Source organism: Peromyscus eremicus, chromosome 1 (assembly GCF_949786415.1).
Source record: "Peromyscus eremicus chromosome 1, PerEre_H2_v1, whole genome shotgun sequence".
Classification (NCBI taxonomy): domain Eukaryota; kingdom Metazoa; phylum Chordata; class Mammalia; order Rodentia; family Cricetidae; genus Peromyscus; species Peromyscus eremicus.
In genome coordinates, this window is record NC_081416.1 from 14,069,636 (window position 1) to 14,184,224 (window position 114,589).

At 43.6% G+C, this 114,589-nt stretch overlaps 1 protein-coding gene across 1 annotated transcript; it reads right to left on the minus strand.

Moving 5' to 3' along the window:
• Nucleotides 1-3,893: 3,893 nt before the first annotated feature.
• Cfap58 (cilia and flagella associated protein 58) lies at nucleotides 3,894-105,503 on the minus strand. The gene is made up of 18 exons (XM_059256664.1): nucleotides 105,335-105,503; nucleotides 101,934-102,215; nucleotides 99,141-99,289; nucleotides 95,087-95,243; nucleotides 94,159-94,353; nucleotides 91,224-91,361; nucleotides 88,838-88,997; nucleotides 86,404-86,486; nucleotides 81,076-81,267; nucleotides 66,633-66,794; nucleotides 65,632-65,778; nucleotides 58,427-58,567; nucleotides 57,178-57,401; nucleotides 54,306-54,417; nucleotides 52,289-52,393; nucleotides 12,007-12,126; nucleotides 9,734-9,867; nucleotides 3,894-4,590 (listed from the first exon to the last, which is right to left on the minus strand). The coding sequence occupies exons 1-18, from the start codon at nucleotides 105,341-105,343 to the stop codon at nucleotides 4,479-4,481; spliced, it is 2,622 nt and encodes an 873-aa protein (XP_059112647.1). The 5' UTR covers nucleotides 105,344-105,503; the 3' UTR covers nucleotides 3,894-4,478.
• Between the last annotated feature and the right edge of the window lie 9,086 nt (nucleotides 105,504-114,589).

Consider the following 114,589-nt stretch of genomic DNA (forward strand, 5'->3'; position numbering starts at 1 on the left):
TGTAAGCAAAACATTCATATGTATAAAATCAAATAATTTTTAAGTGCAAAAAGATTTATGCAGTCAGGACCAGTGGCAGGCATGAGCAATTGCTACAGCCCCAGGTGACAGAGATGGGGGGTCGGGGATTATTGGTAGCCTTTTTCTCCCTTTTGCTATCCTTACTTCCTAATTTTCTGTTACAATAGGGTACTTTAAAATAACAGGGAAAATCTATTTTTAATTATAAAAAAGAAGAATGGTACCCTGTTGATACGACATTTCCTACTGTTATAAAATTCTAATGGATCTCAAAACCCTAATGGAACCTTTAAATAATAGATATGAGGAATGGTATACTAAAACAGCATTGAATTAGGAGTTAAAAATGGATAATGCTATAAAAATATTTTCCATTTACTACAGAGAGAATGATGAGATATATATTAAGTTATTTTACAATTTTAATATTTAAAAACACCCTCTCTTTGCTCCAGTAGCAGCTAGGTGGTCATGTAATTGACTACATTTAATGAAGACGTGGTATCCTGCTTTTCAAATTGTCCTGCTTTTGAAATGTCAATCTACTCAAAATTCACCATATAGTATTTTCCTATGGGGATCTTGACTAGGTAAAACTTCAAATTCTGAGCTAGCCAGGAAATCAACTGAGAATTATCCACGATGGATAAATTTTTCCAGCAGAATTACCATCATGACTAGCAGAATTGCTGCCATGTCTTCCTTGTACATACAGCTGACACCCTCTCGGCAGCATATCACAGCAGCAAACCTTTGCTCCGAGACATTCTTCAGAAGTAAGCACAATAAAAACACAGCTATAAGAGAAGTTGCTGAGAAGTGACGATCAGCAAATGATAGCCAGGGAGTCTCCGTCATCACGTCCCCCTATTAACAGAGAAGCCATCGCAGTTCCCCATCTTCCCAGTTGGAAGTCAATGGATAGTTTAATGACAGGACTCCTCTCTCAAACTCAGAAAACCCTGGGGTAAAATTACACAGCTGTACCATCTCCTTGTGTTGCTTTACAATGCAGAGCAGATTTGTGATTTTTAAAAGCACCAAGCCCACTGTGAGCTCACAGTTATTGCTAATGTTTTGCAAAGCTCAGTGTCTTTAACGATCCATTCTTGTACCATGGCTATGGTGGAAATACGTGCACCTAGATGGATGTTGCTTACAGTACCAGGCCTTTACTATTTCCAGCCTTAACTCACTCTTCCACTTGGACATAAGCACATATCATCTAGTGAGGCTGCATGTACCGCCCAGAGCCCTCTTCTGTCCTGAACCACAGGCTCCCTGTTGGCAGTTCAGGTGACCACCCAGGAAGAAGAGGACAGCAGAGGTTACTGGGTCTTTTTCTATGGTGACTGAATGACAGAACATTCCAACTTCTGACGATGAGAGGCCACCTCATCTTCAGATTATGGGTTTTTTTTTTTACTTTTGTGTGTAAGTTTATTATGGCACATTGTTATTTTATGTCAGATTTTCTTTTCCCCAAAATCTTAATAATAATACATAGAAATTTCATAAAGCACACAACGTGGCATTTTACAAGATACTCAGTTATAAATTAATTACCAAATCAAGCTTCATCCAGACGTTTGAATGTCACCTACCCTGTATGTGCATTTTAGAATCACCTTTATAGTTTGTAAGAATTATGCAGCAACGTTTCTTCTCCAATTCCAAAACATTAGTTATCTTTTATGTGCACATATCTGTATGTGTGTATAAGCATACATATACATATTGCCCACTCTATGCCTGGCTTGTGTGATGGAACTCATCCACTCTTCAAAACAGCGCATTGTTATGAGTCAGGCTGTGAACCCAGATGTCTCCAGAGTCTTTGCCATTCTGGGATAGATCAAGAGTCACAGGTGAACCTCTTATAGAGCCCTCCCGACAGCTCAGAATGAACTTGGCCTTAGCTATACTTCAGAAAACATCTCTGCATGGATGGGAAATCCTAAGGGTTAGCTTTGTCTACACAACGTATTTCTCTGAGGGAAAATATCATCAGTGACTTTTTAGAAATGGAATTGGTTCCACTATGATTATTTTTTAAGTGCTTGGCATTAAAAATAGAGCCCTGTGCACCCCAGGCAAGGGCTTCACCACTGAGATACATACAGCCTATTCTTGTCCAGACTGAGATAGAATTTGTGATCTTCCTTTCTCTGCCTCCCAAGTGCAGGGATTACAGGCATACACCACCTTACCTAACACTACTGATTCATATGTTCATTTGTTTGTTTTGAAACAAGGTCTCCTGTAACCCAGGTTTAAATCTGACTGGCTTTGTAGTGAAGATTGGCCTTGAATTCCTGATCCTCTGTCTCTAACCCTGGGATTACAAGCACCACAATATCATCACAAACACCAAGGTTGCTTTCTACCTGTGGCATTCTTACTCTGGTCCAAATGAGAGAACGGCATAGGATGGCACGACCTATCTCGTGTCCCCTTGATCTCTTAACCACATCCACTTCCAGCAGTCAACACCTGCTGCCTCTCTGTCCGAGGCCTGCAACTGAGTGACAGGGGCCTGCATTGCCTACAGGCAGAGAGAACCAGAAGGGTCCCTCCAGAACAGCCCTTGGCTGATGACTAACAGTGTGAAACAATAACTATCCAAGCCCCCTCGTCCCTCATGGTCAAGCTCTGAGCAGTGACTGGAGTGTCTTCAGAGCTCGGCTGCAAGCAGAGCCAGGGTCTCCCATCATGGAGCTTGACTTTACATGCCATCCTTTCACGGTGTGCTTCCCTTTGCTGTTTCACTTCCGTATCCTCTTACCTGCTTTTGTGGAATCGCCACATACTAAAACACTTTCACGGACTTCTCTGTCATTTGTCAGCTTCTGGTGAACCTCACCTAAGCAATAGCACCAGCCTCAGTGGACTGAGGGGCCACAGGACATCCAGAGAATTCCAGTAAGTCCCATTTTCCTGTACTATCTGACCAAACATCTTGGGTCATGCTCCTGATCGTGGGAATTGTGGTCATGAACACAAACGGAACACTCGAATGTTTCACTTACATTGTGTAGTAAGCTTTCTGGTCAGCACCACCAACTCGTAAATAATAACATAGAGATTTGCTATTAATTATGAAAGCTTGGACTTAGCTTAGGCTTTTTCTAACTAGCTCTTATCCACCAGCCCACAAATAATGACACAGAGACGACTTATTAATTACAAAAGCTTGGCCTTGGCTTAGGCTTTTTCTGACTAGCTCTTATAACTTAATTAACCTGTTTATATTAATCTACATTCTATCACATGGCTCGGTTACCTTTCCTCTGCCCCGTATGTCTGACTTGTTCCACATCCCGTTGGCATCACTTGAATCTAGCTTCATCCCTCTGACTTCCTCTCTCTCTCTGCCTATCCTCTTCTGCCTAGCTATTGGCCATTCAGCTCATTATTACACCAATCCCAGCAACACATCTTCACAGAGTGTACAAATGTCCCACAATGGTGTTCTTGTTCATTGCTGAGATATTTGCTCCTCGATAATGTAAAAAATTGCAGAAATCAAGTTATTATAGGAGAGATGGTCACAGTATTACTGAATGGACATTTAACAAGGTAACTGTGAACTAATGCCCACATAACTTTGGCTACAACAAAAAGAAATCACAGTGGATTCTGTGGCTCAACCTGCTGTCTGGTGGCCTGAGAGCCTAACAGATCCTTCTGCTAAACAACTCCACTGTCAAGTACAAGGCCTCCAAAGTACAGCAGCCAGTCCTTTCTTTCACTTCACAGTCTTGGATCCTTTGGCTCAAATCCTTATGTTAAACATTTCTCTCAGTCATTTTAAACTTTAACGACATGCTCTACCAAAGCAAAGATCAAAATCTCTACAAAGATTTTTTTTTATGATGAAGTATTTATTGGCATTTCTCTTCAGAATAGATTTTCCTACCCCAGGCCTGAAATGACATCCCACATGGAAATCACTCTCAATACATACTTTTGAAATCCCAGTAGTGTGTCCTGTTTTCTCATCTCATTCAATGACTTGTTAATGAGGAATAATTAAAATAGATTTTCACTAATAAGATGTGAGGGCATGCACTGCATTTTATACATATAAAATATTTTTATATACAAAAATCTTCAAGTGCTCAAATATCTATAATGGAGAAATTAATACCCAAAGCTTCATCCACCCCAAGTTTCTAAGCCTGCATTTCAAGTCAGTCCATGGGATTGCAACAAAAGATCAGCTTTCCGCCAAGGGTCAGCCTAATTAAAGAGCTTCAGTTACAGTCTCTTACTGTCGGTGTGCTTCAGGTATGACATCATCACGCTTCTAGACAAGACATTGATAGTTGTCCATTCTGTCCTGTTCTGGAGAGCTGAGCACCAGCTTTTCTAGATATCTGTGATCTGAGGGATTTACAGGCAATGCTGCCACATGTTCCTGAGCTGCTGCGTTTGACCCAGCCAGCAGCTTCCCGTTACAACTTCACCTTGGATGGCTGGTTGAGGGGAAATCCACCCCCAGTAAATCGAGGGCCGGATGGCTTAGACCCTGAGAAGATGTTGTTCATGGACATTCTGTCCTTGTTTCTGTAAGAGAAAAGAGATGATTAGCTTCCCCAACATCCTTCCTTTTCTAAGTTTCATGTTCTGTAAGTTCCTAGGGTGAGCTAGCCACTGAAAACAACTGATTAAAGCTTCTGGCTAGAGATGAGGTGGTTGTGGAAATCTAATTGGGCGTTTTCTGACAACATGGAGACTTATGGGGAGACAATTAGATATGAAATATATGGTCCAAATATGGACAGAGGACCTCATTACAGCTCAGACACTGTGGCTTCAATGCCTTCTGACTGATAATGCTCTTCCTGTTTTAAAAATATTTGTTTAGTTCCAAAGATCAGTCAGAAAAACCTTCCTCTTGGCGTGGATACAATGACTAATTAGTCATTTATCACCTGGTACATTTCCAAATCCTCACAGAAAGTTAGAAATATTTACTGCATGTAAAGTATCTTCATCAAACTTGGACATATATAAAATACAAACTCTCCTATAACTCCAAGCATGTAACAGAAATTACTAGAAATAGTTTAAGATACAAGAAAATCTTAAAGATTTTTTAAGGGAGATTAAAAAAAAGAAGATGATATTTTTGATAATAGATAAAAGGAATTCTGCTTAAAACAAATCTACAATGTATTTTTCCATCTGGATCCCTTTCGTACACACACACACACACACACACACACATACACACACACACACACACACACACATGCACACACACATACACACATATGCACAAATGCATATACACTCTTGCTGTGGGATGTTCTGTATGGCAAATGTGTTGCTAATTAGTCAATAAATAAAACACTGATTGGCCATTGGCTAGGCAGGAAGTGTAGGTGGGACAAGGAGGAGAATAAAGCTGGGAAGTGGAAGGCTGAGTCAGAGAGACACTGCCAGCCGCCACAATGACAAACAGCGTGTGAAGATGCCAGTAAGCCACGAGCCATGTGGCAAGGTATAGATTAATGGAAATGGATTAATTTAAGCAAGTTAGCAAGAAGCTTGCCACGGCCATACAGTTTGTAAGCAATATAAGTCTCTGTGTTTATTTGGTTGGGTCTGAGTGGCTGTGGGACTGGCAGGTGAGAGAGATTTGTCCTGACTGTGGGCCAGGCAGGAAAACTCAAGCTACACACTCTTGCACACACACATACATGCACACATGCACACATACACACACGTGCACACACTCATGCACACACACGTGCACACACTCATGCACACACACACATGCACACACTCACACCTTTCCTGCAGAGACAGCACACTTAACACAAGTTCCCTATTTTGAATTATAAAGCACAAAAGTTAAGCAAACTTCTAAGACGAGAGTCAAATAGATGGGCCAAATACACATGACTGATCCTAGAGGGATGAATACTGACTTTGGGGGAAGACTGTTATCTTGCAAACTACAGACCAGCATAAGAAGTGGAGACTGGTGGAACCAGGTAGAGGGACGTGGGTGAAACCAGCGGCTGATGAAGTGTGTCTGAGGAAAATGAAAGAATCCCAAAGGCAAAATAGCATGAGTTGATATTTTCTAAAGGATGTGTGTGTGTGTGTGTGTGTGTGTGTGTGTGTGTGTGTGTGTGTGAACATCCAGCCACAGGGAAGGCTCTGAATTATTCCATTTGGAAAGAACCTGTAGAGCACTGGTTAATCAACTCAGCTGCTCTTAGTAGAATTGATTTCATTACTGTGAAAACCCATCCTCCATAAATGGGACAAAAGCTCCAGCTTCGAGTGGGTCCAGCAAAGAGGATTCCTTCCCGGACTTTGGCAGCTTGTCTAGCTCCTGACTGGTGTTAGATGCAGGCAGCCCTCACTCCCCTTCCCTGCACCCCCTTGCCTTAAATAACCTGAATTTTCCTTTCTGAAGGAACTTAAGCTTAATGCTTCTGGCTTAGTCTAAGCTGACTAATGGGAATATGCTGTCTCCTCCGCATTATCTGTTTAATGTATTTATAGACCATTATAATGACTCCCTGCAGCCTCCCTTCCTTCCAGTGGAAACCATCTCAGCACTTTTGTTCTCGCCTGTGCATATTTTCTTCAGCACCTCAACCTTTTTTGCTGTGTTCCTATGAACTCTTCCCTGTCTACCGACTCATGGATACCTCAACTGAAAGGAATCTCCAGAGAAACCAAACCCAGGTCAGAGGGCTCCGAGGGAGGCCAAGCGGAGGGCAGGGGAAGACAGAGCCTGAAGAGCCACACTGACCGACAGATATGTCCACAGCGGAGGGAACGGCTCTGCAGCTAGCCTCTATGTGCTCACCAACACCACAAACGCAGCGAGTGCAACCAAGGCACAGAATTCTCAATGATTTAAATGTGCTTCAACTGAAGAGCCATAAAGGGTACACGACCATTGAGACGGGCTAAGCAGAGAGAGCAGCTCGTGCTGCTGTATCCAGTGAACTATGGAGTAGCCAGGAAGGTCACAGAACATGAGGTTAGGGGCCAGAGAGATGGCGTTGTGTAAAGTGTGTAAAGGGGCTTGCTGCCACACCTGGGGACCTGAGGTTGATCCCTAGGCTTGGATGACAGAAAGAAAGAACTGACTTCCATAAAGTATCTTCTGACCTCCTTACCTACATCATGGCATGGTCACACTCACACCCACTCCCAAACTTCTACACACATGTGCGTGTATTGCACATGCACACACACAATAAATAAATAACTAGATAAATAAGTAGATAAATAAATAAATAAAATAGATGATAGACAGACAGATAGATAACTGTAACTTTAAAATTTGTTTTTCAAGAGGTTAAGGTAAGTCATGAGCTGTAGCAAGAAGTGAATCTGTTCTAGAAAGATGATCAACCTTTTAGCCAAGCTCGCTGTTTGGAACTGTGTTAAACTACACCATCAGTCTCAAGTGGAATGTGCGAACCCTCAGAGAAAAATGGGATGATTTCCCTGTCACAGAAAGAAGGTATGGGAGTCTGGTCAGGGTTTTATCTTTAAAACTAAGCTTTATGTTTTACTTATTGTTACAAAATGATGACAGCATGCATGCAGGCTGCAAATTAAAATCTTCCAAAGGTAAATCTCAAATGACTCTGGAAACTTTTTTCCTCCTTTAAAAAAGTGTATGTATGGATCCATGGGAGGGGAAGAAATGATCTCAAGAATCTCTTGTCAGAGTGTAAGCTCAAAAAACTGCTCTCAGAGCCCAACACCTCCCTCATGAGGAACCAGCCCTGCTGATATTTCAGCAGCACAACCACAAGATACCAGAGGTGGTGTGAACCGTCTGCTCACTCACCATGGGAACTAGAGGTGGTGTGAACTGATCTGCTTGCTCACCATGTGACCTACAGGTGGTGTGAACTGATGTGCTCACTCACCATGGGACCTAGAGGTGGTGTGAACCGATCTGCTTGCTCACCACGTGACCCAGTTTAACCCCAGTGTTTCCACTTCCAGACTCCTTTGCCCTGGATGGTTTCTCCTCTCTCTCTCTCTCTCTCTCTCTCTCTCTCTCTCTCTCTCTCTCTCTCTCTCTCTCTCTCTCTCTCATTCTGAAACTTCAATGTGACTGAAAACCACCCAGGAAGCTTTAAGCTGTGGATTTCTGAGGCTAATCCAAATATCCAGAAGTGGGGCTGGGGAACCTGCATATTTAATCAATCTCACTACAGATGCAGAGAGTCACAAGACCCACACGGGAAGACAGACTTCTCTAAATCATGGCGGTATTTCACTCCCAGAAGCTGGCATCTAAATGTGGACCAGGGGAATATTCTGATTTACAAGAAGGGCAGATTTTTACTGGCAAATGAATTTGCATCCAGTTACTTTATATGCTGTTTGCTGCTAACGGATTGTAGGCAGATGCACTCAAGCCATATTTCAGCCTGTCCCTGAGATGTCCATGCAGATGAAATACCAAATATGACTTTCAACCCGTAATGGGAGTCATTGTAGAATTAGCTGGATTAGTTTTGGCAAGGCCACACCATCAGACCAAGTTTCAAACTTCCTGACTCAATTGGGCTCCTGCCCTATTCACTGGGCACAGGGAAATGATAGTGGCAAGGCAAAAAGAACACTTGCTTCCCAGCATGTGGGCACCCAAAACCCAAAATGCCAGGCTCAGCATTTGTGTCTTCATGTCCTTGTCTCCTGGAAGAGAAGCGGAGACCAACACCCCACCACAAATACTCTAGTCAACTGCCAACCAGGATCTCAGAGACAGTCACGTCTAAAACATAGCATGTGTCCCCAGTCACAGCCATGCCCCGCATTCAGAGAGACAGCAGCCTTACCAAGCCCTGCCCCCTCTGCAGAAGTACTTGTGGTTTTAACTGTGAACAAGCTTCAGCCTAGAGAAGGCTGCTTATTGAGTCTCATCTGCAAACAGTTATTGCCTGGTTGTTGGCAAACCATGAGGAGAGTGTGTGCAGCAGGGAAAGGGGTACCCCCCTCTCCCATCTGGCCCATGTTCAGTCCATCAATAAGCAGGTATTGGTGGATCCCTGATAGGTTGCTAAGGGAGGAGAGATCATTAGATACGACATCAATATTGATGTGTTATGGACTTCTGGTTGTTTGCCCCATGACTCAGTTTACCCTACTGTGTAGTGGATAGCCATTCCAACCTTGATCTGGAAGTTCCAACCCCCATTGAGGCTTCAGTAACTGTCAAGTCTACAAGGCGGGGCCAAGAGAGGACTCTGAAGACCTGAGATCCAGATGCGCCGTCTCTCTTGGTTCCTGGATCCTGGACGCTGGAGCTAGACCGAGCAGAGTTCTCCAGAGAACACTGCCGGACTGCGCTACGTCTTTCCCAGACCCTGCGACCTACCTATCCCTTCATTTGTAAGTTACGCCACTAAATAAACCTCCCTTTTAACTACGTGGAGTGGCCTTAATAATTTCGCCAACACTACGGAGATTGGCAGCTCTGAGAAATTCATCAAACTTTTTATTTTTTTGACATGGGGTCTCACTGTGCAGCCCTGGCTTGCCTGGAACTATCTATGTGGACCAGTCTGGCCGTGGACTCACAGAAATCAGCCTGCCTCTGCCTCCTAAGTGCTAGGATTAAAGGCGCACACCACCACTCCCAGCTTCCTCAAATATTTTCTTAAATAAGCAGATAGCAGGCACAACAAGCCTAGAGCATTTGACTGGGTCTTACTTCTGAATGAGTTCTTTGCGTTTCTGAGCCAGGTATTTCTTCTTCAAAGTCACCAGTTCATTGCCAAGTCTCTCGATCTCGTACTTATACTCCTGGCTCTGGGACTCGTACATATTCAACTCTGATGACAGAACCTGACGGGCAAGCGAAGCAGCATTAGTGAAGGGTGTACAGGAACATCTGTTTTAACCTGCTAACAGTCACCCCAGGGGCTAAAGGTGCAGACCATTGTCCAGGATTAATAGTTCAATGGCACACGTCCACAGGCTAGGGCCCGTACGTGGGTATGAATAGGGCTGAGGACCACTGACTCGTGATCAAGTGACACACAGAAATGAAATATCATGCCATACTTAAAAGGAGAGCTAGCAGCAACATTCAAATGGGTCCAGATGAATGGTGTAATGTGTTTCAGGGAATATAATGAGTGGAGACAGAAATACTCCCAGACACACCGTCTAGGCTAGCTCTTAGCCCTTTAAAATATATTCAAAAGATATTCAATCTCACTAGGGAGTGAGATTCTGAGGATTACAGTAAGAGCCCTTCTGGAAGCATCTCCCCACCACCACCAACTAGACTTTCAATGTATGTGTTTGCCAGGGTGGTTGTTCTGCTAAATGTCTATCATCTTTGCATTGCCTTCTCCAGGACTATTCCCAGGCTCACTCTGTCTCAGCAGCGGGACAGTTCAGCTCTTAGAAGCGGGGAGCCTGGGCCTTAATGTTCAGTGCAAGATCTTAATGCAAGAGAGAGGCTGTAATAGGAAGCCCGACCCCTACCTCTCTCCGTGGCTGGGTTCAGTGAGAGCTAAGAGGTGTAAGCCACACTAGAGCAGGGATGTACTCATCTAAACAGGGCATAAAGTATGGCCATACTCGGGTGTGCTCCCTTCCAGAATTCAGGCAAGAAAAGGCAGCCCATTGTTCTAAGGGGCATGCAGTCATTGTTGTGAAGGTATTCGTAAAAGCGAGATGATCATTTTGCCTGTTTATTTGCTTCTGAACTCCTTCCTCTTAATTGTTGTGAATATGATTATGGCCATGTTGGCTGCACTGGAGAACATGATTTCCATGTTGAAAGAAAACCTGTCTCCATGGTTTGGTTCTTGGGAACCAAGACCCTGTTTTAATAATGGCATTGCTCTGTGGGACTTGCTCAGAATAACCCCGGTCCCTCTGCTGCAAGTTGTTGTATTTTATTCTGAGCTGAAGACAAGGGTTTCCTGAGGTAAAGGACTGCTGTAATATACCACCCCTTGGGGAGCCATTGCGGACTATCCAGAGCCAACTGTGGAGAAGACAAAGGAGGCGTATACTTTTCTAATTTATACTCACCCTGAGAATACAAGAAGAAAAATATTTTGTTGCTTGAAATATTCAATTGTTTCAAGAAACAAAAGTAATCAAAACCGTGTGCCTTTTGCAAAATTCAAATTATGTCTCTGGGTCCTCACATGAAATGAGCTCTTACAGTCATTTGAAAATTAATATTTTAATTAGATTGGCTTCATCTGTCCTTTTTACCTAAAGGACACAACATTATAACATCTTGTTTATGGGAAGATTAAGCCTACACTAATAGGGCGTCACCTATTTTATCCCCAATAGGAGATACAGATTATCACCCTCATGGGCCAGGTAAATGCCCGAAGTTAGCTGAGCTGCACACAACTCCACAGACGTGTGTGAGCACACAGCTTCTCTGGTATTCTAAGAGTTGTGATTGCTCGCTCAGGAGATAAAGCTGAAAATACGGTCTGAAGATATACAGTGTTTGAGAAAACTTTCAAGAGGCACACAGAATAGTAAAATACTCCCTGTCTCCAACTGAGGCTTTTGTGTCACTGGGAAGGGAGTTTTGCCAACACAAATTTTGCATGGTTTGATCTGCCTTTCATGACTGTTTATGTGATAAGTGGACACAAAGCAAGGCCCCAGGGACCGGCTGGTGCTTCGTAAACATTTATTGTGGGTGGAAAGGAGTAGCAGAAAGCTGCTTTGGTGTAGTAGTGGGCTTCGGTTTGGCAATGGCGTTTAATGTTCTTTTCCACCATCTGAGCTGTCTAAATCGTTCTGTGACCTCCCTCCATTACAGTGCTGCCGTCCTTCCTCAGCTCCTTCCTCCATGCCATTCTCCGCCTTTTGAGATCATTTGAGTCTAAAGAACTCTGAGAAATGCTGGCTTGGTGGGAGCCCAACTCGCTGGGCAGCCCAGGAGTACCCTCAAGGCAGCTGTCCTAACGAGGGAGAGCAGGGCCCGCCGCCGCTTACTTTCAGCTGCTTGGTCCTTTCCCGCAGTGTGTGCCGGTAGATCTGCAGCTGCTCTGCAGCCTCCGGGCCAGGCTGCCGGGCCAAGATGTGCTTCAGTTCCACATACAGCTTCTCCTTTTCCTGGGGAAGGCAGAACCGGGAGCAGAGATTAAATAGCCCGTCCAAACAAGGGAAGGGACTTTCCCCACAGGGCCCGAGGTTCAGGAACCTTCGAAGCCACTTGGCACTGATTGCATTCACTCTGAAGCTGTCACACCAGCACCTGTCACAGATCTAGAATGTGCCCAACACTTGGAGTCATGTGACAAGGAACAAGACAAACAAGATGTCCGTCTCTATCTAGACATATGATCACAGGGTCTAATGACTACTAGAGGAGATGGAGGAAGGCTTGGGAAAACATCATTTGAACGTCCTCTCTAAACATGAGTAGACACTTTCCCCATACAAAGAGAGAAGAGATTATTTTTAGGTCAAAATTTCATGATAGAACCAGGTGTGGCTTTAAGAGTTCATGTGGTCTCAGAAGGAGTTACCTCACAACTGTAAGTCTGGGGGACAAGTCAGGAAGAAGAGAGAAGAGCCCAGATCCTAGGGAGTCTAAGCTGCATTGGGAAGCACATCTTTGGGTAGTTGGGAGCCAGGAATGAGCATGCCTGGGCTGTCTTCAGAGGGAAAGAGCAGCAGAAAGAGAAACAGACCCGGGGCCTCAGGGCAGGCAGAAGACAGGGAGAGCTGAATCTCAGGTACCTTAGGAGGAAGCACAGATAGATATGAAGATATTACTGGGATGGAATCCGTGGGCTTTGGTGAGTGATCCGACAAGTGTGGAAGGCAGGAACCCAGTGACTTTGGAGTCTTTGGTGTCTGCCCCTGCATGGGGGAAGGGAGGGTCATGGTGGTGGAGGGAACAGAGAGAGGCTGGAAGAGGAATAGATGTCCCAGGGCTACTAAGCAGGCAGAGGCTGCTCACACTGAGCCTGGACCATGGGGCTGAAAATACAGCCCAGGATTGGGAAGCCAAGGGCAAGCTGGACCAGAGCACCCAGCTCCCTGAGATAACTGGGATACACGGGTGGGCGTGGAACAGAGCGAGGGAGAAAAAACTGAAGGAGAACAACTCAGAGCCCCTCAAAGCCAAACAAAGCAGACGCCTTAGAAATAGAAGAGATTGTGAGTAGTCATCAAATGAGACCAAGAGAAGAAACCAGAGAACCTCAAACAAACCCGAGGCAAACTGAAGTCAGTCACCGGCTGACCTCGCTCGGGCTGGCTGCCGTGACATGGGGAACCAATAGTAACACACGTGGAAGAGAGCACCTCAAGAAACGTGAGGATGTGGGGAGAGAGGAGATAAGGAAGTGGCTCATGGGATGGATGGAAATTGCAGGAAAATGAGGGCAAGCATATTTACAGGACTAAGAGAAAGGCGTTTCCAGGAAGGAAAACTGCACCAGCTTTTCACAGCTTTATTCAACACTACACAGTATGGAACTCTCATTGGGAGCCTAGAATTGAATCACTGATGATGTGTTTTCAGGTCCTTAAACTAAAGGTGTTGCACTTGAACATGGTGTGTTGCAGTATCGTGTCCCAGTTCCAGATGTTCATGTGCATAGAGTTGGGGAAATGGAACAAGCACTACTAAAGGCTTGTGTGTGCTCATCAGCCACCGAGCACTCTGATTTCCTGGAGGTAATTGTGCTAAAGGGAAAACCATGATAAGTACAAGCCCTCGTGTTAAATGAAACATCCAGTCAACTGGAAACTGATTTCCACCTAGAGCTATGTAACCTTGCTATTGCTATCCAATGATCTATTTTTACCGGAGCACACAAAATCCATTTTTAAAATAGTAAAAAATCCATTATCGTGGCATCGCTACCATTTAGTTAGGTTTTTCCTTTCTGCTGGTCAAATTTGAGAAGTTTTATTATAAAAATAGAGTTCCATCTACAGACTAGTGTTTGCGGCTTCAAAATTCGGTAAACGGAATTAAGCATCTCAATAAACGCATACACCAAACCAACAAAAAGCTGCCTTGTAAGACATTATTCCAGAAACAACAAGGAAACCCTGAAGCCCATATTAAGGAGAACACAGACAAATAGAATTAGAGGGGGGTGATTTTCCTTTGTCATATAACCCCTCCTGTCACACCTTCCAATAGAGTCTTCGCAGTAAATAGATATAGCACGCAAAGAGAACGGCGTCAGGCAGTGAGTTTATTTCCTATAGCCTCTTAACACCTTCTCTGTTGGAAAAATAACACTTCTGACAAGGCTCCAAGATTCAATTTGGAGAGGCTGAGACCTATGTGGAGAAGCCCATGAAACTGTTTTGTTCATTTCTTTCAGCTCACCTCGCTTTCTTCCAGACACACAGAGGGTTGAAAAGTAAAGAACCCCATGATGATGAAGAGGAAGCAATCTGGTTCAGGATAGAATGATGTCTTGACTGAAAAGATCTTTTGACTCCAAGGACCATGAACTATTTCCCATGTGTAATGTTTTTCAATTACTCGTGCTCGGCTGGGAGTCAAGAGACAGAGAAGGAAGTTTGGAGGAAGCAAATGCTGTTACTTCACTTCAGAGGAGGAAACTTCAGAGTCAATGGGGATTAATAATGTCCAAAGTCCCTCCCCAAGCATATAGCTATGCTACCCAGGAATCACATTCCCTGTAACTCAGGGGGCTTCGAGACACACTATTGCATGGAGAGGGCAGGGAACGGGGGTCAAACTAGGCTACAAAATTCCAGAAGACTACTCAATAACTTCAATAAAAGAATCAATCAAGCCAGAAGGTAAATCAGGTCCAAAGCCATCACAAAATAAATGTCTAGGGAAAAGATGACTCAATCACTCCGTCTCCTCTCCTGCACTGAGGGGGTCCTGCCTTTGTTCCCATCTTTTGATGCAGAGTGAACGACACCGATTTCCACCACATCCGGCTTTGTTTCTCAGAGTTATAAAATGAGTCGTAATGGATTTGTCCTAAAGAATAGCTGAGCAGGAGCTAGAGAGATGGATCAGTGCTTAAGAGCACTTCTGACAGAGGATTCAGCTTCCGCACTCACGTGACTGCTTACAACCTATCAGTCTCAGGGAGTCCAGCGCCCTCTTCTGGACTCCACTGGCATCAGCCATACATGCACAGGGCATGTACACACACACACACACACACACACACACACACACACACACACACACACACACACTGGCAAAACATTCATACACATAGTGTGAAAATAAATCTTAAAAAAAGAAAATGGAAAAGAAAACGAAAAGGAACCAAACAACTGAACAGCGAGGGGCCCAGAGGTGTGGAGAGAAGTGAGGGAACTTCTAGTAAAACCAACTATTCAAAACTGGAGTTCTGAGAATTAAATCACCCAAGAGAAGTGATACATATGTGCGTTTGCGGAGGGCGGAAGAAATGCCAAAGGAAACTCAGGTGCGGACACAGAGGGAAGCAGGAAGCGTGTGACCATGGTGGGTAGTGGTGCGGGGGTACTGACTACCGGGTTTCAGTTTGTGTGGATTTGGGTCTATACTTACAGGGGAAAACCTGACTGGTGAAACTAGAGATGTCTGATCATCATTAACAGTCTAGCCATGTATATCATACAAATTTGTATTTGGGGAGAATGTGCTAGTAATTTAGATAGATATGGGGAGTTTGATGGATTGACAGTCTTAAGCACAATTGTCTTCCAATTTATTTCTCTCCTAACCCTCTACAAGGTCCAACCAAGCTCTTCAAACATTGTGCAATGGTGTGTATAATAACCCCATTTAGAGACAAAGCATGCAATTCTATTATAAAGAAAATCTATCTTATGCAACAGAGACTCATTAGCTGTCCGATGTGTATTGTCTCCATCAGCCAGCAGTAGCAGAACCAGCTGTCTCATATACATGGCCTGTCCCTCTTCATTAAGCCACATCCACTTCTCTTTAAACCCAGTCAATTAATTTGTCACTTGGTTAGCAGCTCCGTATGTCAATGAAACATCATAAGAACAATCATAAATACTTTATTTCCTCTCCAACAAACGGTTGCATCTTTAGGTTTTCGTTTCTTATTTATTCAGAGTTTTTATAGTGTGCATCAACATTACTTGGCAGCATGCTTTAGTCTTTAAGTTATTTTATGAAAGCCATACTGGAATAAAGCTAGACTATTCATACTAAAAGACTAGCTTCCTCTTTGACTGAGCTAATCTTGAGACTAACCACACTCTGCCCATGTTAGAACTGATAGTCCACCCCTTCTGTGGGAGAGATCAGTGGGCATGATAATAAAATATCTGGTTGCAAGAGGCTCCACCAAGTTACAGTGGATAACTGCACAGTGTGTTGTCTAGATTTGCTAGGTGCACTGTTAAGAAATAATAAAGGCCAGGGAGACAACTTGGCAGTTCCCAGAGTGGGTGGGGTAGCCCATCTGTAATTTTAGCACTGGGAAAGCAGACACAGGAAATCCTGCATGAGATGGCTAGCTAGACTGTCATCAGGGAGATCTGGGTTCAACTGATAGACTCTGCCTCAATGAATGAAGTGGAGAGTGATCTAGGAAGACCACCAACTTCAGCCTAGGCACTTCACAGGTGTGTCCATATACATCCACATACGCTGTACACACGTGTGCACCCGCATATATTCAAACATGCACACACACAAGAATACACAGTACAAATATGCACATGAAGAAGAAAAGGATTGAAAAAAATTAACTACACTACTACCTTCAAATAATGCTGTCATCACTTGGTGGCAGTCCACAACCTCCGCTGCAAACTCCAGACAAGCACTCACTCAGACCTCAGGTGTGTGTGGTTTACCTGACAGTAATTTAAAAATCTGCGTTGTGAACAGTGTGGGCTAATGAGAGTGAGTGCTGTAGTAGCGACCATTCGGAGGAAGAGGTTGAGTTGCTCGTGGGACTCCTTTACCTCCCCAGCCGTGGTTTTTTTGATCACTGTTTATATTCTCTGTCTTTTGCTTTGCATCTTTGGCTGGAAACAGAAGGTAGTTCACATTCAACACGCGCCTCAGTGCCTCTTCTTCCTCGGCTCGCCTACTCGAAGCAGTAACCGACTGAGAAGAACTAATTTATTCTGTTTTCATGCCAGTCTGTGTTTGGCAGAGGCCTGCTCACCCTGGAACCATCCACTTGCCTGGGCAAGAGTTAGGGATATTTGCCTCTCCTCCCCCCTCCCCACTCCCACCCCACCTCAGTGAACTAGCTGATGCACAGGAAGCAGGCAGCTTTCCTCCTGGCTAAAGAGGCACACTGATCTACCCAACCAGGGCAAAACCCACCCATGTGGACTCTTGAGTACCAAATCCTCCAAGGACAGATGTGTGTGGTCTCCTCTTTATTCTAGGCTTACCTGGCAGATTGAAAATACAGTGAATTAAGAAATAAAAATCCTACAGCCACTGCTTCTAAAAATACCTCTTACACAGAGTACACAGACCGAGACATGCTGATTTTCTGAATGTTAACAGGCATCATTTATGGTCCTAACTCCCACACTTGAACTTTGTGAACCTGAGGACAGAGCTGTGACGGAGCTCTCTGTTCTTCACACCTACTCTCGTGTCCCACTCATTTCGGGTGCTCAGTAATTTTGCCGACTGCAATTACAGCGGCCACTCTCTGTGCAGCCTGTATTTTACAGTATTCTTCCACAGAGGTTCGGCTGTGTTTGTCCTGAGAATAACATCTGCCAGTGAGTGGAGCTTGCACACTGCATACGCATGCTGGTGCTGTGAGGCTCGGCCCTGTGGACTCGGTTTTTTCATTGTGTCTACCTGTGCATGGCTCGGGAAATTACTTGATGGGCAATCTTGATCTCCTCATTGAACGTTTTTGGAGGTTTCTAATAGTTCTATTTCAGACACATTTTTGAAATTCATATGACTTGTAAATGTATTCAAATTAATTGGCTCTGACAGCACTACTTGAATGTGCATGTGCACACTGATCATATCAGTATGAAAATGCAAGGGTAAGTCTTAAGCTGCTTTCCTCAATTAAGTAATGTGTCGACTATTTTCACAATGCTCTTAAACACAGAAATCCTGATCATATAAATAACTCTTTTCCATAATTAAAAGAAAAAACACATTTTTTGCCTCTTGGTTTCTCAGTTTCAGTTATTTCTCCATTTCCCTCACACCCATTCACAATTCTTAATAAGGTACAAAGTTAGAATTAATTTTAAAACAAATTACTCCCCCCCATACGAAGGCAAGTCCAGAACACTGCCTAATGTATCTGAAAATGCCTGTTTTCATTAGTAGGAAAATGAATTAGAAACTCTGTAAACATATTACATTTCTGCATGGCTTTGGAAAAGGAAAAATAATGCTGGTGTCTGGAGGCTTTCTTGTTTATTGGCTTTATAAGGAAAATGTCGGCAAAACTGAACCCTGGGCCTATCTTGTTTATGATGTCATGTAGTGGCAAAGCCCCCTGGAGGAAGTACAAGATGCTAGAATTGGATATGAAACGGAATTACACAGCCTCGCTCCCTGTGAGCAGAAAACTAGTCTGTTACATCGCGGGTCTCAGCTTTAGATGTGGATGATTACTTGTCTTACGAAGCATTTGAGAAATTTGCATGCTCTGACCTTCACTGTGTTTATAACAATAGGAAAAATGTTTCTCATAAAAACCAACACAAATTTTCAAGAAGGATCTCTTGGTAAAGGATTTTATTTACAAAATACAAACAAATGTTTGTGAACTTCTGCACACAGTCGCTAGTCCCCTAGACCAGCCTGCCCTTTGTTGGCTGCGGCCGTTTGCCTGAGTCCCCTTTGAGCCTTACTTAGCAGTTGTTATGAGGAATTTGCTACTATTAAAGCACGATAGTGTTGACTTTTCTTAAAATCATTAAGAAAATAAATCCAGAGAAATACAAGGCAAGTAAGTATTTATCTATGCAAGATTCACACAGGGGTACCAAAGTCTGAAACGGAAGTTTGCCATCCAGTAAAGGAAAATCAAACAGTTCATTATAAAGATTAAGGTATGCCAGGTCCCCAAAGACATGGAACGTGTAAGTGCAGTGCATGGACAGGTTTGGCAGCAGAGGTGACATCTAGTTGGTGGGCCACAGGAGAAACACCAGGCATGTCTTGTATATTAGTAGCCATAATAACAGAAGTAATAAGAATATCTGCATTTATGGGCCAGAAAACACCTTTGCTATCAAAGGAAAGATTTAATAGATAAAGCCCTTTGAAGTCAGTCTATTTGAAATGTGTCCATTGTCTCCTAGGGAATTGTTTCGAAAATGTACCCAAATGTTATGCAGGAATTTGACATGGGGAAGACAGTTGTTACTGATGCTCTCGTTAGACTGATGCCATCCAAGCTCATCACCCTCCATAAATGGTGCCCATAGTTCACCATCTTAATAAACCATTTTTGTTTGTTGCCTGCTTGTCCCCTTGCTTGCTTTTTGATGGTAATATCTCAGGTGGTGCCTCCTCCTCTCGGGAATTTTGTTCCTATAAATCTTGGTATCAAGAAGAGAATTACTGAGTCCCAATCCTCATAGCCGGACCACTGGGTTCTAAAGACCAAGTAATAGAAAAGGGGTGGGGGGAATCAAAAGGGGTTCATGAATGAGGGTCAGATCACCAGGAGGATGAGAACAGTTCGGTCCCAAGCCCTGGGATCTTTTTTAATAGTTCTCAGTCTTCCAGGGTGGGTAACATTTTAGCAGACTCATCTCATTTTTCGGTTGTTCTTGCTTGTCTGAAAATTTCATACGTTCAGGTTGCTGTCGGCAATTGATGGCGTTTGGGAGAAGACTCAGTCTTCTTTAGGGATGTGGTCCCCACCCATACTTCAGTAGGCCCTGCAGCTACGACCAAACTGGCTGCACTGAATGGGCTCCGTGGGTTTATATATATACATATATGTATATATATATGTATATATATAAAGTAGGGAAGGAAAGATGGCTGAGGGGCAAGGGAAAAGTTGAAAGAGAGAAAGTGGGATGTGTTTGATCATGTGGATTGTGTTTTAATTCAACTTAATTGACTGTTCTAGAGATTTCCCCTGGGGGGCTATACAGATGATTGTGGTTAAGAGCGTTTGCTGTTCCAGAGGACCCAAATTTGGATCCCAGCACCAGTAAAAGATGGCTCACAACTGACTTGTAACTCCAGTTCCAGGAGATCCAACACCGTCTTCTGGCCTCCAAGGGTACACACACACACACACACACACACACACACACACACACACACTCAAGCCCTTAAAATACAGAGTGGAACTGTTGGGGGTTTGCTTTCCTCATTTTTAAAGGGATAAAACAGGTATTTGAAGCTATGCACTAAAACAATCTCCTTGGGGGAATTCAGCACACAGAGACAAGAAGCAGCTAACGGGGAAAAAAATTTGTTTAAAACAATAAGTCACGGCCAGGCTGTGGTGGCACATGCCTTTAATCCTAGCACTCGGGAGGCAGAGCCAGGTGGATCTCTGTGAGTTCGAGGCCAGCCTGGTCTACAGAGTGAGACTCAGGACAGCCAGACCTACACAGAAAAACCCCGTCTCATAAAACCAAAATAACAATAACAATAATTTTTTATGAGATTTGTTTCTCCTGTAAAATTGAACTAAAATTTATTTTTAAAACTGCCTCATAACAGAATTTATACTGTAACTATAGCAATGTATGACTTGGAACAAATAATTAAGAAATTTACTAATAGTCATAGTTATAATAATCAATGAACCATGGACTTATCAGATTTGTGTTATTTTAAACTATTAGATATTTGTAGCAATTTCCAGTGAACCTATAATAATAGTATTATTATTATAGTATGGACATCTTCACCTTTATCCCTAAAATGGTACCTTCATATGGTTGTAGATTTCATTTCCCCGAGTATAAAACAATGTTGAACTTTTTTTTCAAGCTTATTCCCCATTTTTGTTTCTTCTTCTAGCCTCACAGTACTAGACAGGAGAGTGGTGGGTGTCTCTAAGGACGTGCAGGTGACTCTGTCCTCAATTACAGGCAGCAGGAAGCCATTGAGAAATGTCTCTTCAGATGCCATTTCCCTCTTCTACTGCAGAGTAGCTTTTCACTATTGATCAGTAATTGTTTATATGTGCTGGAGAGATAAATTTTATGCCTTAACTTCCTTTATGATTTCCCTGAAGGAACAGACGGTCTTAATTTTAGTGTAGTAAGATTTAGCTATAATTTCTTTTATGGTTAATGCTTTTCGTGTTTCATTTAAGTACTCTGGCCGAGTGTTTTTAGAAGATTTCTTTCAGTAGAAATATTCAAAGGCTTCATTAATTCCTTGCAAATCTCTTTCCAGCTCCTGGATCTTCAACATTCTCTTCCATCCACACTTATGCTTTGTTTAATCTGTTCTCTTCCTACCAGATCCTAGCTTGTCATTGACTTTGAATACGAGTCTAACATTTTCCTGGCGACACCTATGTTGGCATCGTGGCACATGACATCTAGTGTAAAGATTATAATTTTACAGATGAGCGACAGTGGCACACGCCTTTAATGCCAACACTCGGGAGGCAGAGCCAGGCGGATCTCTGTGAGATCGAGGCCAGCCTGGGCTACAGAGTTAGATCCAGGACAGGCACTAAAACTACACAGAGAAACCCTGTCTCGAAAATCCCCCAAAAAAGATTATAATTTTACTTTCAACCGCTTTGCATTGTTTCTTCATTGTACTGTTGGATTGTAATGTGAGTGCATAATCCCACTGAATGACAGATATCAATGCTGTGAGACAGGTGAGCAGGGATCGGGCTAACAGAAAGCTTGTTAGTGACTGTAAGTCACGGCCTACTCAATTCTCTGAACAATATCACAATTTGAGGAAACTGAGCAAAGCATGCTAGGGGAGAAAAATGGTAAGAGAAGCCAATCCACCGCTCACACAGAACCAGTATCACAGACACGGCAGGTGCAGCATCCACTCAGCGTGTGCTATTTTACAAACTAGACATTGTGTTCCAGATGAGGAGAATGACGCTAAGAAGAGTGATGCCTTTCCAAAGTGAAACTAGCAGTGGGGCCAAGCTTGGAGCTGACTGGCTCCAAACCCAAACGGAGTGGTTCAGATTGGGATTAAAAAAAAATGTGTATTTTCCTTGTTCTCAGCCACTGCATGGAAAAGGAGAACAATTCAAAGCAAGGCGTGAACAGGAGTGAGAACATGAGAATTTAAGAGCATCCAGGGAACAGTCCAAGGTGGCTCAAGCCAGTGGGTATGCAAGAAGGGCTGTAACTGCTTGCTAGACTAGAAAGGAGGACTGCATGTGTCTCTAAGGACACAGGACGAGTATCATTAATTCTAGGCAGTAGGTAGCTATAGCGGTTTTTTGGTGTTAACATTATCCTTACGTTAACAACATGATATATTATCTCTGTACTGCTCTGATGAGTTATTTACATCATGAAACATACATAAGTCGGGGCATTTCAAAGCCTGAGATTAAAGTGCAAACACATATTGTATAGATGTTCTAGTATTTTCTTCTAACATAGAATGGGTTGTCTCAGGTGCTCTCAGATCACAGAGTGGATCTGAATGAAGACAATGCCTAGTGAGGGTGGGGAGAACAATGTAAAAGGCTGGAGACAGATGCAAGAGTGCATGTAAACGGAACTGAGGTGGTCAGCAACTGGCTGGAATGGAGGGAGGATGGGGGAGCCAAAGTGGTTCTTGCATTTGAAGCTATGGAGCTTAGAAAAGCCACCACCCCATAAATGTTCACAGCAGGCCAGGGAGGAGGCAGTGCCAGCAGAAGAGGGTGTCCAGGCTGAAAGAATAACAGAACCCAAGTACCGAGAAATCTGAGAGCAGGATGCAGAAGAGTCTATAGAAATCATCTTGACTTTCACCCTCATAAAAGTGGTCCTGAAGACTTAACAGGGAATGAGACCTTTCAGAGTAAAAGCAGTGTAGCTGGAGTTTTCTCTCCGGGTCCCTCCAAGCCCCGGCAGTCTGACAGCCTACTTATAAAATAAACACACAGACGCTTCTGTTATTTAAACTGTTTGGCCTAATGGCTCAGGCTTCTTGCTAGCTGTTCTTAAATTAACCCATTTCTATTAGTCTACAAGTTGCCCTGTGGCTCATGGCTTACTGGTACCTTACATCTCGCTTGTCATGGTGGTGGCTGGCAGCGTCTCTCTGCCTCAGCCTTCCACCTCCTAGAATTCTTCTCCTTGTCCCGTCTCCCCTATCCTTCCTGCCTGGCTACTGGCCAATCAGAGTTTTATTTATTTACAACATACAGGACATCCCACAGCAAAGCAGTGTTCGAGAATATGGCCTGGATAATGGTCACCGCTGGAGAACAGGACAAGAAGGGACAAAAAGCTAAGGAAGAAGAGAGAAGAGGAGTTAGATGGGGAAGGGAACCTGCCAGCTTCTGAGAAAAGGGAGAAGCTGATGCCAAATACTTAAGAAAGAGTAATTATGATAATAGCTAAGCGTTATTTAGTACATGCCATAAGCTTGGGAGAAACCACTTATCCATGTATCCCTCTCACATCTATTTCACTTTGTCATTGAGAAAATAGGGAGTTACTGAGTCTAAGCCATGTGTCCAAGACGACATGCCTACAGAGTACAAAGTGAAGACCTGAACCCAGGACACTGGTTTGCTTTGGGGCAGAAGGTTATTGAGAATTGAACCCAGGGCCTTATACTTGCTAGACAACTACTCTATCACTGAGCTATATCATCAAATTATTTTTTAAAATTATTACCTATTTTGAGATAGGGCCCTCACTCAGTTGAACTTGGAGCTCACTTTATAACATAAACAAGCCTTGAACCTGTCATCCTCCTGCCTCAGCCTCCCAAGTAGCTGAGATAACAGGCCTGTATCAGAAAGCCCATCTTTCCTTTGTGATTTTTGTCCCTTTTAGGATACTTAGTTCCATTCCTGCTTCCAGAGAGAAGCTCATATATCATACAAGGACACTTACCCAGGAATGCCCACCCAAAACTTTTACAATCACAAAGACCGAAAAGGAAATGTCCTAAACTAAATCACATCACTGGAAAGGATGGCTATAGTAGAGATATACAATGAAATTATCTACAGCTTGAAGTGTATCCACATAGATTCATCACAGAAATATAATATGGAATGGGTATAAAAGGAAATGAATAATAATGTGTGTCATATAAAACCACGTGCAGATGTAAATGTAAAATACATCAAGTACTCCTATCTATTGCTGGTAGGTACATCCATTTGCAGTAAAAGTTCCAAAATATATGGAAGGATCGCACATCAAATTCATGATAGTCGTTGTCTGTAGGAAAGGCAAGGAAATGAGGTTTTGAAAGGGAGAAAAAGAAGTCTTGACTTAATTTTGAAAATCTATTCAATCTTTTAAAATCAGAAGGAAACATGACACAATGTTAACATTTGTCATTTGGGGCCCGGCATGGTGGCTCACACCTTTAATCTCAGCACTCAAGAGGTGGAGACAGGCATATCTCTGTGAGTTTGAGGCTAGCCTGGTTTACTTAGAGAGTTCTGGGCAAACTAGGATGGTAGAATGAGACCCTATCTCAATAAAACAAAATTTGGTAAAAATTTTAGGGGAGTTGCAGAGATGGCTCAATGTTAAGTGAGCTTACTGTTTGGCAAATGACCCGAGTTCAGTTCTCAGCACCCCAGAAGCATCTCACAAGTGCTTGGAACTCTAGCTCCAGGAGGGTTCAATGTCATGGTCTCAAAATGCAACTGCATTCACATGCATACATCCACTTACAGACACATACATGCACAGAATTTAAAATAATAAAATAAATCTTTTTTTAATTTGACATGGATAGAGAGTATATGTGTAATGTTTCTCTGTGTATCCAAACCTAAAACAAATGCACACATACACAAACACACACACACACACACACACACACACACACACACAGAGTCTCCAACTCTAATATTACATACAAATTTACTATGTGTCATTCTTGAACTTTTGTGATCATTCTTAAAATTTTGTTTGCATATGCAGAAGGAACCTAGCCTAACTTTTTCAATGATGAGTTGCTAACACTGTCTGTGTTTCTTTATCATACTGTAGTTATTGGCTTACACCCTTTTATTCTCCATGAGATTTGCTCACACCATAGTTAAGGAACATTTATGTGCCTTTTGCATCATACAATAAACATAAGACTTCATTCTCATTATTTGTTAAATAAGTAAGTGTATAAAGGGGATGGATGGATGGATAGATAGATCGGTGAGTAAGTGGGTGGATGCATGAATGGGTAGATGGGTGGGAGGGTGGGTGGGTGGATAGATGAGTAGATGGATGGTGTATTAGTTTCTTGTTGCTATGAAATACTCTGATAAATGCAACTTAAGAGAGAAAAGATTTAATATGCTTCAAAGTTCCTGATTATAGTCCATCACAGAGGGAATGTCATCGTGGAAGGAGGTTGGGTGAACTGGCCACATCCTATCCTGCTTAGTTCTTGTCAATGTCACACAAACTAGAGTCACCTGGGAAGAGGGAATCTTGACTAAGGAATTGCTTCTATCAGAATTATCTGTGGCTTTATCTGGGGCACTGTCTTGATTGCTAATTGCTGAAGGAAGACCCAAGCCACGCCTGGACAGGAAGTCTTGCATTCTTTAAGAAAGGTGTCTGAGGCTGGGTGTGGTGGTGCACTCCTTAAATCCCAGCATTCAGGAGGTGGTGGCAGGTGGATCTCTTTGAGTTTGAGGCCAGCCTGGTCTACACAGAGAGTACCAAGACAGCCAGAACTACACAGAGAGACCCTGTCAAAAAAAATAGTACCTGAATGTGAGCCAATAAACACCGATTTCCTTCTTGTTCCCTGCTTCAGTTCCTTCCTCCAGGTTCCAGTCTTGAATTCCTGCCTTTGCTTCCCCCAATGATGGACCTGTAGGACAAATAAATCTCTTCCTCCTCACCCCACCCCAAGTTGCATTTGGTCAAGGTTCTATCACAGCAACAGAAAGCAACTAGGATGCATCGCATCCATAACCAGGAACCGAGAATAATGAATGTATGTGTGCTGCTCAGCTCCCTTGTACTCACATGGTACAAGAGCCAGGCAGGGAATGGTGCTGCCCATGGTGTGTGGTTCTCCCACCTCGGCTGACATATGATAACCCCATGGCATGCTCAGAGGCCCATCCTCCAGGTAATTCTAGATGCTATTGAGTTGACAAGTAACACTAGCCATCACGGATGGATGGATGGATGAATGGATGGATGGATGGATGGATGGATGGATGGATGGATGGATGGGTGGATGGATGGATGGATGGATGGATGGATGGATGGATGGATGGAAGACATACAATGACCAAACAACTCTCTGCCAGTCCTGTGAAGACCCTCATTCAGATTACATCAAACAATCTCAGGAAACCAGAAATAACTTACAGCCAAGGTGATGCCTAATTAATGTCTATAAAACAGAGCCATGGTAGTTAGTGTGATAGCCACTAGCCACTAGTGGCTGTCAAGCACTTGAATTGTGCGTGGTCTGAACTGATATTCATTGTAAGTCTTAGTATACATCAGATATTACCTACTTTCTGCTCTGTTGCTATGGTACCAGAAAATGATGTAAAATAACATGTTGGTAACTTAAAGTTCATTTTGTGTTGAAGTGGTATTAGTTTGAATAAATTGAGTTAATCAATATACATTATCAAAATCAGTTTCACCCGGTTCTTTCCGTACTTCCTCACTGTCGGCACTGGGAGATTTAACATCACAGATCTGACTCACACTATAAATTTATTGGGCAGCTCTGAAATCAAGCAACAATGTTGCCTTACATCTAAAATTATAAAGAAACCCATCCAGTTTTCACATGTGCCTAATTTGAATGCAAAGCAACCACCTCTTTATATAAATAATGGCATGAAACTAGATGAAAAAGTATGAGGTCATTATGCCGCACAGCCGACAACTTGGAAAATTAGACCTTGTGCAAATTGTTCCATAAAGCACTTAATAAAATTTTAGGGAAGTGGAAAATTGTGTATTAAGTTCTGTAATGCAAAGTAGATTTGTTTCCAAAAGAACACCATAAGAAGAGGAGGTAGCATAAAAAACAGCTCCAGATGAGGGGAGTGTTTGTACTCAGGCTTCTGTAGCCCATAGACTGACGATTTCCCCCACACACAGGTCAAGTGATTTCTGCCATCCTGGGGTTACTTAGTACAAGTCACACACGTTAAGACCCACCTGATCCAATCACAGAGCTATCACGGGCAAAGACAGTGACTAACAAGTGTCTCTCAGCAAGGATCAAGGAGATGTCTTACCCACCTACTTAAAATTCCCTTTCACTCTTAACACAGCTACCCTCACACCCCCAACTTCAAATGTCCTGGAAACCTCCTTTCATATATGCTGCCCCCTCTCTGTTTCCACGATCGTGTATCTTAAAAGCCAGGAGGATTGGCTAGCCTGGGCAGTTCTCACAGAGGCTAGCCTAGAGCCATGGCCCTCTCCAGCAGGCGAAGACCAAAAGCTATACAAATCTGACTTATTATCTAAGGTCCTGTCCAGTCAGCCAAAGCTGGAGCCTGGGGTAGGAAAGTGAATGATTCTGTGCATAACCTTGGGGTCAGCATAGGAAGCTCAAAAGACAGGTTTCCATGAATGAGAGTGATGTGTGATGTCTACGTGTACTCGAATCATTTTTGACCCAGGAGGAATTCAAGTTGTGTCAGACCTGATAGAATGAGGAGTATTTCACAAGTCAGAGTGACAGGTGCATTAGATATCAAAGAGGGATGGAGACTTCCCCAAAGAGGTGCCATCTGGACACATATCAACTTCACGAACAACACTCATTGAGAGACCCTTAGACAGCAAAGCCATTGTGATGAACCGTTTGAGGGACTGGGGCTGCTGTGCTCCAAGAGGCACCACTGTATATTTTTATTATTTTTGCTTTTATCTGGTGGGCAAATTTATTGCATCTCCAGTTCCATAGCCAGCCAAACACCAGTGTCATTAATCTGAAAGCTAGCTCAGCAGTGCTCCTTAGAACTCCATGCCCCTCTGGACACTGTCGCCTCCTCAGCTCCTGCAGTCCCTCCACCTCCCACTCCACTCAGCCCATTAGCCTCCCAGCTTTCCTGTTCTGTTTCTCCTTCCTCAAGCCCACAGAGCAACACTTCCTAGTGCCCTATGCAACACTTAACTCTCTCACATGGCAGGCACACCACAGTGCCACTTTGTGTGTGTGTGTGTGTGTGTGTGTGTGTGTGTGTGTGTGTGTGTGTGTGTACAGGAGTGGGTACATGTACACATACATGCATGTGCCTGCAAAGACCAAAGGTTGTCAAGTGCTCCCCCTCCATCACTCGCTACCTTTTGTTTTGAGATGGGGTGAACCAATTCTGGCAGGCTAACTGGCCAGTAAGCCCCAAGGATCCTTCCATCTCCACTGCCCCGTGCTGGAATACCTGCACATGTCCCCATGCCCAGCTCTTTAACATGAGTACTGGGGATCCAAACTCAGGTCCCCATGCTTGTGCAGCAGGTACTTTACTGACTGAGTCATCTCTTCTCATGGTTTATGTTCTGTTTTGTCTCTACTGTGTATATTTATTGAACTTAGTGCTGTGTTTCAAAAAGACATTTTCATACAAGTATATAATGTACATTGAGCATGGCTTATTATGTATTGCAGTTCAGCTCTGCTACTGAAACCATATTTGTGGTTTTTCTGTTTTTAAGTTTTTGTGCTGGAGTCTTTCTTTCATGACTACATGTCTAGTACAAGATAACCAAGAACCAACGTCCATTGCCTCCTTTCTCTCAACGTCTTTTCCCTTCTGAGTCCATGCCAGCAAAGTGTCTATCTGCTAAAGTAAAGTGTGGCAGGGTTATCTGAGAAAGGGATGTTTTGAAAAAAGAGCTACAGACTAGGGAGCCTTTAGGTGTGACCCTGTGTGTGCTGAATATGAAGCCCCACCCTCAAGAGAGGACCCTGCACTCAGCCACACACAGCCTGCTCCCACCCAGAGTTGTTACTATGGGAAATGCAAAGTTTCTGTAACTCCCAATGTTGCCCACGGGCATGCTTGTCACCCTTGGTCTTCGTAAGCCATCAAGGGCCACAAGACAAGGCCTGCTATTCTTGAGCCACCGGGCCCGGGCTTCCTCTCCCTGTTCCTACCCCGTGACTTCTGCATTGTGAGGAAAGCTCAACAGCAAGGTCCAACCTGGACAGACGCTCGCAGACTCAAGGATCCGCACTCCCCGAAGAAGGAACTTCATTTCCAACAATAGGCAACGGCACGGTGGTTAGATCGATGTTTTGGATGTATGTTTAGAAGTTAGTAACTGTCAGCATCAAGTGGGGGTGTGAAAGGTGGAAATGCTTTAAACAATAGAGCTTGCTGGACAAATGTTGATACTTCTACCTTCACCCACCCTGCAGAGCTGTTAAAAAACCAAGTGAGACAATCTATGTGAAATTGCTCTGTCAACTGGAAGCACATCTATAATTTGTAATTATTCTGTGATATTTTGCCTGTAGCTAGACCAGGAGTCAGACTGGGGCAAGGCTGGGGAAGATTTAAATATCCGCTAATTCCTTTTGACTCAGAGTTCCTGGAATTGTTTATAGACTGAAAATTCTAATCAATTTCCATCCTCTCACCTCTTCTCAGACTCTATTATCAACACAGTTAAGTTGCTTATGACTTTCAACTAGGCTACCAGATTTTGGTGTCAGCCCCTACAGCCATCTTTGGCCCACAATGTTCTCTTCCAGTCTCCTTCATTTCAATTTCCCAAGGCATTATAAAAAATAACTATTTCCCCATAGTCACTTCCTGGCCATCCTGTTGTTTTCCTTTGCCTGTCTGTTTTCCAGGAAGTCCTTCAAGTTCCAAACTGATTCGAGAAAAACGGTGTCTTCTGGACATGACAGGGCTGCTATACTCATGTACTCACAGGAGTTGTTGCATATGCAACAAGACCACACCAAGACCAAGCCAGTCAGCATCCTAGAGCAGAGTGAGGCATGCTCATGAGCCCTCCATGGCTTACTGGGGAAGCAGAGTCAGGCCCTGGTTGGTTTCCTACTCTCCAGCAGACGGTTCCATGCCCAAAAGTGTATGAGCAGCACAAAAGGAACTCAATTGGTTATCAATTTTTAATTGAAAGGACACAAGTTGGAGAGGTAGGAAATTGAGGATGGAGTTGGGAGTAGTTAGAGAGGAAGGTAAGGGAAGTGAACCTGATCAAAATACATTGTAGGAAATCCTCAAAGAATTAATATAAAGTAAAAATGGCAATCTTACCAAAAGCAATCTACAGATTCAATGCAATCCCCATCAAAATACCAACACAATTCTTCACAGACCTGGAAAGAATAATACTCAACTTCATATGGAAAAACAAAAAAACCCAGGATAGCCAAAAGAATCCTGTACAATAAAACAACCTCTGGAGGCATCATGATCCCTGACCTTAAGCTCTACTATAGAGTTACAGTAATAAAAACAGCTTGGTACTGGCATAAAAACTGACATAAGGACCAATGGAATCCAATTGAAGACTCTGACATTAATCTGCACACCAATGAACATATAATTTTTGACAAAGAAGCCAAAACTATACAATGGAAAAAAGAAAGCATCTTCAACAAATGGTGCTGGCATAACTGGATATCAACATGTAGAAGGCTGCAAATAGATCCATATCTGTCACCATGCACAAAACTTAAGTCCAAGTGGATCAAAACCTCAACATAAATCCAGCTGCTCTGAACCTGATAGAAGAGAAAGTAGGAAGTAATCTTGAACGTGTTGGCATAGGAGATCACTTCCTAAATATAACACCAGTAGCACAGACACTGAGAGAAACAACCAATCAATGGGACCTCTTGAAACTGAGAAGCTTTTGTAGAGCAAAGTATATGGTCAACAAGGCAAAGCGACAGCCTACAGAATGGGAAAAGGTCTTCACCAACCCCACATCTGACAGAGTACTGATATCCAGAATATATAAAGAACTCAAGAAATTAGACATCAAAATGCCCAACAGTCCAATTAAGAAATGAGCTATAGAACTAAACAGAGAATTCTCAACAGAGGAAACTCAAATGGCTGAAAGACATTTAAGGAATTGCTCAACATCCCTAATCATCAGGGAAATGCAAATCAAAATGACTCTGAGATACCACCTTACACCTGTCAGAATAGCTAAGATCAAAAACACTGAAGACAGCTTATGCTGGAGAGGATGTGGAGCTAGGGGAACTCTCCTCCACTGCTGGTAGGAATGCAAGCTTGTACAACCACTTTGGAAATCAATATGGTGCTTTCTTAGAAAATTGGGAATCAATCTCCCCCAAGATCCAGCTATACCACTCTTGGGCATATACCCAAGGAATGCTCAATCATACTACAAGAGCACTTGTTCAGCTATGTTCATATCAGCATTGTTTGTAATAGCCAGAACCTGGAAACAACCTAGATGCCCTTCAACTGAAGAATGGATAAATAAAATGTGGTACATATACACAGTGGAATACTACTCATCAGAGAAAAACAATGCATCATGAGGTTTGCAGGCAATGGATGGGTCTAGAAAAAATCATTCTGAGTGAGATAACCCAGACTCAGAAAGACAAACATGGTATGTACTCACTCATAGGAGGATACTAGATGTAAAACAAAGATGACCAGACTGCTACTCACAACTCCAGGGAGGCTACCTAGAAATTAGGACCCCAAGAAAGACACAGAGATTGCCCAATGACAGAGAAATGGATGAGATCTACATGAACAACCTGGACGTGAGTGGGGGTAATGAAGGGCAAGGGTCAAGGGAAAAGAGCTTAGGGAAGTGAGATCCCAGTTGGATCAAGAACAGAGAGGGAGAACAAGGAATAAGAGACCATGATAAATGATGACCATGTGAGAATAGGAAGAAGCAAAGTGCTAGAGAGGTCCCCAGAAATCCACAAAGATACCTCCACAATAGACTGTAGCTACAGTTTTCCTGCCTGGCCCACAGTCAGGACAAATCTCTCTCACCTGCCAGTCCCACAGCCGCTCAGACACGACCAAGTAAACACAGAGACTTATATTGCTTACAAACTGTATGGCCGTGGCAGGCTTCTTGCTAACTGTTCTTATAGCTTAAATTAATCCATTTCTATAAATCTATACCTTGCCACATGGCTCGTGGCTTACCGGCATCTTCACATGCTGTTTGTCATCATGGCGGCTGGCAGTGTCTCTCTCTCAGCCTTCCATTTCCCAGCTTTATTCTCCTCCTTGTCCCGCCTATACTTCCTGCCTGGCCACTGGCCAATCAGTGATTTATTTATTGACCAATCAGCAACACACTTGACATACAGAACATCCCACAATAGACTACTGGCAATGGTCGAGAGACAATCCAAACTGACCTACTCTGGTGATAGGATGGCAAACACCCTAATTGTCATGCTAGAAACCTCATCCAGTGACTGAGGGAACCGGATGCAGAGATCCATAGCCAGGCCCCAGGTGGGGCTCCAGGAGTCCAGTTGGTGAGAAAGAGGAGGGTTTGTATGAGCAAGAATTGTTGAGACCAAGGTTGGAAAAAACGCAGGGACAAATAGCCAAACGAATGGAAACACATGAACTATGAACCAATAGCTGAGGAGCCCCCAATTGAATCAGGCCCTCTGGATAAGTGAGACGGTTGATTAGCTTGGACTATTTGGGAGGCACCCAGGCAGTGGGACCGGGACCTGTCCTCAGTGCATGTGCTGGCTGTTTGGAACCTGGGGCTTATACAGGGACACTTGGCTCAGGCTGGGAGGAAGGGACTGGACCTGCCTGGACTGAATCTACCAAGTTGAACTCAATCCTCAGGGGAGTCTTTGCCAATAGAGGAGATGGGAATGGGAGGTGGGCTGGGGAGAAGGGGAGGACCAGGAGGAGGGAGAACAAGGGAATCTGTGGCTGATATGTAAAATTAAATTATAAAATAAAATTTTTTAAAAAAGAATAAATATTTTAAAACAGTATCACTTTCACTATTCCAGGTAATATTTAATGGCTGATTTTGGTAAACATTAAATCACAAAATAAAAACAAGTCTAATATTATTTTCCAACAATAACATCATTACTTCTTATTAAGAAGGACAGTTATGTATCATGAAACCTCAGAAAAATGACTGAGAAGGTATTTATTATGATAGGTTGGCTACCAATGAGCATGCAGAAACTGAGCATGGTGGGTATCCTAATTTCGACTGCCGAGTGGACACACACTACAGTCATCTGAGGAAAGTAAGCCAGCAAACAGTGCTTCTTCCTGATTCCTGCCTCCAGGTTCCTGCCTCCGGGTTCCTACCTCCAGGTTCCTGCCTCTGGGTTCCTGCCTCCGGGTTCCTGCCTCCAGGTTCCTGCCTCCAGATTCCTGCTCTGACTTTCTTCGGTGAAGGACTGTCACTTGAAATTATAAGACAAATTAAACTCTTTTCACCCATGAGTTTCTTTTGGTCAGAGTCTTTTATCACAGCCACGAAAGGAAACTAGATCAATAACACAGGTCTGTGCTCCCAGTAGATGAAAGGCAGAAACACAAGATTGCTCTGAGTTTGAGGACAGCCTGCTCTGAATCCCAGGTCAGCCGGAGCCACATAGCAAAACCCTATCTCAAAGGAGCTGGAGACATGGCTCAGTGGTTAAGAGTGATTGCTGTTCTTCCAGAGAACCTGAGCTTGGCACCTAGCACACACTTCGGTGACTCACAACCACCTGTAACTACACAACCCTGTAGCTCCAGGGAATCCAGCACTTCCTTCTGCCTTCCATAGGCATCCACACTCACACGCACACTCAAATCTACATGCAGACACATCCATACACATAAATAAATGCTTTATTTTAAAGACCTTGTTTCAAAAAAGAAAAAAGACAAAGGAATCAATCATTTTCCAACATGACTATAGTAACCCACTGGAATATGTAATAGGGAAAGATGTATTCCTCATAGCTGCCTATACCTTTCCAGAGGTACCATTAGGAATTGTTAAATATGTTCAAAGAGGTTTCTGGTTTTTCTGTGATTAAGAAACGGTGGGAGGACTGGAGAGGTGGCTCAGTGGTTCAGAGCCCTGGCTGCTCTTCCAGAGGACCTAAGTAGAATCCCCAGCACCCACATGGATGCTCACAACAACTGCCTGTAACTACAGTTCAAGGGGATCTGACACCTTCTTTTGGCCTCTGTGGACACCAGGCATACAGGTGGGTGCATAGACATACATGCAGGCAAAACACTCATGCACATAGTAATACAAAAATAGGGGAAAGTGTGTGTGTGTGTGTGTGTGTGTGTGTGTGTGTGTGTGTGTGTGTGTCCTGTGTGTGCCATGGACTTTGTTTCCCTGGTTCATTTCTTTTCACCTTCAGCTTCTCTTTACTGGAGTTTAAAGAGCATTAAGGAGTTTGGGGGAGAGGAGCCAGAGGGTGGCTACGGTCTGGATAATGGGCTTTCAAGGCAGCTGATCAGCTTTGTCAACTTTATGGTCATCACAGGTCAAGAAGAAAATGGAAACCACCCTTGCTTTTTGTCTCTCGGCCTTTGCAGACAGTCTTTGTCAGTGTTTTCCTCCACACATGGTCCTTTGGAGATCTTAAGAGTGTCCTCCTTCTCTGCATCCAGCAACTGCCCCACAGCATCATCTTTTGCTGCTTTGGCCACGTTACAACTTTTCCTTAGCTATTCCTTCCTCCTTGGTCTTGACCTCTGCAACATTTCAGTCTTTCTTCCTCTTCATTTTCTCTGTGTCCCATCCAGAACTAATTAATATCCTCCAGAATGTAGGCTAAGAAGGCCAATCAGCACTTCTTACACCAGTCTACAGGGCTTTCAGCCACAACTCTGTCACTGAGTAGTTATATGGCCTTGAGCATGCTACTAAAACACTCTGGGTCTCAGTTTCCTTATTTATAGCACTGGGCTAAAAATAAAATGACTGTAATGATAATTCACACAATAGCTATAATACAAAGGACCTGTTACAGGAGTGAGCACGTGCCACACAAAGGCATTCAAGCTTGTACTATTATCATAAGAGTTGTGGGTATTGTCATGGTGGAGTCCACAGTTGTCTTGCAGATCAAAATTACCAGCATTGCTTGTCTCTAAGACAGTATATGGTTACCTATCATATGGCTGGAGGTACATCCCAGCACAAGACAGCCCACTGAAACATACCCCAGCACAACAGATCTACACATCCTCTCAGAACTATGACTCCATCTTTTCTCAGCCTGAAAAAAACCTTTGCATTTATTTCCAACTTCATCTCCGTCAAGCAAACTTTGCCTCTGCTGTGGATATCGTTCTGTATAAATAAAACACTGATTGGCCAGTGGCCAGGCAGGAAGTATAGGCGGGACAAGGAGAGAGGAGAATTCTGGGAAGTGGAAGGCTGAGTCAGGGAGACACTGCCAGCCACAGCCATGACAAGCAGCATGTGAAGATGCCAGTAAGCCACAAGCCATGTGGCAAGGTATAGATTCATAGAAATGGATTAATTTAAGATATAAGAACAGTTAGCAAGAAGCCTGCCATGGCCATACAGTTTGTAACCAATATAAGTCTCTGTGTTTACTTGGTTGGGTCTGAGCAGCTGTGGGACTGGCAGGTGACAGAGATTTGTCCTGACTGTGGGCAAGGCAGGAAAACTCTAGCTACATACCTCCCTATGTGTGTGCTTCCATACTGGCTTTTCCACCTAGTCACATCACACCCCTTAATTCTCACAGCCCAACACCTTTGGCTTTGTCCTGAGCACATGAAATTACCTGACCTACTTTAAGTTAATAATTTGCATGCAAATCAGGCACTGTATTGCTCTTCATAGTGCATAGTTCTAGTAAGGATAAGACCTCAGGTTGGTTCTGATAAAACCAGGACTCAGAACTAAATAAACTTCTACTCTGGCATCATGCTGTGATACATGTGTGGTGGTCTGAAAGAAAATGGCCTCCAAATAGAGTGGCACTATTAAAAGGCATAACTTTGTTGGAGTAGGTGTGGTCTTGTTGGAGGGAGTGTGTCACTGTGGAGGTGGGCTTTGGGGTCTCATATATGTCAAGCCACACCCAGTAAGACAGATCACTTCCTGTTGCTTATGCAAGGTGTAGAACTCTCAGCTACCTCTCTAGCACTGTGTCTGCCTACATGCCACCATGCTTCCCACAATGATGATAATGGACTAAACCTCTGAAACTGTAAGCCACCACCTCAATTAAATGTTTTCCTTTATAAGAGCTGCCATGGTCATGGAGTCTCTTCACAGAAATAGTAAACCCAAACTAAGACAGCATGTTTTTAGGAAATGACTGGAGGAGGCACCATAACACTCAAAGCCCAGCCCAAACACATCTTTTTCATCTTAAGGGATCCAGTTCTTCACCTCCCATACTCTTATCCTTCTTGTCCAGGTGGCTGATGTATACAGCAAACACTTTATTTTTGCTGCCCCAGCAATAACTCTGACCCATAACTAGGTACTCATTCTCATCAATATTCAGTATAATGTGAACAGATGTAATCACGATTGCTCACTAAATGGAACCATAAAGTAATGATCTGGGTTTTCACGCACTGCTCTTACGCACCAATCTCATTTCTTCCTAGATATACCTCAGGAATCTTCTCAAATAGGCTATAAATTTCTTACAGACAAGAACCATGTCTCATATTCCTCTGTGTCTCACAAACTTCTGGAGCGAGATAGACACCCCAAAATGCCTTTTGAGTCATAATTAGTCTTCAAAGCAGACTCTCCTATTTGAGGGCCCTGTATATCTTGGAAGATGCACAGGATAAAAATCCCCCATCATCATCTTATGACCAACAGAACACCAAGTACCCATTCCCAATTGTCAGAAGCTGAAAGCAAACCAGGTTTGACGGCCTCTCTATGATGCTTAATATGCTACACATTTGGCATCTGTTCCAGAAGAGACTGTGTGTCAGGAACTCAGAAAATGGTCTCCTGGGCATATAGGCATTTCCAAGTCTGTCTCCTCCATTAAATACACCCAGAGTAGGGAATGTGCATCTTTAAATGCATGAAACATGAGCCAGACTTGACACCCATCTATCAGGGCAGCTTTAAGGATAATAAAACCAGAACTGCCATTATAAGGAGAGGGAACTTGATGACCCACTGGAGATTTCTTTCAATCTAAACGATTCTATAAATTCCCCTAAAATCATAAAAAAAAAGCAGATTAAGGATTCATGTAGGTACCTGCACTATAAATACAAATTAATTTTTGCTCCAGCTGCAATTTTTCTCATCCCTATGAGAAGCACTTCTATCTCTGAGATATTTTTGGGTGAAATACCAACCAACAGAGGAGCTGAAGACAGTTAGGACTCCCCCAGGTCCTTGTAGGCAACTATTTTCTTCTAATTTCCCAAATAAATCTGTATCTTAAAATAAACTGAATTGAATCTTGCTGCTGTCCAAAAACATTTATCAAGGAAAATCTGTTTTGTTTGGGGAGTAAGATATAATTGTACACAAATTCAATAAGAAGCTAAACACTCCACTGAGGAACTCATTCCTGAAAATGTCTGGACTCTGAGTAATCCATTTATTGCCTTTTTCAGTTATTGGTCATATTGTTGTTATTTGTTTTTACTGAAATTTCCTGTTTAAACACTCCTCTTTCCAAAACCTTGAATAGTTCCTGAGGCCAGAAATGTATTGTTCTGCCTCTCACCTGGGTTCATGCAACTCCATTCAAAATAATCCTTGCAGAAGTAAGTAATAAAAAACAAAATTTTTCGAAAAACCAAAAAAAAAAAAAATTTAGCATCCTCATGTCTATTATAGCTCAGTGACTAGAAATAAAAAAAAAATAGTAAATGGTAGCATTTTTTTCAAGATTAATTCATCAGCTACTGCAGTTTTAGCTCACATGTTTTCTCTGATCCAATATGGAGTTAGAGACAGAAATAGAAATGAACAAATGGATTGTAGATCACATTTCCAAATGTGTGTGGGGGGGTGTTCAGTTATGACATCACAGCTGTTTCTCCTATAAAAAGAACCATGTCCTGTGGCAAACTATAATTTCCAAAATAAAGGGAATAAAAGATGAAAGGAAAGAAAAACATGTCAGCAATAGAATCCAACAATATCAACCAGATGCCAGGCATATTAAAATACCATATCTGACGAAAGATTTTTAAAAAAATAAAACTTGTACCACAAGCGTTTAAACTCGAGACGCTTAAATACAAAGTGTTTCTACTGAAAGTCACCAAAGAAAGGAGACAGTGGCACAGGGTTGTGGTAAGAGCCACTTCTATCCTCGGTCCTGCAAACCTCCAAGTGTTTATTCTGGGCTTTGCCATGTGACTTGTGTTGTCCAATAGGACATCAGGAAACATGGCACATCTAGAAACTCAAAAGTCACTTGGACATTGAGATTTAAGCCTTGTTGTTTTAGAAACCTTGAGGTTGTGACCATGAAAATCAGCCTCAATCAACCTAGTGGAGACTTAAAGCTCATGGTCACTACCATCAACCTAGCCAACTGCCAGGGACAACCACTGGACATGTTGAGTGAGGCATGAAAACCACCCAGCCGCTGCCGCATTCTTCAGCAGGCTGCAAAAACATGAATGAGAACAGAATAATCCAGCTGAGCCCTGCCCACATTGCCAGCTGACAGAATTCCATTTTGTAAAATGATTGCTGCTCTAAGCCAAGAGGCTGTGGATGGTCTGCTATACAGCATAAGCTAATTGGTATGAGGTCATCACAGAACACTATCTCATGAGTACAGTATGAATGGGCTACCCGTCTCCCAGAATGGAAGTGAGAGACTGCCTGATTCATGGATGGGTCTCAGCAGTTATTCCTGAAAAGGAGATCACAAATGGAACACTGAGCTATAGGTTAAGCTCTTTACAAACCACCACTTTGGAAGCCCTTCTGGAGCCTAAACCTAAAGTGCAGTGCTATGGTAATAACCATCAACATGTGTAAAGTGCCAACACCAAGCTGTGCTGCTGTGGGATGGTCTGTAGGTCAAATCTGTTGCTCTGATTGGTCAATAAATAAAACACTGATTGGCCAGTGGCCAGACAGGAAGTATAGGCGGGACTAACAGAGAGGAGAATTGAGAGAACAGGAAGGTGGGAGGAGACACTGCCAGCCGCCGCCATGACAAGCGGCATGTGAAGATGCCGGTAAGCCACGAGCCATGTGGCAAGGTATAGATTTATAGAAATGGATTAATTTAAGCTATAAGAACAGTTAGCAAGAAGCCTGCCACGGCCATACAGTTTGTAAGCAATGTAAGTCTCTGTGTTTACTTGGTTGGGTCTGAGCAGCTGTGGGACTGGCGGGTGACAGAGATTTGTCCTGACTGTGGGCCAGGCAGGAAAACTCTAGCTACACTGTGCGCCTGATGATGACGACCATGTTTACTCTACACAAAGCCCTCCTTTGAAAGACAGTGTTGTCGTCTCTGCTTTACACCCTAGGAACTGAGACATAGGGTAGTTATTTACACTAGCAATCAGCACAACATGAGTGAACCAGAACTCACAAACGTGATCCATTCAACAGCCTGACCCTTCCTTCCCTCTGCTTTCTACCAGATACTACCCCGAGCAGGCCTCTCCTGCCCACTAGCCAGGGAAGTGGTCTGGCCCAAAGAGTCTGCTCTCTTGCCCTTGAATCTTAGATGGCCAAGAAAAGCAGACTCAAGGAAACTCCAAGGAACAGAGTCATTTCAGTGGACTGAAACAAAAGAGCACGTGGCCAGGGAATATTTACCACACAGAAGCTCACCACAATAAATAAGCAGCCAACCAACCAGCAACTCCTCCTTTCCCACTCGTTGGAGGGTGAAGGTGTAAGTGGGGTGGGCATTCCTTTCTTTCTACACATTTAGGAGATGATGCCATGTGGAGAACAGAGGACTCCAGCTATTTCTCATTTAATCTACGTGAACCCTTTATTAATCAAACATCTTGACTCAAAACCACTGTGTCCTGGATTTCTGACCCTTTAAAGTAACTCCAACTAAAGTGAGGTGAAAATGTGGGTAAAGGCAGGAATTCAGTGCACATGGCCCTCTTTGAAAGCACTTTGTTTCAAAATAGAAGGTGAACAAGACCCTTGCTAACCAAACCAGAGACAGAGACGACCAACCATCGATGCGTCTGTCTCCGTGGATTACAGGTGTTTAAGATCCTTACGGTTTAGGGCATAAACTGGTTCTTAACTTCTTTCTGCTTAATTGAGCCTAGCAGAGCCAATCTCTTCTTAGGAAACACTAACACTACCGGGAATTGTTCCTGGCCCATTTATGGAGAAGCAGTGAGAGGGAATATGAGAGGCGTTTGATAATTGAGCACATGAAATACACTTAGGGAAGTGGGAAGAGACAGGGGTGGAAAAACTATTCCCCTCCAATGATGCTGAACAGGATTGTAAGAAAACCTCCAAACATCGCATACTAAACACTTGCTCTCTGCAGGGAGGCTGAGAGTCCGTGACAACCTACAATGCCACCCTTCTCTTAGGGCTGCCGGCCCTGGAGGAACTGGCTTCTGAGGGCAGATGAATCTCTCTGAGCCGACATTCCCTCCACCCCATCTGTTGAACAGAGTTGCTGTGAGGTTCGGGAAATGAAATAATGGCTCCCGGATTACAGATTTCTTCAACCTGCATAATTCTCCTCAAGTCTCGGGAGCACCAGCAGGCATGCTAATTTAAGTTTTAGGACTAAACACACACACACACACACACACACACACACACACACACACACAAACAGAGAGAGAGAGACAGAGACAGAGACAGAGAGAGACAGAGACAGAGAGAGACAGAGAGACAGAGACAGAGACAGATCAGTGAACGAGGGTGCTTGCTAAGCAAGCCTGACAAGCAGGTTTGATCCCTGGAACCTACATAAAGGTGGAAAGTGTGAACCAACTCCATAAAGTTGTTCTCTGTCCTCTACAGGCACATTGTGGTCCAAGGTTCTTCATGCATACACACACAAGCAGACACAACATAAAAAAATAAATTTTTAGAAACCAAAGAATGATGGACAATGTTGTGACTTAAATATAAAAAGTCCCCCACAAGTTCATGTTGAATGGTGCTCGGTTCCCATCTGTGATGCTGTAATTGTCCTGGCAAAAACTAGGGTGTTCTACAGAGGTGCTGGCAACCCCCAATTTAACTATCAGACAAATGCAGTAATAGACTCCAAGAAAGGGGAATTTCCCTGAGGAATCTCATAATGGGGGAAGGAGACCAGGGATCCTGGTGCCAGTCGGAGGGATAACACAGTTGTAACAACTTGTCGAGGATGTCAACAACATCCACCTTCAGGATGAGCCTAAAGCACAAACAGTGATAGGACAGCAGTGGGCAAGACCACACCTTGACCAGGACCCTTGGTCATGCACATGCGTGGCCGTCTAGTTAAACTTCAATCTCCCTTCAGGACTCCAAAGGTAAACTGAGGGGGCTCACGGGATGCTCTATCCCTCTTCTCAATGTGACCCACATTGTAGCAATCTCCCTTTGCTGTACTATTATTGTGGCTGTTTTAGTTGGTTTCTCAGGGACAAGCTGCTGAACTCAACTTCTTAGGAAACAGACTGTGTCCCCCTGTTGTGGAATATTACTTTAACTATGTAAAGATGTGTTACATTTGTTTATGCTGCATTTGTTTAATTATGTAAAGATGTGTTGCTGTTTTACCTTGCCCACCTAAGGCACCTGATTGGTCTAATACAAAGCTGAGTGGCCAATAGCTAGGCTCAGGAGAGTTAGGTGGGGCCGGCAGACAGACAGAATAAGTAGGAGGGGGAATCTAGGCTCAAGGAGAGAACAAGGATGAAAGAGAGGGAGATACCTGGGGTCATCGGTCAGACAGACAGACACAGAGGAAGCAGGGCAGTAGGACACACAGAATGAAAGAAAGTAAAAAGCTCCAAGGCAAACATGGATGAACAGAAACAGGTTAAAATAAGTTATAAGAGCTAGTGGGACAAGCCTAAACTAAGGCCAAACATTCACAATTAATAATAAGTCTCTGTGTCATGATTTGGGAGCTGGTAGTCCAAATAAGCCCACACCACCCCCAAGTTTTCTAACAGTGATATTTGGGGAAGTGCTGACAAATTAGGAGGCAGAGCTACCTTGTTCCTCTCCTCCCGTAGGAGCCTGTACAAGAAAGCAGGCACCCCTCCAAAGCCCCAAGAAGAGGTGGTAAGTAAGAAAGACACTGCAGGAAGCTGGGGAGAGGCTCACAGCTATTACTAAATCTTCTAATGTCTTCTGCCCAGACCAGCAAGGCTCCAAAGAAGCTTTGTCTCTCTCATCCTATTCTTCTCCGCTTTCGTTCTATTAAAGAGCAAACACCCACCAACCAAGAGATTCAGTTTACATAGGCCTGAGCTTACAGAGGTCCCAGCACTACTCTGCCTCAGTCTCTCTAGTGAGAGAACATCTCCAATCATCTCAGCTCAGCTCTCTAGAATGGGCCATCCCTAGTTTATACACTAACAGATCAAACAAGCATTATGTTTAGTGTAGGCTATACCACCAGCCACTGGGGCACAATATTAAATTCAGCCTTCCAAATCCTAAAGAGGCTGTTAAATAATTGAACAATTACTTTGGAATGGGGGCAGTCAGGAACTCATCCCAGAAATGAAATGTTTAGTGATGTGGATGCAATAAAGAATAGCAGTTAGGGGCTGTGTTCTGAATTACAATGACTAAGGTCTATAAGAGGGGTCAGCAAGCATTTGCTGTGTGGGGTCAGATGGTAAGTGCTATACAGGGGCCTTATGAGCCATTCAGTCTCCATCACAACTGCTCAACTGTACCTTGATAGCATAAGGACAGCCATGGTCAATATGTAAATAATATGTGTCAATTAAAGCTTAATTTCTAGACGCTGAGTCCTGAATTTCATATCGTGTGTGTGTGTGTGTGTGTGTGTGTGTGTGTGTGAGAGAGAGAGAGAGAGAGAGAGAGAGAGAGAGAGAGAGAGAGAGAGAGAGAGAGAGAGAGAGAGAAGAGTACTATTCTTTTGGGATTTTTTTTCCTACTTAAATATATGAACAGCATTCTATCTGAGGGCCATATAGAAACAGGTAATGGGTCAGGCACAGCCCACGTCCTATCTTTATTTCCCAAACCTTGGGTTATAATCAGAGCACTGGCATTTGTGAGCAGTAAACGCTTGGCCAGGTTTTGTTTTCCCTCCTGCGTAAGTTCATGGCTAGGTTCACTTCCCTCCCCTATGGAATAAAAACAGCAGCATCTACCTTATCGGAGTTTGCTGTGGATGCAGACAGAACAGAATGGTCAGCACAGGTGGCTAGACACCCACTCAGCATTCAGGAAACGTGAGCAGTGCCTGCTCGCTCCCACTGCTCTTCAAAACTCTCCGAAGCTTCTGCCAAGTCCATCCAGGCTCCCAGCAAATAGGATAAAAATCATCATGTCTCCATCAACAAAGAAACACCTGAGACTTCTCACATTAATGTGGGCAGTTTGCTGGTCCAGCAACAGTCCTTAAATCCTAGACACTCACTCATTCACCATCTTCCTCCTAATGTTTTAAATGCCTGGAGTGTGAAAACTGAGGGCCACAGCATGGGGTTAACTGCAAACTACCAAAACAATCATATTTTTTTTTTTTTTTAGCATTTCTCAATGCCTAATTCTCAAGCTTTCTCCTAAGCACTTCATGCAATTCTTTCCCTTAACCACCCAACAATCGGAGAATGTTGATAAGATGGTGAGTCCCAGGTTTCAGGGGAGGAACCAAGGTGAGAAGGTGGCACCATACGGCAAGGCTACAAGCCAGGAGCCCAGGAGCCCCTGGTTTTCCCACACTGGGGCTCTTGCTTTGGACCACTGAAGTCTCCCACAACAGAAACTTCTAGACCTAAATGGTGTCCTGAATACTGAGGGTCATATAAAGATGGAGACTGTGACACATTGGCACTGGAGAGCTCTGAAATGCAGCATTTCTGCAAAGCTCCCTGGGAATGCCAGTGCTGCTGGCCTGGCCCTTGACTGTGCCTAGAATGGCATGTCTCTGATGCTGTGACAAACATGAGCTTTCTCCGTGAGCGCCTAGGGTGGTCTGTACATGGTGTACTCAGTGCCTGTGGTCTTCCTACATTGCATGCCACGGTAGAAAAAAGCCTTTGGAGGCTCCACTGGGTTCCAGGCATGGCTGTGGGGGAAAGTCTTAACCTTTCTGTGTCTTACGTTTTTCTCCTCTGTGACAGGACATGGTACTAGCTCCTCTTGGTTTGTGATGACAATTGAATGGTAAGACACACACAATCATGCCTATGGCATTTAACAACTTCATTAAATGCCCATAAAAGTGGGATGGTCAGGAGGTCACAAAAATACAGATTCTTTGGTGGAGAACGGTCTAAAAACGGGCTACGTGAGGCCTGTTCCCCAATACAGCAGGAGACTCGTGCACAACTGTCCACACCCTCCTCTCATTTCAGCCATTTTACAGCTAAATAAACTGGACTTCTGTCCAATCAGTCATAAAATTAAATTAAAGAGAAAGTTCACCTTGAAAAGGCAGCACCCGCATGTCAGCAAAAAAGCAGCAACTTCCAATTCAGTTCATGACTTATGCATCGGAGGATATGCTCACTACCCAGGCTTCTACGTGACTGTGAAAGAATGTGTGTGATGATTTCCTAAGGCAAGACACATCTGAACTCCTCCAACCTCACATTCTCACCCACATCATTGCAGAGGAATCAGTGTTCATTGGAGTCTCCCGCTATATTAACATCTTCTGGTAGGACATCACTACTGCTACACCTCATGGGAGAAACGTCATCATTCTTATCTGTATAATGGGTCTGCTAGGGAAACTAACTCAGTGAGAGCATTCTAGAAGGTCAACTTTACTTTCTTTATTCAAAATGGTAGTACTCCTCAGGTGACTCACCCATCACTAGAACTGGCTTTGTAGACCAGGCTGGCCTCAAACTCACAGAGATTTGCCTGCCTCTGCCTCCTAAGTGGTGGGATTAAAGGCATGCACCACCACTGCCTGGCTTGTTTTAGTATTTTTTAATTTTATGTGTATAGGTGTTTGCATACACATATGTAAGTATACATATATAAGCAGTGCCCATAGAAGCCAGAAGAGGGCATCAGATCCCCTGGAATTGGAGTTTTAGATGGTTGTTGGCTGCCATGTGGGTGTGGGTGCTGGGAATCAAAACTGGATCATCTGAATGAGTGCTCTCAATCATTGGGCCATCTCTTCAGCCCAAGACTTAGTTTTGAAAGGCTCACTTGGTATTCTTAAGGTTTGCTAATGAGTAGTACTCACCATACCAAACACATTTCTAGCTATCCTTGAAAAATAAAGTGACCTATAATCCTGAATGTGGCTGGATTCTGACACCTGTTTCCTGGAGATGGGATCCACAGTGCCCTGAGCTGCAGTCCTCAGCACTCCCTTTTGCTTCCGACTCTGAGAGCACCAACAATAGACGTTTCTGATCCTAATATGCAAAGCTTACTTCACTGTTGCCAATTTCTTGCCTGACCCTGAAAATAAAGTTATTTAAGCACTTCAAGGGAAAATCCCAGCTGCTCTAAGTGAGCCGTATGCTTGCAAGTGCCTGCAGCAAGAGGTTAAGCTTCCCATACTTATAACACCTTGCCTTATGCTCATTATTTATTTGGGACTCATGATGATGATAGTGATGATGATGATGATGATGATGTAATGACAGACATCACCATACACATGCTAGCCTGATCCCACAGATGTCTTTAAAGAACATTGTCATTAATCCTGTGGATGGGAAAGGTACGAGGGCAGAGTGGAGAAACAGCAATGGCATGTGCAGATATGTTTCGAATGCACACGCTTCCTTAAAGGGGAGAGAACCCTGGTGGACAACAGCAAGCTAGTCTTCCCACCCACACCTAAATTTCCAATCACGGCAAGAATGCAGACTTCTCCATCTTCCCATCAAAACTGTGATGTGAGGTTCAAAGACCATTGTCTGCTAGACCCGCAGAAAGGGGCACTTTGAGCACACCCGTGGGAGTCAACCCGCCTCTGCACACAAAGATAACACAGACAGATCCATAAACCAAAAGTAAATCCCAAACCCCTGCAAAGTTAATAGGCAACAGGAAGAATAATTCCCTATCTTGTTGGCCCAAAATTAGAACCCAATGTCTGTAAGACATATGACTTTTCAGAGGACCACCATTCTTCCAGGATTAATCAGTCACTGGACAGATATTAGTAGGGGTGATGCCAGGGGCGTGATAATCAATAAGAAGACTCAAATCATCTTTAGAGGAAGAACAAATGCTGTGTAGAGCCTACAGTCTAGCATAAAAGTGTCAAGATGCACAATGGTGGGCTTGGGGAAAGTTCTGTTGATAAAGTCTAAGCCCCAGAATTTACATGAAAGAGTCAAGTGCTGTGGTCTATGAATATAATCTCAGCCAGCACTGGGAAGGCAGAGACAGGGTCCTTGGAGCTCTCTAGTCAGCCATCTTGGCCTAATCATAAGTCTAGGCTAATGTCCTACTTGGTAAGTCTAGACCAATGAAAGACCCTCTCCCAAAACACAAGGTAGACAGTGCCTGAGGGGCAATAACTAAAGTTGACCCTTGATGTCCACAGATGTGCACACACATGTACACTCACACACAAGAACACACATGCAAGCATACACACAGAGCATAATTATAATGATTTCATTAATCATTATATGAATCATTAATCAGCTGTGATGTGAAAGGAACAACAAGGCATGTGAACTTCATCAAAAACACTAACCAAGGAAGAGAGGGCTCCCTGGAGAAGAAAAGTGCATTCACAGTAAAAATTCAAGGATAAGGAGTTGGCTGGGTGTTTATGGCTTGAAATGTCTTCTGTAAGATCGTATGTTTGAACTCTTGGAACCCATCTGGTGGTACTCTTTGGGAAGGCTGTGGAACTTTTAGGAGGTGGAGCCCCACTGGAGGAAGTGGACCACTGGGAGCAAGCCTTGAGGCGCTGTAGCCCTGCCTCACTTCTGTTTCACTCTCAGATTCCTGAGTGCTGGTGCAGTGCTATAAGCCAGCCTTCAGCTCCCGCTACCACACCTTCCCTGCCTGTTCTCATGTCTTCCCTGCCGAGATGGACTGTGTCCCTCTGGAACTGTGAGCCAAAAAAGAAAACAACAACAAAAGAAACCCTCTGTCCCTTGTTTTTTTGTCTTGTGGTTTTTGTTTTTGTTTTTTTGTTTTTTTTTTGTCGAATTTTATAATAGCAACAAGTAAAAAGTCTGTTTGCAGAGCCCTTAACAGGGAGAGAAGGCAGAGGGATAAATAGGAAGTGCCTTTCTTAAGGAACTCCCCAGTCTAGTAGGGAAGAAATAGTCTTCATTTTATCTACTTCTTAGAAGTAGTGGAGTCTCTCTATCGCCAGGACACAGAAAAAAACACCACTTAAAAGTTATCCTGGGACTCAAAGAACTCAACCACATATCTTCAAAAGTGTACAAAATTTTCTTCTGTAAGTGCTGGGAACTTTTCTAATAGTTTAATAAAACACCTAAAGCTAAGAGAATAACCAATCCTGCAGAGCGTGTCTTGATTGCCAACATATCAAGGCTTGTTGCCTGGGGATACATGACTGCTAAGGAAATTTGTAGCAGCCAATCACAAAAGACTAAATGAAGGATTGCTCCAAAAAAAAAAAGTGAGACTTTGAAGATCTATAAAACTTCTTGGTGACAGATAACAGTATTATTAATAAAATTATTGATGTTGATGATGACATTGTTAATGATAACTGAATACTCTTCTCAACTTGGATGTCCATTAATACACTCAAGTAAGTCTGTGGGCAATTATTGTTATTGCCCCAAATCTACAGATGAGGAAGAAAAGAGATGAGACCTCAATATTAGTTACTTTTCTATTGGCTGTGACCTTGACCAAAGCAACTCATAGAAGGAAGAGTTCATTGGGTCTTATAGTTCCAGAACATAATAGTCTATCATGGCTGCACAGGCTTGGTGGCAGGCATGGGAAACTGGAATATCATATCTTAAACTGAAAGCATGCATCAGAGAGTGCAAAGAGGAAGTGGGATGAAGCTGCAGCTCTCAAAGCCTGCCTCCAGTGACACACTTCTCCAGCACTTCCTACAGCAAGGCTGCACCTCTTAAACCTCTCCAAACAGTGCCACCAACTGGGGACCAAGTGTTCAAATGCCTGAGCCTATGGAGGACATTTCTCATTCAAACCAACAACACAATTCCTATGGATAACCATTTATCAGGCTAAATAATCTGAAACTCTAAACTCTACTGTTTACAAAACATGAAACACTCTAAACAAAACAACACATGCGTTTACCACAAGGCAGTATACATGTGGTTTGCTCCAATGTCAAAGTCAAAAGGTGTTCTGAGCTTGAAGTAGTGAACAGTGACATATGGCAGCCACCCCTCAAGGGGATACTCAGTGAGTAAGGAGCCTGGCTTTGAGGGGCCACAGGAGGACAAGAGTGAGGGTCTGAGCCTGTGTGAACTGGAGAGCTGTGAGTGAGACCCCTCCACATAGGAGTTACAGCAAAAGGATCGACAGAAATGTCCCACCTCTGCCAGGAAGACCACAAAGACCCATCTCTCTTGGGCTCTCATTGGAAAAACCATGGTTCCTCTGGGAATGAAAATCTACCAACCTCCTGTCACAAGTCTGGGATCCCAACATATGTTAACCAAATGGTCCAAAGAGTCCCAAGTTGAGAGCTTAACATAAAAATACTACTCTAAACAAGTGGCATTGCCTAGGGAACCTGGCAGAAACAAATTTGGGCACCTGAGTCCCCAGATAAGTGACATGAGATCCATCTGGAGATCCCACGGTGAGAGGAGAGAACCAGCTCCTGAGAACTGACCCCTGACTGCCACACAATGCCATGACACATGCATGCCTGCACTCACATACATGTGAAGTGTGCATGCACAAGCATACACACACACACACACACACACACACACACACACACACAAATAAGGATAAATACTGTGAAATAAGAAGATAGAAAGGAACCATAGTAAACACTAGTGAACTAAGTACATCAGCCAAAACATTAACAGACCAGATGGTTTGTTTTTTATTTTACAAGGGATTTGCCCCAAATACAAAGACCACCCCAAAATTCAAAGATATACAAATATTGTTTTAAAGAACCCTGTGGTAGGGCTATACTAATATCAGACAAATGTTAGCATTCTTGTGAGAGATTCTATATAGTATTGAAGAAATAATGCCCCTAGAAAGGAATAAAAATGATCCCCTTTTACTCACCTTATGATCATACCAGAAGTATTTGAAGTTAAAAAATAACACAGCTAAAAGAAGGAGTCAAGCTGAGCATGACATTAAAAGCACTCGCCTTTAACCCCAGCACTGGAGAGGCAGAGGCGGGTGGATCTCTGTGAGTCCAGAATGTATAGAAGGCACGCATCTTTTTCAAACCCTGGGATCGTTTACTTCTGAACAGTCACTTATTCTCAAAGGCAGGATTCGATTCCAGGGACAGCATCTACTACCATCCTCGGTGGAAGGAAAAGACCTGAGGAAAGTTTAGCTGAAATATGCATGGATCTGAAGACCTTAAAGTGTACTCTTCATTCTCATGGAAGGAAGAACAGGGATCCTTCAGACTTATTCTCAGTGGGGGAGTAATTCTTAAAGGAGAAAGATTTACAACTAAATAAAAATACCATATCTATCAAAACCTGTGGGAAGGAACTCAGGTGTTACTTAGAAGATGCTTTATGGACTCAAGTGCCTATCTAAGAAAATAAAAGGGGCTGTAGGCGTAGTTCAGTGACAGAATTCTTGTCTCAAATATGCATGGCTCAATCCTCAACACCCAAAACAGAGAAAAGATAAAATGAGAAGGTAGGAGAGAAGAGAAGAGAGGAGGAGGAAGGAAAGGAGAGATTCATGACTGTGCCTCTACTTTGACAAGGCAGAAGAACAGAGAAAACACAAAGTTTGTGAGAGGAAAGAAAGAATAGGAAAGCTTGCTCAGTGGTTAGGAACACCTACTGCTCCGGCAGAGGACCAAGATTTGGTTCCTAGCACCACATCAGGAGGCTTACAACTGCCTGTAACTCCAGTTCCAGGGGATCAGAGCCTTCTGGTCCCCACCAGCACCTGCACTCACATGGTGCACATTAACATACCCAGGGACAAACACATTTTCGTAGTTATGGCACCCAATATAGTATAGAACAAACTTCTTATAAAATACAATACAAATTATTTTTAAAACTGAGTTTTGACACAACACAAAATTGATTCTCTTTAAATTTTATGAAATGGCAATATTAACAGAAGAGGCAAGAGAGTGAAGCCATGGAAGGTCTGAGTTCTGGGGTGACTGGCTGGCTGGAGTCTCAAGCCTCTGTTCTCCAGCTGCCTGGCCTTGGGATGGTGCATTGTCCTAGCCTTTTTAGAGTCACAGTTCACACTCTGGTGAGTCTCCAGGGCCTGTGCCCTAATTGGCACAAGACCCCCAAGTTAGGTTATGTATGCTCCTTTAATTAGTACTACGATCCCTGCTTTACAGAAGGGGAAAGCAATGTTTGAAAAATGTCTCTGATTCTCCCCAAGTCATTGAACCATCAACTCTTGAAGACAGTGCTTCCCCACTCCTGAACCTGCCTGCTCCATCACTGCGCTCATCTTCCAGAGAGGAGGAAAATATTATGCTCACTCCATGCAGTGACGTCCCGATTGCTGTGCGCTGTACTGTCCAGCCAACTTTAGGGAAAACACATCTAAGGCCAAATACAAAGTAGAAGAGATGCAAAAGGCTCCTCCTGCACACATGTAGAAGTTTCTACTCCTACGAATGGCCGCCCAGTAGTTAACGTCACATTGGAATCGATATCTAACGTGAACTCAGTGTGATGCTAAGGTCCTTCGGTGCCTACGACACTCATTTTCGTGGATTCTATTGTCCTTAATATGGACTGAGAACCTCAGGTGCAGAGAAATAACAATCAAATAGGTGCAAGCCAGCAGAAGCAGAATGCCAATCCAGACCACCTGATGCCAGCACTGCCGTTCTTACCTCATTGTTAAATTTCCAGGCCCCAACTTTCTTACCACCAACTGTGGGTGGTAAGACTCACACATGAGCTGCTCAGATGAAATGAGACAGGGCAGCTAAAGCCTCCACACCACACAGCAGCCAGCACACAGTAAGGGATGTCCTAGTAAAGGTGGAGGAGAAGCAGAGAGTGGGGAAGAAAAGGGGGAGGGGCTATAGGGGAGGGGCTGAAGGGGTAGGAGGAGCAACAGTGTCAGCAGCATCTGGTGGGGATGGTCCTAATGACTGAGAAAATGCCAGAATTTACTTCCTAACATTCTCAAAGTCAGGATGGGGAGATGGTTCAGTGGGTGAGAACTCTTACTATTCAAGTGTGAGGACTTGAGTTTGAATCCTCTACACCCATGCATGCCAGTAACCCCAGCATCAGGAGGACTGAGACAAGTGGATCCTGGGAGCTTGTTCACCAGCCTGCCTAGTCAAGATTCAGGCTTGCTGGGAAAAAAAAAAAAAACTATTTCTAGAGAATATGGTGGGTGGCTATAAGGAAGATGCCCAGCATCCTCATCTAGCCTTCCCATGAATGTGCACTAGTATGCACATACCTTGCCCCATGCATACCACCCCCTACACACACATATCACATCCCCGAACACATCGTTCTGTTTCATTCACACAGATCTTCCTGTAGGCAGATCATTTGTGCTCTATGTGAAAACTGTTTTCAAAATTGAAATCACAGCACTTCACACTACATGAAGGTAGGAAGAAAAGCGGTTAAAATAATTTGACAAATAATAGAACTGTAGGAAAGTGAGAAAAATGTTCACATTACCCGACTGCAGTAAGTCTAGCCTTGAACTTAATTTTCTGGGATTCTTGAAATATCAGTGATCGCAGCATAAAAGAACAATTAATTAGGCTGTTTGTTCTCCTTGTGTGAGTTGCTGTTGCCATCTACAGTTTAGGACGAGGCATGCAACGCTGCCCAGTCACTAGCTCTGAGGATCCTGGAGATGGCCACGCTTGCTTGGGGAGCACAAACAACGACATGGGTACCTGAAGGAGAAGCTCTTTCTCCACCACCTCTTCTGTCTTGCTGATGAGGCGCTTCTGCAGGGTGTGGATTTTCTGGATCAGCTCAAAGGTGCTGGGGTCACTGGCCTGTCCGAGGAGAACAATGGGAGAGGGCATCAGTTTCAGAGCAACGTGGTCTGTGCGCAATAATTAGTGCTTTATTCGAATGCCTTCCCCACTTGAAGACCTAGTACATAAAGAACTAAAACCAAAAGGGAAAAAGGCATAGCAAACGACACTGCCGTAAATTCCTGCTCCCAAAAGCAGATCACGCTTTCCCGCTGTCTCGACCATGGCTCTGATTAACCCAAGGATAAAAAGTGAATGTGTTTGTTCTGCCAGAAGAAAAGACCCTAATCATCATGCAACCATGCTTGATGCTCGGTGCTTCCCACGTGATATCACATTTTAGCCATGTGGCAATGTGAGGAGATATCAGTCTTCCCTTTTACAGACAGGAGCATTTAGGAGCAAAGAAGTCATTTGCCAAGGCTGGGAAGAATCTGAGCTGGACTCAAGATGTGCACTGCTCAAAGTCTGTGGTTCTCATTAGGATGCTCTGAGCTCTCCCTGTACCTCAGGTTTCCATAGGACTGACTTCCCGAAATCAGTCAACTCTGGAGTTCCCCCTCTGATGACTGTCAACCAGCAGACTCCATAGAGCCCACAATGGGGAAGGATTCCAAGATGTGGCATCTGCTAAGGGGAGGCAGCAGAATACAGCTGTGGCATTTAGCACTCAAATGGAATCAACCTGGACAGCTTTGACGCTCCTTCAGTAGCTACGTGTGTTTCTCTCAAACAAGAGCTACAGGTGTAAGCTGATCGTTTGCCCTCTGGACTTGGAGCCAAGGCTTTGCTTTCAGCCATACTGACACTTTGAATTAATCTAGCAGCTGGATATTTTCAACCACCTCTCAGAGTCCTTAATTGTTTTAAATAGAAATTGACATGGAGTTGGAAATTTCCAAGATCTACATGAGAACACATGGAATAGGCTAATGTGGTATAAGCAAGTGTGAGATCTTCAGCTCCACTTCCCAGGCAGATTCATGGTAATCACCGGGTTAGTAAGCTGTGCCACTTTGGGCACTAAAGAGGAATAAAGATGACATTTCATTGACTCTGACTTTGCTTACCCAGCCCCAGCTGATGCCCACATAGCTGGACAGGATTTGGCACACATTCGCTTGGCAGCCCTGGATGTTGTTAAAATTCAGGCCTTGTATTTACGCAATTTATAATGCATTAACTTTAATACTTTCTTCATTAAAAGAAAATAAAAATAAAATCCTATTTGGATGATTTTCCACCTCTCACTGAACTTGCTTGTGCCATAGACTTATATTTCTCAACATGGTAATTGGTCATTTAGCCAAAGTCCCTTTTGGCACCACATGACTATGTACAACTAAAAGAGAGGTTCATCCTTGTCTTGACCAAGCAGAGCTGGTCTGTGGCTGTTATTTGCAGGGTTGGTCATGATGCCTAGCAGGAGCCACAGAGTACAAAGTCAATTGTCCATCCTTTGCCCGTGGTACTTTCAGCTCTGTTGCCTAACAGAAGGGGCTTGGCTAACACAGTCTAGGCCTTTGAAAGGATTGAGTCACCAAACCGTATTTCCTGCAGGAAATGGAAGAATGCAAAACCAATTGGAAGATGGCTAAGACGCTGGTGGGAGAGATTGCTAAACGCAATTAATAGTCAATCCAAAACTCAAAACTACCTGAAAAGCAAAATACATACCCATCAATGAAAGCAACCAATGCACAGCTTTCATGGGGTCTTTTTAGGGGCAGGTAGGATTTTGTCCAAGACTTTTAAAGCCAAACTCAAATTAACCATCTGGTTCTAAAACAACTCAATTCACATTTGATCCAGTTTTACACTGTAGGTGACAATTTGCATATCATTAAAGGGAACCTCTCGTCCTGCTTTAGGTTAGGAGTCTTGAGTGGGTGGGGAGGAGGGGTAGGAAGGATGCTCCAGCAGGTGGTACCTCCAGCTTCCTCCATCTGTGCACATTCATGGGGTTCTCCAGCTCCTCCTCCAGGGCTCGGCATCTTGTCCTCTCCTTCAAGAATTCTCTTTGCATGTGGAAAAGCTCCTGCCTGGACAAGACAAGCTTTGCTTGGCAAAGAAGTCCCTTGAAATTTGTTATCTTTGCTACAGGGAACTGGGGGATGGCTCGGTGCATAAAACACTTGCCCTGAATTCATAAGAACCAGAGTTCAAATCCCCAGAACCCATATAAAAGCCAACCAGGTATAGTGGCCCACCCATAATCCCACCACTGGGAAGACTGAGGCAGATGATCCCTCCCCCCATAAACTGGCTAGCCAGTCAGACTGGATCTGTGGTTATAGATTCAGCAAGAGATCTATCTCATAAGTAAAGTAGATAACCACTGAGGGATGCACCAGATACCAACCTCTGCTCCCCATGTGCACACTCACATGCATGCCCACAAACATGCATGTGTACAACACACACACACACACACACACACACACACACACACACACACCCCAAAAAAAACTAATGAATTCATTACTATAGACACACTGTATCTGGCATAAAAAGCTGGAACTAAGAAACTTGTTAGCACTGAGAAAGGCCAGCTTCCCCAACCTACCTACACAGGTCACAAAGAATACTAATTCATTTGGAGTTCAGGAACTGCCTTAGCTCTGAGCAACAACAGCCTTTAGAATCTTGATTCTCAATGTTCGAGGAATTTAGAAACGTATGAAAGGAACCGGGTCGGGAAGTGAACGCTGAGAGTCCCAAGATACATTTCAGTGTTTCTGTCTCTACAGTAGTGGTCAGTGAACACTCTACATTGCAAGCTCCACACCTGACTGCAAGTTACTGTAGCACAAGTGACAAGCCAGCACCAGTTATGGTCCCCTACTTCCGTCTTCATTGCATAGTGGAATCACACGGAGTGCTCCCAACATCCCTTTGCCTGGACCCATTCCCCAGAGGACTTCTGCTATATGGGGTATGGTGCAGGGCCTACATTTCATAGGTTTGAAAAGCCCTGCAGGTAATTCCAATTTGCAGCCTGGGTCTGGAGAGTCTGAGTTTAGAGCAATGAAGATATTCTACCTTATGTCCCACAGCCACCAAGCATGGGTAGCTAAAAAAAATCCTGGAGCCCCAGCTCTGTTTCAAATATGTTTCTAAAATCTTCAGGCATCTCTAGTTAATAGGTAGACTATCTCTTCCACCCTCAGTATCCTGAGCGATTCTAGTCGCCTTTGTTGGAGAAGGAGAAGGGATGCTTGCTTTGACTCAAGTAATAAAGACATTGCTATCTGTCCTCATCTGCTGTGGGTGTGCAGATTACTAACATGAAGCTATCTCTTTTACTTAATTGCTTCATTTAAACCAATAATGCAACTTCCCCTCATTAACAAGACAAACCATTAGAATTAACTGCATGATGTTCACTCAACAGGGAGTGCAGAACAAGCTGCTTAGAATTAAAAGCATATTTTTAACACTTTGCTTTTCTAGAACATCCCTGGAAAAAGAAGAAAAATATATGAGCTGCCATACTTGAGGCCTGACTGTGGAGGAGACTCTGTGAGGCACATTGTGTTTGTTTCTACTACCTTTAACTATAACTACAAGTCCAAACCTCAGAGACATTTAACAGTTTGCCCAATGTCACACAGCTGGTGGACAGCAGGGCTGCTTGGTCTCCATCCTTTATGAGACTGCCCTCTCCTTGGAAGGGGAAATAAAATCCATTATCAACAAACTAGTAATATTGACTAGCAACAGATCGAATTTGGTCCTTTTTATACGTCATAAAAATAACTCATGGCTGACAAATATAATGACAGCCCTTAAGGTCATTCAGTGGCCACTTAGAACGAGCCCACTTGTCACTGATACATCAATGGGGTTCTCTCTGAGTAGTAAAGTTATGGGCGATGTTTCTAATCCCTTCTGTGTGTATTTTATGCATCTCCCACATGTTCTACAATGAATATGTACTACATTCATCATCTGAAAGACAAACAACTCCAAAAACAAAAGGATCGTTCCATCCTTGATAGTGGCAAGCTCCCAACTCCCGCATCTGAACATCAGAAGTATCTTTTCTTCTAATTAATAGAAGAAGCAGATCCAAACCACATCCTTCTCCCACAGTGGCCCAGGAGAAGCTGCACCTCTCCAAGTCTATGGGGAACAAGGGGAGTCACCAAGGAATGCCAGATCTCTCATTCAGTTCCCTGCAATGGCTCATAGGAAACAAGGGTGTTTTCCCACAGGGAAAGCAGATGCCGTGTGGTGCAAGATTTCAAGAACGAAGGTGAGAGCTAAGTGAAAGCCGCAGAAGATGAATCAAGAGGCAGGTAGGAAATTTGGCCACCTTTTAAGGAAACAGATTTTCAGAGAGTAATAAAATTAAATTTTCCACCTCTTTCTATCATATATGTTATTCCAAGAAAAAAGACGTGCATATATTAGCAAGATGGCATTTAAATATTGATGCTCAGTCTCTTGCATGCTGCCTGATTAAAGGAATTCCAAAGAACTCACTGAGGGGGAAAAATTCTGAATTGTAACTCGTTTGTGTTTGTTTGTGTTTGTGCTTTGATTTGAAATTTCCTTTTGGAAGAGCCAGAAGGGTGTTTTAATGACCCTGTTGCTGTCCTCCACACCCCCTGGAAGGAGACTGGCCTGTTTCTGTGACACAGAGTGAGCACAAGGGAGACTTTCTGGAAGAGTTGTTCTTATCCAATGAACCCTTTCGTCCTGTGAAGTCTATTTTGTGTCATTTGCTTAAAGCCTTCAAAGACCCACACAAGGTCATTTTGTAGGGGTCCTCATAGACCACCCCGAGCATCTCTTACCTGAGCTCTTCCACGTTAGCCACACTCCTGGCGAGGATCCCCTTCTCCCTGCGCAGCTTCTTGATCTCCAGCTTGAGGATGCGCATGTCCTCCACCCTCTGGTTGTATTGGGTCTCGCCTTTGTTCAGCACTGACTGCTGGATCTTGATCTTCTCGTATAACAGGGCTAACTCATCATTGCGCCGAACAAGTTGAGACCCAAGGATGTCTCTCTCGCTGATGACCTGGAAAGACATGGCCTCTTGGAATGGAAAAAAAGTCTCCCTTTCCACCACGACAGCAGCATCCAATCCATCCACAAATATCTACTGCTTGTCTACACGTGCCCCGTGGGCAGGGCACTAAAAATATCCCACTGGATACTCAACATGGCACTTCTCCAATTGCCGTAGCCATGGTCTGGTAATTCGGTAATGCTTGGCCTGAAGCTGTGTCCTTCTGTTTGCTTTTCCGAAGCTATTTTTTTATTTACCTATTTTTATGTGCATGGATGTTTTTCCTGTATGCATGTCTGTGTACCTGGTTCGTGCAGTGCCCACAGAGGCTGGAGGAGAGGTCATCAGATCTCCTAGCACTGGGGTTACAGCCGGCTGTGCACCATCATTCAGGGCCTGAGACTTGAACCCCAGTCCTCTAGAAGAATAATCAGTGCTCTTAACCCCTGAGCCATTGCTCCAGTGCCTCCAACCCATTTTTCAGAATGTTTCAATTTGAATGCTTTTCTGCAACTCTTGTCAAGTTCCATCACGTCTTACCTATCAAACTGACCAACTTCTCCCTGACAGGACCCTGCGAGCATCTAGATTTCTGACTTATTATAGTAAAGTGTGGTGACACAAGCCTGTAATCTGAAATCCCAGAATTCAGGAGGCTGAGGCAGGAGGATAACCAATTAAAGATCAGCCTAGGTTGCACAGGGAGACCTTTTCTCTTTTCAAAAAAAATTGTTTTTCTAATCCTAAAATTATACACTTGAGTTTCTATCATGTAATTATGAATGGCATTTATATATGGGCAGCTAAATTATGTTAGAGCTTACACTCCCTGAAAACAACGAACTATGATTCTATTGGCCAATGTGTCCCCAGTGCTTAGAAGGATAATTGACTCCAGGAAGTGCTCATAAGTGTGAACAGAATGCATAACTATTTCACAGTCAGCCCGAGACTCTACTGCTGATCTTCAAACGTGGCTTGCAAAGGGCAATGGATTCATGGTTACTAGTGGAGGTGTGACAAGGAGCTTCTACCTGGTCTAATTCCTTCTTCTGCCTCACTCTCTCCCCATCAGCCTCGGCGATGATGCGCAAGAGTTTCCTCTCTTCCACCTCCTGCTTTTCAATGAAGTGTTTGGTCTCCAGGGCTTGCTGTCTCAGCTTCTGTAGCTCGGCCTGACAGAGAGTGGGTGATTCAGACACATTGCAGCGAGCAGTAGCCTAAGCAGGACCAGTGGGCTGGATTTGGCTACGCAGCCATGCTTCTTATGCGTTCCTCTCATGCTGCATTTAACAGAGTTCAAGTACTATCATAACCCAAACAAGCTGAGTGTGTTTGTGCATACACACCCACTAAGAACAGTGCCCATTACAATGATCCTGGTTATTCTGGAAATTGTGCCCTGAGGGTTTCCCTATCGCTCTTCTGTATGAGCACAGAAGGGGTCTCATGGGATTCAACAGCATATCCCCCTCCCCACCACAATTCACTAAGAACAGTTCAGGAGGAGGGTGTGGGTGAGAACAGGGAAGGTCTCTACATGTACCAGCTTCTCTAGTGGTCCTACCACAACCAGTACACTCACTGCTAAGAGAAGGTCTGTTGTGAGAATGAATTAAATTAGTCAAAAGTAACAACTAAGCATCCCTCTTGTAAAACATTTTGATAGGACAGAGGGGATGTTGTGATATATAGATAGATAGATAGATAGATAGATAGATAGATAGATAGATAGATATAGATAGATATAGATATAGATATAGATATCTATATATATATAAAACATTTTAAGACATCTCCAATGCAGAAATGAAGATATGATATACAAGTAGTATACAAATAATATGCACACTGTTGAGTTCAGGCAACAATTTTCAGGATCCTTTTAATTATTTTTGTTTCTGTGAATGTTTAGGTGTGTGTGTGCACATACGTGTGTATGCAAATGCACATTTGGGTGAAAGCCAGAGGTCAGTGTCATATGTTGGTCTCTCACTGGGCCCTAGGGCTCGGCAATTTGACTAGGCTACCTGGCCAGCAAGCCCCGGGAATTGCTTGTTCCTGACTCTGCAGCGCTGGGATTATACACGCGTGCCACTATTTATGCCCAGCTTTCTACGTGAGTGCTAAGGACCAAACTAGCATGCTTGCACAGAAGCATTTCCCTGATTATTTCCCCAGCCTGCCCCTACACACACACACACGCACACACACACACGCACACGCACACGCACACACACACACACACACACACACACACGCATGCACCAGTCTCTTTTCTATCATTTAAACAGTGAGTTGGTAACGCAGTAAGTCAAAGAAAAAGCCATCACCAAACAGCGACCTCAGGGATGCTTTCTCAGAGAGTTCACGCCTGAGTCAAGGTTAACTGGAGGCTAAGGTGGAGTTAACTAGAAATACAGGAAAGTGGGGAAAAGGGATATTAAATTAGGAAAGGAAAATTCCTCCCATCAAAGCCACTTCTATCTATTGCACAGCATGCAAGTGACTTACAATATGCCAAGCACGATACTGTGCGTCCCCACACAGAGACAAAGGGAAGCACATAATTTAGCCAATGTCACTGAGTTAGTAAATAGTGAAGTTTAGATACCCAAGCAGCATCTTTTGATGCAAAAACCTGTGCTCTGTCTACTGCCTGCATCCAAGAGCTACAAATCAAATACAAAAGATGAGTAAGACAGTATCCATTACCCACTGAAGATGACTGATACAGCTAACAACTGCAGGAGCATGCCATCTGCTGGTGCAGAAAGGGGCGTGAGCACACACGAGAAGGAGTTTACATGCCTCCTTGGGGTTGACAGAGAAGAATGAGTCAAGTCCTTGGCAGGTGACAGATGATGGCCAGCTGGAGAGGTGTGTGTTGGAGGGAGGCATCCAACAGTCAGGCTACATGAACTAGCTCAGGCAAACAGAAACATCTGGTGTGTTGAGCGGACAGAACAGTGCCCCCTATGTGGCTGGATCAGAGAGCCAGATTGGGAGGAAGAGAGGCTGACAAACAGCTGGGCAGGCCTGGGAAGGATCCTCTGATTGAATATATTGTTGAGAGTATGCCTCAAGGAACCAGCACTTCCCATGGCAAAGGAAAGAAGAATGTGATGATTGGGGGAGTTCCATGCCCAGCCAGGAAGGACAGGTAGGACTGCTGACCAGTTAGTACAGGGGAGAGGAATGAGAAGGAGGAGCTCTGCCTTCCCCCACACCCTGTAATCACAAGGGTGGTAATGGGAAGATGTGAGGCCTCCAATGTGTGTGCGATTTGCTACAAATGACAGCGCAGGGCTTATACTTTTTTCCCTTCAGGCAACTATTGGGATCCCCACACTCAAGCTTGCCAAAATAACAGGAGGTGTATGAAGCAGCCCAACTGAGGTCAAAGCCTGAGTCTAGCCTCTGAGGGCCAGGAGTCATAAATTCCATACTGCAGCTTATCCAAGAGGTAAGAGATCGTGTCCACCCTCTGTTAGATGTGTAGTGTACACAGTAAGTACAACTAGCTACTGTAAAACCAGCCTGTCTTTGATGAAATTTTGTGTGTTCATTCATGAAATGTGTTTTGATTCAGGGATAAGCAAAATGAAATACTGACTGGGAAAAGATCTGGTCTAGTATTTAGCACTCGAGGGGAGTGCCTGTTAGAAAAGACAGTGAAGAACCAGCTTTTTCTAGTTCTACAATCATTTAAGGTGACAGTGAAGACATCAATGAAATACCTGTTTGGCTCAAGCTTCCCTTCATAAAACTTTTATTTTCCCATCTCTGCACACTCACTTCTCTGTTCCTAAGTGCCAAGAGTGGATCAGAATCCATCAGCAGAACGAAATGAAAACCTTGTTATATTAAAATGCAATCAACAGTGTGTAAAAGTATCTGTCTGAAATGTAAAACCAGCCACGCGTCTGGCATTGCTGGGTGCTTTTTTCATAATAGATCAAAATTCTGAGTGGTGTCCTTATGTCATAAATTTATGGGCTGTAAACAAGATGTGGCATTATGCATTGGCAGCAAATGTTAACATCAACAAAATACCTAGGGCCTAATACATTTAGCGGTTATAAATCTGAACTGCCTCTCGGGAAGGGTGACAGCCTCTATGGACCCAACTGCTCTACACCCATCAGGCAACATCTCAGGTAGGACCTGAAGTTCCCGCACCTGCCAAATGCACTACTGGTGGCAGGAGGTGACAATGAGATGACGGGACACACCCTTCACTAACAATTTTGTTCAGCTTCAGCATTACACAATTTTGAAATCAGTGCTTATGGACTGATTATCATCAAATATGACTCTGGGCATAAATCATCTCTCAAGAGCCAGATTTGGGAGAGTCTCACTGGCTCGTGCATGGACCACCTGAAGTCTTCACCCAGGGGTGTAATTAGACTTTTTTCTTGCCCTCACCCCACTACCTCCCATGGATGACAGCTCCCCATTCATGTCCTGGCACAGAATCACTAAGTGGAAATATGTGGTACCCTGAGGCCAATCCCTAATGTGCTACTGAGCTCTGGAGGCAGAGAGCTTGCTGCTGCATTATTCACAGAGAATCAAAGCACTGTCAAACAGATGCAGGATGATTGGGAAGAGGTGAGACAGCATCGGGGGCTTGTTAGGACAGGAAGGCAGACATTCCAGATGAGATGGCTCCTTCAGTGTAGATGAAACAAGATGAGGACAAGATGAACTGAAGGATGAGGACTGAGCCTGATCTACAGAGATCTCCTGGCATGCTGTCAGAGGTGTGATGCACTGACAGTGTCTATGATCCGAGGCAGTAGAGACTGATGATAATAGAAACGGGGAAAGAAACATGCAAAGAGTAAAACTGTTCAGATAAGGGGAGTGAGTGGGGTGCAGATGACCCCCTATGACAACTGTCTATCTGGAGGTTTTGGAAGCAGTAGGTTGGGTTATCCTAAAAAGTGCATCTCATGATCTACTGAGTCCGTGAGGCTGTGCCCCTCCAAAGGGATTATGTACCCACATAGTTTGGAGAATAAAAGATAAACTCTTTGGAGGCAAAGTTACGAGAGAATCTGCTCTTTCCTCTGGGGTTTTCGGTCTCAAACTGAAGATACTTACAACCCAGAGGCCTGTGTGGAAATGTGATTCAAATTCTTAGTCTAAATCCATCAACAGGCTGGAACTCCGAATGTGAGCTGTCATAGTGTTCTAAGGAATGTCAAACAGGCTTAACGACAGGCCAGAATCACTCATATTCACAACACCCTGACCAGTCACCCTTGGACAACCTCAGATAAGAGATCAAACAAGCTTAATTCTTCCTCTGTTCCCCATCCTTACCTCAGTGAGAATGCCGGTAATTCCACTTCTACAGCCCATCCCAAACCACCACCTTCCTGTAACCGGTGGCCAAAAGCCATCCAGACCTGAGACTCCCTGTTTGGAATTCACCTCCGAAGCAGAAGCCTTTTAATTACTGTCATGTCCACTATTTACCCACTCTGCTTGCCTGGGGATGCATAAATATACAACCTACTGCCCTGTATTTTATTATGATGTTTCTTTGGCATTATATTGATAGATGCCTAATAGTGGAAGGCATCATTAAAATAGATATCACAAACAACGAACTCGAAAGGATTGGAAGTAATTGATCTTTTGTCTGGGAGGCTGTTTATTTTAGAGTGAGATTCTGTAGGAAGCACTTAATTCCACTTTGGACTTCACTGTGGGCTGATGGTTAATCTTCTGAATTGGGCATCACTTGGGAAGTAGAGATGAGAATCAGTGCATCCTCTAAGAGAAAGAGATGATACACCAATTAGCAAGGCTTATTACACTAAAGCCTTGCTAATGTGGTCCAAAAGGCCCCTGGTGCAGCAGGGTTTATAATGAGATTTTTCTAATTTGTTCAACAGTAACTAAACCCCATCCTGCTATTGACTCTGGGATAAAACAAACTGTCCCCCATTTAAACAACTTTTGAACAAGAATAAGGACAAAGATGCAGAATATTTTCAAAGTTTTTAAAGTTCTTTTTGTATCAATAAACTTTAATGAAGAACTTTCCATTCTTTTTCATGAGCTGGAGTGATGGAGATGAAAGTCTCAGATAAATATATCAATTACCACATCCTTTTTGTAAAGACATTTTTGTTATAGTTTAATCTTTCTCAAACCAAATGTGCCTTAAATTAATTTAATGCAACAATTCCATTTCCATGAAAACCTATCATTAGGATGCCAAGCCTGTCATTAAATTAAGAGTACATATTTCAAACTACAGCATTCTAGAATCAAGGAAATGTGGCATTAAACCTGTGTGATGCTGCGTGCACATTTTCACGACAATGTCTTTCTTTGAAAGCTACTGTTTGCAGAAACCATAGCACTATGTCTCTGACTTGCTGTAAAGGTTCAGGTGGCTCTTACAAATCTATAAGTATTATGAATGTGTATTGTTTATATAAAAATTCAATCACTGTCTTAGATATTCTCTTCTTAGTTCCTTGGTCAGATGAAGTAGACAGGAACTCTATCTTCTATTGTCTTAGTGTACGCAGAGTATTCTAAACTAGTAGGTTTAAAGGGCTTGCCTATTAGGATGTGGAGGTACCTGCCTGTAATCCCAGAACTAAAGAAGTTAGCCGGCGGTGGTGGCGCACGCCTTTAATCCCAGCACTCGGGAGGCAGAGCCAGGCGGATCTCTGTGAGTTCGAGGCCAGCCTGGGCTACCAAGTGAGTCCCAGGAAAGGCACAAAGCTACACAGAGAAACCCTGTCTCGAAAAACAAAAAAAACAAAAAAAAAAACAAAAAAAAAAGAAGTACAGGCAGTGAACTGTCCATCTCCTGTGACCAGAATGGTACCCAACCCAACTGTCATCAGAAAGGTGTCATCCAGGAACTGATGGAAACAGATGCAGACCCACAGCAAAACATTAGGCAGAGTTAGGGGAATCCTGGAGATGGAGAGAAAGGATCATAGCCAGAGAGGTCAAGGACACCACAAGAAAACTCACAGAATCAACTAACCTAGGCTCACAGGGGCTCACAGAGACTAAGCCAACAACCAGGGAGCTTGCATGGGACTGACCTAGGCACTCTGCATATATTACAGTTGTGTAGCTTGGTCCTCTTGTGGGACTCCTAACAGTGGGAACAAGTGCTGTCTCCAACTCTTTTACAGGCTTCTGGGGACCCTATTCTCCATATTGGGTCTCCTTGCCCAGCCTTAATACATGGGGAGGTCCTTAGTCTTACTACAACTTGATATGCCATGTTTTGTTGATACTTATGGGAGACCTGCCCTTTCCTAACCAGAAATGGAGGAGTGGATTGTGGGGTAGGAAGAGAGGTGGGATGAGGGGAGGACACTGGGAAGAGAGGAAGGAGGGGAAAACTGGGGCTGGGATGTAAAATTAATTAATTTTGAAGAAAAAGGAGAAGGAGGAAGAGGAAGAGAGGAGGAGAGGGAGAAGTAGTACAGGCCAGAGGGTCATGAGTTTGAGACCAGCCTGAGCTACTTAGTAAGACTCTATTTCAAAAAATCAAGGACTGGATATATAGCTCAGTGGTAGAATGTCTTGGATGTACAAGGTTGTGCATTCACCCCCAGAATCACAAAAAAGCAAATAAATAAACAAGTGTGTCTTAGTAAGATCTTTGGAAACAGGTGTTCCCGGAAGAAGAGGCTGCAAAGGTCTGAGACCCCTAGATGCAAAGCTGTCTGTGAACCTGGTCCAGGACAAACCAAGAGAGGGAAAAGCTCTAGCACCTGATAGGGAACAACACTGAAGACAGAAAAGTTACCTGCTTAGAGACAGATGGACAAATATCATCTGATTGAAAGCCCAGAGTGGAGTCTGGGGGTGTTGGGCCTGAGCACAGGGTTCATCATGGGTTGTGAATGCAAATGGGTGGGTAAGTAGTCTATAAAGTCAAGGGCATCCTGGGCACTACCGATATGCTAGCTTCTCTTCCACGGAGGCATGGTGGTCATAAATGAGCTGGGAGCCATGGGCCTCCACCAGTCTCCTCCCCCGCTGGCCTAGGACCATCACCTACGAGGAGACCATTCCTGAGACAGCAAAGGTGATCCTCCCAGCACCTGGTGTGGGTGGCTTCTGGATATTATTAGCTGAGACTACAGGCAGCCTTCCTTGGTTGCTCTTGCTGCTTCTGGTGAGCAGGAAACTGCCTCCACCAAGAAGACGCCAGCCTAAGCGTCTGCTGTAAGCCTGGTACCTTCAGTGTTTCCTTCTCCTTTTCAATGCGCTGCTGCTCCAGATGCAGCTTCACAAGAGCAGCCTCCTTGGTGGAGATTTCTTCCTTCAGCTGGTCCACCTGATGCGTCATGATCTTTAACTTTCTCTTCATCTCTGTTATTTCATCCTAACAAAAGGAAGGGAGAAAGGTCTGGAAGCCAAACAGACAGCATCCTCCCCATGGCAGTTCAATATTTATTTAAGAGCTCTCTCAAAACAATATCTGACCAAACCTGACTGGGCTATTCCTTTATTCCATATGCCTGTCAACATCAAAGTACCTTCTAGCGATGACAGAGAAGAGTCTCAAGAGACATACACAACATAAACAGTGCCATGTACAGCACACATGTGCAAACACATGCATATGCAACACACACACAGGAACACTATCTCCTTTGACTAAAGAAATCAGAAGCACAAAAATCATTGCAGAGAGATTCCAAAGCCAGGTTCTGCAGTTTAAACAGGAATGAATACGGACAATTGCACTCTGAGCCTTGGTAGCTACCAAGTGTTCTAAAACCCAAGAGCACAGTGGCAATCCTACGTAACGATTTAAAGGAGGCCATGCTCTCTCTGTCCTATCGAGTTGCGTCACTCCCATTTCCAGCAACTTGACAGTGTGTATAAACTGATGCTTCTTCAGGTAGCTTGAGCAGGGTTTCTTAGTCTTGTCTAATGCTGCCATTAGAACAATAGAAAGTTCTTTAAACCCAGTGTAGAGAGAAATCAAAATGTAAGAACACACACACTGTTCACCTGGGCCTCCACAGGTGAGGACACACACACACACACACACACACACACACGCACGCACGCGCACGCACGCACACACACACTGTTTACCTGGGCCTCCACAGGTGAGGACACACACACACATACTGTTCACCTGGGCCTCCACAGGTGAGGACACACACACACACACGCACACGCACACGCACACGCACACGCACACGCACGCGCACACACACTGTTTACCTGGGCCTCCACCAGGTTTTTGCTGTACAGGTTCCTGTCTGATCTCACAGCTTCATACAGGTTTTGTTGCTGTTTTAGTTTGGTCTCTGACTCGGCAATTTTCTTCCTGTAGTCAAAAATCTGTATCTCACGGACTTTGATGTCTTCCATGTTCGCAAGGACCTGGGGGAGAAGAACAGGTTTGAACACGGTTAAATAGCCCAGCTGTGCTCATGGTTTGGGAGAAGTGAGGTTTTTTATCTACGAGTGGCTGCTGGAGACGCCAGCCCGAGACTGTCATCACATCAGCACAACACAAAAGCGAAGGCCGGATTTTACAAACACTGTACTAATGCTCAAGGATAAAAACTTAACACGGTTATTTTCTAAGATTGTAAGAAAGGGAGCAATTCCATTCTGGAAATGGCTACTGCTCAACACACACACACACACACACACACACACACACACACACACACATACACACACACACAACGGGGTGGGGAGGCCCTGGATTTAACTGATCTTAATGTGCAGAGGTAGGAAGTTGTTACAAGGGTGCTCTCTCGAATTCACTGAGGGTTTTCTGGAAAGTGACCTTTGTTTGACAGCCATCTAACTCTGTCTTGCTAATGTCAAGCCCTTTCCATTAGGGAAGGTATGTAGACTTCATGAAAGTGCAATCAGCTGTGCTCACAACACTTCCAGAAAGGACAAGAGGCCACATCACCGCATCCCCTCCACCAAGATGAGAAATAAGGGCCTGAGAGCCCAGCACGATCCATAGTTTCTCGTGAAGGAGAATTTCCCTAATCATGACTCTGCTGCAATGGCCACAGAAACTGACTCTTTTTAAAGAAAAACCAATTTTTTAAATGCCTTTAAAGTAATTTAGCAGAGGGGCAACAATCCATTAAATGACAATGTAGACAGCACCAACACATGAAGAGACGAAAGTTGTAGGACATCACGACATCCTGGGGGGCTTCCGTCAATGGTGACAACTGACAGTGAGACTGATGTGGCAGAGGATGGACGGATGGGGACATACTCGAGTAACCTGAGTCTAGAAGGTTCATCTGAGGAAGCGGCATTTTTCCTAGAACCAAAAGGTGAGAAAGGACCACATACCTCTGCCAGGTCCACGGTCTGTGATCCAGGCATGCGCTACTTGTGACCAACATGTTGCCAAGTTTTTGTCCTATGGATACTTTCTCCCCACCATCCATCCCCCCGTGTGGAATTAGTATTCTCAGAAAATGCATTCCAGTCAGCCCCTTTGTGGTGTTTTCCCATCAGACCTGTTGTTTAAAATGTGTAAGCACCTGCTGAGAGCTTCTTACAGATAGTTAAAGTGAGGTGAGCTTTACTAAGTGCCCTTTTTCATACACTTCATAATAAAGAGCTCCTTTAAAAATATACAGTTTCTTTATAATAGTCCCACATGCCATAATTTACATCAATTCGTAACCGTGAAGTGCGTGTTTTTATCTTTATGTGGGCCTTCTCACCCTTCATCCACGTCAGCCCCTTGTCTCCACAAAACGTACGGAGGCTAACATTCTGATGTGCATCTTTCATGTTTTTCCTCGAATTTTGCATTTTCTACTCAGGTCTACAAACAAACAAACAAAATAGACAGCGATAAGAACTCGCAGCTACCAGTTAGTTTCTACGTCCCTGGCACTTCACCTGTTTTAATTCATTTAACCTTCACTGGCATCCTAGAATCAGGAAAATTGAAGTCAAAAGAAGTAGTATTTCCAAAGTGATTCAGCTAGCAAGTCTGCAGGCCAGCATTTCCTTCCTTTTCTAGTCTCTGCTTTGGGGTTTGTTTTCACTCTTTAGGCAAAGGACATCTTTTTGTACAGACTTCCACGCACTCAGCACATGACAGTTACCTTGTGGAAACCATATTAACTAGCTCTAAGTCATTCTCTTGAATACCCTGCAGCACGTGCGTGTGCACCATCACATGGTTAACTGCATGGGACAATCACTTATTCTCACTTTTCGCCACCAGGAGCAGGACTGCAATGACCATTTTGTACAAGGATTCTCATACATTGGCACTCTTGCTTCTGGGGAATGGATTCCCAGGAGTGGAATGGCTGGCTCAAAAGACATAGATATATTTTTAACTTTAATACACATTGCTAGATTGCTTTCCAAAATGGTTGTAACACTTTACATTCCCACACTGCCAGCGCCACTTTCCTTAATAGAAAACTACCTTGGCAGTTCTAGAAGAAGCCCTCTTTGGTCAGACTAGATGATTCTTTGAATGTGCTATTGAATTTGGTCTGTTAAATTTTCATTTAGGACCCTTCCTATGGATTTTTAAATGATATAGGCCTGCAGCGTTTCCATTCAATTTTAACATCAAAGTTTCTGCTCATTTCAGAAAGCAAATGAAATGCCTTTCTGTTCACTCATTCACTGACCTATTCACTCATTCACTCACCTATTCATTCATTCACCTATTCATTCACTCATTCACTCACCTATTCATTCATTCACCTATTCATTCACTTATTCACTCACCTATTCATTCATTCCCAACCCTATTCATTAATTCACTCACCTATTCACTCACTCACATATTCGTCCATTTCCTTGCCTGTTTGGTCATTCACTCAATGAACACAGACTGAGGACCTGACTATGACAGACCCTGTAAAAGCATGATCATGATCATTACAAAGAGGAACAAGACACATTCCCCACCCTCAAGCTTATCTCTAGTAAGTGACCCCACTATAGAATGGTTAAAATCAGTGGTGGAGACATACACTAGATAAAAAGCCACTGGATAATTTCTGAAGATACATCCTATCCAAGCAGATAGTATCAGGAGTTTATGTGATTCTCGAGAACTGCCTTTTTGTTCTTAGTACTTAACCATCCCACCCCAAAACTCACCTTGTACACAATCATTGTGGAAGCAATGAGTAGCTTCAGTAAAGCAATGGCTATCACCATCAACCCAAAATTACACAAGTGCATGATTAGCAACTCTCCCTAGATCTATACACAAAGAAGATTCAATCATAGCTTCTACCATTATAATTACACAAAAAAAGAATTATCTGCATGTAATTAAGAGTTATGCAAAGCACTTGATAAGATCCTGTGGTTGTTTATTATTGTTGTTTACTGCTATCATTCAGTTGATGCAGACAGAAAATGTCCAGGCTAGAAATATATGCAGACCCAAGGGGAGGGGCTTGGATGATTTGGTGGGGCTTCAAGGAGCAAGATGTGTGTCTGGGGGAAAGGAGTGTGGACAGTCAGGAATGAAAAGAAATTCTTGTCCTTCATCCAGCACTGCTGTAATCTGCATTTTTGATCCTTAACAGAACTTCAGGCTGCTTTGTAAGATATCAACCCAGTAATTAAAATATATGTTAGGAATAAACATAAAAATCTAAATGAGGTACTCATCAGTGGATCTGTTATCTGATTGTAAGCACGAAAGAAAGAAAGAAAGAAAGAAAGAAAGAAAGAAAGAAAGAAAGAAAGAAAGAAAGAAGGAAGGAAGGAAGGAAGGAAGGAAGAAAGAAAGAAAGAAAGAAAGAAAGAAAGAAAGAAAGAAAGAAAGAAAGAAAGAAAGAAAGAAAGAAAGAAAGAAAAAGGAAGGAAGGAAGGAAGGAAGGAAGGAAGAAAGGAAGGAAGGAAGGCACTAAGTTAGCCTGAAATTCAGCCCCTTTACAAGAGATAAGACATCATTTTCATGGGGTCAGTGAAATGAAAAGACTGAAACTACTTTAGCAGTGTCATCAGCATTCAGAATATCTAGCAGCACATCAGAGAATGGAAAAAAATTGCTTGTTCAATCACTTTGAGAGATGTTATAACAAGAATGATCCTTTGCACAGACAGAATAATGCTCCAGAGAAAGGATGCTGGCAAGGACATTTCTTTTTTTTTTTTTTTCTTTTTTCTTTTTTAAGCATCCAAGTAGCACGGGCCATCGTTCTGCACACAACAGTGCACAGAATCACAAGTTTGCTTCTAGATTCCTGAAGCCGAGAGTCATGGGACTCCGTCACCAGACCGAGAGGATGAACGAAACTGAAGTGACAATGAAGAAACAGTGAGTCCCGAAGCCAAGGAAATGCAATCTGCAAATCAATTTATTTCTAAGCGTCGAGACTCCATTTACTCTGAGGCGAAGCATTCAAACCAATGTCCTACAGAAGTTCATAACCCCAAAATGTATTAACTGTGTTGGGGTGCTATGCAGCAGCTCAGCTTCTCATCATCAAACTGTTCCCGGTTTAAAGTGAGGTACCAGAGAAGTGGGGGGAGGGGGCGGCTGTGAAGCTGTAGCTTAGCGAATAGATTACTGTCAGGTGCCCTGTAGCTAGAGTTTTCCTGCCTGGCCCATGGTCAGGACAAATCTCTCTCACCCGCCAGTCCCACAGCCACTCAGACCCAACCAAGTAAACACAGAGACTTACATTGGTTACAAACTGTATGGCCGTGGCAGGCTTCTTGCTAACTGTTCTTACAGCTTAAATTAATCCATTTCTATTAATCTATATCTTGCCACATGGCTCGTGGCTTACCGGGATCTTCACATGCGGCTCGTCATGGTGACGGCTGGCAGTGTCTCTTTCACCCAGCTTCCTGTTCTCTCTATTCTCTCTGTTAGTCCCACCTATACTTCCTGCCTGGCCACTGGCCAATCAGTGATTTATTTATTGACCAATCAGCAACACATTTGACATACAGACCATCCCACAGCAGTGCCCCAGCCCAACTCCTGAGATCAACCACACTCAAGTCTAGTAATTTTTATTAGTCAGAGAATCACAGCTGCCAGCATCCACAGGCCCCTTCAGAGGAGTGTAGAAAACACAGCACAGAACAGGGGTAGAGTCCACGCTGGTACCCCCCTCCTACTGTTTCTCTTTCTGTTAAAACAACCTGCCAACAGGAGTATGAGTGAAATAACAATCAATAGAAGAGGCTGGAAAACAGCAGCATAGACAACACATCATGTGGACTGAGGATGGATGAGAAAGTCGGTCACTGGCTTCGGGAGCCTGTGCCTGTGCATGATGAGACATCAGTACAGTCAACGTCTCAGACAGTCCTCTGTCTCAGTGTGTGTTCTCCTGCGGCCACTGACTTCACCTTCCTGATGAAGCTGGGAGACTCTCTGTGTGGAAACAGAAGAGGCCTGAGTGCCCAGCCACAGGCAAATTTGTCCTCATTTTTCTTACTTCCTTATTTTATTCCCTACATCGAGCTTAGAGAGATATATCTGTATTTGATTTCAGAGAGAATACACATTTGTGGCATCCGGTAAGTGCCTAGCACATAGCAGTAATCATTAAGTAAATGCTAACCCATTATTATGACGGATTACACCATGCCATATGCGTCTTAATACAAGCACTTAAAAAAAGTTAGATTTTCAACAGCATTCAGTCCTGTTCTGTGGGGAAAGAATAATATGCAGTCCACTTCTTTCACCTTGACATAGAAAGCTTGCCATTTGTGTATGTCTCCTTCATGGCTTCCCTGGGGTTCTACCTAATTAAACATACTAGATATAAAATTCAAATTAGTATCAAAAAGAAGTTTTATTTCATTATAGAGATATATAGTTCATGAACAATATTTTCGTGTGATGTGTGTATGTGTGCACAGTGTGTGCCCATTGCACTTGTGTTGGGCTACCTTTGCCCATGAACATATGTGTGGAGATCAGGAGTTGTATCTCTCTCCAGATATGAGAATAAAAATGAGGATAATATGTGCTGAAACCCTGGAGTACATTATCTAATGGTTCTTCAAATATCTCCTCACGACCCTTGTCCCACAAACTCTTAGAAGTATCTTTCCTCATGCATGAAGTTGAATTCTGCCGTATGATTTGCTATAACCAATGGGAAGTCAGGACATTATGTGAGTAGAAAGAAGTGAGCTTGCATGATCAAGTATCTTTAGCATGTCTTCGGTCATTCACATATAAATTAAGAGATGATAAACATATGGTTCCCACCAGGGCCAAATTCACATCCCAGAGTCATATCCAAGCAACCCCAGCCTGTACCAGTCCACTACAGACCTATGAGTAAGAAATCAGTGCTTATTTGTGAATGCCACTGAGATTTTCTGTATATCATGGAACATTTTTATGACAGTTTGGATGGAGATGAATGCATTAGGAAAGGGTTGGGGTGCTGAGCCATCCAATTCTGGCACTGTGGGGGGTCGCCTCTGTGGTTGCAAATGCCAAGTTAAATTACTAAAATATACTATGGGCTTTCAGAATTTGAGATCCAGCCTTCTTTTCTCTAAACCTGAAAGAACCAAAGGGCACATTAGTGTTGGGTTTGCAGCCCAGATGGAAGAGAAGGCTATCTGAGTGTCACTCAAAGTTGCAAGTGCTGAAGAAAATTCAGGTCTGATCACCCATCAGGGTGACATATTTCACATGAAATTTTAGGCAGAGAAGACCCCTAGTGTTAAGTATTATAAATTCATTACTGAAGAATAATGTAATCTAGACACTTAAAAGTGAGGGGTTTTTTACTAGCTCATATGAATTCCCTATTATGCTTTTCATTCATCCTTTCAAAAAGTATGTGAGTTCTTGTTTAGCAAATAACTCATGAAGACCTCAAAACTGAATGATGCTTATCCTGGAAAAGTCAATGAGTAAGTACACTGAGGCAGATTGGACACTACATAGGAACCACGGGGGAAATGGAATCCCAAGAAAGTAAAGGTCACTTTTGATGAAGCACTTCAGTGAAAATGGAATTGTATTGGTCCTTGAGGGGAGGGAAGGATGTTTCAATATTATTTATTTGTGTGTGTGTACATGTGTGTGAAGGAGCATGCGTGTGTGCACATGGAGAAAAGAGGTCAATTCTGATGTCTTCTTCAACCATTTCTCCATCCTAATTTTCTTTCTGAGCCATGGTCTCTCACTGAACCTGGAGATTACTCATTCAACTAGACTGGCTAGCCAGAAAGTGTCCAGACATATTCTTGCCATGGCAACCCCAGCACTATGTATGGCAGCGGGCACACATGATGTTGGCTGTACGTTGGCTTCTATCTCTGTCTTCCTCTCTTGACTTGGGGAATTATGACCCTTAGTCCTTTGCACTCTAGAACTCAAACTTACATCCTCTTTTACACAGATGTGGAAGCTCCAAACTAAGATCTGACCAAGTCGTCTCCAAGGCCCCACTGCTGCTGCTGCTGCTGCTGCTGCTGCTGCTGCTGCTGCTGCTGTTTGCTTGTTTGTTTTTTAGTCAGGATACTAAAATAATATGTACATACGCAAGTGATAGTTAATATTTATTATCAACTTCACAGGATTTAGAATCACCTAGAAAACAAACCTGCATTTCTGTGAGGGATTTTCTAGACTGGATTAACTAAAACAAGAAGACTCACCCTACATGTGAGTATCGTTCCATAGACTAGAGTCCTGGAGTGAATTAAAAAGAAGCAAGCTGAGAAGCAGCATTCATCCCTTTTGCTTTGTCTGCAAACGCAATGTGAACAGCCTCCCTCTGCATCTGCTGCCATGACGTCTGCTGCTGTGATGTCCTCACGATGATAGACAGCACCCTCCAGCTATGAGCCAAACTAAACTCCTCCTTCCTTAACTTGATTTTGTCAAGTATTCCATCACAGCAGTGAGGAGAGTGGCTAATACAAGTGTCTTGGGAAGTCTTGGAAAAGACGAACAGTGGAAACTGAAACTCAGTGTTTCCCCACCCTGAGGCAATCACTACCAATACATTCACAGACTTCCCACTCTTGCTCCAATTTTGAAAGATGGGAGAATGTGGTTTCTGCACATGTCTTGCCTGGATTCTCACAGTGCTTTTCTTCATCGCTGTAGATACACCACACACTCCTAGGAGCTGTCTTCCCCAAGCCAGTCAGTAAAGTGCCTCATTACTGCTCTTCCCTGGAGCATGGTTGGTCAGCATGCACATCTTCTGGATAAGGTTTTCCCAACACAGCTTGGATTTGGGCTTACTTCCACCATCAGAGACTGACTCTCTGAAACCTTGTTTCTGTTCTCCGTCCTCTTCGTCTCCTGACTTGGAGAATTGTGACCTTGTTTGCATTCTAGGAGAACTTAAGTTTGCATCCGTTTTGCTGACCCATTTCCTTACCCAGGACTTCAGTTTTTCTATCTTTACTGCAGATCCCAAATCTGCTACGGATTTGGACTGGTGGTCTGCCTTTTAGTTTCTATGTAGCTGTTAATTCTTGTAACCATCTCTTTGTTTTGATTTCATCTTTGTTTTCTCCTCACAGTGATGCTTTCTTGAATTCATACCCCAGGTGACAGTCCCATATCCTAGTGGGGTCACTCTGTCCTTAACAATAACTACAAGCCTGGTGTGATGGTTTGAAAGGGAATGGTCCCCATGGGCTCTTATGTTCGAATATGTGGCCCTCAGTTGGTGGAACTGTTTGGGAAGGATCAGGGGGTATAGCCTTGTTGGAGGAAGTGTGTCACTAAGGATGGACTTTGAAGTTTCAAAAGCGTATGCCTTTCTCTCTCTCTCTCTCTCTCTCTCTCTCTCTCTCTCTCTCTCTCTCTGTATGTGTGTGTGTATGTGTGTGTGTGTGTGCATGCACATGTGTGTGCACTCCCTGTTTGTGAATTAAGATGCTGTCATGCCTTTACTCGCCATCATGGACTCTAGCCCTCTGAAAACTGCAAGCCCAATCAAACACTTTCTTTTATAAGCTGACTTGGCCATTGTGTTTTGTCCACAGCAATATAAAAGTAACTGAGATGCCTGGACTCCCCATTCTGAATACTAGGAAATCACATCCTCCCAATATTTCCAAGTAAGTTTGTGAGGGAATTACATGTCTACTATGGTTTCCCAATTACAACCCTTTTTGGAATCTCAGTTAGCATTTTTTTTCTTATGAATGATGTTGCTTTTCTAGAATGTGTCACTTTGCATTCCTCACAGGCCTATGTCTGCCCCTGCCAAGTGTCATTACAGCCACAGGGTTCATACAGCAGATGTCCCTGAGGGCTTATACTTCAAAGCTCAGGGAAGATCTTAAAACCCAAACTGGCATCCTTGTTCCAAGCAATGGACTTCCTTCCCTGGCAACTCCCTACTGGTGTGTCTTCCAGAAGAACCAAGGCTCTGCTTGACGCTGGTGATGCCTATGCCTGCCTTCTACTCAGTCTCTCCTACTTCCTCTCACTGCTGTCTGCCCCCCAAGTTCCTCCCGATTCCTGTCACTTTTCGTTTGGTTTGTTTGGTTTTTGTTTTGTTTTGTTTTTCAAGACAGCTTTCTCTGTGTAGTCCTGGCTGTCCTAGAACTCACTCTGTAGACAAGGCTGGCCTTGAACTAACAGCGATCCTTCTGCCTCTGCCTCTCAAGTGCTAGGACTAAAGGTGTGTACCCCTGTGACTTTTCTTACGTCCCTTCATTCTGACCGATACAGTTGTACCTTTCATACCAATGTGAACATCAGGTATTTGACCAAACATGGACTATTTTTCCACCAGCAAAAACATGGCACCAGGTATGCCCTGTTGTGCTCTTTGAAGGAAGCTAACACTGGGATTTCCACCCTCAGCTCCCTGGTTTCAGGCCTTTAAGTACACCCTAGCTTTCCTGGGCCTCAAACCTAAGACAGAAGACTATAGGAATTCTCTGCCCCATAACCACATTAGATATTCCTCCCGATCGTTCTGTTCCCCTGAAGACCTCTGACTAATGCTCAGAGTGGTGCTGACAGGTTCTTGGGTGACACTGACCCTGGTCATTCAAGCTTGGTCGGGAGAGATGCTGGGCCATCGTACCAGCTCCTCTCGGGTCATCTATCTGGTGAAGCAAATTGAAGAACCCATGAGTGAAGGTCTAGGTCTTTCTTAATTCACCTCTGTTGACTTTAAAATTCATGTCCATCTTAGTCTCTTGTCTGTACCTTGGACATTTAATAGATTGAGAACAGCACTACTCAAATACCACTATGAAGAAAAACCCTGGATTATCTGACGAACAGAGGTGTTCACTTGAGGACTTCTACAGTACTCATCTTGATGTGTGGCTACAAATTTTCAAATACTTTAAAAGAATTATTTCATTTAATCCTCACAACCATCCCCAAAATAAATGTCTCCAACCCTTTTGTAGGCACACAGATAAAACTGGAGTTATAATATTTGCATAATTCTGTATTAGTCTCACAGTCATATGATGAACATACTTCCCATTTTTAATATTTATGTACAATTACTACAACAACTACTTAATATTTTATCAGATAAGCACAACACAATTTGTTTAACCTTTCAGGGTACTTGTTTCTATTTTTCATTATTCTAAATTATACCATGAAGAACATTCTCTTCCACTCCTTATTTTTCCTTAGATTTGGTTTATACAACAGAAATTCCCCTATCAAGATGACACTTTAGAGCATGTGTGTACGCATTTTAGTAAACAGCAATGTCCATTTCATGACATTTTCTCTAACCCTGGTGTTAGTTCCTAATGCCTCACAAATAGAAGGTATGGAAGAGAGCTTTGTGTTCGTGGAAATGAAGGTGTGCTGTGTACCCACATGTGCTGAACGATAAATAAGAAAGAGATGGAAATAGAGTAGTCAGTAAACAGTATTTTAAGAACTTGCATTGAAATTGCTTGGGTGAGATTGTATAACTCTATCCTCTTCAAACATTAGAAACCGTGAAAAACAGCTGACAGCGAATCTCAATACCAATATTCCTCCTTTTCAGGGGAGTCGAGAAAAACATAACACCCTATATAAAAACTACAGCATTTTTTTTAACCTCTCATCATGTACCCATTTAAAACTTGCTTAATGCCCACTATGTGCCAGGGTATTAGAAATAAAGAAATGCTACATGAGATAAAGTCATTGCCCTCCAAGAGCACTCTGCAAAGCAGAGAAATCAAATAAGCCAACAAATAATTATACTAGAGATTCATAAATACCATTCCAGAGATACCAGCAAACCCAGGATGTGGAAGTGAACCTCTCTCCCTAAGGGAGGTTTGACCAGGCAGTTGAGCTAAGTCTCAAGGATGAATAGGAGTTTTACATACATCAGAGACAAAATAACTTTTCAGAGAGAACCAAGAACTTGGACTCCACCTCACAGGTCAGAATACCCCCAACTGTTGTAGTGTGCATGAGCCTTGTGTACTGATTCTTTCCACTCACAGCATGGCAGTGTGAGCCCTGGGAGCCAGCATCCCTGTTAGTACATTCTAGCTCTAATTCCTATGAACAGAAGACTCTGGATTGTCTTCATGTACTGTAATGTGAAAATCATTAGGAAGCATTATCCTAGGGAGCTGGGAGGTAACAGCTGAGCAAGACAGGGAATAATAAAGTCACAGGAGGGACATGGTGATGTACATCTGTAATCCCAACACCCTGGAGGATGAGGCCAGAGGATCTTGAATCCCAAACCATTCTGGGCCACACAGTAAGACCTTGTTTCAAACAAACATTAAAATTAAACATTTAAAAAAGCCACAGAGAAATTCTTAAGAATTAGCTCTGCTCAGGTGAGGTGAAGACAGCCTGGAGTAGAGAGAGACTGTTCTCCACACAGAAAGAAGTTGTAATCCTTGACTTCTCACATTCAAGTATCTATCCCACAGGGCTTCTCTTAGGTGCATCCAGATCCTGCCCAGGATGTCAGGTGTGTGGGGTGCAGTATGAGTGGGCAAGCCCCACCCCTGTCCTTGGAGATGAAACTGGAGAGAATCCCAGCGATCTACTGGGTCAAGAGGCCAGAGAATCCCTACAGGATCCTCCTGCGATGCAGGGCTGAGGTTGACCCCCATAGAGCGGTCACCTAAGAAAGAACAGATCTCTGTTGCTGCAGACCAGACACGCAGGTGTTATTTTCTGTAGGATGGGCAGATGAAAACAAAAGCTAGTACAGAGGCTAGACTGTGCATTTCCCACCTCTGAACTGGCAATGCACCCTCACAGAGTAGGTAACCCAGTCAACCATTTGTCAGAAATGCAATGTGGAAATGTGCACCACTCCCAAGACTCCAGCTCTGGAGTGTGGGTGTCCTTTGGGGACCTGCCCAGGCTGGCTGCAGCTCTACACTAGTACTCGTCAACCTGCCCTTCTAAATCTTTGTTCTCAGTGGGGAATGAACGGCCCATTTCCCGTTTCCAGTGCCTGCTTTCCCCTCTGTGTATGCAATCCAAGTGTTGGTGGCTGTCCCTTTATCATCTCTGAGAGTTCACTCAAACAACAAACAACAAAACAAAGCTTAAACATTCAAGTGTGTTGCTCAACACTGAACAATTCACTGTGGATTTGACTGACAAGCAGAAAAACGGGTTCATGTTGCTGTAGAAGTCAACATTTTGCTAGAGGGAGAAAAAAAGATTAAATGAATCTTTTTCCCAAACTCTCTTCTTAGCCTCACAGCGCCTTTCTGAGCTGCCACCCAATTCCTGGGCCTCTTTTTTCCAGACCCTCTTCTAAAACTGTGGGACAAGCCCATAAAGGATTGCTGAATGGGGAAGTTGGGGGGTGGGGGGCAGTTGGAGAGGGTACACAATGCACTTTAAGGTTTCTGAAAGCACAATAACCAAAACTTAATTAGAGAGGGCTGGTGTGATGGCTCAGTGGTCTAAAGCATTTGTTGCCCTTACAGAAGACCCAGGTTCAGTTATTTGCAGGCACATGGTGGCTCCCAGCCATCCGTAACTCCAGCTCAAGTGGATCCAATGCCCTCTTCTGGCCTCCTCAGGCACCAAAGTCGCACATAGTACACATACATGAATGCAGGCAAAACACACACATAAAATAAATCTTTAAAAGTGAATTAGGCCAGGCGGTGGTGGCGCACACCTTTAATCCCAGCACTCAGGAGGCAGAGCCAGGTGGATCTCTGTGAGTTCGAGGCCAGCCTGGGCTACCAAGTGAGTTCCAGGAAAAGGCGCAAAGCTACACAGAGAAACCCTGTCTCGAAAAACCAAAAAAAAAAAAAAAAAGTGAATTAGAAATCAAAGGCACAACGAGCCCGGATGTTTCTGGTGGCACTTGCCTGTGGCACATCTTGCAGCCTTGGTTCTGAGCATGCGTGCACACTTTGTACTGTGCGTGTCACACCAGTGAACAATCCTTGCAGCCCCTTAATGCAGACCTGAGACTGTTGCATGTCATGGATCACAGTGTTTTCTACATGCGCACAAACTTTTCTACTCTCAAAGAAATGCTTCAATTATGAAAAGCAAAGACTTTCAATATTTTCCTACCATCGCTCCTCAGCATGTAAGTATCAATATATCTGGGAACTGTATTGTTAGAATGTTTGTTTTTTAAAAATTGCTGTTTGAGTTGCTGACCTGAATTTCACTTTAAAAAAAAAATCATTACATGAATTTTGGCTTAGAATTAAGGCAGATTTTCCAATAATTTCTGAAATGAACTTACACATATTTCTGCCATTTTGTATGACATACTTATGTGAAGTGGCATTCCCAGCTTTGACAGCTACGAAAATCAAAGTAGCAATCAACTCTGAAAAACATTAAGGGTTCTTTATGTTCTACAGTATTAAATATTCAGCCAAGATCTCATTTTTTATGTTAAAAATAAGCAAGCACATCCACCTCATTAGCATGCAAATTGGCTTTCACCTTTAAGAAATGATAACATTGTATGTATACCAAAGAACTGTTTTGAAAAATGCTTATGATTTATTATCAGTTGATGTTTGATTTACACATTTATTTATATTCCTATGTATCTGGGGTCAAGAAGAAAAATTCTTGGGCAAAGAAGGACCTTGAGGGCAAACAATTTAAGAATCGCTGCTCTAGGCCATTTGCAAGTGAGGTACTGCAGACATCCAGTGTTTCCCTGGCCTTACCTGATGCCAGCAACGTGCTAAGAAAACTGGCTGAGAAGCCCAAATCTCTGAAATCCTCCTGTTGCTACGTCCTTCTCCCCTAGTGGTCTACAAGGAGGAGAAATCTACTCAAAGTGTGGGTTCCTCCCACCGGTGATGTTGTAGGTTCACCCTCATTTAGAAATAAAAATGCTCTTTGAAGATGTGACATGGGGCACTGAGGACACGAGGTACTCGTGACCTAGCTCGAGATCGGTTAATTAAGTGTCTTTTTCCCAACATGCTTGGCTTCCGTGCTCTGAGGAGACAAGAGCATCAGGAACAGATGCAGGGTGAGAATGGAGGGTTGAGGAATGATGGTGCCAGGAACACGATGCTGGCAAGTCACGGTTGCTGCAGAGCAGGGCAACGGGGAAGAGGAAGGAGCCACGAGAAGAGGGGACAAGGGGCAGAAACGAGGGAAGAGTGAGCAGAAGTATGGTCCATTCCACAATTTGACCCAGGATGAGCTCCAGGGCAAATCCTATATCTGCAGGCAAATCACAGGCAAACATTTGAACAACCCATCTGTGGAGTGGCTTACCTTCTGGGTGAGGTCACTGGCCTCGTTGATATACCGATCCCGCTCCTTTTCCAGTTGGAAGATGATCTTCCTCTGCTTCTGGGCCTCATCCTTGTAGTTCTGAATCTCCTCCTCTAGGTTCCTCTTGGCTTGCTCGTGGAGCTTCACCAGGTCCACCTGCTTCTGGGTTGCACTGACTGCCTTAAGCATATTCTAAAAAGCAATAACAACAAAGCAAGTCCCTTACTCACAGTGTTTGAGAACCTGGGGTTCAGCTTATCCCAGTGCCCATCTCTAAAATAATTAGATGCTTTGGGTTTGGTATGAATCAAAATGATTATAGGCTCTATAGATTACAAAGAGTTTGTTATGTGAATTTTGTGTGAGGCACATTTACATGCACTAACAAACTACACCAGCCTAAATGGACTCTGTGCTGTTCACTGTTTAGCAGTGGGAAATAGAGGCTGAAGGGTAAAGGTATTTGCTTGAGAGTTCACACCACAGGGAAGGGGCAGAGCCAGGACTGGAATCTGCTGTGGAATAATCCTTTTGTACACTGTGAAGATTTGTCACTGTGGTTGGTTTAATAAAGAAGCTGACTGGCCAATAGCTGAACAGAATAAAGTTAGGCAGGAAAGCCAAATTGAGAATGCTAGGAAAGAGAAAGGTGGAGTCTGGAGTAGACAGCCAGATGCAGAGGGAGCAAGAGATGAACATGCCATGCTAATAAAGATACTGCCACATGGCCGAGAGTAAATAAGGAATGTGGGTTAACTTAAAATGTAAGAGCTAGTTACTAATAAGCCTGAACTATTGGCTGAGCATTTATAATTTATATTAAGCCTCCCAGTCAATTATTTGGGAAGCAGCTGCTGGGTATTTGGGAACAGGCAGACAGGAGAGAAACATCCAATTACAGGAATCCACCTTCATTCCAGCCTTTATGTCGTGAAGTCTGAACAACCAGACTTAACCACCTAAACTGAGTTTCGACTACAAAGTAAAATAAAACTAGCCTGTTAAGTATGCAGATTTAAGCCCAGTACTGACTCACAGACCTGTAATCCCAACACTCAGGACAGGAAGCAGAGGCAGGAAGATTATGAGTTCAAAGCCAGTCTCTACTGTACAGTGAGTTCCAGGAGGCTAACATAGGCTACACAAGACCCTGTCTCAAAAGAACAATGCAGGGACTAGGGATGTGGCTAAATGATGGAGTACTGGGCCAGCAGTGTCCAGAGCACTGGCAAAGTAAAGTCCACGTATAAAAACAAAGATAGATAGGTAGATAGACAGACAGACAGACAGACAGATAGATAGATAATAGATAGATGGTAGATAGATAGACAGACAGACAGATGGTCTAAATAGATAGATATAAAAATGCAAATACCTATAAATAACAAATGATCAATCTACTCTTGCATCACTACTAAAAGAAATGGAATATATAGAGAACACTATGAATGTTCTTGCTACAAAAAAGAATAATGTCAACATTAAAGTGATAAGTACATTAATCATCCTGATTTGATCATAAGGCAATGAACAGATGCACAAAACATCCCTCTATATCTCTAATAAAATTCGTAATGATTACAAACAAGTTAACAATAAAACAAAACTTTTTTTAAAAAAAAAAAGGAAAAGTTTCATAGTAGCCATATTCACAAACGTCTAAAAATGAAAACACAATGTCTCCCAAGTGATGGACACCAGAAACCCATAGCAGTAAAATATTACTCAGTTATGAAACGGTTTGAAGCTCTGATACATGCTGCAATATTGACAGAACTTGAAAACATCGTCCTGAATGAAAGAGGCCAGATACAAAACCACATAGTGTATGATTCCCTGTCTACCGGCAGCCAGAATCATCAAACCCACAGAGACAAAAGGTACATTTCAAATTTCTAGGAGTGGGAGTGGGGGTGGAGGTGGAGACGGAGGTGGGTAATGAGTAATGACTGCAGAATGGGTGCAGTTTCCAACCATGGTGATAAGAGAGTTCTAGAATCAGATAATGATGGTTGAGGTGATACATTATGAAATGTTTGAAATGTTCCCAGTGATAAATTTTGTTAAGTGTATTTTACCACAATTAAAAAAAAACACTGTTCTTCAATGATATAGCCCCTGATAAAATTCCCAGACTTCTGTAAACAACTCCTCCCCATGGTCCTGTGAGCAACCCTAACAGAACTCACTGAGCCACCGAAGACTAAAGCCATGACAGCAGAAGAGAGAAGAGAAGAGGGGATTGCACTGGGAGTGTAAGAAGGTACAAATATGATCAAAATACTTTGAAAATATTATACTAAAGCCATTATTAAGCATAATTAACACACGCTAACAAAAAACTAGATTTTGCATTTTTTTTTTAATGTGGATGCTTGTGTCCCAGGACTAGTGTATCTGGTACAGTAAGTCTGGGACTCAGGCAGCTACATTTTTTACATTTATTTATTTTGTGCGGCACACGTGTGGAGGTCAGGGGACAACAAGGAGCCAATGTCCCCCTTTTGCTGTGAGAGTTCCAGGGATTGAACTCAGGCCATCAGACTTGGCAGCAAACACCTTTACCTGATGAGCCATCTCCCCACCCCTAGCATTTTTAACTGCACTAGGGCATTGGTGATGTCAGGAATACTTTGGGCTGGCTACGCAACTTCCTCAGGAAGAAGAAGCAAACAGCTATGCACTCTGACAGCCATGCTTCCCAAGAAGGCCTACCTCACCAGCCACAAATGAATGGATGTGGTGAGCCCCTGGGTGGGGGTGGTTAAGGGGGCTCCATTTCTGTGCAGGTATGTGTGTGAGTGTGCATCCTGGTGCTGAGAATCAGGCCCAGGGCCTTATGCATGCCAGGCAGCCTCTTTGCCTCTAAGCTCCATCTCCAGCACCGGACCTTCATCATTTGGCAGCTCTGTAGACAGCATACACCTGGGAGTGCTTAGTGACGGCCACTTTCCTGCTGTGTGGACTAAAAAACAGAGTCTTTACTCAAAGAGAAATGAGTCAAAACATCAGCAAGAAAGCTTGTGGTGGGAAAAAGAAGGCTTCCATTCTGAGAATGTCAGGTGAGGTTCCTAGTACTTCTTGAAGGCTGGCTGGATCCAGGGCTTCCATGGGGTGCTTTACAGTTTCTTATCAAATCCCTAAGATACCCAAGGTGCAAGAGTTCTAAATAGCCACTGGACTATAAGCATGTAGAATGCTCATGAAACCTTAGCTGGGTGGTGATGCAGAACACCCACAGTCAGTCTGGGTTTCAGGCACTGGGCTAGGCATTTATTTTATAAATGTCACTTCCACACAATGCTAGAAGAAACAATAGATGCACTGTGCTGCCTGTCCAAACAATGTCACTCTTTCGTTCAGTGAAGACTGGCATTTCAAATCAGTGAGGAAATAATTTATTAATCAATAAAGTTGATTGCATACCTACTGAGTCTCATGCAGGCAATGGCCTAGGGGGGAAAATTGAACTGTGTATCCTGCCCTGAAGGACCCAATGAAGCAAAGCAAACAAAGAAACGGAAAAGAACCCCTGTGTTGCATGTCCTAATGCAGCAGAAAAACTACGAAAAACTACTGTTTACAAAAATGTATACAAGAAGCCGGGCGGTGGTGGCGCACGCCTGTAATCCCAGCACTCAGGAGGCAGAGCCAGGTGGATCTCTGTGAGTTCGAGGCCAGCCTGGGCTACCAAGTGAGTTCCAGGAAAGGCACAAAGCTACACAGAGAAACCCTGTCTCGAAAAAACAAAAAAAAAAAAACAAAAACAAAAAAAAATGTATACAAGATAAGGGATTAAATGTTGGTGTTGAAAAAAATAAATCTAAAAACTAAATCCAGGGCTGGAGACACAGCTTAGTGGTAGAGCATTTCCCCAGCATGTGTGAGACCCTGAGTTCTATCCCCAGCATCACAAGAAAGAGAAAGAGAGGTGACTACATCCAATAGAATGTTTTACTAGATGTAAGTTTGTAGAATAAAGGATAGTTTTTAGGTTTATGGGGGGAGAGACATCAATAATTTTCTTCCTGACTGTTTTCCATAGAAATATCTAATCTGCCATTCCTGGATATTCTCTACTCTACTTCAAGTAAAGTGTAGGCTATTCTGTTAAGACTTGCTTTTTTCTGAGAATGCACAGTGATCTGAATCCATTCTGCTATCTGGAAGGTCCTCCATATCTGGCCTATGACTTCTCCCTCCCAGAAGGAAATCCTCAAAAGTCTGTCACAAGAAGGAACCCTCTGGAAGGAGGGTAACAGAAGGAGAGAGGCCTGCTTCTATGTGGAAGCTAAACCTTCTCCAACCCATCCTTCAACTTTAGACGGCCATGAACTCTAGAGACTGGAAGAGACAAGGGTTCTTGTATACAAAAATGTATACAAGATAAGGGATTAAATGTTGGTGTTGAAAAAAATAAATCTAAAAACTAAATCCAGGGCTGGAGACATGCTTAGTGGTAGAGCATTTCCCCAGCATGTGTGAGACCTTTTGCTTGGCATGTGTGAGAAGGATGTAGATGCTTGGCATGTGTGAGACCCTTTGCTTGGCATGTGTGAGAAGGATGTAGATCTTCTGGTCCCACTAAAGAGATGGAAAAGGAAGCTGGAAGAGATTAAGCCAGCCACAGGACCAAGGGTCAGCACGGGTGAGATTGAAAGCCTGAACCTGATGGCTGCCAAAGATCTTTGTGCTTTTTAGATCTTTTTCATTTCAGGAATGGCAGATTAGATATTTACAAGAATGAAAACCAAACCCTACAGTGTGTGTGAGACCCTGGGCTCCATCCCCACACCCCAAGGAAAGAGAAAGTGAAGTGACTGAATCCAGTAGGATATCTCACTTGGTCTGAGTTTGTAGAATCCTGAATAGACAGACAGAGGAAAGGCTAGACTTCCATCACCAACCAGTCATTTTCTTGCCTAACACCTCAAAGTCATATATCAATTAGCACTCACACCTGTAATTTTTGGATTAGCCAAATTGTAGATTATAGATATTAAATTAAAAAAATTTGATCAACTACTTAGGATGCCAAGTAGCACACCAGCAAGGAGAACAGACTCCACAAAACACCCTGAAATCCCTGCTGGCTTGTATGCTAATTCTCAGGAGTCCTTTTGTGCTCAGTGGTGATAATGTAGCTTCAATTCCAGGCCAGACAATGGTGAACGTAAGCAGCTGTTCAGGGGGAAATTAAGCGGTATTATTCATTCTAATCCATTCTTGTTTGCTCTGGAGTTTCCTTTCCCACACAACTTGTTATGCACAGATACTACCAGGTGGAAGAAAGGCATTTATTTTCCAGCATTGCTGTAGCAAACTCACCTTATTTAGTATGTCCCTCTCTCTCAGAAGCTCATCCATTGCCTTCTTATCAAGTTCTGCCTGCTTCTTTGAAGACTCCACCTCTAAATTGCCAGGTAGGAAAACAATAATGAATGTAGGGCCCATCCCAGGGAGAACATGAAAAAAGCCAAAGTGAAGTAAAAAACAACACGGTTTTGTATGTTCAGCCGTAGCTGTACAACTGCTCTGAGTTGAGTGACAGCTGACCTTCATTCTTGCTCAAGGATGTGGATCTTCTGGTCCCACTAAAGAGATGGAAAAGGAAGCTAGAAGAGATTAAGCCAGCCACAGGACCAAGGGTCAGCACGGGTGAGATTAAAAGCCTGAATCTGGTGGCTGCCAAAGATCTTTGTGCTTTTTAGATCTTTTTCATTATATCTGTAGGTGGAAATATGAAATGTAACTACCTAGAACTTGTTACATCCCTCCGTTTTTCAAGTCTCCCTTTATGCCCCCCAGTGGAATTCCGTAGCTTCTTTATATATAGGTCTTCTAGACATGTTGGTAACTTTGTTCATAGCTATTTCATTACTTTAGTTACGACTGTGGCAGAGGATTCTGGCAAATTAGCTAGAGTTCTGTACAAAACGCTATTGGTAGCTACATATATTTTATAGTCTGCCACCTTATATCTTATTAATTCTAGTCGTTTTTCAGATCATTTCTTGGATATTTTGTAGAAAATTCTAACATAGAGAGGGCCCATGCTCCTAACCATTACCGCTAACACTGCTCTTTGATTAGACGCATCAAAAGAAACAGGTCCCACTGGTACACACCTGTAGCTGTTTGGGAGGCTGAGAGCTGGAGAGCTGCTTCAGCCCAGAAGTTCAAGACTAGCCTGTACAATATAGTAAGATGCTATAACAAACAACATCAAGTCCCTAAGAAAAGATGCTATCAACAGCAAATATGAAATAGCCAATGAAAGGCTGGAGAGATGAGATGTCTCAGAGGTTAAGAGCATTGACTGCTCTTTCAGAGGTCCTGAGTTCAATTCCCAGCAACCACCTGGCAGCTCACAACCATCTATAATGAGATCTGATGCCCTCTTCTGGTGTGCACGCTAACATGCAGACAGAACACTTTGTATATAATAAATAAATAAATCTTTTAAGACAGAGCGAGAGGAGAAATAACCAAAGAAAAGAACATGCTGGCTTTCAGAAAAGAACATGTGACTTAACAGGCAAAGAGTTTGATTCAACGCTCAATGGATTCAAAAATATCTGTGGGGGACTAGAGAGATGGCGTGGTGGCTAAGAGTACTTGCTGTTCCTCCAGAGGACCCAGGCTCAATTCCTAGTACCCACACGGAAGCTCACAACCATCTGTAACTCCATTCTAAGGGATTCATTACTCTCTTCTGGCCTTTGAGGGTACCAGACACCCACATGGTACACAGACATTCAAGTAAAACACCTATAAACATTAAACAACAACTGAATATATACACATATAGTCAGAGAGAGAAAGAGAGAAAATGGACTCAAATCTTACAATTATGGCAAGCAAAAATACTGTAATTAAAACATAGGACTGTTTCAGTCTCATTTGGCTGGTTACATGCTTTAAAAATCCCACCATTCTTCATCTCTGTCACGGAAGACTTTAGGTTGTAAACTTTCACTATGCTGTGAGCATCCTGAAGGCAAGGTCCTCCTCATACCCAGTGCTTGCACGTGTTCTATACCAGTTTACAGAACAGATACATGGAGAAGTTGCCAAGCTAACTGGCAACAACACCTCAATGAAAGAAGAAAGAGCTGGACTTCCGAAAGGCTTGCTTGACAAGGATGTCTAGTAGCAATATCCAGTGTGATCTAGACTTTGCCTAACTTGCAGAGAGGCAATGTGTGCTTTTATACATATCTTTCAACAATTTATGGCACACAGTAAAGACATCAAGAAGACACGCGTGTTCCTGCGCCACACAGAATTCATACCAGAGTCTCTTTCTCCAGGTCCAGAGCTGTTTCTGCCACACCACACCAGTATCCTACATTTTTAATTGTATTGTTGTTCAGAAAATTACATGTGACATTTAGTAAGTTCTCGCTCTGTGCTTGGTCCTTCCAAAAAACAACCCCAATCTTATTCATCAAGGACATTCATTTCAACATGTTCCTTATCTTCTATGGGCGGACCTAAGAGTTTAAATGTTCTTTTTCGGTGGCCAATATTGAACACTATTTTAGGTTAGATTCACATGGTTCCAATAGAACCTATGGAAGAATTTGTTGAGTAAAGGGAGTTTAAAGTATTCGAAATGGTGGCCCCCTCCAGTTGGCTGGTTACCAGGTTGAAGTTTACTGATGTCCCTCTGTATGGTTTAGGGGCACACAGAGTCCTGGCTTGTGAGTAGGCACTAGTGACGAATGAAAAACTTATGAGTAAAAACACAGGGGTTTACCTCTCTCTAACCCCAGGATCTGATTCTTCAGGGTTTCCTTATGCTGCTCCACCTCTGCCTTTTGGTCTTCGATCAGGTGCAGTTTCTTATGAATCTGTTCTCTGATTTTGTTAAGCTTCCCGATGTCAAGACGCATCTGATGGACTTCCTCCTCTTTGGCCTGTATTAGTGACAGAGAGTTAACCAGGATGCTGAACAAATAAAGAGCCAGGGACTGGGCCATGGTAAACTCAGAGCCTATAAAACTGACTCCTATGTCAGTGCAGAGTCGTTCCATGGAACTGAATCAAAATACACACACTGTTCAGGTTTGAGAGAAATTGAAGGCCTCTGTTCTATGAATAAAGTATGTGGTGCATAAACTAAAAATAATGAAAAGGTTGATAAAATCTGATATTTTAAGTTGCCACCTAATTATAAAATCAAGTGAGAATACTGAGTTATATGCATACAAATATGTGAGCTCTGCATACAAATGCTGTATTTGATTGGCAGTTTTCGCTTACAAAGTGATCTCTCTGAGAAGGTTATTGAATTGCTATAAAATATTTAAACATTCTTTTGGACCCACAGGGTCACAGTAGCCCAGCTACATGCTCTAGAGAAAGTCACCCTTCCTCATAGTGTGTTGGTCTGTAGGTGTGCAGACAGGGTAGCATGATAAACAAACCTACACAGTGATAAGAAGTGTCAGAAAAGAATTCTAGCAAAGGAATTCTCCAGTCTTGCGGACATTTTTATTTAAAATTAAATTCACTGTTTTAAGAAATGTTGCCATCAAAAGCTGGAGAGATAGCTCAGTGGTTAAAAGTGTTTGCTGTTCTTCCAAAAGACCCAGGTTTGATTCCCAGCACCTAAATGGTAACTCCAGTCCCAGGGGATCTAACGCTCTCTTTTGGTCTCTGTGGGTACCAAGCATGCATGTGGTATACAGACTTACATGCAGGCAACATATAAACATATTTAAGTCTAATTTTTTAATTTGCCATTTTAAATATCTAGGAAAACAACTAGAAAGGCAGTTTAGGATTCTTCTGCAATCATCTTAACTCTTGAGAAGGGAGAGAGAATTAGCAATGTATGTTATCTCTGAGTTATTGCTAGAAACATAATCCCGTTAATTTGGGGATGTAAAAAAAGTCATCCATCTTCCCAGATGTCTCATTCATGTTATCAAAGGACAGAATTAGTGGAATCTTTTTTTTTTTAACCATAATTTCACCTCAGAGGCCAATACATCATTCTGACTTAAGTGGTCATCTCATGTCTGCTCCGACTTGCTACATTGTCATAAAGAACAAGCTTCAAGTCAACTCACTATAGGCTCTTCTAAGTGTTCTTAGCCTTAGACCCTAGAAGGTTCAAGATGGCTGACCTTAAAGCCTTTTTCAATTGTGTAGTGTCTTAATTATACAGCCATTAATCCAGACTCCGTGGTTAAATCTCAGAAAAATCCTGGAAAAGTCTCCTTTTTTGTAGTATGCATTCAAAACAAGATCCACGATGTGGTGGGGGAGTGTGAGAGTGTGGGGGGGGGGGTGAGGTGTGTGGGGGTTGTGGTTGTGTGGATGTGTTGTGGGGGGATGTGAGTGTGGGGGGGTGCAGGGGTGCTGTGGGGAGGCTGTGGATGTGGGGTGGAGGTGTATGTGGGTAAGGGTGGGGGCAGGGGTGGGGGGTGTCTTCAGATTCTCCAAAGAGACTGTAAGACAAAAATGTTCTGGCTCACTACTCACATCCATACATTATTCTTGGTAAGTCATTTATTTTATGCCCAGTATTCAAATATAATAAAAATAGGAACTATGGGTTTTCCTTTCAGAACTGAAATGAAAAACAAAGTTCTCTGTTAATCACAAAGGGACAGGATACAGACAGACCTTAGTGTCAAATGAGGATCCAAGGTTCATTTGCAAGCACTCATTCATGAGGGAAGGGAGAACAGGAAAAACCGCTTGAAATATGCATTAGATGGTACTAAAACCCACGATTCCCCAGTGTTGGAAGGCCCAACAGTGGCAGTCTACGCCCCAGCTCTCCCTCTACCTTCTCCACACAGAGATGCAATCTAATCTGAGCTCACTATTGTTCACGTAGTGAATGGATCCTAGCTCTGGGCAACTGGTTGCTTGCAGGGCTAATTACAGAGATGAACATCTGAGCTTGCTTGAGAAAGCATTTACATAGCATCTGATCAATTTTATAAGTAAGAGCGGAAGTCATCAGACTCCGTGCTTCTGGGCCTGCAGCGATCACTGCGGGCTTGCACCTGCCTCTCTGTGTTCCAGGCTCTCAGCTGAGCTAATACAAGGGCTCCAATGGCAAAGCCAAACCCGTGTACTGAGGACTGAAGTGCTGGGGACCAGACACGGTGGTGCACGATGTTTACTTTGAGCTCCAGGGCCTTCTGCTGGTTTTCCTGGGACAGCTGCTCACAAGTCAAACTATGCTGTTCGTTCTCCTGCTGGAGTTTCGAATTCCGCATCTGAAACTGCTCCAGTTCCTTCGCCGCTCTCTCATTCAGTATCTGAAAGGTGGGGAGTGCGGGGACTGGTTAATGCCTGTCAATCTGATGACTGTGTCTGCATATACACACAGGACGCCCCACAACCTCCTGGGACGATACCAACCCCAGTCCTTTTCGTCTTGCAGAAATTTTTCTTTATCCCCAATGAAAGCACTAACGCACTCAAATATAATGAATGTTAAATGGCTGAGGAAAACGATGCCTTCTAATGAGTAACACAGTGAGCATGATTTTTTTTTTCTGAGAGCTTTTGGGAAGTCTTGTTCACAGGTGGTGGATAAATATTTTAATGCCTGTTTGCCGTTTGGCAGGCTGTGCATACGCAACAATTTCTATAATCATTGCAAATGAGCTAGAGATTCAAATGGGCTATGTCAGCTCTGGGGCTCTGAAGCTGCATCTTCAGAAGCAAATCCTGCATTAACATGCCTCCAACATTTTCCCTGAGCAGAACCGGTCCCCAATGCCAACCCAGAGACAATTCCCCGTTAATCCAACTTAAGTCGGTCCGGGGGCCCAGCAGTGCAGTGACTAGTGTTCTGCGCAGACGTGGGTTTAGAACAACAAAGGATTCTATCTGAAGTTTTTTCTACTGGGGAAATACTGAGAAGGTGAGGGCTAACAAGTGAGTTAAAGGAAGAAAGGGTCAATGAGGCACTTTCTTTAAATATAGCTTCCTTGTATGTGAAAACAAAAGACAGAAAGAGGCATCCAATTCCCTATCAATGGGGACTCAACAAAATGGAACCAGCTATGCCAAAGACGGCATTTTGTCTTATATGGATCCTAGGCTATTATTCAAAACCCCTTGTTTTACCTGGGTTTCAAAGTCTTTTTTTCCAAATTCATATTCAAAGAAGCCTCATGGATTTTTTTCCTCCCTCCTGGAGACTGTGCACACTGTGTATTATCCATTTGAATTCTGGCTTTATATAAAATTAATAAGGCACAAATGACAAAGAAATGTATTCTAATATCCACTTTTTAAGTAGAAAAGTATATGTGCCTTGACAAGCCTTTAAAAACAAACTTCATAAAAGTAAAAAAAAAAAATTTAGGAAAAGACTCTTCAACTAAATGTATTGTTTCTTTAATGAATGAGAAAACAGAATGGTGTGTATCTGTGATCTTGGTACTTGGGAGGCTGAGTCAGAAAGAGGGCAAGTTTGAAGCCAGCCTGGACTAAGCTGGGGGGATGGGGAGGAGGAAAAAGAAAACACAGATTAGAATCGCTAATGTCTGTGTTTTCTTAAATGGTCACAAGAGGGGAAACATTAGAAATATGACTATAGTTAAAATGCGTAGAGATTAAGAATGGCTTTCTCAACTTGAAAATCAAACCTGTTAGGAACGTTATATTCATTCACTCACTACATAGCATTGAGAATGAATGGTCCATGGGCACCGCGAGAGCCATGATGTCAGGGTTGTCTCTCTGGGCCAGTACAGTCCCTCCTAGCCACACTGAACACTTGAAACAACACTGGCACACACAGAAGTTGAATTTTAAATTATTAATAAATGTAAACAGCCACATGTGGTTTAATGGTTTCCATACTGGACACCACAGGTTCATAGCTACGCGGTAACTACAGAACCAACAGAATATGGCAAAAGTGAGACACAAGAGAACGAACATACCCAGTTTGTGGTTCGTTCCTGTAAAACTCAGACAAAACTATTAGCTACTTAGAATTTAAGAGATAGGGAAACAGCTGAGAAGAGGCACAGGGGCTCTGGGGTATCAGTAATGCTCTGTTAATTAATGACTGCAAGCGAACAAGGCATGATCACATGTTGGAAATATGTGAAGCTGCATACTTGTGACATACACACTTGTCTGTGTGTACATTATCCATCCATGAAAGGTTTAAAAGGAACTAATGTAAAGCCAGGCTTGGTGATTGATTGAGGCCTCTGATCTCAACATAGGGGCAGCCTATGGAGACCCTGTCTCAAAAGAAAAGAGAAAAAAAGGGTGAAGGGTGGGATGGAGCTCAACAGCAGAGTGCTTGCCTGGCACGTAGTAAGAAATCCTTCGTTCAATCCCCAGAACTAAAAACAAACAAACAAACAAAATAAAAACAAAAAAGTCTATCTTTGAATACCTATGAGAGCAGAGAGCAAGAAAATAGTTAATAAATATCCCATAAGAATCACTGGGCTGGAGAGCGACGAAAGAACATTGGCTCTTCTTCCAAAGGACCCAAGTTGGATTCCTAGCACCCACAATGTAGCTCACAGCTGTCCATAACTGCATCCCAAGGAGATCTCACACCCTTTTCTGGCCTCAGGGGGCACCAGGCATACATGTGGTACACAGACATACATGCAAGCAAGACACACATGCACATTTTTAAAAAGTGAATTTAAAACAAAAACATTCAAAGCCCAGTTACAGCAATAAGTAGCATGCTCCTGTCATGGCTACTGAGTGGCACCTCCTTTGCAGGAAAATCACAAAAATGTGGGCTTTGGGCTGAAGTTCAGATGGTTCAGAGGATTTGCCTAGCATACAAGAAGGCCTGAGGTCTATCCCCGGCATCAAACAAACTAGACATGGTGGTGCCTGCCCGTAATCCTAGCACTCAGAGCTGGGAGTTAGAAAGGTCAGAAGTTCAAGGTCATTCTTAGCTTCATACTGGATTTGAGAACCTATCAGAGAGGAAGAGGGGAAAGGGAGGGGAGGGGAGGGGAGGGGAGGGTAGAGGAGGCTGGGGAGAGGAGGAGGGGAGGGGAGAAAAGGGAAGGGCAGAGGAGGAGAGAGGAGGGGAGGGGAGGCCATGAATGCCCTTACCTTCTGCTCCTTGAGCTGCTGTTCCAGCCGCTGAAGCTCCTCCTTGCTCTTCTGCATGTACTGCTGCAGCGCCTTGATCTCCGTCTGCCTGCTGTCCATGTCCGTCTGGATCTGCTTGAGCTCTTTCTCCAGCTTCTCCTTCTTCCGAGACTCCCTGGTCGCTTCATTCTGACGATGCTGAATTTCTTGTTGGAACTGCGGGGAAGGGCAGAGAGAAAAGAGACAAGCACTTGCAGGGGCAGGTCTCCATCAGCCAAGGTCTGCCCCCCGAAGGATCTGGCCCATAGCGTGCTTCTGCAGGACACGCCTCTGTGGAACAGTCCTGCTGGACCCCAAAGTTCAAAGCTTCAGGAATGCTCTGTGTTGATTTTCAGGACCTTGACACCGAAAGATCTGCCCTGGCTGCAAACAAAAAATTTGAAGATGGTATTATAAAAATCAACCAAATGTAGGAGCTCAGAGCCCTAACATGTTAAATAAAGGAAGACTGTCCAGCTCTGCATTAGGAGGAGCAAGCCACCAGAAATAAGAAATTGTGTCACTTGATCCTGAGCATTGCTAAGCCAAGCATGTTGATCACATCTGGACGTCCAAAGTCTTTGAAAAGCTCTTTTTCTTTTAATCTCGTGCTCAAAAATGTCATCTTCTTACAAGAGGCTGCTCTTGTGATTTCTCTTGTGAATTATAAAGGAGAGGTAGAGAGATTTTCTGTATCTGGTGCAGGGACACCTGTTTGAGCCCTTAGCAGAACCTCAGCATTGGTGACTTCTGAGAGAAAACCTGGACAAAAATGGGCTTAAGAAACAGGGTCAGGGAAACAAGGCAGAGCAAAGGACACTTGGTTTGAACACAAGGCTTATATCGCAGAGGGGATAGATGGGAAGGGAGGCAGGAAGGACAGACCGTCCTCCAGAACGCAGGCGCAGACCTGATTGATGGTCTGCTCTGCGTCCTCCTTGGCTCGCTCGGTCTCCTGCTGCTGTTCAGTGGTCTGAGCAAGGTTCTCACGCAACTTCACCACTTCTGTCAGGAGCTGGTCACGCTCCTTTGACACCTCTTCTTTGAACTTCAGTAAATCTCGGATGCTGAAAAGGAAGAACAAAGGAATCTGCCTAAGTAGCCATTTGTTCAGGGGTCCTTGCTATTGTCCCCAAGCCTGGTCTTCCTGGGAGGCCAATGGCACACACTGTTCGGGTGGTAAGTGACAGGAGTGGAATTTGCTGAAAAGAAGTGACAAAAATAATAAGTACAGTAAGATCCTTTTTTGTTTTAGTAAAATATAGTGTCTATTCCTCTGTGTGTGTGTGTGTGTGTGTGTGTGTGTGTGCCTCTGTGTGTGTGTGTGTTGTACAGACACTTCTAGAAAGACGAATACTAATCATGTTATCAATTATCTCTGAGAATCAGAATTCCAGGTGGAAAAATCAGAGGGATGGGTTCTTCCTGTACCTGTCTTACTTGGATCTGTTACAATAAGACCATATTGTTATTGTCAACTCTTATAATGAGCCCCGAGGAGATGTCAATTTAGGAAATTATTTATCTAACGTATCCACTGGGGGGTTATGATGACAACTAAATGTCTAAAATAAAGCATAAATATAACCAGATAATACGCATTGCCAATTTTCTTCCCATCCACCCAAAGAAATTAGTTTCTGCCACGGGGGGGGGGGAGGGAGGGCAGCCCACAGAAAACGTTCTCCAGAATAAACTTAAAAATGAGGCCTGCTGCTGGGCTTTGGAGAGCCCGTGATAATATTCATTGATTTGAATTGTAAACTAAACAGCTCCACATTACAAAATCCATTCCATCTGACTTGCCATGACTTCCCGCAGAAGTAGTGCTTGTCGGGTGTGAAGCTCTGTGTCCGATGGGACTTTGGCAGCACAGGAAACCGGAGGTGGGTAGCAGAAGCTAAGAACACGCCCCGCAGAGCCTTGCAGCTACAGTCGTCAAGCAATGCCGCAAAGCACAGCAATGTGACAATGCTCATTTAGCAGCGTCCTTGACACGACACAAATGTTTAATAAGGAACCTCCAAACTCATGCCCAACTGCATCTGCAGAAATGAAACGTCAGCTCAAAGGTTTATCTGAAGAGAGAGAGCCACAACTGAGCGCACACCATCGAAGCTCGGAACTACCAGCTGTACCTGCTCCACCATTCTCCCCCTCACCCTCCTCCACTTCTTGTTAAAATGCCTCCTGTCTGAATCGGCTCACTACATGGCTTATCACTAGTTCTTCTACCACAAGTCCAACATTAGAGAGACTGTGTTTGGTTTTCCTATTTCCTCCCCAATGCCTGTTTATACAACATCCATCAAAGATGGATCAATAGAGCAAGAAAATACAAGAAACTGAAAGAGCAACACTAGGTTTGGTTAAGAGTGTCCTAGGAGGTGCACGCTTGCTCCTGGTGTGAGGCTTTGTGTGCCCTGTACTGTGCTTGATAGATTCTGGCAAGGCTTATAAAGTTCTCTTCCTTCAGGAGCTCTCAGCTCAAGTGGGTAAGGTTGTCATAATTTGCTTTTCTGTTGCTGTGATAAAGACGGTGACCAAAAGCAACTTGGGGGCAAAAACCTCTCAGGTCCATCATGAAGGGAAATCAGAGCAAGATCTCCAGGCAGGGTCCTAAACACAGAAACTGCAGCAGAGACCATGAAGGGGTGCTGCTCATTAGCTTGCTCCTCATGACTTGCTCAGACTGCCTTCTTATACAACCCAGGACCACCTGTCCAGGGGTGGCACCACCCACAGTGGGCTGGGCCCTCCCACATCAATCATTCATCAAGAATATGTCCCCAGAGACTTGCCTACAGGCAATCTTATGAAAGTATTTTCTCAACTGAGGTTCCTAGATAACTTAGTTTGTGTCAGTTGGAAAAAAAAAAAACTCATCAACACAAAAGCATTTTAAATTCTTTTAAGATGCTATAACAAGGTCCACACTGGAAAGCAGACATTGGATTCTGTAGAAACAGAAAATACAGCAATTCTTCCTGCCCAGTCACTGGGATCTGGAGGTGGAGAGGAGGTGGAACAGAAATTCTGATTGTGACAAAGTTAAGATGGTGTTCTAGGTGGGTTTTAAAGGATGAAAGGAGTTGACCAAGGGGAGAATGGGGGAAAGGCACCTCTGGCATGGGGGGGGAGTGCTTTGCAAAGATGGGGGTATGAGCAAGGAATGAGGGATGCCAGGCATGAGGCTAGAGAAGCAAACCACAGCAGACATTCGAAAGGCTTTGAGTGACATGTTCGGGAATCTGGCCTTTATCCTTTGAGCATGGGTAGCCGAGCAGGGAAGGGGACAGCGATGTGTGCTTCAGGTCGTAATGACGGGTAAAGAGGGAGATGTCTTGCTCTAGACAGGGAGGCCAATTAGAAGGCTACTGCTGGTGCCAGCAGGGAACAGAAACACAGGCCAGAGAGCAGCACCAGCCACAGGAAGTCAAGCCAAGAGACAGAGGTTAAAGGATGGAGGAGTGGCGGGATGCAGAGCAAGCCAGCTCCTGCCCGGAACCTGAGTGGGTAGGAAAGATGGAGGTGGGATTAATCATGGAGGTTGGTGAGAGCTGCTGGGATGGGGCAGAGAGGCCGAAGTTCCATTCAATACTAGTTTAAGAGAGGTGACTGCATTCTAAACATGAATCCTTACACAGGGTAAGTGTAACCCTCAGCCCTCATCAAAGATGCTTTTTTTTGTAGCAGAGACCAGTGCAGGAGGACACAACTGGTCAAAATGCAGAGAACAACTGGCCATGGGACGTTCACCCAACTGATACAGCTACAGTGCAACTCTATACTGGAGGCCCGAGAAACCTTGCAGAAGAGCAGGTAGAAAGAATTTAAGAGCCAAAGGACCTGGATGTCTGCTTCAAGTTAGTGTCTTCTGTTTATGATAGGCATCATACTCATGAATTATCAGCAATATGTTTGCCTGAACAAGGCATGAAAAATGACACCACCAATCAATAGGTATGCCAACAGAGATGGGAAAATCTCACAAGGCCCCACACCTAGATGAAGAGCTACAGGTGCTCATGGAAAATCGCTCTTCTCCAAGGACAAGCCCCTTGATAGGTTATCCAGTGCCAAGTGGTCAGCCCTAAACACATGTACATATAAGCAACACTAAATGAACTCAGCAGGTTGCATTTGTAAATTGTGTGTGTGTGCATAACATCAATAATTAAAGAATAAGAGGCCAAAATAATAGAAATGTAAACCTAAAACCTCTATTCACTCAGAAACTGTAGTAGGGTTTCTTCTGGAGAAAGAGGTGTAATATAATCTTTGGGGAGGACAAAGGGAGTCTTAAAAAGAAAAGGTAGGGGGCTGGAGAGATATCTAGGGGTTATGAGAACTGGCTGTTCCTCTAGAAGACCCAGGTTCGATTCCCAGCACCCGCATGTTGGTCCACAACCACCTGTAACTCCATTCCCAGGAGATCTGATGTCATCTTCTGGATTCCGTGGGCACCAGGCATGCAAGTGGTGAACAGACAGACATACATGCCGACAAAACACCTATACAAATAAATTTTAAAAAATAAATAAATCTTTAAAAAATAAAAACAGGGCTAGGCAGAAAACAGTTGTTAGGAGCCCCACAAAGGGGAATTTTGCAATACAGAGAACCTTCAAAGAGGTGCAGTCCAACCCAAGGCTAATAGTGCCAGGCTGCACCAGGCCACTGAACACTGCAAAGGACCCTGCAGAGGCAGGTTCACACACTATCAAGAAGGCTGCAGAGGCAGGCACACATTATCAGGAAGGCTGCAGAGGCAGGCACACACTGTCAGGAAGGCTGCAGAGGCAGGCACACATTATCAGGAAGGCTGCAGAGGCAGGCACACACTGTCTGGAAGGCTGCAGAGGCAGGCACACACTGTCAGGAAGGCTGCAGAGGCAGACACACACTATCAGGAAGGCTGCAGAGGCAGACACACACACACTGTCAAGAAGACTTTGACCTACTTGCTGTCCTGGTCCATTGACAGTCCAGACCCCTGCTCAACTAGTTTGGTCAGGTTCACTATTTCCTCTTTCAGGGCAAGAATCGTCTCCTTGGCCTTTTGCTCCTTATCATATGCAGAGTCCACCATCTTCCAGGCCTTTTCAATTTCCTAGTGGGCCAGAGAGTATCCATGAGAAAAAACAAGTGGGGTTCCAGATACAAGACAAACCAGCACAAACAATAGCACCATGGCTACAGTGTGATAGTCACTTACAGGAAAAGAATAGTATGTATTATACCATATGTGGGAATTTGGACTGACTAAATTGTTCAGTGGAAGAGCAAGCTAGTTCAAAGAGTGTTCTCCTTGTGTAGAGGAGCGAGTGTGGCTGCAAGGTTCTACAGCAGCTGCCCTAGCTAGAAGAATTATTTCTAATAAAGAAATTGATAAATTTTTTAAATTTTAATAAATTTTATATGCTTAACAGATGCTTTAAATGGCTCTATTCCATAAGAGATGATCGTAGATGCAATCCTTAAATCAGTAGATTGAAAGTAATTCTTGATAATTTTGAAAATAAAAAAATATATTTTTATCAAGCAGGGGAAACAATGAGTTTGAGGCCAACCTGGGCTACATAGCAAATTCAAGGCCAGCCTGAAAACATTTATACAGACACACACACACAGACACACAGACACACAGACACACACACACACACACACACACACACACAAATATATATATACATATATATATGCATGCACATATGCACACACACTTAAATAACAAACATACATATATATAAAATGTGTGTGTGTGTGTGTGTGTGTGTGTGTGTGTGTGTGTGTGTGTGTTGTCCTCAGATCCCAGGTGAGTGCCTAAATGGCAAGGTCGGCCTTAGAAAATCCCACAAGGTCACTTTGCTTTGCTGGCACTGGAGTGTACGTAGGAATCTTAGCAGTTCCCATATCCAGAGGCCCAAGCCCAGATTCTCATCAAATGCACACTGGGCAAGCACTCTACTTCAGCCCTTGGCTTTTTTTGAAAGAGAGAATCTCACTGTGTGTCTCAGGCTGGCCTGTTTTCTCAGAAACACATGCTGGTGCTCATGGGGGAAAATAAAGCCCATAGCAGGGAATGGAACTGTTCCTGACTTTCTTACTGTAGTGAAATGCAGTGTGCGATATTTGCATACACACTTAAAGGTGAATTACCACTGTGTGAGTAAAGGAACAACTTGAGCATTTGTCTGCAATAACCTTGAGTTTGTCCTGCCACTTCACTATCTTGAAACATTTTAGTCAAGTAAAATTTGTTTCCTTTATATAAATAAAAGCCTATAAAGTTTAGGTGAAAGTATTTAGTTTTCATGTTGACAAGGAATAAAATGGATGGAGGGGAATAAATCCAAGCTTGCTATTATAGCACACAGAGAGTCCTCTTGTGTAACCACAGCACATCCCTTAGTGACTCAAAGCAAAATGTCAATTTGGGGACTCTATCCCAATGGAGCAACCATATGCACACCTGGGCCAAACAAGAGAAGGATATCTAAATGAGAATACGATTGCATAATGTTTTAACCAAACCAATTTCACCAATTAGATTTTCATCAATTTGTAACGTTCATCTCCAGTGTTAAAGTTTATAATGAAAGTGTTTTTCCAATTACAAAATGAATTACAGTTTCCTTATATTACTTCTCCATCAAGAAGAAAATGACAGCAGAGAAAAATCACTCTAAAGGAGAATAGTTTCTAAGAAAATGGGTCAGTCATATCTTGTACTGGTCTTGGAAGTTAATTTAAATCCGATGACATCTGATTGTATGCTATCAAGGGAATTACCTAAAGCATTCATAAATTATTTCTCAAAGCTGGAGATTTAACTATGAATTAATATGTCTCAACCTCTTATGACTTTGAGATCAACAGGGAACATTTGTGTTTTATCTTCAAGATAAGGCAACATACTTAAAGGTGAAAAACACAGTGTGGAACAAAGGCAAACTTCCTCCAGATTTCCCAGACCAAGCCTCTAGCTCTCCTACAGGAGCATTTGGGGAGATGAAAAGACAAGGAGAAGGACACTGGGAAGGATGGTCATGAAAATTACTCCCTGGGAACTCACAGAATAATCTCTCCTGGAGCACGAGGAAAAGTAGAAATGTAAAAATATTTTTAACCAGGTATCTGGGCTGGGGTTCTAGTTCAGTGGGTAAAGTGCTTGCCCCGAAAACACGATGGCCTAAGTTGCATCCCCAGATTCTACTGGTGGCACAAGCTTCAGTCCCAGTGCAAGGGAGGCAGAGGCAGTGGACCCACTGGGGCTAAACCAGGCGACCAATCTAGTCTACTCTGGAAGCACCAGGCTGATGAGAAGTCCTGTCATTAAAAATAAGGTGGACAGCATCTGAGAAACAATTGTAAACCTCTGACCTCCACATGAGCACACCATGATGCATACACACACACACACACACACACACACACACACTCAGATGTATACTCATCTTGCATCAACAGAACATCCCAAGAGCCCCAATATTGCATTTTATCTCTAAGTCTTTTGGCTAACCCATTATTTTCCAGAAACTAGTTAGTAAAATAAAGCTCTCCGTTTGTTTTCGGCATGGTAAGCCTCACCAGGGTTACTTTCTTTCTCAGTGAATATTCTTCCCTAGGCTTAATAAATATCTACATTATGTAAATTTTTACCTAATAACTCATGTCTTACCAACCAGAGAGCTGTCAATATAATGGACAGGTGATGTTTGAAAGTCAAATTCATCTACTTCTAGATCACTAACCTTCTTGAGAGACGCGATGGTGGTCTGGTCATCCTGAGAAAGCTTCAGGGCAGTGGCCACCTTGGCAGAGTTCACCACAATCTCTGCATTCAGCTCTCTGCATTTGGCCATTAGACGCTTTTCATTGTCATAAGACTTTTTCATGACAGTATGAAGCTTCTCATATTCAATCCTGAATTTTTCCAGACTTTTGTCTCCTGAAAGTTCACTGAGAACCTCCTGGAAATCTCTTTCAATTTCCTCAAATGCAGTTTCCTCCATCACGAGTTTTTCACTCTTTTCCTGCAGGCAAGCACAAGGATGTTACTCCATTCTGTCAAGAAATGGCTGCTAGTACCCCGGAGTGAAAGCCCCTCTCTCACTCAAACCTAAAGCTACCAGCCAGCAGAAACATTGAGACTATATGTTAGGAAGGTTCCCTCCTCATCCTCTGATGTATTTATATAGTATATATGAATACATATATGGCATTATAATTAGTTGATATGAGGTCATATCCAAGTAAGGTAAGCCTTAACTCCAATAAGATAGGCACCCTTAGCAAAGACAGAGACAAAGAGAATGTAAAGACGGCTTGGATTGATGCAGTTGCAATCCAAGGAAGGCTAAACATTGTCAGCTACTACCAGAGACGAGGAAGAGACAAGGAACCATTTCACTCAGGGTCTCAAAGGGTGCATGACTCACCAACATCTTGACTTTAGACTTCCAGCATTGAGAACTGGGAGACAAACAATTCTACTGTTTTAGGCCACCCAGTTTGTGGTACCTTGTTATGGCTGCTCTCTCAAATGAACACCTACTTATTAAGTACAGCACGGCAGCACTAATAATGATAAAGGTATGCATCCATTCATTCAACAAATGTTTATTCACCGCCCTCTTTCAGGGAGTTGTGTGGTGAAGCCTGTAAAGGCAACCAAGGTAGGGAATAAAAGGCCCACCCACAGGGTATTTGTTTTACTGACTGGTCGAGTATGCTTTGTTGTAACAGAAATATTCAGTTCCTGCCATAAAATGCATTCTATGTTCTTTAAGAACACATAAAAAGAGACTTACTCCCAGCAGTGAGAATAAAGCACATTTCATAAAAGAAGTGGTACTCAAGCCACTAGAAGGAAGAAAAGGATTCTTACAGGTAGCTCTGGAGAAAAGATCACTCCCAGCAGGTGGCAAAGCCTGAGGCAGAGCTCACAGCCACACAAGTGCCCAAGAGGCCCACATATAAGAGGCATGACAAGGAGAGGCAGAGACAGGCTGGGAGCATGAATGACATGCTAAGGAGTATGGATTCATGTTCTGTCAGCTACAAAGACCCACCCAAAACTTCTAAGGGTAGATACAGTTTGCAAGCTTTATTTATGCTTTCCACACTATGCTTTGACAGTCTACACAAAACAGGGCTTAACATCCACCACTCACTGCTCACCAAAGGAACCAAATGAGATGATCTTTCATCTCAATAATAATAAAATTCTAATCCACCCTGAAGATTCCAAGCAGCCTTCTTTACCTCTTCTCTCGATGAGCATAGCTCGCGCAGTGTGAGAAAGGTTTATAGTCTTAGTTAAAAGAAAATGAAAGAAAAAACTTGTACTGTTAATTAAATCTCCACACATGACGTGCAAGCAAAACACAGTGTTTAGAGATTTAAATGTGGCTCCTGTAACACTTGGCTTAACAGCTTTAGGACTATTTTAAATCCAACAGAGGTTTCCTTGCTAAAAGTAGATTATTGCACAGAACGCCATTCAGCAAATGCTCAAAGAAGGAAAAACCCTATTAAGCAAATGTGGTGCTACTGTTGCTCAGTCTCATTGATGCAAAACCTGAGTCACAGACACTGATTCATCCAACGGTGTTCTGCGCTCCAGCCTTGAAAGTGGTATTAATGTCAACATTTGATCCGCAGCCTAACGATTTGTTTGCACCCAGGTTCTCCCTGTATGTCTGCAATTAGTACAGGAGTGGAGAAATATCAAAGAAACATTTTAAAGAAACTTGTACGAACAAAAGAAATGTATTTTCATGTTGTTACTTCAAAAAGCATTCTTCTATTAAAAGCAAAACAAAAAATAATCTCTTAGCTCTGACCAATGGGCAGTTGGTACCTTCTACACTGTGACCAAGTGCGATGGTGTGTACTTAAGAAGGATATCAACATGAAGTGATAGGATCAGAGGAAGTGTGACATTGCATCATTTGCTCACAGGCTGTCTGCCCTGTGTCAGGCAGTGCACTGGGAGCTGAGGTGCATCTGCTTGTAAGGAGGAGAGCTTATTCTTGGAGGATAAAGAACAATGAAATAAGACGGGACACTGAGTGGAGGAGGAAACACTCAAGGCGAACAACGGAGGGTATAGACATTAGGTGGTGGGGAGGAGTGATGTGGCCATAGCCTCAGGCCGTCATGAGATGAGAGTGATCGCCCCTGGGAGTGGGACCAACGGGGGAGGGGGGATAAGGAGCCATAAAGAGCCATTAACCACGAGGAATGGAACTGACGAAGGAAGACCAGGCATGGAAGGGACGGAAGGATAACGAGGTACAGAAACATAGAGAAGATAGAAGAAATAGGGTAGAGTATGGAGGTGCTAGGAGATGCTGGGACCAGGGCTGGCTTCGCAGGTGCGGGCCCATTCGGCCACACAGGGTCCAGAAGACTCCTCCTTTGGTTAAATTCTCTGCTGTCATGTCTCAAAATTCTTAATAATTTTAACAAAAAGCTTTCCACTTTACTCTGGACCTCACAAATTATGCAGCTGATTCTGGCTGGAAATTGTGTAATAGGTAAGGTAGGGGTGGGCTCTGATAGATCGATGAAGAATTCAAGTAAGACCAAGATAGATGAGTGTCAAGTGATGGCAAGGATGTAGGGCTGTTGAGGTTATAAATGAGAGGGCTAATGGACAGACAGGTTACTGAAGGATGCAGAAATGAAACCTCATCAGTGAGGCTGAAGATCAAGTGTCCTATAATACGAGTGAGAGATGGAGGCTGTGAGATGTTAACACGGGGTCAATGAGAACACGGGGCAGTGGCGATGGGCTGAAGGACCTTGAACAAAGTGTCTGACAGCTGGTGATCATATGTTAGGAAATCGGGGTGTGACAGGTGGACAAGTTAGTGAGCAAGGTGACAATGAGTATGTCCATGAGACATTTTCAATAGCCTCTCTACGGTATCACCTGCAGTTCAGACTGTAGGGTGCAAGTCACGGTCTGGGAATTCATGAAGGAACAAGAAGTGGGACAGAGCCAAGGGTGAAAAGCGTGAGGGTGCAGATAGCGAGGGTGCTGGTGAGGGAGGACCAGAATGTAACAAAGGATGAGTTCCAGTAAGAGAGAGATGACAGGCAGAGGTCGAAGCAGAGAAGCAACAGAGGGGCGCTGACTCCTGACCTCCGACATCCTGACGCTCTTTGAAGGCGGCCTCAAAGGCTGCCGTGGAGATCAGATAACTGGGCTGGAGTCTGGAGAAGGGGCTGTGCACTGCCCCCAGTGTCTAAAAGGGCGACACGTTTTTTTTTCTGATCGCCCGCCCGGCGCCGACACCCGGCGCTCGGCGCGTCTTCGGTCGCCTGGCAACCGCCACGCCCCCTGCCGCTGAAGCCTGGCAGACGTTCGAAAGGGGCGGAGCCCCGTAGGTCGGTACCTGGGTAGTGGGCTGCAGAGAAATTTACAAATATATCCTGAAGCGGGTGAATCCAAGGAAATCTAGGGTCAATGCCTCAGAGACGCTGAGTGGAGTCCGCAGACCTGGGAGAAAGAGACCTATTTGCACTTTGAATACGAAGAGTTGGGATTACCAGTCTTGTTAGTGAAATGTGGGGTTTTTTTTTCTTTTTTAACGCTAGCCGTATTCCTAACCCTCAAACTCAGCCCCAAAGGTTGTTCAATAAGTGCTCTTGTGCGCAGATATGTATTTTTTAGTCAATAACATTTTCTCGGTGTGTTTTTTAATTTAATATGCTCTTGAACACTAGAAATCGTCTTATGTTCTTTTTCACTCAGCCCTCTTTCCTAGGGAGTATCTTTTGTTTGTTTGTTGTTTTGGTTTGATTTAGTTTTTTGTTTTTTGTTTTTTGAGACAGGGTGGAGATATCTCTCTCTCTCTCTCTCTCTCTCTCTCTCTCTCTCTCTCTCTCTCTCTCTCTCTCTCTCTCTCTCTCTCTCTCTCTCTCGACCAGGCTGGCTTCAGACTCACAGAGATCCACCAGCCTCTGTCTCCTGAGTGCTGGAATCAAAGGCATGTGCCTCCACTGCCTGGCCGTAGGGCTTATCTTGATTGCACTCATGCCCACTGCTTGTGATGGCTGCTTGGCATTTCAAACTGGGGATCCAACACATGTTATTCCCTTTCTCAAACGCTGAATAAAAAGGCTGCCATTGTTGTCTGATGTTCATTTTATGGACCTATATGTAAATACTCCTAAAAAGATATTGATGACCGCAAGATTGTGCATAGGGACATCACATTAGAACAAGTATGTGTGTCCTGCACAAAGAAATCCAGCCAAGGGACCATTAGGGACAAAACAGAGCCTCTACTTTCCCTTTCATTGTCCCTATTGTATGATGTATCCTTCCACCTACCCCATTACACACAGGCAGCAAAATCTCTGTTCCACAGCCAGCTCTTGAACCTAGGAGGCTGCAACTGTGTGACTATCTGGAGAGTGTACCTTCTCGCTAATCTGACTGAAGGTCGACTCTGCTTTCCAATTTCAAGGGTGTCCTTACTAATCTAGTGGAAGCCAGTTACTCAATGGCACCAAACGCTGTTAGATTGTGGCACACAAGCACTGCCCAGTCGTGCGTTGTATCACAATGTGTGTTCCATATTCAGCACCTTGCTAGTCTGCAGCACTTTATAGTCATAAAGACCCGTAGGCATTTTTTAGCATCAAACAAGGGCTTTGCAAACATTGGTTCGTCTGATTAGTCAGTTTTTCTAACCCTGCCAATGAGCTGGAAGAAACAGAAGCATGTTTTCTGCTTTCATTTCCACTTTCTCCACTAGAGAACTTGAGCATTTCTTCATATGTGCATGAGCCACGTTGGGCTTCCCTTCTGTGAGTTGCCTATTCACAGCTTTGTCAACATTTCTTTTCCTTTTTCTTTAAACATCTAAGTATTTACTGAAAGTTAAGAGAATAAAAATAAGATAGGTAGTGGTGCATGCACTCGGGAGGCAGAGGCAGGTGGATCTCTGAGTATGAGGACAGCCTGGGTCTATAGAGTGAGTTTAAGGACAGCCAGGGCTACACAGAGAAACCCTGTCTCAAAAAAACAAAATAAGCCGGGCAGTGGTGGTGCACGCCTTTAATACCAGCACTCGGGAGGCAGAACCAGGCAGATCTCTGTGAGTTCCAGGAAAGGCGCAAAGCTACACAGAGAAACCCTGTCTCAAAAAACCAAAATAATAGTAATAATTGGCATGAAAAAACATTTTACTTTTATTTATTTGGATAAGTTTCAATAGGCATTAATTTGGGGGATACTTAAACTGTTTTGTTTTGTTTTGTTGGCAATAGTTGAAATCTATGTCAATCAAAGGGTTAAAAAATTCATCTGCACATCGCCTTTATGACTTGTAAAAATTGTCCGTTTGTGTTTGCTTAAAGAGCATAATCCTTTAGCTAGTGAGATGGCTCAGTGGGTAAAGGCGTTTGCCGCCAAGCCTGAGGACTGAAGACAGTCTTTAAAAACCTCCCATAATAGAAGGGAGGACTGACTATCCCAAGTTGTCCTCTGACCTCCATGTCTGCATCTGCCATGGCATTCACGTGCGTGCACTCACGCGCGCGCGCACACACACACACAAAAAAAAGTTTGTTCTTTTAGTTGGTCTTGAGAAGGACCATTAAGTTAAGCTGGAAAGATTGTTCAGGTTAAGAGCACTGGTTGCTCTTCCAGAGGATTCAAGTTCAATTTCTGGTGCCCATATAGTTGCTCACAACTGTCTGTCACTCCAGTTCCAGGGATCTGGTACCCTCTGGTCCCTGTGGGTACCCGGCATGTTCACAGTGCACAAACATACATGTGGGCAAACACTCATGCACATAAAATAATTTATAAAAGACCTTAAGCAGTATGCATGTGCTGTATATATATGCATACACACAGGCAAAACAATTATACACAAAAAAATAAAATTTAAATAGTTTTTAAAGATGCTGGAGAGAGAGAGAGAGAGAGAGAGAGAGAGAGAGAGAGAGAGAGAGAGAGAGAGAATGGCAGGCATGGAGAACGAAGGTACATGTCTATAACCACCGCACTTTCAAGAAACGGGGCAAAAGTATCAGGAGTTTGAGGCCAATCTAGATTACATAGTGTAGGGGGTGCAACTCCACCAGAGAATTAACATCCACGTTGGTTATGCGGTGAGATTTTGGTGTCTTGCCCACTTTCCTATGTATTTCCCTTCTTTTTGCTTTAAAGTGCATCTTTGTGAACGGAGTCTGGACAGGAGTCTACCGTCAAAGACTGAAAACTGTCTTCATGTTTTTATGAAACAATAATCCTAAAGTTTGACACTGTAGCTTTCTATCTTTTTTCCTCCCTTTCATTTGTCCGTTTGTTTTTTCTCCATCAGTTCGTTCTACAAGCCTCAGCATTTTCTCCTTCTTACCTGCAGTTCTCAAGCCCGCCTGCAGTCTCCCTTTCTATTGGTGTGGAATAGTAAGGCAGAGCCACTGGCCTTTGCACTCACAGTGTGCTACTGGAGAGAGACTGAAGGGACCAGGGGCAGCTAATCCGAGCACAGTGTGAAAGGGTTGCCTTGTACACAGCTGCTAGGACTGTGTGGCTATGTCTACCACCTGAACATGGAGTTCACAAAATTTTAGCAACTGTGAAGGGTTTTTAAAGGCACAGGCCAAAAACAAATTCAAAATCAAACATATAAGGACCTGAGGTGCTTCTGGAAGCATTCACCTCAGTTGTTCCCCGTGACTGACTACAGCCTCGGTTCTGAACACACAACACTCATACTTTCCACAGTGTACGCCAGCACACCAATGTAATGCAAACCACACAGCCTGAAGCACCTCTACCCAGACTCGACACTGTTGGATGTTATGAATTGCAGGGTTTTCACTGTACATGCAAGGTTTTCTTTGTTTATTTTGTTTTGTTTTGTTTGTTTTTCCAGACAAGGTCTCTCTGGGTAGTTCTGGCTGTCCTAGAACTCTTTCTATAGACCAGGCTGGCCTCGAACTCAAACTCACAGAGATCCTCCTGCTTTTGTCTCCCCAATGCTGGGAGTAAAGGTGTGCACCTCCATCATTGACCACTAGGTTTTCTATTCTCTCTCTCTTTTTTAACTTTCTTTTCATTTATTCTTTGTGTCTTTAACATCATGCATCTTGATCCCATTCATTTCCCCATCCCTTCATATCTGCTCTCTGCCCCTGCAACTTCCCCCCAAAATAAAATAAAATAAAATTTAAAAGGAAAAAAATCTCATCAGGATAGCTGTAGTACATGACACAGTGAGTCACGCAGTAAATCCATTTATCCATATATCTTTTCTTGCAAATGTTCATTGCAAAGAATCCTTGGTCTAGTTCAAGGCCTCTAGTTTCTGTTACACTATTGATTTTGGGCCCTCTGTGGGACTATTCTTGGATAACCTATTGTTGCCCTGTGTCATAGAGATCCTGTAGATTTGGGTCTGTAGGGTTGGCCCCTTCATATGCTCCAGCAGATCACAGATGGGGTGGATGTTGGGGTGAGCCAACTCATAACCCTTGTTCTGGGTAGTTGCTGGATTGGCCAGCCCACCAGCTCTCCCCTGTCCTCACCACCAGGGTGAACCCTCCAGCATGGCCCCCATGTAGTTCACCCCTTGCCCAATGAGCAAGGGGTGGGGTCAGTTCTGCTTTCACACCCTCAGGGTCGACTCTCCCACACCTGAAACATCAGGGCTAGCTCTACTGTGTTGCCCAGACAAGGTTCAGGGGCCACTCTGCCAAGTGCTGCAGCTGGTGAGGGGCAGGGACAGCTCTCCCAATATTACGACCTCAGAGTCAGCTCTCTCACCCGCCACAGGCAGCAAGGGGCAAGAGGGGCATCTCTCCCCTGCCCACACCACCATACGGCAGATGAGGGGTGGGGCCAAATCCCCCATGCTTACATCTGGGGTCTGTTTGCCTACACACCCCCAGTCTGTAGGATCAGCTCTACTGTTCTGTCCAGGTGAGGTGCAGGGCCCACGTTTCCAAGTGCTGTAGCTGGTAAGGGGGCAGGGCAGCTCCCACCACAGGGGCAACAGGGAGGGGGCACGGGGGGGGGGCATCTTTCCCTTGCCCTCACCACCACATGGCAGACGAGGGGAGTGTTCTATTCTTAAAGAAACAAAATGACTTAATTATGAGAAATTATGTTTAATATTTTCCTATCAGCATTCCTCAGGATGTAAGTATCAAATTAGTATATCTTTGTGTTAGAATGTTTGATTCTTAAAATTGCTGTTTGAGTTGCTGACTTGAGTTTCATTTTAAAATAATTATTACATAAAATTTGACTTGGGATTAGGACAGAACTGCCAGCAAATTTTAAAGTGACCCTAAACAAAATTCTGGTATTTTTTAAACTCCAAATGTATGTTTAGTGGCATTCTCAGTATTGGTGATTAATAAGACCAAAATATAGATCTACTCTGAAAAACACTGAAGGTGTTTTATGTCCTTCCCAGTATTAGATGTTAGCTGAGATTAGTCAAAAATAAGCAAGCATACCCATCTCATTAGCATGCAATTTTGCTTTTTCCTTTAATATATGACAAAATTAAATGTATACATCAGAAGCATTTTGAAATAAATTTCATTATGACTTATTGTCAGTAAACATTGGGCATGTATACATATTTTATACACCTTTTTTTTTGGGGGGGGTGTTCCGAGACAGGGTTTCTCTGTGTAGTTTTGGTGCCTGTCCTGGATCTCGCTCTGTAGCCCAGGCTAGCCTCAAACTCACAGAGATCACCTGCCTCTGTCTCTGAGTGCTGGGATTAAAGGCGTGCACCACCACTGCCTGGCGATATTTTATATACTTATTTATATATGTCATGTAAGCATTTCCTGGGGATTGTGAGTAGAAAAAACTTTAAGAAGTCCTGATTTCAGACATGCCAAGCTCACAGAAAGAACAATAAGAGTTGAAAGGCTGTAGATACTGTTATCACATCACGATTTATGATCTGGGGAAAACGAAGTTCTTGAAGTGGACAGTCAGGAGCCCCAAGGTGGTGGGAAGACACGCAACGTGTTCAGCTCTTCGAAGTGAGATCCAGATGGACATCAATATAGGAAAATGGAGAATGGATGGAAGAATGAATGCTTGAACGACTCAGTTTATGATGACGAAACAAAATGATTTCCCGTTTTCTGGTCTTGGAAACGGGAGTCATTCTGCTCCCCTGTATTGTTGCAATAAAAAGAAAACCACTAGGTGGCATCATACTACAAGAGTCCTCCCCTTCCACAGCCTTGAGGACAAACACCCAAGGTAGTGCAGCTTCTGATTTAAACAAGTAAGAGTGCTCAGTTAATCTCATTCCTCCTTATACACGTTTATTTCCTGAACATCCACTATACGGCCAGCCCTATACTGCATATGGTAAAGAAAAATGCAAAAGGAGCTCAAGTTCCCTAAATGAATACAGAGAAAATCAAACCATGCATGCCACTTCCGTCCCAAAAGATTCTTCAAACAGTCGAAGGTAGGATACAGTAAGCACGGGATGATGATGCTAAGATACAAAGTCCTGTGATCCTTGGGCCTTTGACTACCATGCATGCCACTTCCATCCCAAAAGATTCTTCAAACAGTCGAAGGTAGGATACAGTAAGCACGGGATGATGATGCTAAGATACAAAGTCCTGTGATCCTTGGGCCTTTGACTACCATGCATGCCACTTCCATCCCAAAAGATTCTTCAAACAGTCGAAGGTAGGATACAGTAAGCACAGGATGATGATGCTAAGATACAAAGTCCTGTGATCCTTGGGCCTTTGACTTTAGTTCCTTGATGGTGTGAAACCTGGAACTCACAGTGCTTCTCGGCCTAGAATTTTGAACCACCCCATTCCCAAGCTGGAATGCTCCAACACATCCTTTCTTCAGATCTCACGTCCTCAGTGAATTCTTCCCTGGCAAGAATTCACATACCCTGTATTCGACTTCTTAGACCATCCCATAATGGTAACAAATAATCTGATCATGTAATTGGCATCTGCTTTTCTCACAAGGCAGTTGAAGAACAAAAGGCCAAAGATCATCAGATAAGCCTTGCTCAGCCTTGTACTCAATTGGGTTGGGTTTATGGGCTGAACTCTCTCTCTCTCTCTCTCTCTCTCTCTCTCTCTCTCTCTCTCTCTCTCCCTCTCTGTGTGTGTGTGTGTGTGTGTGTGTGTGTGTGTGTCTCTGTCTCTCTCTGTCTCTCTCTGTCTCTCTCTCTGTCTCTCTCTCTGTCTCTCTCTCTGTCTTTCTCTTTCTCTCTCTCTCTCATACACACACACACACACACACACACACACACACACACACACACACACCCCAAATCATATGTTGAAACTCTAATCCCTCAGAGCTGAGAATGAGATTGTATTTAGAGGCGGGGGCCCTTGAGGACATGAGTCATGATTAAAGTTAAAACAAGACCATTGGGGTGGACCTTTATCCAATCTGACTGGTGTCCCTCTGAGATGAGGCAATTGGTAGTACAAGCAGGAGCACGTGCAGATGCAGGAAAGCCAAGAAAGAGGCCACGTGAGACAGCAAACTTGCTGACACCTTCGTCTTAGACTGCTAATCCCCGGTATTATGAAGAAGTAATTGTCTGGGTTTTAGGCCACTAATTACAGACCCACTGGTCATCTTAGATGACAGATCAAATTCCTAGCTGACTAGCTCTGGCAAACTAATGTATCCAATAACCCTGCACAGTAAGTCACCATTGAGTGAACAGCAGATATGGAAGTGAAGGATCCATGACATCTTGGGGAATGGGAACTGAGGCTGAACTTTAAGAATAAGGGTAGAAATGTGGGAGAAAATAGAAGGAATCCCAACTATAGGAAATAGAATGGACACATACCAAGGCAAAACTGCAAAAAAGCCTCCTGCAAAAAAGGATGAGATCTTGGACCTGGGGATGTGGCTCAGCATTTAAGACCACATCCTAGTTTGGTGTTTAGTTCCCAACACCCATATCAGGAGGTGCACAATCACCTATAACTACAGCTCCAGGGATCTGACGTCTCTGACCTCCTCAGACTCCAGCACTTATGTGCACATACCCACACAGACACACAAATAATGGTTCGTTTTTAGAGAAGAAGATATGGTCCCTATCAGGGACCAGTGGACATTGTTGATAAGAGGGTAGGAGTGAATGGTAGAGAGCTGTGGAAGAATGGCCGAGGAGTAGCCACAAACTCAAGGACCAAAGAAAGCCACCAATACACCTATTTGTTCTGCAGGATAACTCAAATATTGGCATGAGCTGTAATTCCTCTGCAAAGCTCCCTGTTTCAGCCTGAATACCACAGCCTCTTATCAGTACCCTCCCAGGACTGCTCAGCTATGTGCATAGCTCAGCTGTAACAGCAGTACCGTGTAGAGAGCGCTGTCCTCATCAATGACACCCAGCGAGATGATAAAGCAAACCTCTAGAAGAGTAGGACCGCTAAGTAGCAATGTCCCGGCCTGAAAGGCAAAGCAATTGCATGCCACAGGAACGCACTCCTCAAAGGATCACAGAAGTCCTGCATGCCGTTAGGGTGGTGTCTGCAAAATCCACAGTCTCCTTTCGACAAATAACTTCTACCACGAAGTGCATGCCTCCGTGAAGCCAGCTGCTCTGGCTTGCTCAGCCTGCCTCTCATAGCTGAGAGTGGCCAGGTACCACTTGGCTATAAGAGGCCAATTCTATTGTATTTTCCTAGGAGTCTACATCTACAGTCACAAGTTGCCAGTCGAATACTGCTGGAGCCTGGAACTGGGCATGTGAAGGCCAGGAGAAGCAGAAAAAGATAGGCTTGGAAAGAAGGAAAGAGAAAAAAAATGAAATCAGATATGATAGTCCATTCCTGTAATCCCAGTTCTAGAGAAGCTGGGGCAGGACAGTCACAAGTTTGAGACCAACCTGGGCTACACAGCCCGATCATCTAGACCTACAAAGCAATAACATTGTCTCCAAGTCTTTTGAAAAAATAATTTAAACCAAGAAAACAAAACAGAAAAAAAAAAAAGAAAGAAAAAAGAAAAAGGAGGAGGAAGTGGGGAGGAGGAGCCCCAGACTCCAGAGAGGAGCGGAGGGAGGCAGCCCTGGTAAGTTCCTGGTAAGAGGTCCCAAGGAGGCCCAACAATATCTGCTTTCCTGGGTTCTATTGGTGTGTTGTATCCTCCAACACCATTTTATTTGTTTAAGCCAAATGAAAAGTGTTGTCACTGCCTGGATCCATGATCCACCCTCCAACAGGCAAGCCCTGACTGACATGGGGGCCCATTTACACAGGCACTCTTCCCACACTGCTGGATTTACTGTCCGTAGAATCTAAAACTACATCTGGGCCCCCAGTGACATGGTAAGAACTGCTCCAGTCATCATGTCTAACATTTCCCCCTCCAGGCTGTTGGGAAGATTAA

Excerpts from the sequence above, each read along its gene's own strand:
- Cfap58 (XM_059256664.1), bottom strand. Across the intron at positions 94,354-95,086 it reads CAGAGCAGACCATCAATCAG|TTCCAACAAGAAATTCAGCA; the intron begins GTCTGCGCCTGC and ends CCTTCCCCGCAG. Across the intron at positions 57,402-58,426 it reads AGAAGAAGGAATTAGACCAG|GTCATCAGCGAGAGAGACAT; the intron begins GTAGAAGCTCCT and ends ATGTCTTTCCAG.